This window comes from Microcaecilia unicolor, chromosome 6 (assembly GCF_901765095.1).
Source record: "Microcaecilia unicolor chromosome 6, aMicUni1.1, whole genome shotgun sequence".
Taxonomy (NCBI): Eukaryota; Metazoa; Chordata; class Amphibia; order Gymnophiona; family Siphonopidae; genus Microcaecilia; species Microcaecilia unicolor.
The window spans coordinates 172952124-173096302 of NC_044036.1; the positions used below are offsets into that span (position 1 = coordinate 172952124).

Here is a 144179-nt window from a genome sequence, read left to right on the forward strand (position 1 = left end):
CATGCAAAATATTGAGCTGCTTATTCACCATGCTTTCCATTAATTTCATGAAGCGTGGGATAGAAGCAATCGGCCGATAGTTGGTAAGATTGTGGCATTTTTTCTTTGTATCTTTTGGAATCGGGGTGAGTAAGATATTTCCATAATTCTCCGGGAACTTTCCATTGCCAAGCATGAAGTTAATATGTACTGTTAAATCTGCGAGGAAGCAATTAGGAGTACATTGGAGCAAGTAAGTCGGGCAAATATCTAGTTTGCAAAACTTCCCGGAGAATCTGCGGAGCTCCTGTTGACTGAATCCTCGGAAAGGGGTTTGAAGTCTGAGAAAGAGCGATCAGCTGGGTGTTCTACTGTACCTGGATCCAGGCCATTGATGAAATCACGCTAGAATTTTTCTGAGGTAAGGAACTCTGTAATGTTTCAATTTTTTCCTTGAAATATTTGGCCAGGCTAGCAGCAGATGGGGACGTCTGTACTGGATGATGTGAGCATAGTGGTATCCAATAATTTGTGAACAAAATGGAAGAATTTTTTTCGTGTCCTTGTAGTCCAGCCCAATTTTAGTTTTGCAGTAGAGTTTTCTAGCTTGCCTAAGTGCATATTTGTACGTTCTCTGCAACTGCAGTGAGATGATGAGTGTCCTGACACTTTCTCCATACCCGTTCAAGTCTTCTGCTAATGGTTTTTACTTTCTTAAGGTCATCGTTAAACCAAGGGGCAGTGACGGCCTGCTGTCTGGTCCTTGCTTTGATGGGTGCTATGGCATCCAGTACTCTTCTACATCAGTCATCCCAGTGCAAGAGGAAGTTCTCGGAATCCACCGGCTCTGGCCAAGCTGTCTCATAGAAGGTCTGCCAGAATTATGGCATTATTACTATGAAGGTAGTTAAGTGGCTTCTTTTACTAAGCTACGCAAGCGATTCCCATGCAGGAAATGAGAGGAAGCCCATAGGAATTGAATGGGCTTCCTCTCATTTGCCACACTGGGACTCACTAGCGTAGTGCAGTAAAAGAGGCCCTAAATTATGGATTAAAGATTAAACATACTATGTGTGGAGAAAATAACCACCCTATAAACCAACAATATCAGAGAGTAAGAAAATGTTGCAGAAAGATAAAGAAATTATCCCAGTTATACCTCATGCCACTAGACTACTAAAAAAGATTTTCCAAGTGCATCTTGATATGTTTCCTGAGCATATTAAACCTTATAAACTTTAGAAGGAAGCTGTCTTTGGAACAATGCAGGTGTTTGAAGGCAACATTTGTAGTGAATCTGAAGAGACTGAGATAATCTCTGACATACTCTGGCATAAGAGTGAGGTTATTTTCTGTCATTATATGCATAGTTAAACATTTCATTTGAAGGCATTACCCCATCAAAATCACCTACTGTATGCTTCTTAAGGTATACAGGAATGTATTGCTCTTTGTGTTAGACCGTGCGTGTTTCAGTGAGGCTGGGGGGGGGGGGGGTCATACCTTCATGCTGTTTTAGACATCTCAATCTGAATCTTTTCAAGGTTTCTCATAGTTGACTTGATATGTCATGCTCTAAACAGCAATTTTGAATGGATTTTTTTTTTACATATAAAAAATGTGTGAGGTATTTGATATTGCTTTAACCACTCACTTGGCAGTATTAATATAGAAGGGGACAAAAATAATTTGAAGATTACACTGTCAAAAATACTGCTGTGGTCCGGAAGTAAATTTTGTTTTGGCTCCATGAAGTCAGTCTGAAAAATACTTTAAGGTTGTTATTTTATTTTTGAATGCTGAGGCTGTATATTAGCTCAGAGTTGGTTTCCATATGCATTGCCAAACATGACACAAGATTGCTTTGGTAGTGGTGAATAGACATCTTTACTTTTTGATGGATGAGAAAGTTCAAGATCTGAAAGAACAGCACCACTTTCCCATTTGTTAAATAGATGTGTTACTTTAGTTCCATTTCAGATTGTGGCCAAGTCTACATAATATTTATAAAACAGGGGATGACTAATGCTGCTAAATTCTTCTATGTAGTTTTAGAGAAAGTAGTTATTCAAATACAGTATGTACATATATTTTCAAAATGTGAAAATCAAGAAAATTAATACATTGTAAACCCTTAAGAGATAATGCTTTTATATTAGAGGTGCTCTTGGTTGTGCAATTCTAACGAAAAATGCATTAAATATATTTTCAGGAATGTTTCCTACCTTTAGATAAGTGAGTTTAGATAAGCAATGGAGAGCGTGAAAGAGGAATAACAATGAAGTACTGTAGACTGTGGATTAAAAACAGTCCATGTGTGGACACAATCCGGCATTAATAAAGTGGGCTTTTCTTGACACACATTTGCATGGTTTTTAGGCATGTATGTGCTTGTTGCTGTAAGTGTTTATTTGCAAAGTAAATTCTGTGTCTTTTTTTAAGGAAAGAGCATTAGGAAGGATTTTAAGCCAGAAAAGCTTTTCATTTTTAATTTTCTCCAAAGGACCAAGCAGCTCATGAGCCATTAATTAAGAACATTACCATAAACTTTTATAGTATAAATATGGGGCATTGCATGCCAGTTAAAAATAAATATATTTTCCCAGTGCCATATAGAATTACCTCCAATAAAACATTACACCCAAAGCAGTAATACCCGCTAGTAAAAAAAAAACTGTTAGTGAAGTGTTTTTTTAAATTTATAAGCATGTCTTTTGAATTTCTTTTTTATTCCGGATACAGTGGTCTGATTGATGCATGAATTTGATCTCATTTATTACCTCATAGCTAATGTGGAGTAATCATCATATTGAATAAGTAGAAGCTTGAAGGATCTTTTTAAAAGGATTTCTGAAATAATGAACCTGAAATAAAATTTTTCTCTTCACAGGATGAGAGTTACAACTTAATCTGAATTACTGAAAAGGTTGTAGAGGGTATAACTTCTTTTTACTACTTTGTAAATTTAGAACCAAATTGAGAATTCTTAAAAGCTACATCTGGTAGTGGCATTAGTGGGCTGTAAGCAAATGACCCTGCTAACAGTGCTGGATTTAAGTTGTGGATGCCCTAGACAAAGGGAGGGGAGGTCACCTCCTGAAATCTCCATGGGGGTGTGTGCCCCCTTCCTATTGCCCTTGCCCAGAGCTTCCCTTTTTATAATGCCCTCTTACCTCCACGCTGTATCTTAGATCCTCGCAGCAGCCAGCATTCACAGGCTGACAGACAGTGCCCCACCCCATCCTAAGCACAGACTTTCCGTCACTATAGAAGCCTGTGCAAGGGGCGGGGCATCACACCTCCTGTCCACATATGAGTGCTGAAAGGACCTGCGCTGAAGAGTTACTTTATGGAGAAACATTGCTGGCTGCTGTGAGGATCTACTGTACAGCCACACCAGGCTTGGATCATAACATGGCAACGGTCTATCAAAATTTGGCACCAGAGGCAGTTGCCTATGCCTAAATCCAGGCTTGCCTGTTAATTGTTTAATTTAGGTTGAGGACACGTTAATGAGTCAGATTAAAATAATTAAGACATCTGTCAATGCTAGCCTTGTGAGTTGCATTCTCTTGATTTATGTAATGCATATTACACAGCATTAGAAAATGTCAAACAGACCATTAATATGGTTCTCTTTTGGCTCATGCATAATATTTTCTAAGGAAGCTGTGCTTTTAAGGGTTTTTCTGCTCAGGATTAGAAGCACATACATTTACAAACCTCTCTGATATACCCAAACACCTACAGCAGGTGTGCTTAAACTTGGTCTTTCAATGGATTTCTGATCTGACGAAGAAGGGCTACCTTCAAAAGCTAATCAAAAAATGTATTAAGTTAGTCCAATCAAAAAAGGTATCATCTTATTTTCTTTTCTATGTTTTATTTTATTCTGTTTCTGTCGACTGCTTTTAGAAGTGGACTAACACGGCTACCACATCTCTCTACTCAAAATGGAAGCAGTAAATGCAAATAGCTCTCATGCATATGTATTCTGGAAATCCAGAAAACCCAACTGGGTTATAGTGCTCGGACTGAATTTTGAATGCTTCTGACCTACATTGCATAGAAATATGCTGAAGTAGCTGATGGCAGAAAAAGAGCAGTTGGCCCATTCAATCTGCCAGTTTTTACAGTTCATTCTTCTAAGGATATATCTTAATTGACAGTTGTAGTAACCTGCCACCATGGTTTGTGAATGCTGAGGCTAATATAGAACTTCAGCATTCACAAACCAAGTTTGTGTAGGAGCTGTACTGAGGATCCTGTGCATAGAGTGCAAAGTGACTAGAAAAGTCCACTTTGCATCATAGGTAGCAACTTTTAAAAATGATTGGAGGTGCTAAACAGAACATAGAGTACCTCTCCTTGGGCAAAATGAAGGAGGTTGCTCAAAATTGGGCACCTTTTCTTTACATGAAAAGTAGTACAACATACCTGGAAACATGCAAAAATGCTGAAGTGCAAACAAAATTAACTTACAGAGCTATTGTTAGTAATGTGCAATTTCTGTTCAAAATTGAGAATGGTACTGGAGGACTGGAGAGTGGCCAATGTAATGCCAATTTTTTAAAAGGGTTCCAGAGGTGATTGGGGCAATCATAGACCAGTGAGTCTGACGTCAGTGCCGGGCAAAATGGTAGAGGCTATTATACAGAACAAAATTACAGAGCATATACATAAGTATGGATTGATGAGACAAAGCCAACACGGATTTAGTCAAGGGAATTTTGCCTCACCAATCTACTACATTTCTTTCACGGGATGGATAAAAGTGAGCCGGTTGATACCGTGTATCTGGATTTTCAAAAGGCTTTTGACAGAGTACCTCATGAAAGACTCCTGAGGAAACTAGAAAGTCATGATATAGAAAGTAATGTATTATTGTGGATTAAAAACTGGTTAAAAGGTAGAAAAGAGAGAGTAGGGTTAAATGATCAGTATTCTCAATGGAGAAGGGTAGATAGTGGGATTCTCCAGAGGTCTGTGCTGGGACCGCTGCTTTTTAACATATTTATAATTGATCTAGAGTTGGGAATAACTAGTGATGTAATTACATTTTCTGATAACACAAAGTTATTCAAAGTTGTAAAATTGCAAGAGGACTGTGACGAATGCAGGAGTACCTTACAAGACTGGGAGACTGAGCATTCAAATGGCACATGATGTTTAATGTGAGCAAGTGCAAAGTAATGTATGTGGGAAAGAGGAACCCAAACTATAGCTACGTGATGCAAGGCTCCACATTAGGAGTCATCACCCATGAAAAGGATCTAGGTGTCAACATTGATACGTTGAAACCCTCTGCTCAGTGTTCAGTGGCAGCTAAGAAAGCAAATAGAATGTTAGCAATTATTAGGAAAGGAATGGGAAACAAAAGTGAGTGTTAAAATGCCTTTGTGTCACTCCTTGCTGTGACTGCACCGCGAATACTTTGTGCAATTCTGGTCATCACATCTTTAAAAAGATATAGCAGAATAAGGTACAGAGAAGGGCAATGAAAATGATAAACAGAGTGGGACAGCTTTCCTATGAGGAAAGGCTAATGTGGTTAGGGCTCTTCTGCTTGGAGAAGAGACTTCTGAGGGGAGATATGATAGGAGTCTATAAAATACTGAGTGAAGTGAATCACTTGTTTACCCTTTCCAGAAGTACTGGAACTAGGGGGCACGCAATAAAGCTACTAAGCTTAGATAACCTTATCTTTGTTAGCTGATCTCGCTCTCTTTCAACATGTTCCTTTTCTCTACCCATTCAGCGGGTCATACTCTTGACCTAATATTCTCATACCCTTTCACTCCTTGTTTTTACTAATTTTGAGTTCTCTATTCTACCATGGTCGGATCACTACTTGTTTACTTTTCATTTACATCTTAAGTTGGATTAACCTGTTACATGCCTAGTTCCTCTTTCTTGGATTTTAAATCCTTTGATCCTTCTGCAATTCCGCCTTTGGCCACATTTTTTCCAAAGGAGTTTTGTGAATTGCCTGTAGCCATTCAATCTCAACTCTAGGATTCCACCCTTCATGTTCCTATTTCATCTTATTTCCTGTATCATGTGACATCATCCTTTACTTCTGATCACAAGTCCTGGTTTAATGGAGGTCTTCATCTTTCAAAGCGCCAACTTCACCATACTGAAAGGGCATAACGCAAGTCATGGTCTTTTACTCATAGTTGCTATGATCAGGCACTTCAGTACTATCATATCCATTTGTGATAGGCCTGCATTAAATATTATTCTGACCTTATTCATGGATCACCTAATCAACTGCAAGCTTTGTTCTGCTTGCTTTCTAAGTTTTCCTTCATTGGCCCTATGAAACATCTTCACGTCTCCTTTTCTGCTAAGGAGTTTGCTTTGAAATTCGAACAGAAGATTCATGATATCTGCTTCTCTTTTGTCTTGCTCTTTTGGAAATACAGCTCCCCCTGTTGGCTCCAAATTCTGTTTGTTTCTCAGAGGACAAATCTTATTTGTCAGAATTATATATAGCCTTGACCTCATCTTGGGTTGAGTTTAACCTCCCCTCCCTGGCTAAGACACTAACGCAGTTACATCCCTTCGCAAACATGGTTTGGTCCCCTTCATTCATTATATGATTCTGCATAGACTGTCATCTGGTTTTATCCCTGATCCTTGGAAAACCTCTGTAGGAGAGGAGGGATATGGGGAGATATGATTCAGATGTTTAAATACTTGAAATGTATTGATATAGATGCAGATATTTTCCAGAGAAGGAAAAGTGGTGATACTGGAGGACATGAATTGAGGTTGTGGGGTGGTAGACTTAGGAATAATGTTAGAAAATTATTTTTCTCGGAGAGGATGCTTGATGCTTTGAATGCTCTCCTGAGGGAGGTGGTGGAGAAACAAATACTGTGGCGGAATTCAAAATGGCGTGGGATGAACACAGAGGATCTCTAATTAGAAAATGAATGGTATAAAAAAATAAAACTTGAAGGGTTGCATATGTGTTTGCATATCAAGTGGTGCTTAGATGACAACTCTGGCTGCATCAACTAAGGCCAGTGCTGGGCTGGCTTGTATGGTCTGAGTGCCGCATATCACAAGCTGGGCGGACTTCTACTGTCTGTGTCCCAGAAACACCAAAGAAAGACCATGATCAAGTATATAATATCACATTCGTTGTTGGTTTAATCTAGAATTGAGAATGAGTGTGACTGTTGGGCAGAGTGGCTGGACCATTTGGGTCTTTATCTTCCATCACTTACTATGTTACTATGTTATTTTAAAGAAATCTGCCCTTGATCCCAGTAACTATAGGACTATTTCTCATGTCCCTTTCCTCCTGAAGATCTTAGAAAGTATTTTTTTAAGCAACTAACGGATCACACTGATTCATCTTATATGCTACATCCTATGCAATCAGGCTGCTGGGATGGACACTCCACTGAAACCATCATGACTTCCCTCCTTAGTGATAGTCACACAGCCTTCAATAATGGTAAGATTGTTCTTGTGATATCACTTGACCTCAACATAACCTTTGACCTGGTTAACCACGATTTACTGCTCTCTCATCTTTCTTCCATGGGTATTGCTGATATTGTCCTTTCCTGGTTCTCATCTTTTCTTGCTGGTCGCAAGTATGTTGTTCAGCTATCTCAGGACACTTCTACTGCTTGCTCTCTGAATTGTGGGGTTCCTTGAGGCTCTATACTTCTCCCCTTTAGTTCAATATTTTTCTGTCTCCTCTAGCACTTCTTATTCAAAATGTTGGTCTAAGATTCTAATATATGTGGACGATATACTCTTGGTTTCCACTCATAATCCTACCTCGCTTGATCTTCAGCACTTACAGTCCTCTCTTGAGTCTATTGATCTTTGGCTTACTTCTAATCGACTAGTTGTTAACCCTTCTAAAATTGTGGCTGTTTGGATAACTGGTATGAGTTCATAGCCTTCTATTACACCTTCTATCCACAATGTTCCACTTCAAATAGTTGACCCTTTTTCACCTCGGATCTCTGCAGCAGTTCAGTCTTGTTTCTGCTCACTTCGTTCTATTTGTGCTATCAGCTCTTTTGTTGAACTGTATACCTGCTCTATACTACTTCATGCCCTATTAATATCTAAGCTAGACTACTGCAGTGTTTCTTTTACTGGTCTCTCTTCTGCTTTTCTTTAAAAAAAACAAACAAACTTCAATCTATTCAGAAGTTCAATCTATTCAATCCGTCTTCTAGCAGGGGCACGTCATTTCGACCGCATTACACCTTTTCTCAAACAATTTCATTGGTTACCCATTTCATCTCTCATTCAGAATAAGGTTCTGTCTGACTCACAAGGTTCTTTTTTTTTCTCAGATTCCATCATATTTATCGGCTTTGATTGTTCTTTGCACTCTTTCATATACTCTTCATTCTTCTTGTAACCACCAGTTGGCTATTCTTTCACTTGCTCATCTACCTCTTAATTTCTTCCTTTTCTATGATTCTCTTATTGGTTGTAGTTCCTTTCTAGTTACTTTATTGTAAACCACCTTGCCTTTTGAAAAGGCGGTATATTAAATTTTAATAAACTAATCTGAACTAAATTTAAAACAAACTGGGGAATGTATTTCTTCACTCCACATGTAATTAAACTCTGGAATTCATTGCCAGAGAATGTAGTAAAAGCAGTTAGCTTAGAAGGGTCTAAAAAAGGTTTGGATAATTTCCTAAAAGAAAAGTCTCATTTTTAAGGTGGACTTTGGAAAATTCACTTCTTATTTCTGGGATAAGTAGCATAAAATCTGTTTTCTCTGAAGACAGGCAGGTATAATATTCTCACACGTGGGCAACGTCATCCATGGAGCCCGATGTGGACAATGCCAAGTGTACTGTCACTTTAAATCTTTAAGGTAGTGCCCGCACCACACATGCACGAGTGCCTTCCTATCCGATGCTCGAGCACGGGACCAGCAGTCTATCGTTTTTCATGGAATAGAGAGGTTATTTTTAAAAATCTCTCCTCAGTACGTCAAACTTCTGCCTTTTTGATGCCATCCCTTTTTTGGCATATAATTTTCTTCATATTTCTGTGTGGTTTTCAAATTTGTTACGTTAATTGTTCTTCAATAATTTTAATTTTTTTCAATTTTCAGCCTTTGGGGGATCGGAGCCCATCTTTTGCCCGGGAAGTATCAACACTTGCTCCTGAGTCATAGAGCCTTGAAACCTTGCATTGGCCATTTTTTCTTCTATGTCAGTGAGGGTGCCAAGTGGCTTTAAGTAGTGTACTTGATGCAATAGAACTATTTTAGCCACAGACCCACATAACTGGTGTGCTCAGTGCTTGGGACCAGAGCACCGGGATATAAAGTGTAGCCTCTGCCTGCGCATGCAAGCGAGGACCCGGAAAGCCCACAGAGTGCAGTGTGAAAAACCTTTTGGTTCTGCATCGAGCATGGCGGGGCATTCAGCACTTGGCATGGAACCTGTATCGGCATGGGCATCAATATCCGGTACACTGACGCAACATTGAGAGGATCCAGCATCAGACTCAGTACTGTGACATCATAAGGACTCTACATCCTCTTTTTCAGTGTTGCTTGCATCGAGGGACCTACAGTGTGAAAAACCTAAGAATCATTGCCATCGTGCTCCCTTCAGGCACTCGGCCAACAACTCCCCTATATCGACGTTCTCAGTGAACGGGAAACTTCCATGCTGCAGTGCATAAGTACATAAGTACATAAGTAGTGCCATACTGGGAAAGACCAAAGGTCCATCTAGCCCAGCATCCTGTCACCGACAGTGGCCAATCCAGGTCAAGGGCACCTGGCACGCTCCCTAAACGTAAAAACATTCCAGACAAGTTATACCTAAAAATGCGGAATTTTTCCAAGTCCATTTAATAGCGGTCTATGGACTTGTCCTTTAGGAATATATCTAGCCCCTTTTTAAACTCCGTCAAGCTAACCGCCCGTACCACGTTCTCCGGCAACGAATTCCAGAGTCTAATTACACGTTGGGTGAAGAAAAATTTTCTCCGATTCGTTTTAAATTTACCACACTGTAGCTTCAACTCATGCCCTCTAGTCCTAGTATTTTTGGATAGCGTGAACAGTCGCTTCACATCCACCCGATCCATTCCACTCATTATTTTATACACTTCTATCATATCTCCCCTCAGCCGTCTCTTCTCCAAGCTGAAAAGCCCTAGCCTTCTCAGCCTCTCTTCATAGGAAAGTCGTCCCATCCCCACTATCATTTTCGTCGCCCTTCGCTGTACCTTTTCCAATTCTACTATATCTTTTTTGAGATACGGAGACCAGTACTGAACACAATACTCCAGGTGCGGTCGCACCATGGAGCGATACAACGGCATTATAACATCCGCACACCTGGACTCCATACCCTTCCTAATAACACCCAACATTCTATTCGCTTTCCTAGCCGCAGCAGCACACTGAGCAGAAGGTTTCAGCGTATCATCGACGACGACACCCAGATCCCTTTCTTGATCCGTAACTCCTAACGTGGAACCTTGCAAGACGTAGCTATAATTCGGGTTCCTCTTACCCACATGCATCACTTTGCACTTGTCAACATTGAACTTCATCTGCCACTTGCACGCCCATTCTCCCAGTCTCGCAAGGTCCTCCTGTAATCGTTCACATTCCTCCTGCGACTTGACCCTGAATAATTTTGTGTCATCGGCGAATTTAATTACCTCACTAGTTATTCCCATCTCTAGGTCATTTATAAATACATTAAAAAGCAATGGACCCAGCACAGACCCCTGCGGGACCCCACTAACTACCCTCCTCCACTGAGAATACTGGCCACGCAATCCTACTCTTTGCTTCCTATCTTTCAACCAGTTCTTAATCCATAATAGTACCCTACCTCCGATTCCATGACTCTGCAATTTCTTCAGGAGTCTTTCGTGCGGCACTTTGTCAAACGCTCAGGAGTCTTTCGTGCGGCACTTTGTCTTCTCCTCTCCAACTTATTTCAAATAAGTTGGAGAGGTCTTCTAGGTCTCCTATGATTCCGCAGGCTATTACTCAGGCTGCATCCACACCGCTTTGTCAGTCAGTGCCAACACCTACTCTACATGAAGAAATCCAGGCTATGCTCAAGGAGGAGCTTTCAGGGCTGTTTCATTCGCAGTCTACACAGGCTTACACTGTGTCTGTGCAGCCTCCGCCCAGCCGAGCGATACATCAGAGAGACAGTCAAAGGAGAGTTCGCGCACCACATAATAAGTGTAGAGCATGTGTAGTAACTGTGGGAGGCATTCCTAGCATCTTCTCATACACTCATCACACAGAAACTTCACTGTGCTGTAAATGTACTGAGAGTATTTGCAATATCTTGGTGACTGTGTGGTAAGTGTGCACTCACTGGAATGCACAGTTTGTTCCCATTTCCTATCTCTTAACAGGCTATGCAGCTGGCTCATAAATTAGCGCAGGCGGTCGTACCAGCATGGTAACAGTTATATGTGCTAATTCAAGCACTGCTTAGCTCATTAGAAGAGCCCCCTTAGTTCCACAGTGCTTTTCTGTAGTTTTGTCGGGTGAAACACCAGTTCTTCACAGCTCTCCTGTTCTTTTCTTTATGCTAGTTTATATATTCATTTAACATCTAGATTTAGAACTTCCCATATACCTCTTTGTTTGTGTGTCTCAGTGGAAATCACTATTAATTTGTGTTGAGCAGATATGTCAGCTGAGGAGAGATCAGGTATACCTTTTAGCCAGCTGAATTCTCTTATGAATGCTAAATATCAGTTTATAATTTAGATTATTGTATAATAGGGCAAGATTTACAGATTCCACTAAAATGTATATAGCAGACAGTGTAATACTTCTGACATTTCTTGACAGTGAAACAAAACAAATTCAACACATATTTATCCCAGGAGCATATTTTTGTGAGGCTTCTTAATTAAGAACTTTAAAAAAAATTATTTCTTAGTGTCAGTGCCACTGTTCTGCACAAATAGTTTGTTATCCCTTCCTTTCAGTAGGTGGAGGTAGGGAGAACTGAATTCTGCCAGTGATATCACCAGCATAAGCAGAAGTGCTTTCTGGAACAATCCAGTATTTTTCTTTATCCTTCAGCAGGTAGTAGGTCTTTCCGACAGTGCTCCTGTCCCTGCCTAGCTCTCCACTCTGATGGTCGTGTCCACTCAGCTTGATTGGGGTCCTTGTGTACGGTCCTTTCCTTTCTGCCAAAAGTGGTGTCTCTGTTTAATGTTAATCTGGAGGATTCTTTGCCCTCCTTTTTGGTGGAAGGTTCAGCTCCTGGGGATTGGAAGCTCCACAAGCTAGGTGCTTGGAGGACACTACTCCAATACCTGAGGGAGATGAGTGAGTTTTGTTTCTATCCACTTCTTTGTGTTTTCCATGGCCTTTGAAGGGTTAGGTGGCCTCTAGGCTTCCTTCGCAAGGTATTGAGTCCACCTACATTGGCAAGAATCATCTGATGCCTCAAGGGCTGATGGCTGTACTAGCAAAAGCTTGGGCAGTGTCCCTTGAGGACATTTGCAGGGTGGTGACTTAGTCATCGCTCCATTCCTCTGCTAAGCACTACATGTTGGACATGTTGGTCAGAGTCCACTCAGACTTTGGCAGAGCTGTCATTCGGGTGGGGGGCGTGTCTTTCCCTGCCCAGTAGACTGCTTAGGTACATCCCATTTGTGCAGAACTGTGGAGATGCAGCTACGAAGCAATCCTACCCCTGGAATTCCTCAGCCCGGGGTTCTGGGTGTGCTCTGTACTTCCTTTTCACTGCTTTGATAAGAAAATAAAAATAAATTCATTTTGTGATTGGCATCTATATGGGGTTCCCGCGATAATGCTATATCCTGGTATATGTAGGGTAGCAATTGCCACTGTGTGATGATTTGCTTGCTTGATTATCTTATCATTGCAGCTACAGTGGTTCATAGGGTATGGGTGCTTTACAAAGGAACTTCAGCTGCTTTGACAGATGCATACTAGATTGTTCAAGGGATAACCTCTATTTATGCTGGTGATGTGACTGGCAGAATTAAGTTTTCTCCATCTCCACTTCTGGGAGGAAGGGATAACACCCATTTGTGCAGAATGGTGTCACTGACTAAAGAAAAGAAGATTATCCGGTAAGGCATAACCTCCATTCTGAGGATAGCCTGCTTGAAAGAGCAACTTTTTAAAAACATTTTACGCAGTGATTAAAATATTCATTCTGACTTCATATATATATTTACTTAATAGCATTTAAATTTTAAACTATCACAAGTTTGGCTATGACAACCAACCTTAAAATTGAGTGTGGTACCGTAAGATTGGAGGGTGACCAATGTAACACCGATTTTTTAAAAAGGTTCCAGGGGAGATCCTGGAAATTATAGACCGGTGAGTCTTACGTTGGTGCCGGGCAAAATGGTAGAGACTATTATACAGAACATATTCAATGAGACAAAGCCAACATGGATTAAGTAAAGGGAAATCTTGCCTCACCAATCTATTACATTTCTTTGAAGGGGTGAACAAACATGTGGTTAAAGGTGAGCCGGTTGATATTGTGTATCTGGATTTTCATAAGGCGTTTGACAAAGTACCTCATGAAAGACTCCAGAGGAAATTGGAGAGTCATGGGATAGGAGGTAGTGTCCTATTGTGGATTAAAAACTGGTTAAAAGATAGAAAACAGAGAGTAGGGTTAAATGGTCAGTATTCTCAATGGAGAAGGGTAGATAGTGGGGTTCCTCAGGGGTCTGTGCTGGGACTGCTGCTTTTTAACATATTTATAAATGACCTAGAGATGGGAGTATCTAAATTTGCTGATGACACAAAGTTATTCAATGTCGTTAAATCGCGGGAGGATTGTGAAAAATTACAAGAGGACCTTACGAGACTGGGAGACTGGGCATCCAAATGGCAGATGACGTTTAATGTGAGCAATTGCAAAGTGATGCATGTGGGAAAGAGGAACCCGAATTATAGCTATGTCATGCAAGGTTCCACGTTAGGAGTCACGGACCAAGAAAGGGATCTAGGTGTCGTCGTTGATGATATGTTGAAACCTTCTGCTCAGTGTGCTGCTGTGGCTAAGAAAGCAAATAGAATGTTAGGTATTATTAGGAAAGGAATGGAAAACAAAAATGAGGACTTTATAATGCCTTTGTATCGCTGCATGGTGCGACCTCACCTCGACTATTGTGTTCAATTCTGGTCGCCGCATCTCAAAAAAGATATAGTGGAATAGGAAAAGGTGCAGAGAAGGGTACAAAAATGATAAAGGGGATGGGACGACTTCCCTATGAGGAAAGGCTAGAGCGGCTGGGGCGCTTCAGCTTGGAGAAAAGACTGGTGAGGGGAGATATGATAGAGGTCTATAAAATAATGAGTGCAGTGGAACGGGTAGATGTGACGCGTCTGTTTACACTTTCCAAAAATACTAGGACTAGGGGGCATACGACGAAGCTACAAAGAGGTAATTAAAACGAATCAGAGAAAATTTTTCTTCACTCAACGTGTAATTCAACTCTGGAATTCATTGTCGGAAAATGTGGTAAAGGCGGTTAATTTAGCAGAGTTTAAAAAAGATTTGGACTGCTTCCTAAAGGAAAAGTCCATAGACCATTATTAAATGGACTTGAGGAAAATCCACTATTTCGGGGATAAGAAGCATAAAATGTTTTGTACTTTTTTGGGGATCTTTCCAGGTATTTGTGACCTGGATTGGCCACTGTTGGAAACAGGATGCTGGGACTGATGGCCCTTTGGTCTGTCCCAGTATGGCAATACTTATGTACTTATGTATATAACCAAATCTGACTATAAGCAGCAGTTAGATTTAGTGATCATACAGATGCTGTTTTAAAATTTAAACCAGCTTGTGAATAAACTCTTTACTATTCTGTAGAGTACAAACCAGAAACAGAAATTTGAATGTGGAACCTGGACATGCTATGGGCTCAGATCAGGTCAGTTCAAGCTTGGATTCAGTTAGAGGTTTTCCTGGCAAGCTACAACCTGACTCTGATCAAATTCCAAACTTTGCTGGCTTTGATTGATTCAGCTTACCACAACTCACTGGGAGAGGAAGGAGGTCAGGCAAATGAGATCTGGAGAACCAATTTCTATTTATTTATGTTGGGACAGAGAAGAAGAGATTTTCTTTCTGCTGCTTCTGGAGATTAGGAGTTTCCAAAAAAATGTTGAAAGGGTATTTTTTAATTTCCCTTTGATTGTTAACTGTTTTAACTTCTCTGTCTCCATTCCTTGTATATTCATGTACACAGCTTTGGCTAACTTGGAATACACCAAGATGGCACCAGTGAAGGGTATTTGTTTACTGGGTTTCATCAAATACAAGTGCTATAAACCTTATTGCTATATTTTGAACTGATTGAATACGATGAAGAAGAGACTGAGTAAGACTAGCATGAACAACATTGCAATAATCAATATGGGAAAGGAGAATGTCTTCTGTGAAGACTGATTAAAAGGAGACATACCACATGGAATTGTTGAAGGGAAAATAAACAGAATATTAACTCTGGATCTCCTGATGTTGGCTCAAGCTATGCTATTCGATTCTTTTGACCAATTTCCAGTTCTTTCTTTCTTTCTTTCTTTCTTTCTTTCTTTCTTTCTTTCTTTCTTTCTTTTCTTTCTTTCTTTTCTTTCTTTCTTACATTTGTACCCCACATTTTCCCACCTATTTGCAGGCTTCAGAGAGGAGAAAGACATTTATTATGCAAAACTTTCCTATTTGTATGCAAGTGCATTTGTTAAATTGGAAAATATCTGGCCCTCTTACTGTGGCACAGTGGCACATTCAACTGTGTCAGATGATGACCATGGAGAAGGTGGTGTGGGTGAAGCACATAGGTATATAAAAGGGTTTTCAATATGGAGAGTACTGCTTCATAGGGCACAGACTCAAGTACTACATTTGTAATATCATAAGGGGCAAAGATGACAAACCAAAAGACGATTTAGAAAACAGCAAACAAAGGGATAGGTGTTCGGAAAAGGGAACATAATGAAAGGAAGGGAAAGTAAGTAAACAAAAAAGAATAAACAGTGCTGTTACTCTTGTTCATTGTTGCAACTGGTTGTAAGTGGGGTGGGGTGTTTATATTTATCTAATTCTGACTTCGATAAAAATCATAGAGTTAATATTCAGTCGGCAGCAGTCAGTGGGTGGGAGGGGGTTGGTGACCACGGAGGTCATCCCTGATTCCCTCTGGTGGTCATCTGGTCAGTTCGGGCACCTTTTTGAGCATTGGTCGTGAAAAAAAATGGACCAAGTAAAGTCGGCCAAATGCTCGTCAGGGATGCCCTTCTTTTTTCCATTATCGGCCGAGGACGCCCATCTCTTAATCACGCCCCAGTCCTGCCTTCGGTATGGTGCCAACACGCCACCATGAACTTTGGTTGTCCCTGCGACGGAAAGCAGTTGAGGACGCCCAAATCGGCTTTCGATTATACCGATTTGGGCGACCCTGAGAGAAGGATGCCCATCTCCTGATTTGTGTTGGAAGATGGGCGCCCTTCTCTTTCAAAAATTCCCCTGCTAGCCAGTCAGGTTTTCAGGATCCCCAGAATGAATGCATACGAGATAAATTTGTGTGTACTACCTCCACTGTATGCAAATCTGTTTCATGCATATTCACTCTGGAAACCTGACTGGCTAGGTATGTCCTGAGGACTAGGTTGAGAACCCCTGATCTAGGTACTGCTTTATGGGGGTCTTTTACAAAGTGGCAGTAAGCCCATTGCGGGCTTTACCACATGCTAAAATGGAACTACTGCCAGCCCAACGTGGCTACTGGCAGTAGTTCAGGCTGGAGTGCATGCCATTTCCGGCACTCTAGGAATTATTTTCGCCTAGCGCGGCACTAACCCAGCGGTAATTGGGCATCGCCGGGTTACTGCAGGAGCCATTTCCTACACCTCAGTGGGTGGTGGTAAGTGCTCCCTGCCACATGGCCATGCGGTAAGTTATCTTACAGCATGGCCATTTTTTTTTTGGGGGGGGGGTGCATTTTACTGGCTTCGGTAAAAAGGGCCCTGCCGCTACCTCAGGGCCCTATTTTTCCACAGCTTAGTAAAAGGACCCCTATATGTTTTAAAAGTTGCTACTTTCTTTCCTCTGTTGTTGGGTGTTTACATATTTTGGGCCAAGTGTCAAGGAACACACTGTTGACCATTGAAGTTGCAGATAGTTTTAAATTGTGTACTCAAGTTGAAAAATTCTTTGACTTTTTTATTCTGTATTCTTTACAACTTTTAGTACTTTTTTAAAAAATTTGAAATGCTTCAAACACTTAGAACATGAAAAATGCTTTAACTTGGACTTATAGTAGCCAGAATAATCCATATGTACAATACCATACACATGAACATATCTTATGTGTACTGCTAAATATATACACTAACCATGTTTGTAAGAGCATACAATTATTTTTGACTGAATTCTGGTCATGCTAAATATTTGACCAAGACTTCTGATGAACAGTTTCTTCCTGAATAAATAGTGCAGTTTTCATGAAAAGTTGTGTAGGTTCCTGAGGCAAAAGAGTAGGTTTTACTTGATCTTTTGTGGCTTCAGAAAAATATTTGAATATGATCTGATACATGAAAATGCATACGGTGAAATTTCTCGTCTTTGGATAAAATTGTTTTCAAGATGAAGATAGTCCAAATTTGAATCTTCTTCATAAGCACCACAGACAAAGTGTGGAGGCACAGATCTGTGAAGATAAAATAAAACATTAAGTTTAAAGATCATAGAAATTACTAGCAAAATTATCAGTTTACGCATATGCATTTTTTTTTTAATACAGAAGGGTTTGGAATATCGCAGGGTATCCTTAAAGACATTCTCATCTGGAGACAGTTGTTAACCAGCCTGTTGTTCTAATTCATTTTTAATTAGTAGACTCATAGGTGAAGAAATGTCCTCAGCATATATGTAAACATACGTAAGAAATACTGAAAGATTTATGGAGAAAGTTATCTTAGATTAGATCTATTATTTTTTCTAGTCTGCCCTTATCTTATAGAGTGACCAATGCTATAGAGAAATATAGAACTTGCTTTATAGTTGCGAAGAAATTAAGCAAAAATAATTCTTATGATACTGTTAATGTAAAAGAGTAGAAAGTTACCTAATTTTGTTGTTGTTGAGCCGCAGGATACGCAGCGCTCTCATGTCTTCAATTCCAATGGGTACAGTTGTTAGTTCATTGTGATCCAAAAATAGTTCTCTGAGTGAGTGATAAGCCCCATGGAATGACACTGGATCTATCCCATCACTGGCAAGTTTATTAAAAGAAAGGTAAAGATATTCCAAACCTGGCTCCATGTGACCAAATACATATCCGGGAATCCTCTCAATCATATTTCCTATCAATATTAGATGCACTAATGATTTTGGTAGATATGAGGGAACATGGAAGAACTTGTTGTAAGACAGATCGATTGACTCCAAGCTCCTTTATGTGAGAAAATAAAAGGAGAGGGTGAAGAGAAATTGTTAGTACGGTATCAAAAATCAGATAACTGTTCAAAATGGCTGCCGAGACTTCCAATGGTGGACTCGCAAGACTTCTGCTGAAGTCTTGGAGGCTGCCCTTGTATGTATTGGCGGCCTTTTTGAACAGCGATCCGGTGAGCAGCATCAAGCTCTTTTCTTGGCTGCTGGAGCTCACTGCCACTGCCATGGCCACTCCAGTTCTGCAGATCACTCCTCTGCTCTCCCTCATTCCCCACCCCCCTCCAATCGGTCTATCTTCAATATGGTCTATTGGTCCCCAGCTGTAGCAGCATTGCACATATGCTGCCTGCGGCCTGCTCTGAAGCTTTCCTTTTGGCTGGTCCTGCCTCCTCTGACATCACTACTTGTGGTATGGGTGGGATGGAGCAGAGGGAAAGCTTCAGACCAGGCTGCAGGCAGCGTATGTGCAACGCTGCCAAGGATGAACACTTTTTTATACCTCTATTCCACATAAAATTTGGTTGAGCCAACTGACTTTCCTACTGCTTTATTTCTGCTTGGTGTACTATGTACAGCATGTTATTCTGCAGGCACACCATATTTGTAATAGCAGGCACACAGTAAAAATTAGTGTGCTAACACTAGAGACACCCATAGGAATATATGGGTGTCTCTAGCGTTGGCACGTGCTAATTTTTAGCATGCGCTATAAATGCTAGCATGTCTTAGTAAACAGGGCCTTTAGTACATAGGTCAGCTTGCTAAAGTAACACTCTGTTATATTGTAAAGTAGTATGGTAGATTTTTAAATAAACCTCATTTTCCTTTAAAACGTGGAGGGGCATAATCGAACGCGAATGCCCATCTCCATGAGCATCTATGTCCAAGAACGGGTACGTGAACGGGTGGGAAGACCGTATTTTAGAAAAAAAAATGGGCATTCATCTTTTGTTTCAAAAATACGGTTTGTACTGACCAAAATGCCATGGATTTAGTCGTTTCCGAGCTGGGCGTTTGGTTTTTTTAGCGATAATGGAAACTAAAAACGCCCAGCTCAAAAACGTCCCCATCCAAGCCATTTGGTCGTGGGAGGGGCCAGGATTCGTAGTACACTCGGCCCCCTGACATGCCAGGACACCAACTGGACACCCTAGAGGTCAGTGCGTTAGACTTCAGACAACGCTCCCACATGCATAGCTCCCTTACCACGGGTGCTGAGCCCCCAACCCCCCTCCCCCAAAACCCACTACCCACAAATGTACAACACTACCATAGCTCTTAGGGGTGAAGGGGGCACCTACATGTGGGTACGCCCTTCTTGTTTCGATTATCAGCTAAAGACGCCCATCTCTCCAAGGCCGATAACCACGCCCCAGTCCCGCCTTCGCCACACCTCTGACACGCCCCCGTGAGCTTTGGTCGTCTCCACGGCGGACTGCTGTTGAGAACGCCAAAAATCGAGTTTCGATTATACCGATTTGGGCGCCCGAGAGAGAAGGACGTCCATCTCCCGATTTAGGTCAGAATTTGGGCGTTTTTCTCTTTCAAAAATAAGCTGGATAGTATTTTTTTGACATGGTGAGTAAATTATTACTGAGATTTTATTAGCTTTGCTAATTGATGACAATTTGTTGTATGCTTTAACTGAGAATGTTGATTCAATAGATTTGACTATATTTTCTTAAGAGGATATTTATTTATTTATTTCTCTATAGCATTTATATCCCACAATATTCCCACCCATGGGCAGGCTCATTGTGGCGTACAACAATTCAGCAAACAAACAATCAATGTTGTATATCTCAGTAATTTTAAAGTATTATGTGTATGATATTTGTACTAGATAAAAGCATGAACACACACACATATATGTGTGTGTATATATATATATTTGTATGTATGAGTGTGCGTGTAACTAGTTTATCTGGCATCTTTGTAATAAAATACAAAAGATTTCTTTTACATGAAGCCATCGCACTTAATATAGTAGATACTTACTCATGGTATATCCAAGCCAAAGGTGCTATCCTACTTTCATCTAATTTATTATTTTTCAGTACAATTGTGTGTATATTTGTTGTCTGATTGAAACATGTTTCTGAAATTTCTTCAATCTCATTATTATCTAGATATAGTTCCTACAAGTAATGGAAAGAGAGCATTGGATATAAAAGGAATAAACTATTCATCATTTTTATATTACTTCCTCCATTTTACACAAATGACCCAAAGCAGTTTACAATAAAATAGAAATAGAATACAAAAACATAATTGAAAAATAGTAACTATATAAATTGTGGCAACATAAACCAGTTTTTAAGGCTTTGCATAACCTGGTTGTTTCAACATTTAGATGATTGATCATCCATTTTGTTGACCTGATAGTGGCATGGTAAATTATGGCAAATAAAGAGAAGCGTGGCCCATCCTCTCTGCCCAGATACATGTCTAGGGTTGTACCTGCCGCTCTGTGCAGGTTCCCCCCTCCTCCTTTTTTTCCCAATTACTGGAGTTGCCATCTAAGTACCATTAAGGGGGTCTTTTACTAAAGGTTAGCGCATTCAATATGCCACAGGACTCATTTTATTCCTATGGGTTGTGCAGCAGATAACATGCACTAATCTTTAGTAAAAGACCTCCTAAGTTTGTTTGTTTGTTTTTTTAATTCCATTATCTTTCCATATAGGAATCTTTTGTGTTTGTCCCACACGTTTTTGAATGGGCTTTGCATCGCTGTGTGGCTTGATAAAAGATGCCCTAGATGTTTTACTCTAAACAAAATACGATAATAAAATATATCAGCATCGTAATAATATAATATTTTTAAAAAATACAATAATTATAAGACAAATTGCTGTTTATGAATTCTGTTAGTGCAATTGTGTAGTATAACAAATGAAATGTTAACAGTTAATTCTTAGGAAAGCTTTGAAGTCCACAGACGATTCAAAACAAAACTAGTAGTATAAAATATAATTTTTACCTGAATTGATATGGGAAGTCCTTGTGGTATGGTTCTAAATTTGTTTCTTCCCAGACGTAGATAAGATAGGTGTTTTAATGGCTTGAAAGCTAAAGGGTTAACATTCCCTTCACTAAGCAGATTGCCTTCTAGTTCCAGAGTCACCAAGTTATGTAATCCTGAAAATACAGCAGGTGGTATTAAAATTTCAAATTCATTAATTTTATTTTTCATTTAATACGTTTCTTTTGGGTTCCAGGCTTTGTTTATGTTCTGTCTTTGCTGCAGCATCAAATCACTAACAGGGTCAGCCCAAGGTATCTCAGCCTTACAATCCCCCAGGGGCAGCTCAAAGCCCTTCCCCTACACTCAGGTGTCCTTAAGTGTCCTACCATCACCCCTTCCTTGCTCCCTGAAGAATCCACCATCACCCCTTGCTTTCTCCCCCTCCTAAGTATTCTCCACGCCCCCTCCCCAAGTTTTCAGCCTTTCCCCTGTCTTATCCCCCTCCAAGTGACCAGCATTTCCCCTTCCATTTTCCTCCCCCTCCCCTCAGGACAGCACATTTTTTAATGGGCAACACCAGTACGGTAGTCAGCATTTCTAAACAATTCTCTGCAGGTGGTGAAGAATGAGGTCCTGAGCATCCACACATGCTAATTTTCTGCCATGCTCCACCCCCTCCAGACTTTCTGGTTCAGAAGGGGCAGGATGTGGAAGGTCTTGAGCTGCACGGTTGTTCAAAGCTTCATAGTGGCCACATTAAGGGGACCTTTTTCTAAGCTATGTTAAGTTGCTAATTGAGGGTTTACTGCATAGTAGGCAGTAATGCAGACCCGCACTACTGTTTCCTGTGCTAAAAAGGCAGCCGCTGTGGTAAAAGTCTTGCATAGTTGCCTAATGTGGGAGTGGGCCAGATCTGGGTGTGGCCCAGGTGGGCAGAGGGGTGTGGACAGCTATGACAGCATGTGTGAGGATCTGTATTGCAAGCTAGCTGTCACAACTGCCTGTAGTGCAGCCAAACTTAGTCACCTCAAGAGGCAGTGATAAGTGCAGCTGCACTACTGGGAGTCTGGTAATGTAGATGCAAAGATGGTTTGCAGCAGGGCTCCTGACCCCCCCTCCCCCCCCAGTCCAATCCCACCTTCAACTGGGGTCGTCCAGTCATATAAGGAAGGATGAACCCTAGCAGTAATGGCACAAAAGTGCCACTATACCAGGCACCATTTTGGAGGAAGAGGTGCCAACCTGAGCAGAAAGGTCCTGAAAATAAGGGAGATGGTAGGGAAGAGAGGGGCAGGGTTTCTATGGCAGAGGGTGGGCCTTTTATATAGGTGGATGGGCTTTGACTGAGGGGAACCGGGCATCTTGAGGAGGTATGAGTTGTATTGGGATGCTGCCTTCAAGAGGGCCAGGTCTTGTGTCAGGGCTTGGGGGTCGGGGTCAGGATCAGATTGGGGGGGGGGGGGCAATTTTGAGGGAATTGGGACAGAAGACCGGGAAGGGAGTGGTTGGACACACCACTGTGGCTTGGTGCATAGCTATTTATTTATAGACTGGGCCTGCTTTGCGTTACATGTGCTTCTGTGGTAACGTTCTACCCTGTGTGGTAAATGCAGGGCCAGTGGTGGCCACACCCCATGCATTTCCCACTCAGCCTTTGCGTTTACCACACAGTAATTTTTGTGTTAACCGAGAGGCAAGTGCATATATAGTTACAATTCTTTACTTTGTTGATATGTGTGGGATTATGGTTTTTATTTCATATTCTGCTGTACTGTCTTCATGTAGCTCGTTAGCCACATTGAACTTGAATTTGTACAGGGAAAATGTGGGGTATAGATGTCATAAGTAAGTTAATTAATTTTCTTTTTTAAAAAGGCCTTTAAGTCTTGTTTAGGGACACTGATTGCCATACCGATGCTGCCTGACACGTGCTGCCCCTACTTACTGGCTTCCATTGTTTTGGGATCAAACTTTTTAATTGCTTACTAATCCTTCCCTGACTTATTTTGTCATGGGTAATAGGAGGAGCCTAAATAAAGGAGAATTTTTTTTTTTTAATGGGGGCTCTCAATCCTGTCCTTGAGTATCCCATAACTGGTTGGGTTCTTAAATAATCTACATTGATTAAACATGAGGTAATTGTGCATGTACTATTACTATTGTATTCAGATATATTCCAAGCATATTAATTGCAGATACCCAGAAAACGTGACTGGCTAGGCTAGTGAATATTCGAGGACAGGGTTGAAAACTTCTGCTTTAGAATGTTTTATCTTCAATTGTAAGTTTAAAACATAACATCTCCTTTCAAATCATTGTATAATGCAGTTTTAAAATTTGTGTTATTATTTTATCTAATAGCCTCTTCCTGCTCCTTTGGGCTTCCAGTTCAGTTAGAACTAACTCCTTCAGTACTTTCCCCCCATTTTTAACTGCTCTTCTGGATAGCCTAATCATTGCAGTAACAGTTCTTTGATTAGGAGGCAGCAAGTGGCAGTCTTTCAAGAATCTGGTTTGTGTGGACCCTAAGTTTGACTATGAGCTGTCACCATTGTAGAATGTTTGAGACTCCTTTCTACTGGAGCTGCAGGCAAGTTTGAAGACTAGAAGCTTGGTTGAGCAATTGAACAGAATGGCCACTGTGATACATAGATGTTAATTACCTTCTAAGTTGTGTTCATCAATAACCTGGAGATTGTTTTCATTTATTTTAACTTCTTCTAATGTTGATGGTAAATCAGGGGGGAACTGTGCCAGGGTGTTTCCATCCAGGTATAAGCGTTTCAAATTTTTCAGGGTCTCATTGGAAGGAGAAGAAAAGCAGTGATTTATTAAATAAACATGTGTATTGCAGATTAATGTCATATGTAGAATGAGTTCGCTTTGTAATTTCATTCTTATTAGTCCTGGAGCTAAGTGGTTTCTTTGTAGATGGGTATCGCTTATTGGACTAAGAAAAGTCAAGAAATGTGTACTGCATGAGTTTTTGAGACACATAGATGATAAAAAACTAAAGAAATGCAAGATTGGTACAGGTTAGAAATATAGATAATATATAGTAATTTTGTAAAGAATTTTCCACATGTAAAACATTTTAATGCCCAAAATGACTGTTATAAAATTGCATGACGGAATATGCACACAAAGAAAAAGAATCATATTTATCCCCCCAAAACAGAGAATACATATACTTACATATAAATCAAATTCCTCCAAAAACAAATAAAAACTCTTCAAATAACAAGTACTTTAATGGACTTTCAAATATGGAAGATCTCAGAACAGCAAACGATTTGCCAAAATATCTTCACTAGGTTTGCCATTCAGTAAGAGGCTATTCACCAATCTTCCACCCTTTATGTAAAGTAATATTTTCTTAGATTTGCTCCTGAGTCTATCCCCTTTCACTCTTATCCTATTACCCTTCATTCCAAAACTTCCTTTCCATTGAAAGAAGGCCGACTCCTGTTCATTTATAGCTGAGAGTTTTTAAATGTCTTCTCTATCCCAGAAACTTGATGTCACTCCACCCATTGATGACTAATTTTATGAAAGGCTTATAGAGTACAAAGCCATGATTCAGGAAATCATCAGACCATGGGATCTTAGTATGTTTCTGGTTTAGCTCATAAAGCCTCAGCTTAAGCCTGCAGAGTTGGCAGAGCTGAATTACCTATCGTAAAATGTTTTTTTTTTTTTTTTAAATAACAGTAACTTCAACCAGAAGAGTAAATGGATTGCAAGTACTTCTCTTATTTTACAATTTTTCCACAACAGAGTAGTTCTTCAAACCCAACCAAAGTTCTTGCTAAAGGGTGGCATCAACCCATCCTTAGTACTTCTCACTTTTTCCAAGACTTCATACTCATAAAGGTAAGCAGATCCTGTGTACATTGGACTATAAGAGGGCACTTCTCTTTTTAAGTGAACACAGCCATGTTGGTAGTCTAACACAACTTTTCAATTCTGTTGAACTAGCTAGCTAATTGTATTACTCACTACTTTGACTTTGCAGGATTGCAGATACACGATTCAGTAAAGGCATACAAAAGTGCTGTGTTAGTTTTGCATGTGGATCTGTACTCAATTCCAATCAAGGAAATATGTAGTGCTGCAACATGGGTCATCCATTCTCACCTTCACATCTCACTACTGTCTTCTAGACAGGGTGTCTAGAAGAGCCTGTCCTTTCAGATAATAGTTCTACAATGCCTGTTTAATTAAATCAACTTTCCCATAAAGACTATGTACTGGGTTGCTTGACAAGATCGATCATCAAACACAATGAAGGCAATCCTCAGCTATTGGATTCCTCATTTATGTGGCTGATTTATCCTGCTTATCAACAAACAAAGAAAAGTTGTTTCTCCAAAGATACCACAATGACATAGTCTCACTTATATACCCATCTTCCCAGATAGTTGATTCCTAATCTCTGAAAAATACTAAGGGGACTTTTGAGGTGGCAGCTATATAGGAACTCCCTTCCTTATCTTTCTGAGTTCTGAGAGAGTTGGTTCATGTTGGTGCTGTTAAATGAAAGAAAATTACCAAGGTAAGAACCTAATTTTCCCCTACTGGCTGGGGTTATTTTACCATGAATGTACACACTTGGTACACACTGCAAGTTGCATTTTGGTTTTTACATAGTAATGAGCTGCTTTACATGGATTTGCATGTTTTGCATCTCACTATATAACCTGTGGTGACATAAATATCATCTTAATAGGGCAAGACCAGCTGTGTTAGAGCCCTTTAAGTCATGTTAAAGGACACATAGCACAACTTAAGTCCATTATGCACCTTGATTATTTCCTCCCTAAGAGGTACTTTTACAAAGCTGCAGTAAGACGTTGGCCTTAGTGTGCCCTTATGCAGGTCCTTCACGCACACTAAGGCCATTTTTACAAAGACCATAAATACCCTATATTTTCCTTTAATTTATAGCCATGTGCAAATGTTAGCGTTAGCATTGACCAATTTTAAAAATTACTGCTTGAGCCCTTACCGCCACCTATTTAGAAGACGGTAAGGGCTCCTGCATTAACTGTGCACTAAACAGCGGGTGGTAATTTAGATGTGCTAACTGGGTAGCACAGAAACACCTACTTTACGCCCCTTATACGCCCCCTCAATAAAGCAGTTACTAAAAAATAACACATGGTTAGTATGCGTACATGCTAAAATTAAATCAGGATACTTTAGCGTGTCCCATGTTAGCCTTTTTTTTTCTTTTTGCTGTGTTATGCATGCATTAGCACTGAACGTAGCTTAGAAAAAGAACCCCTGCGTGATGTATAAAATAATATTATCACTATATTCACCAGGCATATGATAATATAATTAGTGAAGGGAGTACATCAATCAGATATTCAATTATGCTCAGCTTCACTTTACTAGATTCTCCATTAATATATAGTATATGAAGATCTAATCAGGCGATTTTCTTATTATGGGATCGTCAGATCAGCGAGTGTGCTTCCGTTTTGGCTAGACTGAGCCATGCAGTTTTCTAGGGGCATCACCGCAATCCTCATTGATCCTCAATTAACCTTTTTTTTTTACAAAACTTTTTAACTCATATTTTTCTAAGTTTCAATTTCCCAATTTTATAATATCATCAATTGTTTTTCTTTAGAAATACTTAGCTTTACTCAGCTTTAAGCTTTACTCAGCTTTAGTTCATCCTGGAGACCCATTTCCACCGACATAGGTCTTTTCGCTGTACGCTGTGTCAAGGTAGTCTCCTTTTTCCTCATCGCAGCCGCAATGAGGAAAAAGGAGACTACCTTAACACAGCGTACAGCGAAACATAGACTTATGTCGGTGGAAATGGGTCTCCAGGATGAGCTATACTAAAGCTGAGTAAAGCGTAAAGCTGAGAAAGCTATGTATTTCTAAAGAAAAACAATTGATGATATTATAAAATTGGGAAATTGAAACTTAGAAAAATATGAGTTTTCAAAACTTTTATTAAAAAAAGATTAATTGAGGATCAATGAGGATTGCGGTGATGCCCCTAGAAAACTGCATGGCTCAGTCTAGCCAAAACGGAAGTACACTCGCTGATCTGACGAAAATTGCCTGATTAGATCTTCATATACTATATATTAATGGAGAATCTAGTAAAGTGAAGCTGAGCATAATTGAATATCTGATTAAAATAATACTATGCCATTCCTGCTTACTACAGCATTGTTCCCTCATTCAGTTAAAATGTAAAGTGAAGTCAAAGCGTATAATTCAAGGATTCACTCATTCAGTTTATATGATTACCGATGTTTCTAGTAATCACATTTAATATGAAATGCTTCGTACCTTGAATGCTTGTGGACCAAGGCTATTAGAAGTGATGTTATTTTTGCTAAGATCAATAATTTCTAAGTTTGGCATCCCATTAAACGCTTCATTAGGAATGGAATTTATCGAATTGCCTGGAATATTGAAGAAAATATTTTTTACTGCAGTTTTTCAACTCAGATTGTTTAAAAAACATAGATACACGTAAAAGTATTGGTATGTTAATGTTGTCATTTGTACATTTTTACTTTCTTTGGTGCACTTAGTATTTTCAAAGCACTTAGACTTACAAAGTTACATAGCGGGGCATTTTCAAAAGAAATGCCTAAGTCGGAATTTGGACATTTTACAAAGATGTCCAAATTCGGAGGCGGGGAGAAGGTCATTTTCGAAAAAAGATGGACGTCCATGTTTCGTTTCAAAAATACCAAGGATGTCCTTGGATTTGGACGTCCTTAGATTTGGATGTCTTTGATTTTCGCCCATTTTCAAAACCAAAGACGTCCAAGTCTAAAACATCCAAATGCAAGCCATTTGGGTGTGGGAGGAACCAGCATTTCTAGTACATTGGTCCCCCTGACATGCCAGGACACCAGTCAGACACCCTAGAGGGCACTGCAGTGGACTTCATAAAATGCTCCCAGGTACATAGCTCCCTTACCTTGTGTGCTGAGCCCCCCACAACACCCAACAGTACACCACTACCATAGCCCTTGCGGGTGAAGGGGGGCACCTATATATGGGTACAGAGAGTTTCTGGTGGGTTTTGGAGGGCTCACTGTTTCCTCCACAAATGTAACAGGTAGGGGGGGTATGGGCCTGGGTCCACCTGTCTGAAGTGCACTGCACCCACTAAAACTGCTCCATGGACCTGTGTATGACATCTGAGGCTGGCACGTAATATTTTTAATGATGTTTTTTGAGGGTGGGAGGGGGTTAGTTACCACTGGGGTAGTAAGGGGAGGTCATCTGGTCATTTTGGGCACCTTTTTTGTGCCTTATCTGCAATAAAAACAGGTCCTGGTGAAAATGTCCAAGTTTGTCTTGGACGTCTCTGCTTTTTTCCTTTATGGCTCAAAGACGTCCAAGTCTTAGGAACGCCCAAGTTGAAGTAACTGTACACAGAAAGTCAAATACGTTAGCGTTTAACTTTAAAAAAGGAGACTATGATAAAATGAGAAGAACGGTAAAAAAAAAACTTAGGGTGGCAACTGAGAGAGTAAAAACTGTACAACAGGTGTGGACGCTGTTTAAAAATACCATCCTGGAGGCCCAGGCCATACATATTCCGCGAATTAGAAAAGAAAGACGGATCTCCAAAAGACACCCGGCCTGGTTGAAAAGTGAGGTGAAGGAAGCTATTAGGGCTAAAAGAAACGCCTTCAGAAAATGGAAGAAGGAACCGTCTGAAAATAACAAGAAACAGCATAAGGAGTGTCAAAGCAAATGCAAGGCGCAGATTAAGAAGGCCAAGAGGGAGTATGAAAAAAAGATAGCATTAGAGGCAAAAAAACATAGTAAAAATTTTTTTCGGTATATTAAAAGCAGGAAGCCGGCAAAAGAATCGGTTGGGCCGCTGGATGACCGAGGGGTAAAAGGGGCGATCAAGGAAGACAAAGACGTAGCGGAGAGACTGAATGAATTCTTTGCTTCGGTCTTCACCGAGGAAGATTTGGGTGGGATACCGGTGTCGGAAATGGTATTTCAAGCGGACGAGTCGGAGAAACTTACTGACTTCACGGTAAACCTGGAGGACGTAATGGGGCAGTTCGGCAAACTGAAGAGTAGCAAATCTCCTGGACCGGATGGTATTCATCCTAGAGTACTGATAGAATTGAAAAACGAGCTTGCGGAGCTACTGCTAGTGATATGCAACTTATCCTTAAAATCGAGCATGGTACCGGAAGATTGGAGGGTGGCAAATGTAACGCCCATTTTTAAAAAAGGCTCCAGGGGAGATCCGGGAAATTATAGACCGGTGAGTCTGACGTCGGTGCCGGGGAAAATGGTAGAGGCTATTATCAAAAACAAAATTACAGAGCACATCCGAGGACATGGATTACTGAGACCAAGTCAGCATGGCTTTTGTGTGGGGAAATCTTGCCTGACCAATTTACTTCAATTCTTTGAAGGAGTGAACAAACATGTGGACAAAGGGGAGTCGGTTGATATTGTGTATCTGGATTTTCAAAAGGCGTTTGACAAGGTACCTCATGAAAGGCTACAGAGGAAATTGGAGGGTCATGGGATAGGAGGAAATGTCCTATTGTGGATTAAAAACTGGTTGAAGGATAGGAAACAGAGTGGGGTTAAATGGGCAGTATTCACAATGGAGAAGGGTAGTTAGTGGGGTTCCTCAGGGGTCCGTGCTAGGACCGCTGCTTTTTAATATATTTATAAATGATTTAGAGATGGGAGTAACTAGCGAGGTAATTAAATTTGCTGATGACACAAAGTTATTCAAAGTCGTTAAATCGCGACAGGATTGTGAAAAATTACAAGAGGACCTTACGAGACTGGGAGACTGGGCGGCTATGGCAGTTGATGTTTAATGTGAGCAAGTGCAAGGTGATGCATGTGGGAAAAAAGAACCCGAATTATAGCTACGTCATGCAAGGTTCCACGTTAGGAGTTACGGACCAAGAAAGGGATCTGGGTGTCGTCGTCGATAACACACTGAAACCTTCTGCTCAGTGTGCTGCTGCGGCTAAGAAAGCGAATAGAATGTTGGGTATTATCAGGAAAGGTATGGAAAACAGGTGTGAGGATGTTATAATGCCGTTGTATCGCTCCATGGTGCGACCGCACCTTGAGTATTGTGTTCAATTCTGGTCGCCGCATCTCAAGAAAGATATAGTAGAATTGGAAAAGGTGCAGCGAAGGGGGACTAAAATGATAGCGGGGATGGGACGACTTCCCTATGAAGAAAGACTAAGGAGGCTAGGGCTATACAGCTTGGAGAAGAGACGGCTGAGGGGAGACATGATAGAGGTATATAAAATAATGAGTGGAGTGGAACAGGTGGATGTGAAGCGTCTGTTCACACTTTCCAAAAATACTAGGACTAGGGGGCATGCGATGAAACTACAGTGTAGTAAATTTAAAACAAATCAGAGAAAATTTTTCTTCACCCAACGTGTAATTAAACTCTGGAATTCGTTGCCGGAGAAAGTGGTGAAGGCAGTTAGCTTAGCAGAGTTTAAAAAGGGGTTGGACGGTTTCCTAAAGGACAAGTCCATAAACCGCTACTAAACGGACTTGGAAAACTCCAAAATTCCAGGAATAACATGTATAGAATGTTTGTACGTTTGGGAAGCTTGCCAGGTGCCCTTGGCCTGGATTGGCCGCTGTCGTGGACAGGATGCTGGGCTCGATGGACCCTTGGTCTTTTCCCAGTATGGCATTACTTATGTACTTATGTACAAGTCCTGCCTTCACCATGCCTCCGATATGCCCCCCTCAGATTTGGACGTCCTTGCGACGGACTTTCGCTAGAGATGTCCCAAAATCGGGTTTCGATTATACCGATTTGGATGTCTCTGAGAGATGGACGTCTAAGTGCCAATTTATGTCGGAAGATGGACGTCCATCTCTTTCGAAAATGAGCCTGATAGTAACCTATAAAACTTTGTAAGTCTAAGTGCTTTGAAAATAAACCCCTAAGTCTGCAATAATTTTATCATTTTTATTCAATAAATTAGATTTTTATAACTGTAACAGGAGGTAAATTCATAACAGGAGGCCAATGTGAAATGTCCAAAAAAGCATGGATATTATGCTAATTTATGAAGGCAGCACAGATGTCTATGTGCCTTTGTGAAGTAGGCTGTCAGAACTATCCCCAGTAGTGCACAAATATATACCTGCTTTAAAGAAAAATAAATGTGTGTGAGCACTATGTGCAGACTGTGGAAAACTACATGTGCTCTTGTTGGCATGTATACTTATATAGGTTTACAATTGCATGCAGTTTTCTGAAAGTAAAACATATTTTCTCCGAGGACAAACAGGCCTGTAATTCTTACATTTGGGTAACACGGGTCCACATTGCTGGTCCAGAGCTTGTAACAAGCTTAAAACAGGTCTTTGAGCATGAGACATGCTCATGTGCGAGTGCCTTCCCACCCTTAGTTTTCTTTATTTTACCATACTCGCTAGGCTGCGTTTAGGCCTGAACTCTAGTAGGGTTTTTCCCTTGTTTTTTTTGGTGCTTTGACCTTTTTAGCACCATTGAGTTGTTTTCCACAGCTATTTTTCCTTTCATATCATTGAAGGTTCCCAGTGGCTTCAAATGCTGCATTCATTGCAACAGGACCATCTGTGGCAAAGACACACATTCTTTGTGCCTGCAGTGTTTGGGGCCTGATCATATCCCTGCAAACTGTATTCTCTGTCTTCCTATGATGAAGAGAGCACAGTTGGCCAGAGAGTCTCAGAGAGAAAAGATTTTTGGAGCCAGGTCCAAAGCTTCAACGTCGGTGTTGGCATTGGTGTCTTCAGCGTCGGCATAGGATATTGCTTCGGGTGTATCAGTCCATATATCTGCAAGACCCTTGCACTCTGGGAGTGACTGTGCATCAAGTGGGTCTCCACCTGCCTCGATGCCAGCCACTATTCAGGCCCCCCAGGACTAATCAGCGTCGGACCCGACCCCAAGCTGATGTGAGAACGCAACGTCATCCTCATTGGCACCGGGAGCATTGATGCTAGGCACTGGAAGAAGCATTGGTATCGATCCCCCTTGATGCATGGGGCCAGGAGCTCTGGGCCATCAAGGGTTTTCCCAGTCCTAAGAAGCATCAGTGCTCAAAGGACCACTCTCCCTTCATACAGGAGGTGCTGATGCATGGGTCTCCACACAGCCAGGACTAGGCATTTGCTTCAGTCCCACAGATTTAGCAGGATGCTTCTACACTAGTACCCCAGCCTTTCCCTCAATGAGCGCCTCTGGGCCTTGCTCCCTGAGCTTTTGGCAGGGTTCATGCAGAGTGCATCGGCATCTGGGGTGCTTATTCCAGCCATGCCTCTTGCTTTAGTCCCACGTGGCCACCAACCTGCAGTAAGGTCTACAACGCCAATGCTGCTTGCGATCTCAGCATCACCTGCCACCCATGTTGACACACCCTTGATATTGGTGGAGGAAGCTTCGCTGGAGTCAAGGCTGGACCCAGAGTCAAGGCTCTTGAGGTTATGGTTACCTCTTCACCAAGACGGATTCATTCTTAGCCCTCCCTTGAGGAGCTCTTGGCTGATACCGATGAGGAGCGCTCATGGGACTTAATGGAGGATCCATGGTACTTCTCAGAGGAGGAGTCCTATGGCACCCCATCTGATCCCTTCTCTCCACAGGAAAAGAGTAAGTCTCCACCTGGGAGTCTTTCCTTCCCATCTTTTGTAAAGGAGATGTCGGCTGCCTTCCCAATTCCTTTGAAAGTGGAGGATGAACTCAGGACTAAGATGTTTGAGGTCCTGGACTACGACTCTCCCCCTAGAGAGGATGTGATGGTCCCGCTTCATGAGATCTGAAGAGACATTCAAGTGAAGAACTGGGATTCCCTTCTGTCAGTCCCTCTCCTCCCCAAGAAGATTGATACCATGTACAGGATTCAGTCTTCCCCTTTGTTTGATAGGCCCCAGTTGCCACCTCTTTCATTAGTGGTGGAATCCGAACTCAAAAGGGCCAGGAGTTTTTTCTGTGCCCCCTGGCAGAGAAGCTAGAACTCTATATTCTTTTGGGTGGATTATGTATTGGGCCTCCATGCTCATCTACCTTATCCAATCTTACCAGCTCTACATAAGACTGTACTTGCGGTTCTTGGTGCACAGTATGTCTGAGGTGGTAGACTCTCTCCCACCAGAGCTGGCTGAATCTGTTCGCCAGCTGGCCAAGCAGCAGAAGGCGTGCCGCAAGTTCTTGGCCAGGGGTGCCTACGACACTTTTGATGTGGCCCTCTAGGATCTCTGCCCAGAGTATAGCGATATGCAGACTCTCATAGCTGTGTGTCTCTGACTTGGATGTGACAGTCCAGCAGAGGTTAGAGGATACGTGCCAGGGGGATAATCTTTTTGGAGAGAAGGTGGAGGGGGTCGCTGGCCTCATCAAAAAACACATTGATACTATCAATTCTCTCTCCTGCTGGACACCTTCTGCACCTGCCTTCTCCTCTAAGAGGTTTTTTGGCAAGTCAAAGAGGAATACTTAGAGGCGTAGGTGTGCTGCTGCTTCTCAGCAGGCTCAGACCCAGCGTGTTTGTTCTCATCAACAGTGTGCACCTAAGGCCCTTGCAATTCCCCAGTCAAAGCAGGGGACGAGCTTTTGACTGGCTCCAGCAGAGCATAACCACTGTAATAGTGACCATCCCGGATGACCTGCTGGTTGGGGGGAGACTGAAGTTTTACCAAGAAAGGTGTCCCCTTGTAACCTACAACTGGTGGGTTCTTCAAATAGTCCGTCTCAGTTACACTCTGCATTGATTACAGAGACCACCAGATTGCCCACAGTGTGCTCTTAGCACAAGCAGGTACTTGCAGAGGAAGTCTCTGTCCTTCTCAAGGCCTGTGAGGTCGAACCCATTCAACCAGGGGAAGAAGGGAAGGGATTCTATTCCAGGTACTTCCTTATGCAAAATAAAACGGGGGGGGGGGGGGGGGGGGAATGAGTCCCATCCTAGATCTAAGGGGCCTGAACAAATTCCTGGTCAAAGAAAAGTTCATGATGGTTTCCCTGTGCATCTTTCCTCCCAGGCTTCAGGAGAATGATTGGCTATTCTCGCTGGACTTAAAGAATGCTTATACTCGTATTCCAATACTTCCAGCTCATAGGAAGTATCTTTGATTTCGGCTAGGGACACGTCACTTCCAGTTGCCTTTTGGCCTCGCATCGGCTCCTGGGGTTTTCACCAAGTGTCTTGCAGTAGTCACAACATCACTAAGCAGACTGGGTGTCCATTTGTATCCATATCTTGACGATTGTCTGGTGAAGAGCATATTGAAGGACTGTGCTCAGGAGTCCATGCGGAGGACTATTCGGGTGTTAGAGGTACTAGGGTTTGTTTTAAACTACCCCAAATCCCATCTGCTCCCTGTCCAGCGATTGGAGCTGGCTAGATGCTGAACTGGCTCGGGCTTTTCTCCCTGTGGTGAGGGCAGACGTTCTTGTCACCCTTGCCTCTCAGCAGGCCACAGGCCAACAGATGATGAAGGCTGTTGGACCACATTGCCTTTACTATTCATGGGACACTGATGGCATGTCTTCACATAGAACTACCCAGTGAACCCTAGCTTCCCAGTGGTGTCAGGCCACTGGGAACTTAGAGGATGTCATCTGCCAGAGCTGGTTTAGTCCCTGCTCTGGTGGACAGTTCGATCCAGTTTGATTCCGGGACTGACGTTCCAAATTCCACAGGCACAAAGGTGCTGATGACAGATGCATCCCATCTGGGGTGGGAAGCTCACTTAGATGAGCTTCACACTCAGTATACTTGGTGAGCCCATAAATCAGATCTCCACATCAACCTTCTGGAGCTCCAGGCAATCTGGAACGCTCTAATGGCTTTCAGAAATCGGCTGAACAACCAAATTGTACTCACTCAGGCAATCAGGTTACCACATACTACATGAATAAGCAGGGGGGCACTGGTCATACCCTCTGTGTCAGGAGGCCTTCCGGATGTGGCATTGCACTCACCAGCACGGAATTCTCCTCAAGACAAGTTACCTGCCGTGTAAATCGAACAGCCTGGCCGACAGACTAAACAGGGTCATGCAACCACAAGAGTGGTCACTCAGCATGGGTGTTGCCCGTGAGATATTCCGAGCATGGGGCACCCCCTTCATAGATCTCTTTGCCACTCAGCCCAATCACAAAATCCCTTGAATCTGCTCCAGGCCCATGACAGGGTAGCGTAGGATGCCTTCCTCCTTCATTGGGAGACAGGACTTCTGTATGTGTATCCTTCCATTCCTCTTGTGGGGAAGACTTTGCTGAAACTCAAGTAAGACTGTGGGACCATGATCCTGATCACTCCCTACTGGCCCCGACAGATCTGGTTCCCTCTTCTCTTCTGGAGTTATCCTCCAAAGAACTGTGGAGATTTTAGTATTTTCTGATTCTCGTCATGCAAAATGAGTGATCTCTTCTGCATCCCAACCTCCGGTCTCTGGCCCTCATGGCTTGGATGTTGGGAGCTAAGAATTTGCTTCCTTTCATCTTCCTGATGGTGTCTCCAAAGTCTTGCTGGCTTCCAGGAAAGATTCTACTAATAGATATTGTTCTTTCAAATGGTTTGCCATCTAGTCTAAGGACAGGGCCCTAGATCCTGTTCCTGCCCTACAGAGACTCTGCTTCAATACCTTCTGCACCTCTCCAAGTCTGGTCTCAAGACCAACTCTGTAAGGGTTCACCTCAGTGCAATTAGTGCTTATCAACATGTAGAGGGTAAGCCCATCTCTGGACAGCCTCTAGGTGTTCGTTTCATGAGAAGTTTGTCGTTGACAAAGCCCCCCCTGTCAAACCGCCACCTGTGTCATGCGACCTCAACATCGTTCTCACCCAACTAATGAAAGCTCCTTTTGAGCCACTTGATACCTGTCATCCAAAGTACTTGACCTGGAAGGTTATATTTTTGGTGGCCATCACTTCAGCTCGCAGGGTCAGTGAGCTTCAGGCCTTAAGTAGTGGATGCACCTTATATGAAGTTTCATCATAGCAGAGTACATAAGTAATGCCACACTGGGAAAGACCAAGGGTCCATCGAGCCCAGCATCCTGTCCACGACAGCGGCCAATCCAGGTCAAGGGCACCTGGCAAGCTTCCCAAACGTACAAACATTCTATACATGTTATTCCTGGAATTGTGGATTTTTCCCAAGTCCATTTAGTAGTGGTTTATGGACTTGTCCTTTAGGAAACCATCTAACCCCGTTTTAAACTCTGCTAAGCTAACCGCCTTCACCACGTTCTCCGGCAACGAGTTCCAGAGTTTAATTATGCGTTGGGTGAAGAAATATTTTCTCCGATTTGTTTTAAATTTACTACACTGTAGTTTCATCGCATGCCCCCTAGTCCTAGTATTTTTGGAAAGCGTGAACAGACGCTTCACATCCACCTGTTCCATTCCACTCATTATTTTATATACCTCTATCATGTCTTCCCTCAGTCGTCTCTTCTTCAAACTGAAAAGCCCTAGCCTCCTTAGTCTTTCGTCATAAGGAAGTCGTCCCATCCCCGTTATCATTTTAGTCGCCCTTCGCTGCACCTTTTCCAATTCTACTATATCTTTCTTGAGATGCGGCAACCAGAATTGAACACAATACTCAAGGTGCGGTCGCACCATGGAGCGATACAACGGCATTATAACATCCTCACACCTGTTTTCCATACCTTTCCTAATAATACCCAACATTCTATTCGCTTTCCTAGCCGCAGCAGCACACTGAGTAGTCTCCTCATGCACACTAAGTTCCTATCTAAGGTTGTATCTGAATTCCATCCGAACCAGTTGATTATCTTGCCAACATTCTTCCCCCGACCTTATGCCCATCCTAGTGAGATTGCACTGCACACCTTGGACTGCAAGCGAGCATTGGTCTTTTACTTGGAGCGGACTAGGCCCTTCGGACAGTCCACCCAACTTTTTGTTTCTTTTGATCCCACCAGGATGGGGGGTCTCTATCAGGAAACACACTATTTGCAATTGGTTGGCAGATTCCATTTCTTTCACTTATGCCCAGGCTGGGCTGACCCTTGAGTGTCATGTTAGGGCTCACAATGTCAAAGCCATGGCTGCCTAGGTAGCCCACTTGAGGTCAGACTTCATTGAAGAGATTTGCAAGGCTGCAAAGTGGTCTTCAGTTCACACATTCACATCTCATTACTGCCTTGAGCAGGAAACCCGACTTGATAGTTGGTTTGGACAGACAGTTCGAGTCCAACTCCACCCTCCTAGGCCTGTTTTGTCCTGTTCCAGGCTGCACTCTCACTCGGATTGTTATAGTTCTAGGTTAAATACTTTTTTTGCCCTCATCATTGTTTTGAGGTCCAATCCAAATTTGCAAGTTTATTTTCCATTTGCTACCTCGCCCTTTGGGAGCCTTCAGGGCAGTTTACAATCTAAAATAACATTAAACTAAAAACAAACCTTTATCTAGACAAAGACAGGACTGGACTTAAAGGAGAAAAAGGGAAAAATCCATTAATGATAGTGCAGGAGGAGGAACAAAACAAATGGAAAGGGGCTTATACAGTCTGGAGTTCCCTGGAAAAGGAAGAGCTAGAGAAATTTAGCCATCAAACCTATAAATGGCAAGTGACCGACTCACCTGCAAATGCGCAGTAGAGACTTCCCTCTCTGTCCCGCCCCCGCGTCAAGACTTGATGACGGGGGGAGGGGGGCGGGACAGAGAGGGAAACTGCGTGGAAGGGGAGGGAGGGAACCGCTGACGTCGCTACCGCTCCCCCCCCCCAAGGTAGCCGCTACCGCCCCCCGGAGTCGCCACCACCCCCCCCTTCACCCGGCCCGGGCCCTCTCTTCGTTATTCAACTTACAGCAGCGCCGAAACAGCAGCAAGCAGCTCAGCTTCAGCTCCCGTCGGCCTTCCTTCCCTGCCTGTGCCCCGCCCTCGCCGACGTGATGTCACACGAGGGCGAGGCACAGGCAGTGAAGGAAGGCCAACGGGAGCTGCTGCTTGCTGCTGTTTTGGCTCTGCTGTAAGTTGAATAACGAAGAGAGGGCCCGGGCCGGGTGAAGGGGGGCGGGGGCGGCTACCTTGGGGGGGGGAGGGGACATGGGAGGTCTCAGAAGGAGGGGGGCCTTGGAGCTGGGAGGGCTGGACTGAAGGGGGCCTTCCAGCTGGCTGGGAAGAAGGCACGGGGGGGGGCAGGGGGCCTTGGAACTGGGAGGGAGGGCAGGGGGGCCCTTACAGTTGTGAGGGAATGAGGCCCCTTACAGTTGTGAGGGAGAGCAGGGGGCCTTGGAACTGGGAGGGAGGGAAGGGGGCCTTGGGAGCTGGGGGGGAGGGCCTGGGGCCTTGGAACTGGGAGGGAGGGAGGGAGGGCGGGCAGGGGGCCTTGCAGCTGGGAAGGGGGGAGGACTGGAGCCTTGGAGCTTGGAGGGAGGGACAGAGGGGGCCTTGGAGCTGGCAGGGAAGGAGGATGGCAGGGGGCCTTGCAGCTGCAACGGGAGGGGGGCCTTGGAAAAAAAAAAACATTCCAATACGCGCCCGTTTTAACGGGCTTAACGGCTAGTATGCATTATGTTTTAAATTTTGTTAAGGAAGTTACCAGTCTCAGAGATGGAGGAAGGTCATTCCGTAGTTGAGGAGCTTGGACAGAGAAAATGGAATGTCTGATGTGTTCATGCTTGAGAACACGATAACTAGGTCCAATTAACCTATCTGGGGATTCCCACATGTAAGAATTATAGGCCTTCTTGTACGCGGAGAAAGTGAAGATACTTGTAGCAGGTATTCTCCGAGGACAGCAGGCCTTATATTCTCACATACCCCACCACCTCCTCTTGGAGTTGTCTCTTTTTTTCTTATGCTTTATATTGTACTGCTGGTACTGCACTCTTGTGGCAGGCGGGAAGGCACTCATGCATGTGCAGTGGAGCGCATCTCGCGCTTAAAGACCTGTTTTATGCTTGTTACAAGCTCCAGACTGGAAACATGATCTCGTGTTACTGGCATGTGGGAATATAAGGCCTGGTGTCCTTGGAGAATACCTGCTTACAGGTAAGTATTTTCGCTTTACAATTTGAAGAAACTTTATAAAAATGACCACCTTAATGCTCAACTATCATAGCAAAATTGTAAAAAAGGGGGGGGGGGGAGGCGGCTTGCCAAGTTTGTATATAAATGATAGAATGAAGTAGCTTCTATTATGATAATGAGGCTTCTGTTATTGTATGTGCAGAATTATGTTGTACTAGCATCTACAGTTAGCAGTGCCGTTATATCCCACCCTTTCCAAGAGTGGGCGGGACAAGTTTACATCAACAATGAGATTGTAGTCACAAATTCAATATTTTCCAGTGTGATTCTTGCATCCAAGTAATTTATAGAGAAACACTTGGGTCAAAATCTTGTTGTGCGGGTGTAAGGTATTTCTATTTGACTGGACAATAACCCAAGTAATCATTATTAAATATTAAATTAAATTTTTTTATAAAATAAAGCATCAATGCTTGACATACCTTGAAGGTCCAAACGCTTTATATCTAGATCTGAAATTGGTGGTATCTGACTGAGTTTGGCATTTGTGCAACTGACACTAATGCCAGCGATAAAACAGCCCTGTGGTAATGGTTGTTGCATGAAAGGAATCTCTTCAGGTGGCGCAGGACTGGGAAAGCGACTAGATGGGTTACGGAAAACATCACCTCGTAAAATTTCTTCTTCATCTTCGTTGTCTTCTCCATCATCATCTTCGTCGTCTTCTCCATCCTCTTCCTCTTCCCTCTCTCTTTGGTTTCTTTCATTTTCTAGACGTTTGGCCTCTACTTGTCTTTTTTCTTCCTCTTCCTGTCTTCTCATTTCCTTTCCCCTCTCATTTTCCTCTCTTTTTCTGTTTTCTTCTTCCAATATTCTTTCTTCTTCCTCATATGCTTTTCTTCTTTCTTCTTCTGTGTTCCTCTGTGTTTCTTTATTTTCCTTACGACGCTCTTCAAGTTCTTGTCTTTTTCTCTCCTCTTTCTGAAGTTTCTTTTCTTTTCTTCTCCTCTGTTTTTCATCCTTAATTTGAATGTTCTTTTTTTCTGCTTGAATTCTTTCCTCTTCCATTGTAAGTATCTTGGTCATCTCATGAGTAAGTAAAGGCTGCACAATAACTGGATCCCTGGGGTCATTTGGTTCTGAAGAATCACCAGAAATTTCAGGTTTGTCATCCAATGAAATATTTTGTAATGCTGAATATGAGAATGTAAATTGGGGGGGGGGGGGGGGGGGGAAAGAATGATAGCATAAGGTAAAAGGAAAGTTAATGGCAATAAACATTATTCCCTACGAGCAAGAAACATATTAGAACTATAGAACAACATATTCATTATATTTGGACATAAAGTTTATAAGTTCCTATTCCTTAGTGTGGCAACAGATCAATCCAAGACAAGTGGTGATAGATGACAGAGTTGCACTGTGCCTTAAGCCCTGATGCTTGGTGCCATTTCCCAGTATGCCTCTATTTCCAGCAGGTGGTGGACGTGTCTACCAACTTCTCGTGGATTTTGGGGTCTGTCTCCTGTTCCTGGTTTCTTTCAGTGGAACCTGGGGTGTAGCGGCTGGCCACGGCTGCTTGGCGACTACCTAATGGAGCTAGATCCCTCCCTCCCCCTTCCCATTTGCTCTCACTTTGCCTGCCTCAAGTCTCCTCTGTGTTTAAAAAAAGAAATAAAAAATCATAAACCAATTTTAGTGGTTAGGCAGTGCTGTGATGGAGAGAGCAGTACCGGATACTGCATCTGTGCAGAGTAGCTCCGGGTGGACTCGGGGGGGGGGGGGCACTATTCCTGGGCAGTAAGTGCTGTTCCCAATGGCAACCCCTTAAGAGACAGCTAAGTGCCCCTCCCCAGTGGAGGGCTCATAAGTTCGTGTCCAGGGTTTGTTGTCTTGTTCTGCCTTGCCAGTTCAGTGGCAGGAGTAGTCGGGGGAGAGCATTTCGACTACGGCTCTGCTTTCTTCTCTGGGCTCCCCAGCAGGTATGTCGGCTCCTGCAGTGAGCACCACAGTTTCTCCCTCTGATGCTGCTAGCACGGGAAACACAGCCAATTTGGTTTCCCGCATGCCAGTTGTTCATTCTCCTTCTCAGTGGGTTGTATGGCAGCATGTGGCCTTTGGGGTTTCTCTGCCTGCGGAGCACAGGGGTCTGGCGATGGAACAGCCACAGGCTGTTCCTTTTCCCCCCAGGTTTGTGCTGCCTATGCACAAGGCTGGCCTTCTGCAGGTACTGTTTGGCTTTGCTCCCTTTCCATTGCTTTCTTACCGGTATACTGAGAAATGGCACCGAGCATCAGGGCATAAGGCATAGTTCAACTCTGTGTCCTCTATCTCCACCTGCTGGTAGACAGGCATAACCCACTGGTCCTGGATTGATCTGTTGCACTAAAGGAAAGAAAATTATCTGGTAAGAACTAATTTTCCTTTTTACTTATCATATACCCTTTGTTTTTTTAAATTTTTGTTTTTGGCTTGGTGGTTTTCTTCTCCTTTGTATCATTTGGGCTAATGGAGTATGGCACCATGAGCTTTCATTTCCACTATACAGAGATTTTTTTTTCTCCTGGTTTTATATCCCCCTCCCAACTCTTTAGCCAAGAACCAGGGACTATAAACTGTACCTTCCTCTGGAACTCAGATGTGGGTCATGTGCAAAATTAGATCAAGCCCTTGGCAATTATTTTTGTAAGCTAAATGGTGAACTGTTTCTGTACTGTATGGAAATACTTGTAGAGATATTCCAAGGCGTTTAGTATCTTTTATTATTTCTTCTTTTAAAGCAGGCCTGAAAGCTTTTCAAACAGGCCTATGGGCACAGAGTGCAGCTCTGACTGCCCTATTCTAGATAACTCCACTGGTTCTTTTCAGATTGTTGAATTATAAATCATATGGCATTTGAAAAGCAGTATATGAAACTGAACTTGTTGTTAATGCCTTCATGAATTTGCTGCTGCCTATTTCAGTTTATATCTAGCATTTTTCTCTATAACAGTCTTCTAATTTGTGGGTTTCTCTTTCTTGGCACATAAGATTGTGAAATGCTCTGCTGTTGACTTTGCGTCAAATTTCTTCTTTATCTTTATTTTGGAAACAATTGAAGACTTTTTTATTTGGTAGGAAGTTTCCTGATATTAGATGGGAGTTTGGAATCTTTGGGATTTTAAGGTTGGTTGTGAGTTTTAATCATTTTTTTGTATTGTTATTCTATTTGTATGTGTGATTTTGATTGTTTTATTGTAACCTGTTTGAATGTGCAGGCTATAAATGCTTGTTAAATAAAATTTGTCAAATAAATAAACAATTGTTGGCAGGGTTTTTTTTTAACTGTACCCTTTATCCAAAAGACTTTTGTCTCATTTACTCTTCATCTCTATGCCTCACTTCAGTCTCTTAATATTCTTCTCTTCTCCTTTAACTATGACTGCTAACTGTACACTTCTCTGCCAACTTATTGATGTCCTGTAATTTACCATATCATTGTTTTGTATACTTTTATAGTTATAAGATATTTTGACACACTTGACCATGAAAGATGCCTATAAAATACAGCTTTAATGTAAGACAAACAAGTATTAGAAGAATCTTAACCTGCTAGAGCTGTTCATACTCATTTATTTCACTAATGAAAAGAATATACCAATATCAGCGCAGACTGGACAGCATTCTTCAGGGATCATGGTGCTGAGGCATTTCAGTGGAGGGCACATCATTTCATCACAAACCACCTTTCCATTTGTGCATAGGCAAGTAAGACAGGGCTTTGGGGACCACACTGCTTTGTCATACATTATCATTCCATTGACCGAACAGTGCCCTTTCTTTACTAATGAAAACAGAAAACAAATAATAGAAGTTAATTCATGTAATTTGTGCTTATAATGTATTGTAACTAATATAAATACTGTTCCTCCTGTGAGCGTATACATTCAGAAAAACATTTGCTTGGTCTTATCCCTGTTGAATTTTAACTGGTGAATGAATATCTAGATTGAAATAGAGATGTGATACGATAAAAACTTAGGAGAAACTTCAGAATTTAGAGCAGCATTTCTCAACTCCAAATCAAGTACCCTCAAGCTCCAATCAGCAGAGATTTTGAAATGGACGTTCCAAAAACAGATATAATCTAGTCATGAAATAGAAAATGAAATTACTTTTTCTACCTTTGTTTTCTGGTTATTTTATTTTTCTAATTGTTTTGGTCCAAGTCTGATTTATGCTTTCCTCAATGTTCTATCAACTCTTACCATTTTCTCTTGCTTTTTCTTTCTGTTTTCTTCCATTTATTTTTCTGCCTCTCAGTCCAAATTTAATTTATTCTTTACTATTCAGGCTTCAATTACCCTCTTTTTACTGCATCTACCTAAAACTTTCCATCTCTTTCCATTACCTCAGCTCTCCTATTCCCCTTTCTCATATTCCCCAGTCTTTCACTAACTCTATCATTTTCTCCACATCCATCCAGCATCTCCCTTCCTTACCCATCTTTCCATCCAGCCTCTCCCCCACACACTCAATTCCAACCCATCTCCATCAGCCCAAGAACTAGCATCCTCTTTTGCCAAGGAGGTTGTTTCCTTATAATCCACATTTGCTATTACTTTCATCATCAATAAATTTGACTATTTCTACTGATCTCCAGTTCTCCACCAGATCCTCATGGGTAGCTCCCTGTCATTGTTTAACCCTCCGAATCCCTTTTTGATCTTCCATATTTTGGAAACTATGAAAGTGACTACAGCATCCCAGGATTCTCTTCCTTCTTACTATGTTAAATGTTCCTGCATACATTGATAACCAATCTCACCTGATTTGCCACCCACTAACCTTTGAAGCAGGAATTGGCTGAGAAAGAAATTAATTTTAATGTTTATTTAATTTCTTATATACACTAAAGCTATCAAAATAGAGGGCTCCCAATCTGAGTTTGTAACCGAGGCAATGGAGGGTTAAGTGACTTGCCCAGAATCACAACAAGCTTCAGTGGGATTTGAACCAGGCTCCCCTTGTTCACTATCCATTTCTCTTATTAGGCAGCTCCACACTATGCTGCTGGTCCAGGTGATAAAGAGCATACAATAAACAGAATAATTCATATTCAAGTGGAATCAAGACAAATAGCATATTTATGTTATTTATTTCTGCATATGTATCCCACATTTTCTTATTGGTAGGTTCAATGTGGCTTACAAGAGTCTGGAGTAAGTTGGTTGCAGTTTGTATAAAACAATGTAAATTGGTTAACAGTTTGTATAGAACTAGGTTACAATTTATATAGAAGAACAAAATTAACAGTTATCTTGAGTTTGACAGACTTTGTATTTATAGTTGCCCCAGGTACGCGTGAAGTGTTTGGGGTGAATTGGGTGGCATGTAGTGCTGATTCGGTAGTTTGCTTGCTTAGGTTGGTTCAGCGGGGAGGAACTTTCGGAAAAAATGGACTTTCAGGTGTTGGGTGAATTGGGTGGCATGTAGTGCTGATTCGGTAGTTTGCTTGCTTAGGTTGGTTCAGCGGGGAGGAACTTTCGGAAAAAATGGACTTTCAGGTGTTTTTGGAAGATTAAATAATTGCCCTTGAGTTTTAGTTCTTTCAATAGTGTGTTCCAGAGGTTGGTACAAACATATGAGAAGCTGGAATCGTATGTTGATTAGTATTTAATGTAAACCTCAATATAGAGCTATTGGACCATCAGGCTGTGGACAGTGAAAGACTGAAGAGCTGGAGAGATAAGTGAACCCTTTCAATATCAACACACAGCAGTTTAGAGTGTGATAGAGGGAACTTATTGAGGAGGTTTTTTAGCCAATGATGAATGGATAGAACTCCCTAACGTTGAATTAATTCAGCAAAGGAGGACCCTATCATCGATTGAGGCTTTTCCTCCTTTATAATAACAACATAGCTACAATTATTCATTGGATATCTTCCAGTGTAGATTATTGTGTTTGGATTAGTATTTAATGCCTTTACAATTAGGGAAGTGGCAGGTAAGGTAAGTTCTCACTGATTTAGTTGCATTTCAGGATGGTAGCTCCTATTAGTGGTCATGTAGCCCAGTGAGAGGCCGAAAATTATTCTGTAGGCCAGAGAACAAATCTTGAAGGATATGCATGCCTTGATTGGTAGCCAGTATAATTTTTGGAGAAAAGGTCTAGCGCTTTCTAACTGGTTTTTTTCTGAAAATGAGTTTAGCTGCTGTATTTTGTGCTGTCTTTAGCTTCTTCAAGATTTGGTCTTTGCACCCTGCATAGATTCCATTGCAGTAATCCACATGGACTAGAACCATGGTTTGGATCATGTCGCAGAACACATCTCTTCGAAAGTATTTCTTTATCCGTTTGTTTCCACATTGTGTGGAACATTTTCTTTGTACTGGCCTTAGTCTTGTTTTATAATGATAAGTCACGATCTATGGTGATTCCTAGGATGTTCAGATTGTCTGAGATTGGGAGAGATGATCCCAAAGCGTTGATGGTTGTGAAGTGTTCAGTATTGTGTGGAGATGAGAGTATGAGGCAATGTGTTTTTCCCCTGTTCAGTTTCAGCTTGAAGGCTGATGCCCAGGATTCTCTGTTTTTTATGATGTTCGTGATTTTGGAGGTGATTTCTGATGGGTTATTTTTGAAGGGGATATAAGATTGTTACGTCATCGGTGTAGATGAAGGGATTGAAGCCTTGTTTGGATAGGGACCTGGCTAGTGGGGCCATCATTAGGTTGAACAGTATAGGTGAGAGTGGTGAGCCCTATAGGACTCCACATTCCACTTTCCAAGGTAGAGAGATTAAGCAATTTGATTTTACTTGGTAAGACCTGGTGGTCAAGAAACCCTTGAACCATGTAAGTATCTTCCCTTCAACTCCTAACTTATTGAGAATTCTTTGTAGGATTTGGTGGTCCGTCATGTCAAATGCACATGACATGTCAAACTGGAGTAGGAGGATGTTTTTGCCTATTGAGATTTCATGTTTGAATTTAGCCAGAAGTGTGATCAGCATTGTTACAGTGCTGTGGTGGGTTCTGAATCCTGATTGGGAATCATGTAATATGGAGAATTTGTTGATGTATTCTGTTGTTTGGTCGCTATACCTTCCATCATCTTGATCATTAGTGGTATGGATGCAACTGGCTTATAGTTTGAAATATTGCTGGTGTTTTTCTTATCTTTTGGGATAGGTGTGAGCAGAATGTTTCCCTTATCCAGCAGGAATTGTCCTACATGGAACATAGAGTTTAGGTGGGCTGTGAGTTCTTCAATGAAATGGTTAGGGGGTACTTCCATAATGTAGTTGGGGCATGTATGTAGTAAGCAGTGAGCGGAAGAGAACTTTCTGAATGTTTGAGTTACTGTCTCAGAAGAAAGCTGGGCGACGTCAGTGCCGGGCAAATTGGTAGAGACAATTATTAAGAACAAAATTACAGAGCATATTCAAAAGCAATCTACTACATTTCTTTGAAGGGGTGAACAAACATGTGGATAAAGGTGAGCTGGTTGATATTGTGTATCTGGATTTTCAGAAGGCATTTGACAAAGTACCTAATGAAAGATTCCAGAGGAAATTGGAGAGTCATGGAATAGGAGGTAGTATTTTATTGTGGATTTAAAACTGGTTAAAAGAAAACAGAGCGCAGGGTTAAATGGTCAGTATTCTCAATGGAGAAGGGTAGTTAGTGGGGTTCTCCAGGGGTCTGTGCTGGAACCACTGCTTTTTAACATATTTATAAATGATCTAGAGATGGGAGTAACTAGTGAGGTAATTAAATTGCTGATGACACAAAGTTATTCAAAGTCATTAAATTGCGGGAGGATTGTGAAAAATTACAAGAGGACCTTACGAGACTGGGAGACTGGGCGTCCAAATGGCAGTTGACGTTTAGTGTGAGCAAGTGCAAAGTGATGCATGTGGGAAAGAGGAACCTGAATTATAGCTATGTCATGCAAGGTTCCATGTTAGGAGTCACGGACCAAAAAAGGGATCTAGGTGTCGTTGTTGATGATACGTTGAAACCTTCTGCTCAGTGTGCTGCTGCAGCTAAGAAAGCAAATAGAATGTTAGGTATTATTAGGAAAGGAATGGAAAACACTCCAGTTTCCCTCATAAAATTTATTCCAAGAAGAATTAATTTAATTAATTAAGCAACAACTTAATGTTGACACCTACGCAAGATCGCAATGTATTCTTATACCATGTATGTACGCACTGACTGTAAAACCATGTGCAACTCTGTAGACCAGAAATGGCAATCGCCACTATGGCAAATATAAGCCACACTGAGCCTGCAAATAGGTGGGAAAATGTGGGATACAAATGCTAAAAATAATAATACTACTATTATTTTACAATTGTCAGACTATTGGTAACTTCTAAAGAATAAAATGCAGTACAGGAAGGTGAGTCAGTAACTTAAAGTCTTTAATTTGATTAACAGAAATATTCTTATTTCTCATAAATATTCAGGGATTTCCTGTAGACAATAATGGAGCTATTGAAGAGTACCAGGCTGATCAAACAGACACTGCTTTCTTTTGTTTTCTGCCATCAATATTCTCACAGAGATGCCTCTGCTCTTCTACCTAATGGGCTGTTGAAGCCAAAGAATTTACTGAGCTAATACATCACAGCCTGAAACTTACAAATTCACAATAAAAATATATTGCCAATTTTATTAATAGAGTTCTGCAAACATTTTGGAAGTATCTGGCAGAGTTAAGTGTTTGCTTTTATGCATTCCTCTCTATGAAGTTTTGCTCTATATCCCAGCTCAGAAGAATATTAGCAGACACACAGAAATGAGGATGTTATAATGCCTTTGTATCGCACCATGGTGTGACCGCACCTCGAATATTGTGTTCAATTCTGGTCGCCGCATCTCAAAAAAGATATAGTGGAATTAGAAAAGGTGCAAGAGAAGGGCGACGAAAATGATAAAGGGGATGGGACAACTTCCTTTTGAGGAAAGGTTAAAGCGGCTAGGGCTCTTCAGCTTGGAGAAAAGGCAGCTGAAGGGAGATATGATAGAGGTCTATAAAATAATGAGTGGAGTTGAACGGGTAGATGTGAAGCATCTGTTCACACTTTCCAAAAATACTAGGACTAGGGGGCATGCGATGAAGCTACAATGTAGTAAATTTAAAACGAATCGGAGAAACTTTTTCTTCACTCAATGTATAATTAAACTCTGGAATTCGTTGTCAGAGAATGTGGTAAAGGCAGTTAGCTTAGCGGAGTTTTAAAAAGGTTTGGACGGCTTCCTAAAGGAAAAGTCCATAGACCATTATTAAATGGACTTGAGGAAAATCCACTATTTCTGGGATAAGCCATATTTATTTATTTATTGCATTTGTATCCCACATTTTCCCACCTCTTTGCAGGCTCAATGTGGCTTACAATGTATCGTTATTGGTAGATAATAGATTGGGAGAAAACAGTTTAGTGTTACATAAAGAATAGCATAATCGAAATTTAAACAAGCAGATATAAGCAATCTATCGTTATTGGTAGATAATAGATTGGGAGAAAACAGTATTACATTAAGACTAGCGTGATTGAAGTTTAAACAAGCAGATATAAGCAAACAGTGCTGATAATAGTTAAGGTGCAGATGTATTACATTTATAGTTGCTGATCTATAAAATGTTTTGTACTTTTTTGGAATCTTTCCTGTCCGCTGGTGTTTCCTCAGGCGGATGATCTAGTTCGTCTATAAAGGTTTCGAGGTTGGTGTCTTCCTGAGGTGGATTTTTAGTACATAAGTATTGCCATACTGGGACAGACCGAAGGTCCATCAAGCAAAGCAGTGGATTTTCCCCAAGTCCATTTTAATAATGGCTTATGGATTTTTCTTTTAGGAATCTATGCAAACCTTTTTTTAAACCTCACTAAGCTAACTGCTTTTACTACATTCTCTGGTAACAAATTCCAGAGTTTAATTACACGTTGAGTGAAGAAATATTTTCTCTTATTTGTTTTGAATTTACTCTTTTGTAGCTCTATTGCGTGCCTCCTAGTCTTAGTATTTTTGGAAAGAGTAAACAAGCGATTCACATCTACCCATTCCATTCCACTCATTATTTTATAGACCTCTATCATATCTCCCCTCAGCCATCTTCTCTCCAAGCTGAAGAGCCCTAGCCGCTTTAGCCTTTCATCATAGGGAAGTTGTCCTACCCCCTTTATCATTTTTATCACCCTTCTCTGTACCCTTTCTCAGTAAATTCTTTGGCTTCAACAACCCATTAGGTAGAAGAGCAGAGGCATCTCTGTGAGAATATTGATGGCAGAAAACAAAAGAAAGCAGTGTCTGTTTGATCAGCCTGGTACTCTTCAATAGCTCAATTATTGTCTACAGGAAATCCCTGAATATTTATGAGAAATAAGAATATTTCTGTTAATCAAATTAAAGACTTAAGTTACTGACTCACCTTCCTGTACTGCATTTTATTCTTTAGAAGTTACTATTATTTTACAATTGTCAGACTATTGGTATCTTCTTGGAATAAATTTTATGAGGGAAACTGGAGTGATTTATAGGTTGTGGTACCTTGTTAAAATCCTACAGAAAAGATGATGCAGTAAATGAATTTTCAAGACAGGCCCCTATTTCAATACAAAAAAGGAACCTGTGTAGTCTGAAAAAATATATTTTACTTAATTGGGCATAAATGATGGAGTACCTTCATTCTTTGATGTTATTTCAGGGAAAAACAAATGATACCTTTTTTATTGGACATAACTTAATACATTTCTTGATTAGCTTTCGAAGGTTGCCCTTCTTCCTCAGATCGGAACTAAGCAAATGTGCTAGCTGACAGTGTATATAAGTGAAAACATTCAAGCATTACTATGACAGTCTGACAGGGTGGGAGGAGGGGGATGGGTAGGAAATATGCATGGGGACATCAAAGCATATCATTGATATTCTAACAGGATGGGTGTGGATAGGTGAGGGGAGGGTGATCAACAGAGACATACAGTTTATAATGGGCTAGGAACCCCAGATCCTTGTTAAGTCCTTTCTGTTGGGTGTTAAAATATTCAATCATTCTGACTTCAAAGGTCTTACGTTCTTGTATGGTTTTAAAGTTACCTTTCAGGATTCTCACTGTGAAGTCACTGGTACAGTGTCCTGGTCCTGTAAAATGTTGACCAACAGGCGTGGGAACCCTGCTGGCACCAGTATTGTTCATGTGATGTCTATGTAAATTGAATCTTGTCTTAAGCATCTGGCCTGTTTCTCCAATATAGCATCCTTCGTTACATTTTTTACACTGAATGATATATACCACATTGTCAGCTAGCACATTTGCTTATTTCCGATCTGAGGAAGAAGGGCAACCTTCGAAAGCTAATCAAGAAATGTATTAAGTTATGTCCAATAAAAAAGGTATCATCTTATTTTCTTTTCCATGTTTTATTTTGTTTGATTTCTATTGATAACCTTAAGAGTGGACTAACACGGCTACCACACTCCTCTACTTAGGGAAAAACAAACAAATTCCTCAGGCTATAGGGGAGGTAAACAGTCATATCAGTGAACAAGTTAAAGGGCAAAGCATCAGGTTGTACTTAAACAACAAAGGGGTCCTTTTACTAAGCTGTGTAGGCGCCTACGTTCTCCCAATGTGCATCAATTTGGAGTTACCACCTGGCTACCGTGTGGGCCTGGTGGTAATTTCATTTTTTATGTGCACCGGCAAATAATTTTTATTTTACAGCACGTGGCGGAAACCAGGCGGTAATCGTCATTATACGTGTGTAGATGATTACCGCCCATTTAATGTGTGAGGCCTTACCGCTAAGTGAATGAGTGGCGGTAAGGTCTCAGACCCAAAATGGACTCGCGTCAATTTTGATTTTGCCACACCTCCATTTTCGGCAAAAATTTTTTAAAAGGCCTTTTTGAAACGCGCTGAAAATTGAATTGCGCGCACCCAAAACACGCACCTACACGAGCGCAACTTAGTAAAATGACCCTCAATTTTTTCTTTCTAAAAAAAAAAAAAAAGAACAAATATATTGTGCTGTTGATAAGAAAAATAGATCAAATAGCTGCAGTAGAGCGGCAGTAAGCCCAATGCAGGTTTACCGCTCGCTATTCTGGGACTACTGCCAGCCCAACGCGGCCACCGGCGATAGTTGCGGGTTGAGCATGCGCCATTTAAAGGAGGAAAGAACCTCCAGAAATGGTTCGCATGGCAGTAATCTGGCGGTAATCAGGCATCTCCGCTCGCTGCCCAGTTACCATGGGAGCCCTTACTGTCACCTCAATGGGTGGCGGTAAGGGCTCCCCTACCGCATGGCCATGTGGTAAGAATTTTCTTACCACATGAACATTTTGTTTTTGGGGCTTTTTTCCCGCTGCAGTAAAAAGGGCCCTGGCGTGTGGGAAAAACGGCTCCCGCTGCTACCTCAGGGCCCTTTTTCCCGTAGCTTGGTAAAAGGACCCCTAGGTTATTTGTTCCTCATACCATCATCTGAGGAAAGTCAACTAATTTCTTCTTATCATACACCAGTGTTTCCAAATCACCTAACTAGTCTAGTTTTCAGCATATTTTAAATAAATGTACTTAAGAGATCCTTTTATGCATCGGAGGCTGAGTGTGTGCACATCTGTCTCATGCATATTCACTGTGGCTAGGTATGCCTCCAAGACGTGGTTCGGAAACACTGCTTTAAACTTTTTTTTTTTTGTATTTAAAAGTAAAAAGAGCAGGGCAAGATGGGGGATTCATTAATGACAGCCAACATACCAGACTACTACTACTACTTATCATTTCTATAGCGCTACTAGACGTACGCAGCGCTGTACACTTGAACATGAAGAGACAGTCCCTGCTCGACAGAGTTTACAATCTAATTAGGACAGACAAACAGGACAAACAAGAGATAAGGGAATATTAAAGTGAGGATGATAAAATAAGGGTTCTGAACAAGTGACTAAGGGTTAGGAGTTAAAAGCAGCATCAAAAAGGTGAGCTTTTAGCTTAGATTTGAAGACAGCCGGAGATGGAGCTTGACGTACCGGCTCAGGAAGTCTATTCCAGGCATATGGTGCAGCAAGATAAAAGGAACGGAGTCTGGAGTTAGCAGTGGAGGAGAAGGGTGCAGATAAGAGAGATTTACTCAGTGAACGGAGTTCCCGGGGAGGAATGTAGGGAGAGATGAGAGTGGAGAGGTACTGAGGAGCTGCAGAGTGAATATAAGTCAATATAAGTCAATAAGAGGAGTTTGTTTGAACTGTATGCGGAAATGGATAGGAAGCCAGTGAAGTGACTTGAGGAGAGGGCTAATATGAGCAAAACGACACTGGCGGAATATTAGTCGTGCAGCAACCTATCCCAGAGCGGGGTACATTGAATAGCTTGAGGTATAAAAGATGGCTGACCTCCCACTGTGGACTTGGTAGATGGGAAGAGATCCATAATAGCTAGTTTCCTCTTTCTTGAGCAGATTGTATTACCATTTCAAGTGGATGCTTGTAAGTAAATTGTTAAATTAATAAAAATACATTTAAAAAAAGTTCAGGTACAGTTGGTAAAATCCCTTCCAAAGAGGACTTACAATCTAAGGGGCAGTAATCTGCATGTTACCTACTTTTAAAAATATTGTTAGGATCAGTTGGCTTTTTATGGAGTGCAGGAAGGGTTTTGTTGCAGTACTTGAGGGGTAAAAGGAATAGGAAGCCTGCTGGTCTTGTAAAGGGGTCGGTAGGGACTTTATTACACATGGAGGCATATTTTCAAAGCACTTTGGGAGGCTAAGTTCCATAGGTTTCTATGGAACTTTGGGAGGCTAAGTGCTTTGAAAATGAGCCTCATGGTGTATGAATGCCCTAATTTACAAGTTTACTGGAAGGATGTGTGGCGGAGAATCAGACATCTTGTGTGTTGATGTTCCATTGTCTCTTATGACAATTATTTGGAAGTCTGTGATTCTTTCTGCTGCTACTCCAAAAGCTATAAAATCTTTTTTGATTATTTAGTCTCAGTAGCTCTAAAAGTTATTGTAAATCACTGGAAAAACAATTGTGACGTGCATGTCAATTTATGGTGGCATTGGGTCTGCCTACTTAGGAGATATGAGAAAATACTTGAAGACAGGGGCCTTATGGTCTCTAAAGGGGAAAGCAAGTAGGAATTATTGGATCGTTTTGTGTTAAATGATTCTTGAGAAGATTTTTTTGGAATTTGTATCTTTTATTTTTGTGTTTGGTTGTTATTTTATTCGGTTTGGCTTTATGTCTTTGTATTTACCTTTGAAAATTATAGTAAAATGTTTTGAACATGTAAAAATATTTTTAGGAAGGGATGTGTCATGGATTAAGAGTGGGTATCCCTACATTATCCAACTAGCACGGTATTAGCGCATTTTTACTGGATAGCACAGAATTAATGCGAGAGCACCTTGAGCCTCTTAATAGGAAACAGTAAGGGCTCTCATGTTAACAGTATGCAACCACATTGAAGCATTTTTTAAAAAATTCCCTTTAAGTGCCATGTTAGATCTGGGCTTAGAGCATGGCAAAGTCCTGCATTTAAATGCATTAAGCCCAGATTTCACTGAACTTTAGTAAGAGGGTCCCTAACCAGCTCATTTTCGAAAGAGAAGGTCGTCTATCTTTCGACACAAATCGGGAGATGGGCGTCCTTCTGTCAGGGGCGCCCAAATCGGCATAATCGAAAGCCGATTTTGGGCGTCCCCAACGGCCAAAGTTCCCGGGGGCGTGTCGGAAGGGTAGCGAAGGCGGGACAGGGGCGTGCCAGGGCATGCTTAAGAGATGGGCGCCCTCGGCCGATAATGGAAAAAAGAAGGGCATCCCCTGGTGAGAATTTGGTCCACTTTATTTGGTCCCTTTTTTTTTCAGGTCCAAGTCCCATAAAAGTGCCCAAACTGACCAGATGACCACCGGAGGGAATGGGGGATCATTTCCCCTGACTCCCCCAATGGTCACTAACCCCCTCCCACCCTCAAAAAAACAACTTTAAAAACTTTTTTTGCCAGCCTCTATGCCAGCCTCAAATGTCATACTCAGGTCCATCGCAGTAGTATACAGGTCCCTGGAGCAGTTTTAGTGGGTGCAGTGGACTTCAGGCAGGCAGACCCAGGCCCATGGCCCCCCCTACCTGTTACACTTGTGGTGGAAAATGGGAGCCCTTCAAAATCCACCCGAAACCCACTATACCCATATGTAGGTGCCCCCCTTCACCCCTTAGGGCTATGGTGGTGTATAGTTGGGGGGGTTGGGCGGGCTCAGCACCCAAGGTAAGGGAGCTATGCACCTGGGACCAATTTGCGAAGTCCACTGTAGTCCCCCCCTAGGGTGCCCAGTTGGTGCCCTAGCATGTGAGGGGGACCAGTGCACTACGAATCCTGGCCCCTCCCATGACCAAATGCCTTGGATTTGTTTGTTTTTGAGATGGGGGCCATCAGTTTCCATTATCGGCGAAAACCAAGGGCGCCCATCTATAAATCCGGCGATCTCAGCATTTAGGTCGACCATCTTTAATGTTGACCTAAATGTTGAGATTTAGGCGCCCCCAACCGTATTATTAGAACGAAAGGTGGACGGCCATCTCGTTCAATAATACGGTCGGCGCCGTCCTCGGAGATGGGCGCCCTTAGAGAAGGGCATCCCCGGTCGAAAATGCCCCTCTAAGTATAATTGAGGGAACGAAGGGTGGTGGTCTCCACTGTGGACTGTAAATCATTGGCACCAGATCTGTTGGTGTTTTGGGGGGGCTATTTGTTGTTTATTTACTATTAATATGTACTAGGGCTGCCTCTCAATTAAAATTTTAATTGCACGATTAAAGGTATGTTGTTTATTCTTTTTCCCACTGCAGCTTCTTGTGACTATGGGTACGTCACTTAACCCTCCATTGCTTAGAAACACAGGGAGCTGCAGTGGAAAAATGAATAAAACATACCTTTAACGTGCAATTAATTGCGATTAAAATTTTAATTGAAATGCAGCCCCCCCCCCCAAATAAAAAGTAATAAGATAAGAAGTACAAAATACAAACTGAAAAATTACAAATTAAATCATCTAAAACAGCATGCAGAATTGGTACTAACAGCCTTACCCCCCTGTTTACAAAGCTACAGTAATGCTGACACAGCCCTTCATTTTGAATGGGCTGTATCGGCATTGCCATGAAGCTGCCGCTAGTGCGGCTTTGTAAACGGGGGTGGGGGGTGGGGGGGGGGTTTAGTTTTCACAGCCTACTTCAGAAAAACAAGCCTATGTACACCTTCAGTTCCCTGTATTTTCGATTCGCTGAATGTATTTTTTTTTGTCCAAGTGGAACTGATGTGAGAATATTTGACAAGTTAAATGTTCCCGCACTAGTTCCCAGAAGTGTATAATAGTAGCTGTTGGTTCTATATATCTGCAGTATAGCACTTATAAGTAAACCAGTTAGGGGGTCTTTTACAAAGGTGTGGTAGCGTTTTTAGTGTGCACTAATGATTAGCGTGCGCTAAACTCTAGAGACGCTCATAGAAATATATGGTCGTCTCTAGCGTTTAGCACACGCTTATTTTTAGCATGCACTAAAAACTCTAGCGTGCCTTTGTAAAAGGCCCACTTAATTTCTGCTTTAAAGGGGTCATCTTATAGTCATTTTCATGCATATGCCTCTTATGAAAACACCCCTCACATGAAAGTATGCACAATATATACTTTTGGTATACCGTATTTTTCGGACTATAAGACGCACCTAGGTTTTAGAGGAGGGAATAGGAAAAAAAAATTGCTTTTTCCCACCTCTAAAACCTAGGTGCTCTGGTGCGTCTTGTCCGAATCCCTCCCTCCAAGTTCGGGATCGCCCTCAGGGTTACCTCCTCCCCCCTCCCCGGCCCTGTCACCACCTCTCCCCTTACGCGATCTTCCCTGGTGGTCTAGTGACGTCGGGGCAGGAAAGAGCCCCCTCTTTCCTGCCCAGCGCGCTGCTCTCCATCCTCCTGTATGCATTGCTGCCTGACGGTCTCGGCGAGATTCAAAATGGCCGCTGAGAATTGACGTCTCGGTGGCCATTTTGAATCTCGCCGAGACCGTCGGGCTGCATACAGGAGCATGGAGAGCAGCGCGCTGGGCAGGAAAGAGGGGGCTCTTTCCTGCCTCGACGTCACTAGACCACCAGGGAAGATCGCGTGAGTAAGGGGAGAAGTGGTGACAGGGCCGGGGGGAGGGCGATCCCGAACTCGGAGGGAGGGAGGGCAGGCGGCCTGCCAGCCAGCCAGCCAGCCAGCCAAATCTCTACCTTCGGACTATAAGACGCACCCCCCATTTTCCTCCCAAATTTTGGGGGGAAAAAGTGCGTCTTATAGTCCGAAAAATACGGTAGGTGTGTTCTGGGACAGAGTTGTGATATATTTGCATACTTAAATGTAAATGTATATGGGTACTGCAAAAATCAGGAAAAAAATGAACCAAATTGTTTTGCCTGCGAACTTTCTAGAAATGGCTGCTACTAGTATGGTAACCCCTGCTGGCCAGTGAGTGGCGCTGAGATGCATTTCAGGTGAGGTTCTCTCCCCTCTTGAGCTAGCAAGGGCTGCTTAATCTGCCTAATTATATAGTTTGAGAAGGTGAGATGAACAACAGAGAAAGTATTTTCTTTTGGTGTTCTATATATGTCATGTGAGCTGAAACTTTGGTCCTCCAATCTGAAAACTGCATAGATAAAGGAATAGTGTATTACAGGCTTTCTAATTTGATGCTTAGGAACATAATCACAGATATATACCAAAAGACAATCATTAGGCATATTTACCAAAACCATAGCTTACCCTTGTTTCAGAGTTGTAATATATGTTGTGGAATCACAGGCTTGTAATTTAACAACTATAGATTTTCTGATCCTAGTTTAAATGTTTATTCATTTCAGGCTGAAAATGATAGATTGAAACATTTTTATATAACTGAACATCCTGGCTGATCAGCATTGGACATAGAATCATAGGTTTGAAAAACTAAGTTTAAATAAAAATGGAAAAAGAAAACAAAAAATCCCCAAGCACACACAATTTAGTATTATTGGATGACTTATGGAAGAAGAATGCTCAAATGTTGTTGTAAGTATGTGAGTTTTCCCGGCTGTTGTATTTATCTGCATAACAGAGAAAAATTCTCAGATGAAAGGTTTGAAATGAACATTCTCTTATGAGTAGAAATTTATTACGGTTGGAGGGATTTCATTAATGAAACCCCCATTTGTCCTTTACTGCTAATTTTAGTTTAAAGAGTATAAGAATGAAAAAAAAATAATATACACTTGAATTCCAAATTGACTGTGGATTAAAAGCTGCAAGCATTTAGATTGTACATTAACTATAGGTATCATATAGGGCCCTGTTTACTAAGCCGTGCTATAGGTGCGCTAGCATTTTTAGCACATGCTAAAAATTAGCGCGAACTAATGCTTGAGACACCCATAGGAATATATGGGTGTCTCTAGCATTAGCATGCGCTAAAAATGTTAGTTCGCCATAGTAAACAGTGATGGATGCCCAGGCGCATCCTTCATTCCGTCTTCTTAAATTTGCAAATTAGTAGCATGCTCTAAATTATTCCTGTTAGCAAATAAACAAACAAAATAGAGAGGGACAAGTTGGTGCCCTGCTACACATATATTATTCCTGATCAAAAACTCACACATTCAATAACATAGTACTAAAATATTTTAGGACCAGCAGAAGAGATCAGGAACATTGTCATTCAGCCACAGTTCACATTGGTCTTTAATTTGCATTTACTTGCAATTTCATCACATGCATCTTTCAAGCCATTGCATTTTTATTTTATTTTATTGAGCATTTCTTTTACCACCATTTGTTAGACGACACATGGTGATTTGCAATCTATAATATAGGGGGTCTTTTACTAAAGCTTAGCTTGAGTCAGGGCCCATAGGAATAAAACAGGCCCTGCTACCGATAACTCAAGCTAATGTTTAGTAAAAGATCCCCATTGTATAAAATATTAAATTGAAAATAGAACATTAAAATTAGAATATAAAGTCGAGACATTAAAGGGTGGAGATACATAGCACAACAAAATATTCCAAAGTAACTGGTATAATATCATGGTAAACATAAGAGAGGGGATAAGTATACCAATCAATTTTAACTGGAATATGAAAAACAGGGGGAAAAAACCAATTAAGTTCCATAACAATGCTCTAGAAATAAGAGATTAAAACCATATTTAAATTTCCTGAGTGATGGTTCTGTCCATAGATTCACAGGCAAAATATTGCAGATAAATGGGGCCACACAGCTAAATGCCTCTTTGGGGCCCGTTTACTAAGCCGTGTAGGCGCCTATGTGTGCCCAACGCGCACCAATTCAGAACTATTGCCCGCCTACCACGCCGCCCAGGTGGTAATTTCATTTTTTATGCACGCCAGAAAATATATTTTATTTTCCAGCACGCGGCGCTAAGTGGGCGGTAATCGAAATTGTACATGCACTGATGATTACCACCCAGTTATCACGTGAGACTTTACCGCTAAGTGAATGGGTGGCAGTAAGGTCTCAGGCCCAAAATAGACGTGTGCCAATTTTCATTTTGCCGCACGTTTAGCGCATGCACACCCATTCTCGGCCCCTGACCCACCCCATCCAAAGAATTTTAAAAAATTAAATACCACAACTTAGCACTCGCAGATGGAAAACCTGTGGAACGGTTTAATGCATCCTATGTTTGGTCAATTTGGCTTCATTAGGTGTGTGTTTGCACCTAATGCAGCTTAGTAGAAGGTTGTTACTTTTAATAATTTTTTAACAAAATAATTTGAAAGATATTTGAAATGTTTTTGTATGAGTGAAGAACATGAAGTAGGTGCAAATTGAGGACCAATGATTACAATTGAAAGATATTTTGGAGCTAAGGTTGAATGACTATAATGTTCCTTCTATCTTCTGATTGTCTTAAACACAAGTTTTTTTATGAGGATTGGATAGCTTTCTCACATATTTTTTTTTATTTTTGCATATTTTAAATTGACTCACACGGACATGACATGCTAATAATTCCAATTTCAAATTCATTATTTATGTAAAACTATAGATCATTTAACTGAACTATTTGCATGTTATGTCTTTCATATGAACTGCTTTAATTATAATCCCTCGGATTCTATTTATGGTGCTTTAAGTTGCGCATGCAACTTGATTAACAGGTCAGTCAGTGCTGATAACTGGCAATAAATAACAAGCAATTAGCACTATTTGACAATAATTAGAATTGATACACACATCTTTTTAGACATATTCTATAAAGAGGTTTGCTGATCTGAAATTGGGATATGGCCATGGGAAGGGCATGGACAGACTGGGGACATTTCCAATAATTATACATGTTCTTATAGAATTAGTGCGATCTGTGCCTTATTTACACATGGGGATTTACACCAGGTTTTCATTGCTGTAAATTGTTGCACCTAAATGTAATTGCAGTTCCAAGCGCTAAGTGTTATTCTGTAAATCGTGCCTAAGTGTAGACATGGTTTATAGAATAGTGCTAGGCACTATTTTTTTTGTGCTGATTTTATAGGCACCATTTATAGAATCTAGTCCATTGTGACCTAGTTTTCCATTGTTATACTCCTTATTAAATTATTCAGTGGTGTTTATCATAAAGCTTATGGGGGCATACTTAAAAATCTCCATATGTATACTTAGGAAGAAAGGAGGGAAAGGGGAGATATGCTAGAGACATTTAGGGGCCCTTTTACTAAGCTGTGGCAAAAAGTGGCCTTACCACACCCTTGTACGGGTTTTTCCCATGCGCTAATGACATTTTTGCCGTAGCTGTAAAATGACTGATTTCCCATTTTTTCCAAAACATTTTTAGTGCATGGATAAGGGCATACTATAATGGCATTTACCACAGAACGCCACTTTAAGCTACATGTTAGTGCCTAATTTAGCTTATTAAAAGGGCCCCTTAAATACCTCCGTGGTTTAAATTTACAGGAAGAAACTAAGTTTCTACTGAAAGGAAGCTCTAAAAATGAGAAGGCGTAGGATGAAGGTGAGAGGAGAAAAACTAAGATTAATCTTAGGAAATACGTTTTTACCGAAAAGGTAGATGTGTGGAAAGGCCTCTTGGAAGAGGTGGTGGAGAAAGACTGTTTTTGAATTCAGTAATGCAATGGACAAACACTTAAGATTTCTAATGCGAAGGAAGGGATAGTAAACAGTATGGATAGGCCATATGGTCATTATTTACCTTCATTTTCGGTTTATATTTATGAGATAAAACTTATATTGCTTTCAGCTCATTTTGTACTATTATAAAAGAAACAAAATTCTCTTCAGACTTAGTTCCAAATGTATTGAGTTAATGCAGTGAAAAATTTTACCTGTACCCTCTTTGTTGATCTTCATTGACACATATTTAAATGGAGTAACATATTTGACTACATTACTGCATTCAGTGATCCTTTGTTGTATGTAAGAACTAGTAAAAAAGGCCCGTTTCTGAAAGAAATGAAATGGGCGCTAGCAAGGTTTTCCTTGGAGTGTGTATGTTTGAGAGAGTGTGTGTGAGAGTGACTGTGTGAGAGAGAGTGTGAATATGCGAGTGTGTGTGTGACAGAGAGAGAGTGAGACTGGGTGCGAGTGTGTCTGTGTGAGAGAGAGTGTGTGTGTGTGTGTGAGATTGAGAGTGTGTGCCAGGAGGGCCCCCCTCCTCTTCTTCCCCCTCCCCTCCCCCCAGTTCCAGGATCGGCCCCCTCCCTCACTGCCTCCCAGTTCCAGGAAGACCGACTTGCGCTTCCAAAGCTCGGCTGTCATGGCCCTGCAGGAGGCTAGCAAGGCTTACCTGGTGGGGCTCTTCGAGGATACCAATCTGTGCCCTATCCACGCCAAGAGAGTCACCATCATGCTCAAAGATATCCAGCTAGCCCATCGTATTCGTGTTGAGAGGGCTTAGAAAACATTATACTCCATCTACCAAAAGGCTCTTTTAAGAGCCACCACATCCCTACACAAAAACAGCTGACGCGTCAGTCTGCTGTATGGTTACTACTTAGTTCCCAATTTCCAGGCTGTTGGAGATTTAAGGATTGTAGGCGGCATCTTGCAGTCTTTCTTCCCGCCCCCCCCCCCCCCAAACTACAGTATTGAACAACCCATGCTCTCTTCTTTGGCCTGTTCTCGTCTACTGAATTGTGGCAACGCCTGCTCCCCTCCCCCCGCCCAAACCGCTATTCAGGCTGATGCAGTATTGAAACACCCATCCTCCCTTCGCCTGTTCTCGTCTGCTGAATTGTGGCAATGGTTTTTTATCTCTGCTCCTCCGCCAACCAGCCAACCTCCGCTGCCGTGCACAGCTCAGCATGCACGCCCACTGAACGATAGATCCAATCGCTGCCGTTCGCCCGCCCTCCCACCTAGTTGGTCAGTGCTGTTTGTGACGAACCCGGAAGCACGCTGACGTCAATTCAGGAGATGGATATGGCCTTACAGAGAGCACGAATGCTTCAAGGCTTCACTTTCTCAGCTTCAGAACGTTGGAGGTGCTTTTTATTATATAGGATGGTGAAGCACAGTAGAGTGGTTACTCATTTTAAGGGCATAGATGATAACTGTTGTCAGAATAATAGCACACCAGTGTATACAACATTTTTAAAACTCCTAGCTTATCTTTCAGTATGCTAAACATTGGTTGGAATTTCAGTCTTATATAATAAATCAGAATTTCAGTAGCAATAAAGGCATCTGATCATTACCCTTGTCATTGTGTATTACAAAGATATACTTGATGCCTTTCAAAAACAAAATTGGAGTAGAAAATCAGAAAAAGAAGATATGCATGTTAGAATGCATTCCTTTCCTCTTACCTGGTAAGATGTTGTAACTGATTTCTTGTTCACGTAAGCCTGTAACAGAATCATAAGCATTGACAAAGGTGTTATCTGGAGTAATAAGAATGCTTGCTACTGGTACCGGAGAAACTGATGGCTTATTAAGTAGAGTTCTGCCTTGTCTGTGGTTCAATGAAGAGGTATTTCTTCCACCTCTATTCCTAGTCTTTCTCCTTTGGTTTCTAGCAGTTGTAGTTCTTTCAGTTTGTGTAAAACCAGTGTACAAGGTGACAAGAAAGAAAAGGCAGATCAGAGTAATAGTCTTCATGTTTTTCTCTCACAAGCTGATTGCTGTAATGGAAGAGAAAGAGTAATGCTATGTTTAGATAAATATAACTTCACACTCTATAATTGCCTGTTGTACTAAGTCAAAACAAGGGTAACAGTTTAGTACTGATAAGCAATTTGTTGACAACTTTGCCTAAATTTGTTAAAACTGCTAAAAATATGTGAGAAGTTCTAATATAGAAAAAATATTTCATGAAAAAAATATTTTGGACTGTCAATGAGTTGTTCAATGTAATAGATCTTTATGGTCATGTTGCATGAACATCCAGATTCAACACTTGTACAAACAGTTTTTAAATTGATCCATAATATTGACAGTGTTGTGATTACTATAAAACCTTACAGAAGTTCAAAGGTTAGTGTTCAGTTATATTTGGCAAGTAACCTTTGCTTAGCATTATAGGAATCCTACATAACTTCATGCTTATAGGACTTGTGGATTAGTTCTTTTAGTCACAAGAAGAATATTATGACATTTATTAAGACCTATTATGATCATTCTTTACTGGTCTTTATAAACAAGACTACAGGTTTATAGAATCCAACATTCCATCTCTGATCATGGAAAGTAACAGCTATTAGAGAAGGCATTAGAAATGTTAGAGTACTCCAGCTCCTATCAGGACTGTGGAGTTGGAAGCAAATTTGGGTAGAGTCATAAGAATAGCCATATTGGGTCAGACCAATGGTCCATCTAGCCCAGTATTCTGCTTCCAGCAGTGTCCAATCCAGGTCACAAGTACCTGACAGAAAATCAATCAGTAGTACCATTCCATGCTACCAATCCCATGGCAAGCAGTGGCTTCACCCATGTCCATCTCAATATCAGATTATGGATTTTTCCTCCAGAAACTTATCCAAACCTCTTTCAAAGCCAGATATGCCAGCAATGAGTTCCAGAGCTTAACTCTATTCTTTGAGTGAAAAAATATTTCCTCCTATTTGTTTTAAAGGTATTTCCATGTAATTTCATTGAGTGTCCCCTGGTCTTTTGTACTTTTTGAATGAATGAAAAATCCTCCACCCACTCCACACTACTCAGGATTTTGTAGAACTCTATCATATTCCCTCTCAGCTGTCTTTTCCAAGCTGAAGAGCCCTAACCTCTTTAGCCTTTCCTCATATGGGAGGTGTTCCATCCCCTCTATCATTTTGGTTGCTCTTCTTTCAGCCTTTTCTAATTCCGCTATATCTTTTTTGAAATACATCGATCAGAATTGAACATAATACTCAAGGTGAGGTTGCACCATGGAGCGATAGAGACATTCTAATATTTTTGGTTTTATTTTGCAACCCCCTCCTAATAATTTCTAGCATCCTGTTTGTTTTTTAGGCCGCCACCACAAACTGGGCAGAAGATTTCAGCCTATTGCCAACAACGTCACCTAAGTCTTTTTCTTGAGTGCTGACTCCTAAAGTGGACCTTAGCATCAGATAATTATGATTTGGATTATTCTTCCCAATGTGCATCACTTTGCATTTACCTACATTAAATTTCATCTCCCATTTGGATGCCCAGTCTTCTAGTTTCCTAGTCTTTCTGCAATTTTTCACAATCTGCATGCGATTTGACAACTTTGAATAGTTTTGTGTCATCTGCAAATTTAATCACCTCACTCATCGTTCTGGTTTCCAGATCATTTATAAATATGTTAAATAGCACCGGTCCCAATACATTTCCCTGATGCACTCCACTATTCACCCTCTTCCATTAAGAAAAATGGCCATTTAGCAATACCCTCTGTTTTCTGTCGAATAACCAATTCTTATGCCATAGCAGGATATTGCCTCCTATCCCATGACTCCTTAATTTTCTCAGGAGTCTCTCATGAGGTACTTTGTCAAAAGCTTTCTGAAAATCTAGATACACTCATCAACCGATTCACCTTTACCTACTTGTTTATTCACGCCTTCAAAGACATAAGAGTCTGTAAAAATGTACTGATTCCCGCTTCAAAATAAAAACTTGCAGCATTATAATATATGATAAATTTATCATTTTATATATTTGTCCGTCTCTGTAGTCCTGCTTATTATGCCATTTTAGTTTCCAGGAGGATAATAGACTAAACCTCAGTCCTGGGAAATGTCAGCGTTTGTGGGTCACTAACCCATGGCCCTCACAACTTCAGATTCTATCTCCATCTATTAAAGTGGGCTGCAATTTTACCACTGATTACCTTAAGATCGTAGGCTGTCATTTTGATCCCTCACTTTCTTTTGACTCCCAGATTGGGTCAGTGTCATAGTTCTGCTTCTGTATCCACTATCACCTGTGCAGTCTCTGCCTCTTTTTGGACTTTGTAATGCTTTCTGTGTTCAGCATCACTTCCTCATTCTCTCATGGTTAGACTATGGTAATGTTGTTCTGTGTGGAATTTCTCAAAAATCACTTAGAAGAGTCCAAATTATTCAAAATACTTCTGTGAAAATGCTTCTTCATGCTAGGAAAATTGATCTTGTGACCCTAGGTCCTAGTTATTTACTGCATCCCCTTTAAAATTCTTCTCCTTACCTTTTTTAAAAACTGGTTTATCACTGTTTTTATCTAACCACCAGGCAGGCTCCCAGAGCAGCAACATGAAAAAATTTGCCCTGCCTTCCCCCCACATATGCACATATGAGATGAGGCTCTTTGGTACTCTGCTTTTGTTTTCTTGGGCATGTTCGCTGGAACTTTCTTTCCTTTTGTCTATGTGTTGAATCATCAGAGTACAAGTTTAAACAGGGGCTCAAAAACTTTGTGTACTGTAAAACCTTTGGGGAGGAGGGGGCCCTTGGATAGTGAAGTGCACTCTAGGTTGGAATATTCTAGGTTGTTAATTTTGTTTCCTAAATTATATTGTAATTCTTTCCTTCCTGTTTTCCTTTTTTTTTATGATACCTTTTTATTGGTGGCATTGCAAACCAACATTACAATGAATTTTTGTACAATTCAAAACCCAATCTAAATTCTGTTGCAGTTACCATCACCATAACCAGTGTTAACATTATCACCATATCTGTTTTCATTTCACTTCTCCAACCACCTGCGTGGGGGGAGTGAGTGGAAATAAAGATGCCAAACTGATTGCAAGGGGAGGAGGGGGAGGGAAAGTACCAGATCCCGGGAGGAGGGAGAGGGAAGCAAAAAGAAAGATGCTGGATCTCAGATGTAGGGGAAGGAATGGAAGGTGAGAAGTTAAAATGCAGGGAGGTACAAGAAGAGAGAGGGAAACATGTTGTCCACAGGAGCAGAAGAGAAGGAGGGGAGAGATGATGGACAACAGGAAGTGGGGGAGAAAGATGTTTGAATAAGAGTTGGAGGAGAAGGAGGGAGACATTCTGGACAACAGGAAGCAGGGATGGAAGTGAGAAGAAAGGATGTTTGAAGGAGCATGGGAGGAGAAGGAGTGAGGTAGAGGTGCTGGGCAACAAGAGGCAGAAAGGGAAGCAAGAATGAGAGATGTTTGAAGGGGGGTGTGGTGGTGGTAGAAATGCTGGACAACAGGAAGCAGGAAGGGAAGCCAGATGGAAAGATGTTGGTGGGGGTAGGAGGGGAGGAGAGATGCTGGACAACAGGAGGCAGAAAGAGAAGCCAGAGGAAGAGATGTATGTAAGGAGGGAGAGATGTTGGACAACAGGAGGTAAAAAGGGAAGAGAGCGAGACAGATCTTGGATTTGGGGGTGGAGGGGAGGGAATTATAGATGCTGGACAGTGGGCAGGAGGAAAGAAAGAGGGAGAGATGCTGGACTTTGGGAGAGGACAACAAGGAAGAAGAGCAAGAGAGATGCTAGATCATAGAAAGGGGGAATGTGAATCTAAATAAAGGGGTAAGACATGAGGTGGGGAGGGGATGAATAACAGGAAAGGAGCTGGGGTGGGTGAGGGGATGAGAGAATGAGCGTGAGGGGGGAGACATTGGATGGGGAGGAGAGAAATGCTGGATATAAGGAAGAGAGAAAGGGGAGAGTTAGTGAAAGACTGGAGAATGAGAGGCTGTGGAAGGAGAGATTTATTTATTTATTTATTTATTTATTACATTTGTACCCCGCACTTTCCCGCTCATCGCAGGCTTAATGCGGCTTACATAGTAACAAGAGAATACAATCTGTAGTATCAAAATCAACAAGGATGTATGTGATAAGACAATGAACAAGGAGTAAGTGGGATAAAAGAGGTATGAGTGAAAGGATAGGGATAGGTAATGAGGTGGAGTGATAGGGGACTGGGGTGAGAGAAAGAGATGAAAAGCTGGATAGTGCCAAGGTGGTCAGAGGAAATATTCAGCAGCATTATCCACTTATTCCCCCTGAATATCCCTGTCATCAGTGCTTATCTGATTAGCAGCACTTGCTAACTGAATATTAGCCCCAGTATAGCTAATTTTATTATGGTATTTTAAACTGAACTTTTCTTTTGCTTACTTTTTCTTTTTGCTCCTTGTTATTTGAGCATCTTGCATCTCCTTTATGTTCTTGCAAAAAAGCAGGTTAAAGTATGTGCTGGTAGAGACTAAGAAATGTGGTTCTTTGAATTTGTCTGACAGGATCTATTGTTTTGCTGTTGGTACCCCCTAAGAAGCTGATGGCCTAAGCAGATGGCCAATCTTGCCTAATGGTTTGAGGTGGCCCTGGCCCTACCCTACCCCTGTTTTGGATGCCGGGGGTAGATGGCAGTTTATCCCTCACCTCAGGCATCAGATTGCCTTGAGCCGCCCCTGGTAATTTGTTTCTCCAGAACCAATATGAGGAAAGTGTATTCTCCCCTTGCTAATTCATGTGAATGTGAGAGGGGGCATAATGAGAGAAATTTCCCATTGTTGGCTAATTTCAGTCTAAAACAATATCTATCTATCTATCTATCTATCTATCTATGGGGAGAGAGAGAGAGATCATCACTGTTTTGATATACTAGCTTCTCCTATTCAGTCTGTTTTAGTCCTTTTTTATTTTTTGAATAATGATAGTATGTATGAGATGTATGTTTGCAAATGAATATGCTAATATGCCAAACCCTACCTTTTGTCTCCCCCCAAGTGACAGTTACCCTGCCTTCCTCCCCAAACCCCATCCCCCATATGAACAAATACCTTGTAATTTCCTTGAGAAAAAATGCCTTGTAAAAGACTTCCTTCATCCAAAGTAATTTGCCACAGAACAGTATTCCATAAAACTGGAGTACAGAAACTAAAAGCCTGCTGGTACATAGATGCCAGCTTAGTGTGACTTCATGTCAGTATGATGAAAAGAGACTACTGGGACAATCTCAAAAGCCTACATTGGCTGATACTGATAGAAAGGATTTCTACACCAAACCCAAGATATTAAATCTCGGTCATCATTGAATAGGTAACTAATGTAGCTCCTCCAGAATTGTCAGCATATGATCCCACCTTTTACCAGTCAAGATTTTCATCACAGTATTCTTGCCCAGCTGCCAGTGCTGGAAAGAACACTGTGGTAAACCCTGATAAAATGCATTAGAATAAGCCAGCTTTGTAGTAACTATAATATAAATAACGGTAGCCAAATCTATCTGCCTGATAAAGAGCACAGTCTCCCAATCACGCATAAATTCACAAAAGAGGCCTGGACTATCACAGTAATACGATACTCTGTGTTAAGCCTAGAATCCAGCCAAATCCTTAAACCTATCAGGATATCTTTAGGGATCAAATTCACCTCCCTCATCTGAGGCAAAGTCAATAATCCCTGTTACCTCCAGCTCTCCAAGAGAAGTTCAGATTTATCACTTCATTTTAGGCTTATTCATTACCCAACTAAATGACACACATTCAAATTACTACCGACTGCAATCAGGTTCTTCCAAATATCACAACTGAATGTCATTTTCCTATAGAAAATATTCAATATTGAAGCCATTAATAATGTCTACAAAACATTGTAAATTGATGTCACCATTTTTTTTCAACACCTGTGTCATACACAAGAGTGTATGAGATTGGTTTTATTTGAAACATAAAATGAATTGGGCTTGATGCTCTAAAAATGTGTAGAACCAATTCCATAGCCTACCTACAGTTCCTACGTCACCTCACAAAATGCTATTAAGAAGTGTATTGAATTTGGCCACTAGGTTGAGAAGGACCAATAAAGAGTTTCCTCCCCCACCCCCAAAGCTCACATTCAGTGCTGTTAAGTAAGGCCATGAGAATGGTAGACATCTATTAGCATTGAACACAAATAAAGAAAGGTTGAAGAATCTGCAAGCAAAAAACAGTAAAGTCAGGAAACAGTGACAAAACGTAGCAAATGATGAAATAGCACACTATGAATGTTGAACAAAAAAGTAAAATGTACGATGGAAGGATCCACATGATAAAATAACATACAAGAATAGACCTTGAGTTATTAGAAGCAGGACAAATATTGGCATATAGAAGTATAGCCAATGTACATAGATATCGATGCATAAAAACAGAAAATGACAGCAAAAACCATAAAGCATATTCAACGCTGCACTTTCTTACCAACTACTAAACTCCTCAGTCTCTTCCTCTCCCTCCAGAGATTTTCTGTGCTTCTCCACTGCCTTCTTGAATTCAGATACAGTTCTTGTCTCCATCACCTCCACTGGGAGGCAGTTCTATGTATCTACCGCTCTTTCTATAAAGAAATATTTCCTTAGACTACTCCTGAGTCTACAGTACCGCCTTTCTCCATCCTATGATCCCTCATTTGAGAGCTTCCTTTCAACTAAAAGAGGCCCAACTCCTGCGCATTATGCCACGGAGGTATTTAAATGTCTCTATCCTATCTACTACTACGTACGTATTTCTATAGTGCTATTAGGTGTATGTAGCATTGTACACAAACAATGACAGAGCTTTCAGTCTATTCAAGACAGACAAACAGTGCAGATAAGGAATTAGGGAGTTAAATTTATTATGGGAATGATTAAAACATAGGTACCAAGCAGGTGAATAAGGGGCTGCGAGTTAAAAGCAGCCTTAAAAAGGTGTGTTTTAACTTGGCTTTGAATAGGGTCAAAGACGGAGCGTAACATTCCAACTCAGGATGTCTATTCCAGGTATACAGCACAGCAAGATGAAACGGATTCTGGATTTGGCAGCTGGGGAGAAAGGATATTGATAAGAGTGACTTGACTGATGAACAGAGTTCTCTGGAAGGGGTGTAGAGAAGAGATACTTACAATATACCCAGTGTACCTGAATATAACTCACCTTGAGCTACAACTGAAAAAGGTGTGAGCAAAATCCAAATAAATAAATAAATAGAACTTTCAAGGTGCAGGAACCCGACATCAAAGGGGCTCCCCCGAAGCAGCTGACAGCTAGGGAGGACATTGTGGGTCCGTGTGGCTGTGCCTGTGCCTGTGTCCCAGCTTGATGGATTCAGAAATTAATTTACCTTGATCCTCGGCACCAAGTAAACCAGACACCTACAGAGGAAATGGCCCAAGCAAGGAGAATTAAGTTGGAAAGGAAGTGACTTTCTGCTGGGGCAGGGAGGGCTGTGCTGGACAACAGGAACTAAACTGCTCTTGACATACAGAGAGCAGCTGCCAGAGCAGGGAGATCATCCCAATAAGAAATCCGCAGGCAAGGGCCCCGTCACAGGAAAGACCAACTGAGAGCATACTTACCCAGAGACAGCACAAGAAAGACCAACTTGGAAGCAAGCTAATCGGGGAAAAAGAGTGACCTGTGAATTCAGACAAGGGCAAAAGCTTGGTGCCACTGCTTGTTCCTGTCCTTCGGCTCCGGCTTGTTCCAGTCCATCTGCTCCAGCTTGCTCCAGTCAGTCTGATTCAGGCTGTTCCAATCCTGCTGCCTCGCTGTCATCTGCCCCGGCCTTTGAGTTCCGGTCTTCGGTCCTTTCCTGCTGCTCCGCTGTCATCTGTTCCAGCCTGTTCCAATCCGTCTGTTCCAGCTTCCAGTCCTGCTGCTCCGCTCTCATCTGTTCCAGTCCGTCTGTTCCAGCCCGCTCTCATCTGCTCCAGCCTGTTCCACCGGTCCGTCTGTCCCAGCTTGTTCCAGTCCTGCTGCTCCACTCTCTTCTGCTGCAGCTTGTTCCAGTCCGTCTGTTCTAGCTTGTTCCAGTCCTGCTGCTCCGCTCTCTTCTGCTCCAGCTTTTTCCAATCCGTCTGCTCCAGCTTGTTCCAGTCCTGCTGCTCCGCTCTCTTCTGCTCCAGCTTCTTCCTGTCCGTCTCTTCTAGCTTGTTCCAGTCCTACTGCTCCGCTCTCTTCTGCTCCAGCTTGTTCCAGTCCGTCTGTTCCAGCTTATTCCAATCCGTCTGTTCTGTTCCAGCTTGCTCCAGTCCTCCTGCTCCGCTCTCATCTGTTCCATCTTGTACCTCTGCATTGTTGACTCTAGCCATACTGTTCCAATTTGTTGAATATAACCATACTGCTAAAGTACCTCAGTCATTTATGGCCCCTATACACATTCTCTTCCTAGCTCTGTCCCTTCCTAATCTTTTCCCTCACCCCCTACCTCTCTCCGCTACAGGAACTCACTGCCCATCCATCGACTTCATCACCTCACCTTCTCTCCTACCCTCTTCCTCCCTCTTAGCTTTTAATCTTCATCTCTTTCGTCCCTCCATTTTGCCTTCCCCGTTCCACCTAAATACCTCTCGTCTTCGACGCCTTCGTGGCCACACCTCTTCTACTCTCCTCCGCTCTCTTTTACTCCTTCTCTTACTCTCAGCCGGTGACATCAATCCCAATCCTGGCCCTCCTCACCAACTGTTGTCCCAACACTACAGATCTCACCGCGAACTCTCTAACCTCATCCCTATTCCTCTACTCCCCTCCTCTTCTCTGCCCTTCTCTTGCGCCCCATGGAATGCCCGCTCTATCTGCAACAAACTCCCCTATATCCATCACCTCTTTATCTCGCGTCACCTCCATCTGCTCGCTATAACAGAAACCTGGCTCTGCCCTGATGACTCTGCTTCAGTCGCAGCCCTCTGCCATGGCGGTTATCTTTTTCACATACTCCTCGCCCTGCTGGTCGCGGGGGCGGTGTTGGTTTACTTCTCTCTCCCTCCTCCAGATTTCAACCCCTTCTTCCACCTCAATCTCAGTGTTTTTCCTCCTTTGAAGTCCACCCTCTCCGCCTTTTCTCTCCTCTGCCTCTTCGAATAGCGGTCATTTATCGTCCCCCTGATAAGTCCCTTTTATCCTTTCTCAGTGACTTTGATGCTTGGCTTGCCTTCTTCCATGATCCTTCCTCTCCCTCTCTCATCCTTGGTGACTTTAATATTCCTGCTAATGATCCTTCTAACTCTTATATTTCCAAGTTACTCGCTTTAACATCCTCCTTTAATCTCCAACTATGCTCCATCTCCCCCACTCATCAAAATGGTCACTGTCTTGATCTTATCTTCTCCTCCAACTGTTCACACTCTAGTTTCCTTGCCTCTGATCTTCCCCTCTCTGATCACCATCTTATAACTTTCACACTTAAATCTTCTCCCTCCCAGTCCTGCCCTATCTTATCTAATTTATCTAGGAATCTTCATGATATTGACCCTTCATCTCTATCCTCCCATGTTTCAAACCTCCTCTCTACTGTGGCACCATCTACGTCTGTCAACGAGGCTGTTTCTTCTTACAACAATATTCTATCCTCTGCCTTAGACACTCTTGCACCTTTGATGACCCACCCTATAAGGCGTACAAAACCACAACCTTGGCTGACTTCTAATATCCGCTACCTACGTTCCTGTACCCACTCCGCCGAACGCCTCTGGCGGAAATCTCGGGCCCTTGCTGATTTCTTACACTTTAAGTTCATGCTGACCTCCTTCCAATCTGCTCTTTTACGCGCCTTTCACGCGGATTATTATATCCAACTGACTAATTCTCTTGGCTCTAACCCTCGACATCTCTTCACCACATTGAACTCTCTCCTCAAGGTGCCCCCCTCCCCCAACTCCCCCTTCATTATCTGCTCAGACCCTTGCTGAATTCTTTCACGGCAAGGTTCAAAAGATAAACCTTGAATTCTCTACCTCGCCATCTCTCCCTCCACTAGTCCATTCCCCTCTCTCTCCTTCCCCTCATTCCTTTTCCTCCTTTCCTGAAGTTACTATAGAGGAAACTACACTTCTCCTTTCTTCCTCAAAATGTACCACCTGTTCCTCTGATCCCATTCCCACCCACCTTCTTAATGCCATCTCTCCTGCTCTTATTCCTTTCATCTGTCACATTCTCAACCTCTCAATTTTCACTGCGACTGTCCCTGCTGCCTTTAAACATGCTGTGGTCACACCTCTCCTTAAGAAGCCTTCACTCGACCCTACTTGTCCCTCTAATTACTGACCCATCTCCCTCCTCCCTTTTCTCTCCAAATTACTTGAGCGTGCTGTTCACCACCGCTGCCTTGATTTTCTCTCCTCGCATGCTATTCTTGACCCACTACAATCTGGTTTTCGCCCTCTCCACTCAACCGAAACTGCGCTTACTAAAGTCTCCAATGACCTATTACTGGCTAAATCCAGAGGTCTCTATTCCATCCTCATTCTTCTTGATCTTTCCGCCGCTTTTGACACTGTTGATCACATCATACTCCTCGATACCCTGTCCTCACTTGGATTCCAGGGCTCTGTCCTTTCCTGGTTCTCTTCCTACCTCTCCCTCCGCACCTTTAGTGTTCACTCTGGTGGATCCTCTTCTACTTCTATCCCTCTGCCTGTCTGCGTACCGCAGTGTTCTGTTCTTGGTCCCCTCCTCTTTTCTACACTTCTTCCCTTGGTTCATTAATCTAATCTCTTGGCTTTTTCTATCATCTCTATGCTGATGACTCCCAAATCTACCTTTCTACCCCTGATATCCCACCTTGCATCCAAACCAAAGTTTCAGCGTGCTTATCTGACATTGCTGTCTGGATGTTGCAACGCCACCTGAAATTAAACATGACCAAAACCGAGCTTCTCATTTTTCCCCCCATACCCACCTCCCCACTCCCCCCGTTTTCTATTTCTGTTGATGGCTCTCTCATTCTCCCTGTCTCTTCAGCTCGTAACCTTGGGGTCATCTTTGACTCCTCTCTCTCCTTCTCTACTCATATCCAGCAGATCGCCAAGACCTGTCATTTCTTTCTTTACAACATCCGAAAAATCCACCCCTTTCTTTCCGAGCACTCTACCAGAACCCTCATCCACACCCTTGTCACCTCTCGTTTAGACTACTGCAATCTGCTTCTTGCTGGCCTCCCACTTAGTCACCTCTCCCCTCTCCAGTCAGTTCAAAACTCTGCTGCCCGTCTCGTCTTCCACCAGGGTCGCTTTACTCATACCGCCCCTCTCCTCAGGTCGCTTCACTGGCTCCCTATCTGTTTTCACATCCTGTTCAAACTTCTTCTACTAACCTATAAATGTACTCACTCTGCTGCTCCCCAGTATCTCTCCACACTCGTCCTTCCCTACACCCCTTCCTGTGCACTCCGTTCCATGGATAAATTCTTCTTATCTGTTCCCTTCTCCACTACTGCCAACTCCAGACTTCGCTCCTTCTATCTCGCTGCACCCTACGCCTGGAATAAACTTCCTGAGCCCCTACGTCTTGCCCCATCCTTTACCATCTTTAAATCTAGATTGAAAGCCCACCTCTTTAACATTGCTTTTGACTTGTAACCACTCGCCTCCACCTACCCTCCTCTCCTCTTTCCTCTACACATTAATTGATTTGCTTGCTTTATGTTTTGTCTATTAGATTGTAAGCTCTTTGAGCAGGGACTGTCTTTCTTTTTCTATGTTAGTGCAGCGCTGCGTATGCTTTGTAGCGCTATAAAAATGCTAAATAGTAGTAGTAGTAGGAAGTGCATTCATTCTGCAGCTTGTAAGTCAGTAAGAGTATTTTGAACAGTATACGGAAAGAGAGAGCCAATGAAGTGACTTCTGGAAAGTGGGTTATGTGAGTGTAGCAATACTGGCAGAAGATAAGTTGTACAGCAGAATTTGAACATATTGAAGGGGAAAGAGATGGTTTAGTGGGAGACCTATGAGAAGCAAGTTGGAGTACTCTAAGTGGGAGGTGATGAGACACTGGATAAGGGTTTTTGTAGTGTTTTTAGAAAGGAAGGGATGAATTGTAGTGATTTTACAGAGAAAGAAACAGGTTTTAGTAGTCTGTTGAATATGTGGAGAGAAATAGAAAGAGGAGTCAAAGATTACAAACTAAGGAAAGAGGCAGGATGAGTGTTACCCTGAGAAATAGAGAATGGGAGAAGAGGAGAGGTGGGCTATATTCAGTTTCACTGGGCCACCAGGGATATTTTTTTTTGTGTTGGGGGTGTTAGGGGAGTTGGAGATCTCCAGTCCCCCGTGCCCTTGTATCAGGGGGTGTTCAGGGGGGTCTTGAAGTCCGCCGGACCTCCAGCCCCCCATGTCACTGTTTGGGGGGTATGAGGGTGTTTTAATATATATATTATATTGAATATCAACCCAAATTAGTTCAGGGAATGTGTGTTATTAGGGTGTGGATTATTTGGTAGAACTGATGATAAGTAAAGGGTGAATAGAAATATAGAAATATAGAAATGAAGACAAAGGTAGTTTCCAGAAATAAGGTATTTTATTCTTACCAATATAAGGTCTTCACATCAGTACATTCATCAAACAGATTGCACAGAGTTCTGCTATCGGTCAAGTGTTGGAGGAAACTTCCCACTTTCTGTCTAAATCTCATCCCTTTTATAGATGAAGATTTCTATGCAAGTCTATGGCAGGACACTTTTTTTCTATTATTGCCCAACCTATGAGTCATCCTTCCTTTACATCCGGCCAGGTGCCCATCTGTACCCTCTGCTTTCCGGTTCTAGCTATTGCAAATTATTGTGTAACTTCCTTTTTTGTCAACATCTCCCTAGATACGGACATCCAAACATAGCTATTGCAAGCTATTGTGCAATTTTCCTTTTTGTAAACATCTTTTTTTCTTTTCTTATGAAGATATCTAAATATAGATATATTAATTTCATATTATCTTGTGATCTGGGTTAGGATTTTAGCCATCAATTCCTTGATCTTGGCTTTTGCACTGCTTTTGAATGTCACACCAAATTCTAATGAGGCCTAGTCAGTGCCTTTTAGCAGTTTAAGCTGTTTAAGGTATGTAAATTGACCCACCACTATTCCAGTGGATGGATCCCAAGCGGGGACACATATTAACTTACAGGAAAAGCAAGTCCTTGCTCAGCCAGTCATAGATCTTTAAACCTAGCTGGTATTTTTACAGCCTGAGTCCTAAAATCTGGTCTTCCACCCTTCCGGTGGGCATCCAGTGAGGGCCTCTTGCTGTACTATAATTATACAAGGGCTTGGGGGAGCACTAGGCCATCAGGGCCTCAGAAATTGGGGGTCCAATGGACTCCCAGGACCAACAGTGGCAGCCCGGGCTGAGAGTGACAGCCTGAGCTGGCTAGCATGGACGGGGAGAGAGGAAGAGCCTTAACCCTAAGGGTTAAGGTGCTATTCGGACCCTATGATCAGAGCACAGTGCTCTGATTATACAGGCGGAATACCACAGAGCATACATAATAAATATATAGTACAAATATAATTTAAATGAGCTCTGCGGTATTCCTTGAGCGCTCATGCCTGACGCTGTCTGATCATGGGCTCTGTGTAAATGTGGGAACTAGTCCAGCACTAGTGGCTTCTAGCTCCTGCATTTACTTTTGATTATCGGGGCCTTAGTGCAGCAAGAGTGCTCAACTTGGAGCCACGCACCAGGGCTCCTCCTGGAACTTTCAGTCATGGACCATATATGTGTGGCAGCGGCCAAAATAGCAAACAGGATGCTAGGAATTATTAGGAAAGGGATGGTGAATAAAGCAAAAAAAATACTATAATGCTTCTGTATTGCTCCGTGGTGCAACTGCACCTTGATTGTTTTCCGTTCTGGTAGTTGTATCTCAAAAAACAAAAAAGTAGAATTAGAAAAGGTTCAAAAAAGAGTGACCAAAATGATAGAGGATGGAATTCCTCTCATATGAGGAAAGGCTAAAGAGGTTAGGTCTCTTCATCTTGGAAAAGATGAAGGGAGATACAGTTGAGGTCTACAAAATCCTGAGTGGTGTAGAATGAGTAGAAGTAAATCGATTTTTTTTTTTTTTTTTTTTTTACTCGTTCCAAAAGTACAAAGACTAGGGACATTCAAGGAAGTTACACGAAATTACATTTAAAACAAATAGGAGGAAATATGTTTTTCACTTAACGAATAGTTAAGCTCTGGAACTCTTTGCCGGAGGATGGGTAACAGTGTTGAGCATATCTGGGTTTAAAAAAGATTGACAAGTTCCTGGACAAAAAGTCCATAGTCTGCTATTGAGACAGACATGGGGAAGCAGCTGCTTGCCCTGAGATTTGTAACATGGAATGTTGCCACGATTTGGGTTTCTGCCAGGTACTTGTGACCTGGCTTGGCCACTGTTGGAAACAGGATACTGGGCTAGATGGACCATTGGTCTGACCCAGTATAGCTACTCTTATGTTCTTACGTTGTTCAGGTACTAGGGCCCCAAAGATCAAAAATAAATGCGTGTTCTGGACTAGCACCCACATTTACACAGCACCCATGATCATAGGGCGTCTGGTGCGAATACAGAGCTCTGAGCTCTGCAGTATTCCGCCCATATGATCAGAGCACTATGTTTTAATCGTAGGGGCCGAATAGCGCCTTAACCATATGCCAGCTCTGGGCTTTTCCTCCCCCCGCCTTACATGCTAGGCAGCCTAGAACCCCCCAATTGCTGAGGGTGGGGAGTTTCTCCCTGATATGGTAAGGAAGCCCCTTCCAGAACATCTCAGGATGCACTTGGCAGGGTGGCGCTGGAAGAGGATGGAGTGCTACTCCCTCCCCATCACACGGAGGGGAAGAAGGGGCCACTATTTCTACTCCCTCGTCCATCACATGGAGGTACGGGGTGAGAGGGGGCAGGTGGATGGTTGGGTTTGTAGCCCACTGGGTGACCAGTGATCTTTTTTTTTGTGTGTTGGGGGAGGGCTGGAGGTCCAGCTGACATCAGGTATTTTGGGCATTCTGAATACAGCAGTGGTCAGTGCAGTGGACTGTAAACCAGGGGACCCAAGTTTAAATCCCACCGTAACACTCTCTCTCTCTCTTTCTTTTTTTTTTAACTTTTAAATTGTGAGCCCTCCAGAAACAGAGAAATACCTACTGTACCTAAATATTATAGACACCTGCAAGCCTGAGGACCATTGAGGTGTACAGTCAGATACAGCAGTAGGTCCCTGTCTCTGGAGGACTCCAATAAGAGTTTCAGTGGAATATGAGCCTAGATGCCTCGGATTAAAGTCCACTACGCTGACCACTAGGCTGCCCCTTTACTCTGCAGGGATATTTATGTGGTCATTTTTGTACAAAGGCTGCCAGACAGGTGTCTTGTCTCTGTTTTTTTTTTTGTTGTTGTTGTTGCATTCATAATTTGAACATTTTATTTTATTGAACTGTTCATTTTGGATGTTCTCATGTACTTTCGAACAGGAAACCCCAATGTTTTTCCTGTTTGAAAAGGGCTATAAGAGAGACATTTTTTTGGATGTTATGAGCAGGATGTTCTTTGAAAATGCCTGTCCATAATTCCAGCGATGACTATTTCAAACAGGAAGTAACATTTTGCGTAGGTGCAGTAAAACTACAGATTCTCTTAAAATATGAACTAAAATATGTTGTACTTTTTTCCAATTACTGTGAGATAAACAGTCATTACTATTGGCTTGTTTCCTACAGAAAAGAAATTGTTTCTTGAGTCTTTATCCGTTATATGTAGAATTCTGTTTTCTGTTTGATCATTTAATAAGCTTAATATTTTCTGTTCCTTTTTTTGTATCAGGGAAACATTTTGATTACTTTTCTAATTAACTAATCACTTTAAAATTATTATCTAAAGGTCTGTCAACTGCATTGCTTTCCTTTCCTCATGATTACTTTTTAGTGGGCATTATGTTGCACCGCTATGCATTAAGAAATGGATCTGTAATCATCCTTAACTGCTTTTAATTTATACTACTACTAAAATCCCTCCTTAAATATAATCTAACTGAAAATCAACTTCAGAGAAATCATAATTAACCATTTCAAACAACGCATGGCAAGGGTTTATGTTGCACAGTCATTTTAGTCCGTTAGCATAGTATAGTTTTAAATTTAGAACAATATAATTAACCTAACAGTTACCACATTCCTAGAATTTAGTTAAGTGCTAAACATGCAAAATACCAAAATACAACACATTTCAGTTTTAACCATTGTGCTTTAAGTACCATGCTAAAGCAGTAATTTAAAATTTAAAAGGATGTTTACCTGGAAATCTAACCTAACTGCAGATTCTGCTTGGTATCATTTAGGATCCAGTTTAAAAATGGAACAAAATCAGTCTATTTTTTTATAAAAATGAGACAGAGAATAGGGAACGTTCAGACATGTTAGCTGGCTTCTTAGGAAGGACTGGAAGTAGCTTCTTCCCCTGAGGGTTTGATCGCTCTGTACTGGGTTGAAGGAAACAGCCTGCTATTTAGTGAGGAAAAGTAAAACTGTCATGAGGGGCGAACAGAAAGTAGTACAATGCATGTTGGTCCTTAGGATGACAAGGCACAGCTGGGAAATCTTTTTCCACATAATATGCTTATATAAGGTAGAAGAAAAAAGGCTTTATTTTCAAGGGACTTGGAAAACATTTGCAGCTAATCATTTCTGATTTTGTCATAAACATTTAATGTACTTTCCAAGTGGCATGATTTCACTTTTTCATTTATAAATACCATTAGGATTGCATAGATATCCAGACTTTACGGTTTATATGTAGTCTCTAATTGCTGTACTTAAATGAACCAGATTTTCCCTAAATTCAGTATGTTTTGTTTACCACTCCTCTCCCCTTCCTCCTCCTCTTCACCACACACACACAATAAACCAGAAAATGGTATCCAGTGATCCACATGGAATAAAAATGCAATGTAGCAAAGTCTGATTTGACCTTTTACAGAAGGATAGCTGAAACAGTTTCATATCCCTTTTATTTTTTTTTTCTTGAGATTTTATTTTGCAACTGTAATCGTACTCTGAAACATGACACCAAAACATACAGCCATCCAAAAGCCAAACTACAGTAAGGAAATGAAACCCAAGTATGAAAAGAATAGAAAGGACACAGGGTACTTTACCACAAGATTTAAGTCTGCAAGTGAGGTCAGTTCTTTCACGCTTAGCTTGGGTTTCTGTAGACTGCAGAGGGCTTGTCAGACTGTCTGCTTTGCCTTGGATATGACAAATATTTAAAGAGAATGGATATGTCTGTGCATTCCACAGCCTTAGCCTTGACAGTTTGTTTGTTTTTTTTGGGGGGGGGGGGGGTATGTTTTTTTGTGTTTTGAAGCTATACAAATTAAATAAGTTGTGGTATGTATAGTAATTTAGTTTGTTGTAATTCCTGGTCATGATATACATAATACCCAACTACTAGACTACTAAACAACTACTTTGTGCAGTTTGGGGTTGAATCTGTCTCTGTACTGTCATTGAAGGAAAACAACACAAGTTTTGAAATTTTTTTCCCTCATCCTCACCAAGAGTATCTGTTTAATGAAGGTTTGTGTTAGGAGCTCTGTTCTTTGTTAGAAATACTGACTATTGTTGTAAGGGAAAGGCAGGGGCGGCCCTATAATAAGGCCAACTGAGGTGGCGGCACTCTACAGAGAGCGACATCATGCCACCAGCTAGCTTACCTGCTAGTTAGCTATCTCTGTTGCACTTCTTCTCCCCTCCCCCCCCCCCCGGCATCTATCTTTCCTTTCATTCCCCCCCCAGGCTGACATCTCCCCCCCTTCGTTCCTCAACCCCCTTTCCCCCGAGTCTGAAACCTGTCCTGGGGGTCCACAGGCCAGTCGAGTTTTCAGAGTATCCTTAATGAATATACATTCAATATATAAATTGGGTAAAACAATTGCACTATAGCTGCAGAAAATATTAATATTTATCCTCAAACAACTATCATAACAAAATATTTTATTCAAATATAAAAACACTTAGGATGTACTCATACATTTATAACATTAGTTACACCATCCCAATACCTAAAACCCATATATTCCCACAAGTCTAATACAATATAATCACCAGGGTGAATATACTATAAATATACAGTTGTTAATGTTCATCACACAGCCTCTTATCCACTCTCATTCATAACACATGTAATGTCCTTGAATGCAACTGTGAAAAAGCCTTAAAGTATAGCAATCTTCACTTAAATGTACAGTTGGAATATCACAGTCACTCTCATCTCTCCGGTTGCAAAACAGCCTGTGCAAATCCAGGATAAGACGAACGCTGATTGCTCCTACAGATGCCCAGTGATTTATTTATTTATTTATTTTATTGCATTTGTATCCCACATTATCCCACCTCTTTGCAGGCTCAATGTGGCTTACAATACATCATGGATAGTGGAAATGAGAAGAGGTTAGGCATTTGGAGTTACAGCAGGGTTTGTGTTGGATGATAATGGAAAGCATAAAAGTAAGAGACAGGAGGCCTTGATTTACATTCATGGTATAAGTGTGAGTTTCACATGACTTGGTCTTTGTGATAGGTCTTGTCGAAGAGATGGGTCTTTAGTAGCTTCCGGAAGTTGGTTAGTTCATGGACCGCTTTCAGGTTACATGGTAATGCGTTCCAGAGCTGTGCGCTCATGTAAGAGAAGGTTGATGCGTGCATTAGTTTGTACTTTAAACCTTTGCAGTTGGGGAAATGAAGATTGAGGAATGTGCGAGAAGATTTTTTAGCATTCCTGGATGGTAGGTCTATCAAGTCTGACATGTATGCTGGGGCATCGCCATGGATGATTTTGTGTACTAGGGTACATACTTTGAACATGATGCACTCTTTGAGTGGGAGCCAGTGTAACTTCTCTCGTAGGGGTTTAGCACTCTCATATTTTGGTTTGCCAAATATGAGTCTGGCTGCCGTGTTCTGGGCTGTTTGGAGTTTTTTGAGTATTTGCTCCTTGCAGCCAACGTAGAGTGAGTTGCAGTAGTCTAGATGACTGAGGACTAAAGATTGAACCAGATTACGGAAGACGGTCCTCTGGAAAAATGGTCTTACTCTTTTTAATTTCCACATTGATTGGAATATCTTTTTGGTTGTGTTTTTCGCGTGATTCTCAAGTGTTAGGTGTCGATTAATTGTGACACCAAGGATTTTCAAGGTGTCCGAGATAGGTAGGTTTATCTTTGGTGTGTTGATGGTGGTGAATTTGCTCGTGTTGTATTGAGAGGTAAGTACTAGGCATTGGGTTTTTTCTGCATTGAGTTTTAGCTGAAAGGCATCTGCCCAGGAGTGCATGATTTGCAGGCTTTGGTTGATGTCGTTGGAAATTTCTTTTAGGTCTTGATTGAATGGGATGTAGATCGTTACATCATCGGCGTAAATGTATGGGTTGAGGTTCTGGTTGGATAGTTGTCTGGCCAGAGGTGTCATCATTAGGTTGAATATAGTCGGTGAAAGGGGAGATCCTTGTGGAACTCCACATTCAGGTGTCCATGTGGTTGTTGTAGTCGATTTTGATGTGACTTGATATGAGCGTGTGGTTAAGAATCCTTTAAACCAGTTAAGAACATTGCCTCCGATGCCGAAGTATTCCAGGATGTGTAGTAGGATTCCATGGTCGACCATATCGAAGGCGCTGGACATGTCGAATTGTAGAAGTAATATGTTCTTGCCGGTTGCAATCGTTAGTTTGAATTTCGTCATGAGCGTAACTAATACTGTTTCTGTACTGTGATTAGAACTAAATCCTGATTGGGCGTCGTGCAGTATAGAGAATTTGTTTAGATATTCTGTGAGTTGTTTGGTTACCATTCCTTCTGTTACTTTGGTTATTAAGGGAATGGCTGCGACTGGTCTATAGTTGGTTAGTTCGCTCGCATTTTGCTTTGCGTCTTTGGGTATGGGGGTGAGTAGAATGTTTCCTTTCTCCTTTGGGAAGAGTCCATTTTGTAGCATAAAGTTCACGTGTTTCGTTAGCTCTGTGATGAAGTGTTGGGGGGCTGATTTCATATTTGGGCATATGTCTAGTTTGCAATGAGATTTGGCGTATCTTTTAAGCGTTTGGGAGATAAGATCTTCCGATATTGTTTCAAATTCATTCCAGATCCTATCTGCTGGGTATTCTCCAGGGTTCGGGCCTAGGCAGTCTAATAAAGTAGCGTATTCGATGGAGCTGGTAGGTATTTTGAGTCGGAGTTGTATTATTTTCTCTTTGAAGTATTTCGCGAGGTTTTCTGCCTCTGGGGTGTCTGTGCTGTTGTTCGTGACTGGAGTGGTATTTAGCAGTTTATTCACGAGTTGGAAAAGTTTGTATGTGTCCTTGTAATTTGGTCCAATTTCATTTTTGTAATATAGTCTTTTGGTCTGTCTAATGGTGTATTTATATTTTCTCCGGAGTTGTTTCCATTGGTTTAGTGAGGGATCATCTTTCCTTTTAGTCCATGCGCGTTCTAATTTCCTAACTTGTGCTTTGAGTTTTTCAGTTCTTCGTTGAACCACGGTAATGAGTTCTTTCTACGTGTGGTTCTGGTTTGGATTGGGGCGATTTTGTCTAATATTGTTTTGCATCTATCTTCCCATTCTAGGAGAAATTTTGTTGTGTCTGCCTTTGTTGTCCATTCGTTATGGTAGATCTGTTGCCAGAATATTACCGGGTCTATTTTTCCTCTCGTGGTGTAGGTTTTTCGTTCTTGTTTTTTGATTGTGGTTTTCGTTCGCCATTGGAGGGAGATGTATGCTTTGTAGTGATCTGACCACAGTGTGGGTGTCCATTTTGAATCTGCTGGTATAATGTTTAGGTCTGGGTCGAATCTATATGCAATAATGTCTAGTGTATGTGCTTTGGTGGGTGTTGGTTGTGCCTTTGGTATGTAAAGGTCCCATAGTTGAAGGAATTCTTTGAATTCTTGGGTGCTTGTTGAGGTGAGCTCTTCTAGGTGCAGGTTGATGTCACCTATTATGATGAAGTTTGAGGTAGAGATGCATGAGTTCGAGATGAAGTCCATGAGGTGTGTTTGGGCGTCTTGCCATTTACCTGGCGGTCTGTAGAGTAGGATTGCGTTAACGTGTTCCTGCAGGTTTGGGTGATTGATTCTAACCGATGCAGTTTCGAGCTGGGGTAGGATGGTTTCAGCTGTGGTTGTGATAATGAACTCTGATTTATATATTATGGCTATGCCGCCTCCCCTTTTCCCATTCCTTGTCCAATGAGCAATTTTGTATCCTGGTGGGCACAAGTCTAGGATTATGGGATCTTTGAGGTCATGGATCCAGGTTTCAGTGATGAATAGGAGGTCGAGATTGTCTGTGGTGATCCAGTCTGTTATATCACCTGATCTTTTTACTACTGATCTAGCGTTTGTGTATCCCAATTGGATTGGGTGGTATGGTTCGGTCCGGGCCGTGGATGTGTTGATCGTTATTAGTTGCCTGTTTTCTTGGTGTTTAGTTTTGTTGTTTCCTTTCTTCCCTTTCTGTTGGTTGTTTCCGTATGTATTTGTTTTTCCATTCAGTTGGTTGTTGTTTTTTTGGTCTGATGAGTTGTGGATGGGTTGTCTGTAGGGTTTATTTATGTATTGCAGGACTCACCGTTTGAATCTTACACCACAGCGAAGATAAATTCCATCATGGAAAATCTATATTGCTCCACACCCGAACCCTACACGGTCCGTGTTTCGCTATTGTAGCGTTATCAGGAGATCGGATTCAAACATGATTCTTAACTGATTCATGGCCACACGGTGGTGAGGAACTCCAACATATGCTCTCCCACATTCTGCCGGGCCTTCAGAAATGCTGACACATGCACATTAGTATATCCGAAGTGTTTATATATTTGAATAAAGTATTTTGTTATTATGATAGTTGTTTGAGGAGAAAAAAAATTAAAAAATAAAAATAATGAAGATACATGAGAAAGACTTGCATGCCTGTCACCTCCATTAAATGTAAATCTCTCTCATGCATATTCAAGGACTTCTTCCCATGATGTTGCACTTGGTTAATCTTAGCCTTATCTCAGTCGAGTTCCCCCAGTTTGGAAGAAAGCAATGATTAGGCCCATTCTCAAAAATGCTCAGTTTGATTCTGTTTTTTCTGAATATTATTGACCTATTTCTAATTTGAGCCTTCTATCAAAAATCATGGAATGGATCATTTTTGATCAATTGCTTAATTTTACCAGCAGCCACCATATTCTACATCCCCGCCAAACTGGCTTCTGTTCTTCACACGGTACGGAAACTACTTTAACTGCTCTAATACATGACCAACTTAATTAACCTACCTTCCAGATTATCCCGTTCATACTTAAACCTTCATTACCCTAGCTGCAACGGCTTCAAATATAAATCCACTTATTGCTTCCACCTTCTCCTTTATTAGTACTCAACTATGGAATGCACTGCCAAAAGCTGTAAAAACTATTCACAATCATCTTAATTTCATGAAATCACTCAAGACCAGCTTATTCGGAAAGGCCTATCCCAAGGATTCATCATACGTCCCTATATCCTGCAACACAGCAAATTAATGGACCATTTTGGACACTCTTAACCTTCCCTCCTTTTTCCCTGTATACCCTGTTCTTTTGATGCTCCCTGATCACTACACTATATTGTATTTGTATATTTACCGGATTGGCGATTGCCTCTACGGTTTGATATAAGCTACATTGAGCCTGCAAATAGGTGGGAAAATGTGGGGTACAAATGTGATAAATAATCAGTGAATTACACTTCTTTCTTGATGCAAGTAAAAATGTTCTTCTTGTCTCTGTTGACCTCTCTGCTGTATTTGACTTGGTTGATCACTCTCTTCTCCTTGCACAGCTTTGCTGTGTTGGAATTCAGGGTTCAGTTCTTAACTGGTTTTCATCCTATCTCTCTGATAGATATTTTTCAGTCTCTGCTACCTTATCAACCTCATCTGTGGTGCCTCTTAACTGCGGTGTACCCCAAGGTTCTATGCTGACTCCACTATTATTCAATATTTTTCTTAGTCCTTTGGCCCTACTTGTACAGAATTGTAATATAAAGATTTTTTTCTATGCCAACAACATCCTACTGATGTTTCCAGTTTCACCTGTTATACCTGGCCTATCTTTACCACAGATCTGTTTGCATTCTTTTTCTAATTGACTTACCCTTCACTGAATGGTGCTCAACCCTTCCAAAACTATATCCTGTTGGATTTACCCCTTCCTCACCAATTTCACTTTTTTGATATTCAGTTCTCCCTAGTTAATTCTTTTCGTTATCTTGGAGTTATTATTGATTCTAAACCTTTTTATTTACAAGTATCTCAAGTGATAAAAAAAAGGCTTCTACTGGCTCCGTTGTATTTTCTCCGTTAGTTAGTATTTGGATTTTAATTCACTTCATACATTAATTCATGCTTTTGTCATATCCCAGTTATATTACTGCAAAACAATTTATTGTGGAATTTTTTCTTATCTTCTCCACCATTTACAAACGCTTCATAATTCTGCTGCTAGATTTCTTTGTAAAGCAAAACGTTATGATCATGTCACTCCACTTTTCATCAAATTGTAATGGTTACCTATCCCCTATAGACACTGGTTCAAAGTTTTCTGCCTTACTCATAAAGCACATCACTTGCTACAATTCCTTATACCCCAGCTTGTTCATGACATTCACTTGACTCCAACTAAATAGTTCTCCCTTCCCCTAAATTAACTCATTATAAGACTACTCGTTCATACGCTTCTCCAGATTTAAGGTCCTTCTGAAAACCCACTTTTTCGAACAAGCTTTTGGTACTGGCCTAAGATCTTCCTGAGGTTCTGTGATGTCACGAGGATCACGGTAATGCAGTATGTAGTGTTTGCTTTTATCTATTTTCTGGTTTGAATGGTCTACTCCTTTTCTATATGATATTTGGTGTTCTTTTCTAATTTTAATTTTTTATTGTAAACCACTAGGCCATGTGCGTATTAATAAGATAGCAAGTATTTTAATAAACATAAGCATTAAGGATATTCTGAAAACCCGACTGGTCTGTAGACCTCTTTAAGTACCCCTGTTCTGTGGTGATTAATACAGGTACAAAATGGAGGTCTACCTACTGGATGGCATTTTCCTTTATACTACAAATACAATTCTAACATAAGTAGTTTTATACTTTTGTCAAAGTCTTTAAAAAAGTAGATCCAACAAAGCTTTCTCTCAACGTGTCCTTTTACCCTTCCACTCAACTGCTGCTGCACACTTTCTGCTATTATTTACTTATGGGACTCTTTTACTATAGCTTAGCATGCTCTAACAGACATTAATATGCACTAAGTGCTACATGGCCCATAGGTATAAAATAGGAGACACAGCAATTAGTGTGCGCTAAGCTTTAGTAAAAGGGGTCCATAGGGTTATGGTTTATTAAAAATTGCTGTACTGCCAAAGCTAACTCACAGGTCTCAGCGGCTTACAATAAATAAAATGTAAAAGAATGAAAATAGAAAAGAACTACAGTTTGGATAGGAAAGATAACAGGTCCTAGCAGAAACCAACTCAGTAAGTATAGAAAAGGAAGAAATAAAAACAGACATGCAGAAACAACGGAGAGCTAAAATCTATAACATACTACCACAGTGTCAGATTCTGAAAGGGGAACATATTTAGAAAGATTCAAAGGCTTGTGCAAAAAGCCAAGCCTTTAATGCAGATTTAAACGCCTTAGATGAGGTCTCAGCATGGATATGGAGTGGGAGCGAGTTCCAAAAAGAGGGTACAGCAAAAAAAGAAAGTACGATTTCTGGTGAACTGTAATTGAGCGAACTTGTTGCCTGGTAATACAAGTCGGTGATTATTAAGAGAACAAAGGAGAACGGCTGGAGAGTAAGGAATTGTGAGTGTATTCTGTTACTAGCATTCTAACAGAAAATTCAGTGGAACCATTTTTCAATATGCTATGCATATAATTATATATATATATGATAATTATATATGCAGAAAAGCACAATTTTATTGAAAAGAATTGTACTAGGAGTATTCTTTACAAATAAAATATTTTCCACTCTGCAGTTTGTTTTCTACTTTAGTTTTCATGTTTGTTTTACTGTTCTTTACCTTACTCTGTCTCACTGTAACTTCCAAAGAAGTATTTATTTTCCTTTTAAATGTCTCCTCTTCCAGTCTTTGTCCCTCATTTTTCATATTGCTCTTCTCATACTTCTATCTTTCCCCTTTCATCTAACATCCCTTCCAGTCGTTCATTTCCAATTCATCTCTCATCTTTTTTATTTCATCATTCCAGTGACCAGTGTAAGGTGGGGTAGACAAAGGAAATTTGTGGTGGGTAGCATAGATAAGAAGAAAATGGAAAGCAGCAATGGCTTGGGGTAGGCAAGAGAAGGAAGAAAGTTCTAATGGCTGGGCTTAGGGCATGCAGAGGTGAAAATAGAAGATTGTGGTATCTGGAATGAGGAGGACCAGGAAAAGATTACAGTGAGAGATAGAGGAGGAAGACTGGCAATAATGGGAAGCAAGAAAAGGAAAATCGTTGCAGTTGAAGGAGGAAGGGAATAGACAGTGTGGCAGTTCCTCTGGGAGACAACTATCAGGGCCTCTGGTTTCTCAAATTTTTGGGAGAATAGCAGATTTTGCCTTAGTTGTCATGGCTGTAGAATCACAAGGAACCAAAGAACCTAATTATATTTGTAAAAGAATAATTAACTTACCGTTTCTGTGGACACTGTATTAGGGCACTTCACCTTGCCCAACACACATTTGAGATATTTAAGAGTGTAGAAGATGTAATTTTATTTAAATTTACTTATTCTGTTGAAATGTGATGGCTTCTACCGTGGCTGTTATATGTTGCATGCAGGCTGCTTTGTTGTATAGCAGCGCTGACCAGAGGATTTTGCTTCCAAACCCTCCCAGTCTCCAGAAGCAAAGGACTGAACATGGATTTTGGGAGTCCCGCTTGCCAAGATGTCAAGAAGAAATATTGATGGTGATGAGAAATAGTGCACACAGATTTTTAGTGATGAGAAATGGTGCGCACAGATTTTTGATGCAGAGAAGTCTGGTCCATCGACTTCTGCATCAGAAGCATTAGTCCCAACAGCTCCTGGAGGTGCATCGGCATTGAGGAGGTCTCCACCTGTCTTGACATAAAACGTCGGTTGCGGCCACCAGAATCAGATAACCGCTGATCCCATCCCTGAAGACAAGTAAGGGTTAGACTTTTTTTTGTCAATGCTAAGGAACCCCGATGTTGGATGGAGGACAATAAGCATCAACATTTGTCCCCTTCAATGCACAGGGGCATCAAGATCATCAATACCTGAGAAGCACCCATGCCTTGTGGGCCACTCACCCCCCTGAGACTCGGAGCAGAGGTGCCAGCCTCTATCAAGCCTGGGCCAGGCTATCGATTTGACTCCAATATCTTCAAAGGATGTGAATATACTAGATGAGCCCCAGATTTTACTGATGGCTCTCCAGGAGGAGATGGGATGCCTCTTAGCCTTTTGTGATGTGGAGGCATCAAAGCCATTGACATCAAACCTGGTGGAGCTGCAATCCATTCTGGAGACCCATGCATTGCCTCGTAGGGTGTCTGAGCCATTGTATGTTGAGATGGTGTTGCTCTCCAGTACCTTAGGGGAGAAAGCTTCCACAGATAACCACCCACTTCTCAGCGCTCCCTCCCAAGGCCTGACCAACATCTCAGTAGGCCAAGGCAGGAACAGGAAACGACACCCAGGGAGGACTGTTTTTATGAGTCTGATCTTCTCCCATGATTTTTAGTACTATTTTTATACTAATAACTCCCAGCATAGTGCTGACTCTGCCCTCCGGAAACACCCCCAAAATAGCCAGTTTACAGTTTGGCACTAACCAGTTAAGTGTTGCTAAAAATTAGCAGCCCCAAACAGGCAATTTAAATGTTCAGGAGCTTTGTCTGGCTGTTGAATATCGACTCCATTGGAAAAACCAGTGTTTTGTACTGCCTTGATTTAGAAGTAGAGATTTGAACTGTAGCATTCATATCATTAGGGCATTGAAATATGTATTTCTTCACTATTGAAAGGAACCTCTGAAACCTGCTCATGTATATGAATGCTGCTACATGCTTTTCAGGTCGAGCTGCTAGTCCAAAAGTCAAAATTCAGTTTGAAGTTAATGTGTTTTTGTGATGCAAGCCAGCTAGTCCTAATTCAGCTATCTCTGTAGTTAAAAAGCACCCTGCATTGTCCAGGCCCATTGTTAATAATAACTCTAATGTACTACTTTATGATTTATTGGGATTTATTAACCACCTTTATGAAGAGATTCACCCAAGGCGATGTACAGCAGGTATAGTTTAAAATAAAACTTACAATTTTGTTAACAGCATAACAATAGTAAAATAACCAAGAATAAACATAAATACAATAAATGAGGTAAACTTGAAAACAGTAAATTGAAACCTAATAATAGAGCTACCGTGAAACAGTATCAAAAATCTACACATTTAACAGCACTAAAATTCAAATACCAGAAATATGATACAATGTTAGCATAATACTAATGATACACCTAATAAGCGTGCATTAGAACATTCAACTAACATAGGTGTGGTGCTAAAGATTTTCTACAATATGGCTTACCATATAGCTGAGGGTCCAAGAGCAATATGATGGGAACAAGATGTGTGGTACAGTCAGTTGGGATAATTTGATGATTAGCTAAAATCAAGGTAAGTTCTTTGTCTACTAATCTAAGTTACAGTATGTGTAGCAAGCTAGAATGGGTGTATAGTCAGTCACCCTATTTATTAAAGGCTTGGGAGAAGATCCAGGCTTTCTTCTGCTTCCTGAAGTAGTGGTAGTCTCAAGTTATATGTAGCTCTTCTGGGAGTAAATTCCAGAGCGTGGGGGCTACTCCTGAGAAGGCTCGCTGGTGGGTATCACATCGTACAATTTCTTTTGATGAGGGTACAGATAGTGATGATCCTTGAGAGGACCTTAGAGATCTTACAGGTGTAGTAAAGGGCTAACTTATTCTTTAAGTACTCTGGCCCATTTTGTGTGAGGATCTTGAAAATCAAATTTAGCCCTGTTAAGGTACTGGTAGCCAGTGTAGCTTTTTCAGGAAGGGCTTGATGTGGTCACGCCACTTGCAGCCTTCTATCAGTCGTGCTGCAGCATTTTGAATTAGTTGGAGCTGATACAAACTCTTTTTTGTTTGGCCAGTATATAGGGCATTACAGTAGTCTAGTGATGTTATCATGGCATGGACCATTGTGGTCAGACTCGTCTTTTCAGTATATTGAGAGAGATTTAGTTGCTACTATAGGTGATACAAATGATTTTTGAAGGTTTTTTGAATTTGTGGGATCAGAGTGAGTGATGAGTTTAGCAGTATCCCAAGATACCTAGGTGGAGCTCATACTTCCGAAAAGGTATTTAAGTACATAAGTATTGCCACACTGGGAAAGACCAAAAGTCCATCAAGCCCAGCATCCTATTTCCAGCAGTGGCCAATCCAGGTCACAAATACTTGGCAAGATCCCAAAAAAAGTTCAATATGTTTTCTCCTGCTTATCCCAGAAATAAGCAGTGGATTTTCCCCAAGTCATTTTAATAATGGTGTATGGACATTTCGTTTAGGAAGCCGTCCAAACCTTTTTTTTAAACCCTGCTAAGCTAACCGCCTTTACCACATTGTCTGGCAACGAATTCCAGAGTTTAATTACACATTGAGTGAAGAAAGTTTTCTCCGATTCGTTTTAAATTTACTACTTTGTAGCTTCATCACATGCCCCCTAGTCCTAGTATTTTTGGAAAGAGTAAACAAACGATTCACGTCTACCGGTTCCACTCCACTCATTATTTTATAGACCTCTATCATATCTCCCCTCAGCGGCCTTTTCTCCAAGCTGAAGAGCTTTAGCCGCTTCAACCGTTCCTCATAGGGAAGTCGTCCCATCCCCTTTATCATTTTTGTCGCCCTTCTCTGTACCTTTTCTAATTCCACTATCTTTTTTGAGATGCGGTGACCAGAGTTGAAAACAATATTCGAGGTATGGTCGCACCATGGAATGATACAAAGGCATTATAACGTCCTCGTTTTTGTTTTTCATTCCTTTCCTAATAATACCTAACATTCTATTTGCTTTCTTAGCCACCGTAGCACACTGAGCAGAAGGTTTCAACGTATCATCAACGACGATGCCTAGATCCCTTTCTTGGTTGGTGACTCCTAACTTGTAACCTTATATTACGTAGCTATAATTTGGGTTCCTTTTTCCCACATGCACTTGCTCACATTAAACATCATCTACCATTTAGATGCCCAGTCTCCCAGTCTTGTAAGGTCCTCTTGTAATTTTTCACAATCCTCTTGCAATATAACAACTTTGAATAACTTTGTCTCATCAGCAAATTTAATTACCTCACTAGTTACTCCCATCTCTAGATCATTTATAAATATGTTAAAAAGCAGTGGTCCTAGCACAGACCCTTGGGGAACCCCACTATCTACCATTTTGAAGTCTGGTATTTGTCCATTTGTGTTTGGTACCCAAAGAATCTCTGTTTCATTTCGGTTCAGACAAAGTTTGTTGTTGTTTGCCCGTTTCTTAGTTGCGGTTAGGCAGACAAATCTCAGTTTACTCAGGACTGTGGGTAGATCTGGTACAATGGGTAGGAGTAATTGCACATCATCAGAATAGACGCAGAAGTTTGTGTCCATTGACCGAAGCAGCTCAGCCAGAAGTTTGATGTAGGTATTAAATAAAATAGGAGACAGTATGGATCCCTGTGGCACCCCACAGTCCAGTGCCCAAGGTAATGATATGTTACTGCTAAACATAACTGATTGTTGTCTATCTGACAGTCAGGATTTGAACCAAGTAAATACTGTGCCACTGATTACTACTACTACTATTTAGCATTTCTATAGCGTTACAAGGCGTACGCAACACTGCACAAACATAGAAGAAAGACAGTCCCTGCTCAAAGAGCTTACAATCTATTAGACAAAAAATAAAGTAATCAAATCAATTAATGTGTACAGGAAGGAGGAGAGGAGGGTAGGTGGAGGCGAGTGGTTACAAGTGGTTACGAGTCAAAAGCAATGTTAAAGAGGTGGGCTTTCAGTCTAGATTTAAAGGTGGCCAAGGATGGGGCAAGACGTAGGGGCTCAGGAAGTTTATTCCAGGCATAGGGTGCAGCGAGACAGAAGGCGCAAAGTCTGGAGTTGGCAGTAGTGGAGAAGGGAACAGATAAGAAGGATTTATCCATGGAGCGGAGTGCACGGGAAGGGGTGTAGGGAAGGACGAGTGTGGAGAGATACTGGGGAGCAGCAGAGTGAGTACATTTATAGGTTAGTAGAAGAAGTTTGAACAGGATGCGAAAACGGATAGGGAGCCAGTGAAACAACTTAAGGAGAGGGGTAGTATGAGTAAAGCGAGACGGGCAGCAGAGGTTTGAACCGATTGGAGAGAGGAGAGGTGACTAAGTGGGAGGCCAGCAAGAAGCAGATTGCAGTAGTCTAAACGAGAGGTGACAAGGGTGTGGATGAGGGTTTTGGTAGAGTGCTCGGAAAGAAAGGGGCGGATTTTACGGATGTTGTAAAGAAAGAAACGACAGGTCTTGGCGATCTGCTGGATATGAGCAGAGAAGGAGAGAGAAGAGTCAAAGATGACCCCAAGGTTTCGAGCTGAGGAGACAGGGAGAATGAGAGAGCCATCAACAGAAATAGAAAACGGGAGGGGGGGGGAGTGGGGAGGTGGGTTTGGGGGGGAAAATGAGAAGCTGATACCTATTTCTGCCAGTCTTGTAAGCATAGTATTATGATCCATGTTGTTGAAGGCTACCGAGAAATCGAGCAACACTAAGGACCACAATTGACTGGCAAAAGTACATATGAGAGTGGAGTGGATATAGCATCGTTCACGGAAGAGAGTGTGTATGAACAACTAGGAAATCTAAAGGTGGATAAAGCCATGGGACCGGACGGGATCCACCCCAGGATATTGAGGGAGCTCAGAGAGGTTCTGGCGGGTCCTCTTAAAGATTTGTTTAATAAATCCTTGGAGACGGGAGAGGTTCCGTGTGATTGGAGAATGGCGGAGGTGGTCCCTCTTCACAAAAGTGGTGATAGGGAAGAAACTGGAAACTACAGGCCGGTAAGCCTCACTTCGGTTATTGGAAAAGTAATGAAAGCGATGCTGAAGGAAAGGATAGTGAATTTCCTGGAAGCCAATAAGTTGCAAGATCCGAAACAACATGGTTTTACCAAAGGGAAATTGTGTCAAACGAATCTTATTGAATTCTTTGACTGGGTAACCGGAGAATTGAATCAATGACGTGCTATAGACGTAATCTACTTAGATTTCAGCAAAGCTTTTAACATGGTTCCCCACAGGAGGCTCTTGAATAAACTGGACGGGCTGAAGATAGGACTTGAAGTGATTACCTGGATTAGGAACTGGTTGACGGACAGAAGCCAGAGGGTGGTGGTTAATGGAATTCGCTGGGAGGAAGGAAAGGTGAGTAGTGGAGTGCCTCAGGGATCGTTGCTGGGGCCGATTCTGTTCAATATATTTGTGAGTGACATTGCCGAAGGGTTAGAAGGTAAAGTTTGGCTTTTTGCGTACGATACTAAGATTTGCAACAGAGTGGACACCAGGGAGGGAGTGGAAAACATGAAAAAGGTTCTGCGGAAGCTAGAAGAATGGTCTAAGGTTTGGCAATTAAAATTCAATGCGAAGAAATGCAAAGTGATGCACTTAGGGAGTAGAAATCCACAGGAGACATATGTGTTAGGCGGGGAGAGTCTGATAGGTACGTACGGAGAGAGGGATCTTGAGGTGATAGTATCTGAGGATCTGAAGGCGACGAAACAATGTGACAAGGTGGTGGCCGTAGCTAGATGGTTGCTAGGCTGTATAGAGAGAGGTGTGACCAGCAGAGAAGAAAAGAGGTTTTAATGCCCCTGTATAAGTCGTTCATGAGGCCCCACCTGGAGTATTGTGTTCCGTTTTGGAGGCCATACCTTGCTAAGAATGTAAAAAGAATTGAAGCGGTGCAAAGAAAAGCTACGAGAATGGTATGGGATTTGCGTTACAAGACATATGAGGAGAGACTTGCTGACCTGAACATGTATACCCTGGAGGAAAGGAGAAACAGGGGTGATATGATACAGACGTTCAAATATTTGAAAGGTATTAATCCGCAAATGAACCTTTTCCGTAGATGGGAAGGTGGTAGAACTAGAGGACATGATATGAGATTGAAGGGGGGCAGACTCAAGAAAAATGCCAGGAGAGAGTGGTAGATACTTGGAATGCCCTCCCTCGGGAGGTGGTGGAGATGAAAACGGTAGCGGAATTCAAGCATGCGTGGGATAAACATAAAGGAATCCTGTTCAGAAGGAATGGATCCTCAGAAGCTTAGCCGAGATTGGTGGCAGAGCTGGTGGTGGGAGGTAGGGCTGGTGGATGGGAGGCAGGGCTAGTGCTGGGCAAGACTTTCTACGGTCTGTGCCCTGAAAATGGCAGATACAAATCAAGGTAAGGTATACACAAAAAGTAGCACATATGAGTTTATCTTGTTGGGCAGACTGGATGGACCGTGCAGGTCTTTTTCTGCCATCATCTACTATTTTTCCATGCAGATCATCAAGAAGGGACACAAGAATGGTTCTATCCCCATGTCTGAACCCAGAATGACATGGGTCTAGCCAATTACTTTCAGTTAGCCAGTTGTTGATTCGACTGCTGTCCGACCCCTTTGCAGAACACCAGGTCTAGCATATGGCCCTTTTCTTGTATTAGAGATTTGATCACTTGAATGAATCCTAGAGCTGCCATCGTATCAAGGAAGACAGCAGTAGTGGTGTCTGAGTTTCAACATGTAGATTAAAGTCTCCCAAGATCAGTAACCTAGGGTTGCTCAGGGTTATCTCAGTCACCAGATTCAGCAGTTCTTGTACAGATGATGTGGTGTTGCAAGATGCTCTGTAGACCTTGAGCAGCCACATTGGTTCCAGCTTGATTAGCAGGCATTCTGACTCAGACAGGTGGGGGGGGGGGGGGGTGGAGACTCTGCACAGTTTGATTGTCTGTCGGATCAGGACTGCTACTCCTCCACCCCTCTTCCCTTGTCTTGGTTGGTGCAGGATAGTGAATCCTGTGGGGCATAGTTCAGCCAGTGGTACTCCTAAATGGTACTGTTCATAAAGGGGGTGGAACTTCTCTCATGAGGAAAGGCTAAATAGGTTAGGGCTCTTCAGCTTGGAAAAGAGATGGCTGAAGAGGGATATGATTGAAGTCTAGAAAATTCTGAGTGGTGCAGAATGAGTAGAAGTGAGTCGATATTTTACTTTTTCAAAAAGTGCAAAGACTAGAGACACTTAATGAAATGATATCGAAATACTTTTAAAACAAATAGGAGGAAATATCTTTTCACTCAACGAATAGTTAAGCTCTGGAACTCACTGTTGGAGGATGTGGTAACAGCGGTAAGTGTATCAGGGTTTAAGAAAGGTTTGGACAAGTTTCTGGAGGAAAAGTCCATAGTATGCTATTGAGACAGACATGGGGAAGCCACTGATTGCCTTTGGATTGATAGCATGGAGTGTTGAGACAGACATGGGGAAGCCACTGATTGCCCTTGGATTGATAGCATGGAGTGTTGAGACAGACATGGGGAAGCCACTGATTGCCCTTGGATTGAAAGCATGGAGTGTTGCTACTGTTTGGGTTTCTGCCACGTACTTGTGACCTGGATTGGACACTATTGGAAACAGGATACTGGACTGCTTGGAACATTGGTCTGACCCAGTATGGCTATTCTTATGTTCATCTAATTTACTAATACTGCAGTTTTCAAGTTTCCTTGCCTGCTGAACATATCCTAATATTTTTAACAGATTTTGTTATTCTGTTGTTCAGTCTTCCTAGTTCATGATGTAAAGCCAAGGTTTGGCATTTCATGTGATAGAGGTATATGGGTAGCAGCTGTTGCTGTTTAAAACTTGAGACAAACCTGGTTTTATCTTTATAATGATCTCTTAAGTGTGTTTTGGAAAAGTATATGGGTCCAAAAATTTTTTGCCTTCATTGTTTCTTGATTTATTTTTAATATACTTTTCTTTTACAAACACAGATCCAAAAACAATTTTACAGCAATACACAAGGTGCTGTTTACTAAAGGAAGTTAACACTTGTGTTGTTTAGCACACAGTTACCATCGACTTGGATGTACCATAATCTAATGCAAAGTATTGCATAAAATAAAACTGAGCTTCATTAATATTAATATGTGGAGTAGAGGAGTGGCCTAGTGGTTAGAGCACTGGTCTTTCAATCCAGAGGTGGCCAGTTCAAATCCCACTGCTGCTCCTTGTGATCTTGGGCAAGTCACTTAACCCTCTATTGCCTCAGGTACAAACTTAGATTGTGAGCTCTCCTGGGACAGAGAAATATCCAGAGTGTAACTCACCTTGAGCTACTACTGAAAAAGGTGTCAGCAAAATCTAAATAAATAAATAATAAATGAAATAATAAATGTGTGGTTAGCATGAACCACATTAAAAGGCCATCTGCATTTATGCATCTGTTGTGCATTTAAATGTACAGAATACTGTCAGTTATACAAGTATACACTTTACCGTGAAAGTAACAGCAGGATGCCTAAATGCTGCTCCATAGCAGCACGTGTAAGCAGCATAGTGCATAAATGCAAGGGGAGAATATACATAGGCGAGGCTCACACTTAAGCACATATCTTACAGAATATTGTCAGGCACATCCCTGCTGCATTTACTTGACATGGTCATGCCAGGTCTCTGTCTGGTGTAATTGTGGGTGTGTAAATGTAAGACACGTCAATACCGGTTTACACTAATACTAGCCTTTGAGCCCGTAAAAACGGGCTATTATAGGAAGGGGGGGTTGAAAGGCCCCCCCCCCCCGTGCCGCAGAGTTCGCCGCTGCCCCTCCCCCTCCCCCTCTGAATTCGCCTCTTCCCCCCCCCCCCCCCCCCCCGGAGCCGTCGCCACCCACCCTCCACCCGGTCGGGCCCTCGCTCCGCTACTGAAACAGCGAGGGTCCGGGAACGCAGCACTGAGCACTGCTGAGCAGCCGACGTTGGCCTTCCAAGTTCCTTCTTCTTCTCTGCCTGTCCCGCCCTCGTGTGACGTAACGTCGTCGAGGGCGGGACACAGGCAGAGAAAAAGAAGGAAGGCCGACGGCAGCTAGCAGACCTCAGTGCTGCGTTCCCGGACCCTCGCTGTTTCAGTAGCGGAGCGAGGGCCCGACTGGGTGGAGGGTGGGTGGTGACGGCGACTCCGGGTGGGGGAGCGTTAGCGATGGCAGTGTCCCTCCCTCGCAAATTGCAGTACAGACCCTCTCTGTTCCGCCCCCGTCATCACGTATTGACACGGGGGCGGGGCAGAGAAGGTTTCTACTGCGCATTTGCGAGTGAGTACGACACTCGCCTTTTATATATATTGATTCTATAATGGAGTCTGGGTACCAAGATGACTTTATAGAATTGGCTGTTACCGTATGGCATTGAGGTGTCTAAATGGACGTGCCCACTTACAGAATTGTCTCCAAAGTAACTTCCAGTTAAGCTCTAGAGGCTAATGCAAGTGTCAGTGGATGCCCAAATTCCCATTTCTTACAACCTTCCCCCACCCCACCTCAAGGCTAATGCAAAACATTAACTATACCTTTATAAAAGAGGTATCGTTAATTCTTTGTGACTCTGAGCAAGTCACTTAACCCTCCATTGTCCCAGGTACAAAAACTTAGATTATAAGCCCACTAGGGACAGAGAAAGTTCCTGCATATAATACTCCTGCTGGAATTCTTTGCGACTGTGGAGCACAGAATTTGCACAGAATTCTGTATTTTTATGTAGAATTTGCACTCCAAGGCTGGTTGGCATCCCTACCACCCCACCCCCGAGCATCAGTGGGCATTCCCCAGCCCGCAGCAAAGACTGGTTGGTTCCCTCGCCGCTCTCCTGGGCCTGCCTGAGTACACCCTGATGGTCTAATGGTCTCTTCGAAAGCAGGAAAGAGCCCCACTCTTTCCTGCCTGCTGCTGCCGCTCTCTGGCTCATGCCACCTCTTTTTCAAAATGGCCACCGAGACTTCAAGCACTAATCTCTGTCATAGGAAGTTGTGGCAGCACCAGCCCACAGCAGTAGGCAGGAAAGAGTGGGATTCTCTCCTGCCTCAAAGATGTACTCCCATGCAGCTCCTCCTGCTCCTTCCTCACTGGGCTGAAAAAAAATATTGATGGCATGTGAGTGCAAGGTGGGAGGGAGGGAACTGTTTAAAAAAGTGGATTATATATGTGTGGGTGGAAGGAGGGGGCTGTAAAAAAAGTGAATGTGTTTGAGGGAGGGAGGAGGCTGTAAAAAAAAAGGGGGGGATGATATGTGTGGGCGCTGGAAAAAATATGAATGCTATGGGTGCTGGGAGGGGGCTGGGAAAAGTATGGATGGTATCTGTGTACAGGGGCTGTAATATTAGTTAAATTATAACAATCTTGCTGAATTTGCAAATTTTATGCGCAGAATTATACGTTTCAATCATTTGATTGTCCCACAGAAAGGTGATATATCAAATTCCATTACCCTTTTTCCATTAACCTTTGCAAACTAACAAATGCTACTACATAATGCTAGAATCCACTTGTGCGGGATAGTTTTATAAAAGGGTGTCTATTTGAAATGTACAAAAAATATGTATTTTATAGTCAAACTAGTAAAAAAGGCCCGTATCTGTATGAAATGAAATGGGCGCTAGCAAGGTTATCCTGCCCCCTCCCTCGCTCTCTCCCTCTGTCCCCTCCAAGTCCCACGGCCCCCTTTCCTCCCCTCCGATTTCCTTTCCAGGCCATCCTCCCTCCCCTCTCCCACTCCCCTGCAACTCACCACTTTGTCCATAAGTTTCCAGGTGTTCTCTAGAGGCCTGATTGGGGGTGCTGTTTACTTTTTTGTTGTTTTTTTGTTTTTTACAGGTGGTGCATTCCCCCCCTCCGAGTTCCAGCCCCCCTCTTTCCCTCTCTCTCTCTCTCTCTCTCTCTCTCTGTCCGTCCTCCGAGTTCCAGACCCCCTGCCCCACCTCCAAAATTGCCACCCCCCTCTGTCTCACAGACACGTCCTTGCGATGCCTCCACCCGCGGCCCTTCCCTACACTGGCCCTACCCATCCCCCTACGTGCACATCGCTCCCCCTCCAAAATCGCCAACCCCCCTCTGCTACCCTCACCCCCCCCCCTTGCTGGGGTTCCGACGGCAGCAGTGAAGAACGAGCAGGCTTGGCAAGTCTGCTGCCTTCCCTTTTCTGCTGCCTTCCCTTCTCTGAGTTCTGACTCTGGTCCCGCCCTTGCGGAAACAGGATATGAGGGCGGGACCAGAGTCAGAGCGAAGAGAAGGGAAGGCAGCAGATTTGCCGAGCCTGCTTGCTCTTCACTGCTGCCACCGGGACCCTGGTAAGAGGGGGGAGGGGAGGGTAGCAGAGGGGGGTTGGAGATTTTGGAGGGGGGGCGACGTGCACATAGGGGAGTCTCTGCCCACTCCCGCTGTTCTTGAACTGTCCTCTGTTCTTTTTGCCGGTCGCACGCTTCCTGCTCTCTCACTGGGATCGTAACCACCTCATGAGTCCTGACATCAGGCAAGCAGGGTTCTAGTGCTGGCCAGTGACGTCAGCAGGTGGTTACGATCCCAGTGAGTCACATTCGAACGTTCAAGTAGCAAATTATTATATTAGATGGGTGGCTATGTGCCTTTATAAAATAGGCTTGTAGGGGTTTTTCCTTCTATCTCACCTTTGCTGGTCTGAGGCCTGGTTATGCCTGAACCATATTTTCTGAATAATAGGGATTCTGCAGCCTGAGGCCTCAATACAACATGAATCAGCTCTTTTGCAAAGAAAACTACTTCTTGGCACAGCTGTGCCAGTGACTTAATTCAAGGAGATGATGTTTACTTGCACTAGCCTTCCAATTTATCTCCTGGGAAGGTGAGTAGGAGCGTTCTTCACAGAGACAGTGTCTCAGGGAATATTTGTGAACCATGGAGAGGAGTTTGGTACTGCGAGAGTACTACTGATAAGACAAGGCCCCTGTCATGACCTGGACAGATGGTTCATGATTGGTCCAGGATTGTTATCTGTGGACCTGGAGGACAGTGCCAATGCTGGGCATGAGAGAGAGCAAAAGAAGAACAAAAGGAAAAGAGAAGAAGACTTCATGGTGTATGCATGGAAAGAGACTGATTTGTCCAAATACCTGTGAACTGTAATTCCTTGTGCTAAGAGCAGCCCAAGGCCAAGTTCCGAAGTAGCTCTGTTGCTTTCTACATACACATTAGCCAGCTGCACAGAGCAGGGACCTTGGACTAAATCCTGATCAAAAGGGGCTCATGGGGAAATTCTGCTAGAGCCTAAAGGAGGAGCCGATTCATCACCCCATCTGAACTCCAATGCTAAGGACCGTGAGGATGAGAGAAGCAGGAATTTTCCTCTTATGCTCATGTTTAGTTAATTTGGTCTTTGCCAGTGAACGACAGGTTTTACTCAGATGTGTGATCTAGCCTCATTTAGCTGCTAAGTTAGTGTTCTTTTCTCAGGATATATTGTATATTGAGCAGCTGACCAAGCCTCACTCCAACAAAGATGAGATAGAAGGAAAAACCCCTACAGGCTTTCAGAACTATCCCCAGTAGTACACTGATTTACATATGCTTCAAAGAAGATGTAAATATGCGCATGTGTATTTTATAAAATGTTTCGTTATTAAAACTTTCTTTACTGACTTTTCTGACATGCAGGCCAAGGCAGTTTACAGTGACCTGAGGTGGGTGGGGGGAAGTAGAGGAGAATAGACAAACCTGTATGGGCTTTGGTGGTTCAGGTCTTTGCCCCTCCCACCACCAGGACAAAAATCTGCTTTGGGAGTCATCGAGTTCACACATTTAAACTTTTAGTCTTTCAGCATATGATTAGTTTTCTTAACCCCTTAATCCTGGTCTATGTGGAAGGTCTCTAATTTGACCATGTTGTTAGTTCTTCTGCTTCGTAGGTTATCTGAGGATGCTGAAGAGGCAACATTCACAGCACCCAGAGGGAGTGAGTCATGGACCTGCCTCTGTGTGACTAGTGGCCAGATTCAGGTTCCATGATTGCAGAATTCTGGAAGGAGCTGTATTGGATGACCCCAGTCCAGGACCTGCAATGATAGGGTTAGGTATGTTGAAGGGGTGATATAAAACAGAGGGAAAATCCACAGATACTTGTGAAAGAAGAGTCATGAGCCCAGATGCCAGTCCTGTTTCCAGATCAGACAAAAGTTCAAAGAATCAGGAGGAAACTGCTGGGTCAAAAACATTAGTACATCTATATCTATGGGCATTGCTTTTGGGAGGAGTTTTGATAGAATGAGCAATATGTGCAGTCTTAGTGTCACGATGGTGACTGTTTCCTTGTCTGTGCTCGCCTCACCCTCTGGTGGCCAGAACCGGTGGCTGCTATGAACTGTCACCCGTTCCAGACTTCAGTCCGGTCCGGATCTTCCGGGCTGCCAGACTTGCTTCTCTTGTTTGTGCCTGAACAGCACCCGTAGCTGCCTTGTGATTCCTGCAGCTGAACTTCAGCAGCTGATGGGCTTTATTAATCACGTGGAAACTTCTGTGTTGGCCTTTGCATCGTCTAAGGTCCCTGGTTTGTTGATGCTTTGTTGCACTTCTGCCTAGTCTGGTTTCTTGTTCAAGTTTCTTGTCCGGTTCTAGTTAGTCTGAATGTAGTTTAGCTTAGGTTTATTGCTTATTTCCTAGTCTTGTTTCTGGTCTGTCTTCCTGGTCTAGTTTCTGTTTGTTTGTCTGTCTCTCTCTCTTAGTGGCTGCGTGGCACCTTTCAGTCCTGACTCTTGTCTGCTGTGTTCTTGCTTAGTGGCTGCTCTGCAGCTTTCAGTCCTGACTCTTGTCTGTCAGTGTTTGTACCCTGTTTCAGTGGCTGCTTGGCAGCTTTCAGTTCCTGTCCTTTAGCTTGTCCATTGCCTGCCTTGTGTAGTATTGTCTGTCTGTGAGTCCTAGTCCAGTTTCTTGCCTTGCTGCCCATGTATATTCCTTTCCCCTCTGACCCTCAGTCCCTGTTCAGCCTAGTTGGTATCCAGTTCCTGCCCTGTCCAGTAAGTCCTGCCGGCCGCCTGCACCCAGGGGCTCAATTCCTGGGGAAGGGCGGTCAAGTGCAGGTGAAGTTTAACTGTTTCTGTCAGAGTTTTGCCTTGTCTCTGGTGTAGGGTGGTTTTGCCTGCCACTGCCGCTCCTCGGCAGTGGTCCAAGGGCTCACGAACCTAGTTTCTGCCTTGAAAACCTAACACTTAGAGGAAGGAGGCCCTCTTTTCCTCTAGCTGAACCACAGGGAATATGAATGAAGGAAGTCAACTGAGGGAGATAGACAGTTGTTTGGTGCATTGGCCTCAGAAGAGAAGTGACTGCTGGGGCTGGGGGAGGGCAGAAAAGTGAGAGTGCCTGCTTGTTGCCAAGATGAGGGGATAAAGAGAGAGGAGGGGTGGGGAGTGACTGGTAGGTAGGGGTAGATAGAGTGAATTTGACTGCTGGGATCAGGGTGGGGGAAGGTGGAAAGAATGAGAGCTTCATATGGTGAATTTCACTCTATATTCCTGCTGTTAGTGCTACTGAAGGAAATTCAGTATCATGAACAACAGATTCATTTTATTTAGGTTTCATTCCAACCTGTTTCTGTGTATGTACAGATTTTTGACATCTGTGGGGTAAAAGGTTTACCTCCAAAATCAATGAGAAGCACTATACTAGTACTTCTAGATTTTTCCTTCCCTTTGTATTATATATATATATATAGCATATATTTTCTTTCTCTGAGATTCACTATAAGCAAACTGAAGTCCATCATCATCTCTGAAGGCATCCCTGAAATGATGGAAACAAATCCATCCAAACCACTAACTGAGAAAGCTTGACTAGAAGGGGAGAGCACATGGTAATTTCATGAAGCTGGCCCTGCAATTTTTGGCTAATGAGGACAAAACCTAAGTCCTTTTCCAGAAATGTATCATTTTTTATGTAGTTGAAATTTCTTAGGATCTTAGGAGCCATCTGAGCAATTCATTACAAAATAAAATTGATGAAAATAAATTCTGCTGTTTCCTACTTCATACATCAACATAGTAAAGATTTATCAACAGTTTTCTCCCACTTTTTGCCTTTATAAATCAGACTCTGTTTCGTAAGTATATAACAACTGGTGTTAATTCACACAAAATCTTTACGGCATACGGAAGGCAAATGGGAATAGGAAATTTTGTTATTTGGCAATTGCACGGATGATGGTTTCTTTATTTTTAAAGAAAAAGATGGGAGAAAGATAGTGGGTTAGGAGATATGTAGAAGGAGGATACCATAATCCATCTTCTTTCACATCACTCTCATTGTTTCCCATCCGCCTCCAGCCTACCAAAATTCTGAGCATCAGTAAATTCCTACCAGTCAATCTCTCTTTACCCCCTCTCCTTAGCTCTTCTCAATCTGTCTGTCGTGCCTCTCTCTAGCCTGCCCCAGCACTCTTTCAGACCTCACTTGCCTGACTTACTTTTTTGTTGCTCACCATGCCCCACTCTTCTGAGCAGGCGGGTTGTAGGTTGCTCTTCATTTCTCCCACATAGAGCAAAGGTGCAATCTTTGGGGTCCCTTTTGACCTGCTCTTCATTTCCTTTGCATGGAATTGGGGATGAAGGCTCCTGGGATTGTAGCAGTCCACTCCTCCTCTACATGCAGTAGAAATGCAGGCTCCATAGTCATGATTAGTTTGCTCTTCATTGTCTCTACATTTATCAGAGAAATAGACTCCATCCATTATCCTGCTCCCACCCGAATGCTGCTGCTCCCGCCCGCCTGCCTGCCAAATGCTGCTGCTGCTCTCGCTGGCCCTATCAGGCAGGCAGGTAGTCTGGAGAGGGCAGGGGGGAAGAGAGATGCAGTCACACGGGCTGTGAGTGACTGCATATGTCTTTCCCCCTCCCCAGACTGTTCTTATGGTTATTTTATTAATAAATACAATATTGTTGTTTGAAGTTTCCCCAGCTTCCTTGTTTTTTAATTGCGTGATTAAAATGATCATGTTTATTTGGGGGGGGGGGGGGGTCCCCAGTATTCTTCATTGGGCTCGATGTACATACCACATTTTTGCCCTGTCTTCTTATCTCTCTTTGCTTGAGGTACTGCTGAGATCTTCGATCTTGCCACACTTGCGAGTTTAATGTTCTTAGTTCATTATTGTATTAGCTTTAATTGTCTGAATAAGATTTCCACGCAGTATTGTTCACTGGTGAATGCTTTGTACATTCATAAAAAAATGTTTAATTGAAATGCAACCCTATTTTTAATCAGTTTCAATTCAATTTTAAATACATTATTATAGCTACTGCTTCTGATTTTAGATTTTAACAAATAAACACTGATAGAATACCCCTAATGGATAAAAATTTGAAAAATTCTACTTCCTTTAGTACATTCTCAATTCTGCTTTTCCTACCTAGGATCCTCTACTCTATTTGGGGGTGGGGGTGGGGGTTCCTACAATAATACAATACAGTACAACAAAATTTCTTTTCTGCTATATACCAGCTAAGGATAAATGCGAACTACAATTCAAATGAAGACTAGGTCATCACTTGAGAAAAACATGCAAAAATACAAAATCATATATAAACCATCCAAGCTATATTAGTACATCAAACAAACTCAAAACATTACATAAGGTAAATAGAAAATGTAAGTTTTTAATAGCTTACAAAATCTCAGATAGGATTCCAACATTGCACAGAGCAGTAAACAAAACCAGAACTATGATAGGACTTATACTTCACATGCATTACAGATAGAAACTGCAGCAAACAACGTTCCCTAGATCTCAGAGAATAAACTGTTGTTCCCACAGTAAATAACTCCACCAAATAATCAGGGACAAAACCCTAAAATAATTTGTGGACAAAAATGCAGAGCTTAAATTTGCATCGTGCTTCAATAGAAGCCAATGAAGTGATCGTAACAAAGAAGTGACATGATCAAACTTATGTCTTCCACAAATCAATTTTGCTGCCATGTTCTACAAAATTTACAAATGTTTTAAAGATGACTGAGAATATCCAGTATAGAGTGAATTATAAGCTGAGACAGCACCAGCACCCAAACTACTGTTTGAAAATGGGGTTGACTCATCAGATATTTAATACACTGGAGCTGTCTCAACTTTAGAAATACTTTCCTGGTTAAGGGCAAAATTTGGCCCATAGTAGCTAATTGAGAGTCCAGTACCTTCAACGAAGACTCTAAGGAAAAATAAGAGTCTCAAATTTTCAGAACTGAACTAGTGGGGACTCAAGTAAGAGGAGATAAACACAAAATCTTTGTTTTATTAGTGTTTAGTTTACACTTACATCGTGAAGCCCATTGTTCTATAATCTCTAGACTATTACTGTCTTCAACTGTTCTAGCTAAGGACATAAGTATTGCCATACTGGGACAGATTGAAGGTCCATCAAGCCCATCATTCTGTTTCCAACAGTGGCCAATCCAGGTTACAAGTATCTGGCAAGATCCCAAAACAGTGCAATACATTTTATACTACTTATCCTAGAAGTAAGCAGTGGATTTTCCCCAAGTCCATTATGAATTTTTCTTTTAGGAAGCTATCCAAACCTTTTCTTAAACCCTGCTAAGCTAACTACTTTTACTACATTCTCTGGCAACAGACTCCAGAGTTTAATTGAACACTGAGTAAATAAATAGTTTCTACAATTCATTTAAAATTTACTACTTTATAGCTTCATTGCGTGCCCCCTAGTCCTAGTATTTTTGGAAACAGTAAACAAGCGATTCACGTCAACCCATTCCACTCCACTCATTATTTTATAGACCTCTCTAGTATTTTTGGAAAGAGTAAACAAGTGATTCACGTCTACCCATTCCACCCCATTCATTATTTTATAGACCTCTATCAGCCGTCTTTTCTCCAAGCTGAAGAGCCCTGGCTGCTTTAGCCTTTCATCATAGGAAAGTCGTCCCATCCCCTTTATCATTTTCGTCGCCCTTCTCTGTACCTTTTCTAAGTCCACTATCTTTTTTAAGATGTGGTGACCAGAATTGCACACAGTATTCGAGGTGCAGTCACACCATGAAGCGATACAAAGGTATTATAATGTCCTCATTTTGTTTTCTATTCCTTTCCTAATAATACCTAACATTCTATTTACTTTCATAGCCGCCGCCACTGCACACGGAACAGAGGGTTTCAACATATCATCAACGATGTACCTAGATCCTGGTTATTGGCTCCTAATGTGGAACCTTGCATTACGTAGCTATAGTTCAGGTTCCTCTTTCTCACATGCATCATTTTGCACTTGCTCACATTAAACATCATCTGCCATTTGGATGCCCAGTCTCCCAGTCTCGTAAGGTCCTCTTGTAATTTTTCACAGTCCTCTTGTGATTTAAAAACTCTGAATAACGTGTCATCAGCAAATTTAATTACCTCACTAGTTACTCAAATCTCTATATCATTTATAAATATGTTAAAAAGCAGCGGTCCCAGCACAGACCCCTGGGGAACCCCACTATCTACCCTTCTCCATTGAGAATACTGACCATTTAACCCTACTCTCTGTTTTCTATATTTTACCAGTTTTTAATCTACAATAGAACACTGCCTCCTATCCTATGACTGTCCAATTTCCTCTGTAGTCTTTCATGAGGTACTTTGTCAAATGCCTTTTGAAAATCCAGATACACAATATCAACCGCTCACCTTTATCTACATGTTTGTTTACCCCTTCAAAGAAGTGTAATAGATTGGTGAGGCAAGATTGCCCTTCACTAAATCCATGTTGGCTTTGTCTCATTAATCCATGCTTTTGAATATGCTCAGTAATTTTGTTTATTATAGTAGTCTCTACCATTTTACCCGTCATCAACGTTAGGCTCACCGGTCTATCATTTCTTGGATCACCTCTGTAACCTTTTTTTAAAAATCGCCGTTACATTGGCCGCACTCCAATCCTCCGGTACCAAGCTTGATTTTAAAGATAAAGTATGCATTGCTAACAATAGTTCTTCAAGAATTGTTATCTGCATACAGATAGACACAATTTTTTGAGAAATCAAAAAATTCTCCCAAAGCTGTCATTAAAACATGAAATAAAATTAGAGACAGAATGGAGCCCAGTGAAACCTCCACTGCAGCACTCCAAGGCCAAGACTTTAACTGTTCTTTAAAATCCTATAAACCCTTTTCCCTAAAACAAAACCTCCCTTAAACCGTTGTATTACTTCTCCTACTGTTCCTAAATTTCCCAAAATATCCAATAAAATAGCACGGTCTACAAAGTCAAATGTAGATGACAAATCAAGTTGTAATAAAATGACTTGGTAACCTTGAGACAATAGAACCTTAGCTTGTGCTAACAATTAATTTAAAAGCGTTTCTGTACTAAATCCCGGTCTGAAACCTGATTGTGTTTGCAAAAGAAAGTTGTCCACTTAAGTAATCCTGCAACTGCTAGCCATCAGACCTTCCATGATCTTGGTAAACATTGGTATATTGGCAATAGGCCTATAATTGCTTGTTACTGTAGGATCTAACGAGGAATTTTAAGAATAGGTTTAAGCAAAATATCTCCCAAATTTTGAAGGAATAGTTCAATTTTTAGATGATGTATAATTGCAGTATAAAGCCTTACCTTAAATGTTGGAGGAGCAGTTGCCAATACAGCTCTTGGACAAATATCCAACTGACAAAAGGAATTAGAAAACTTATTATATAACAATGTAAAATACTCCATATTTGGTATTGCAAGTTCTGTCCAAAAGCGATCAACTGGAACAGCCAATTTCCTCGAATTTACCGAATCAAAAATAGGTAAATACTAGGGGACAGTAGCTAACTGATTTCAGTAAGATTACAACTTTATCTTGAAAGTAATTTGCAAAATCCTGTGCTGTAAGAATCAATGTAGGAGTAGATTGCAACACTGTAGATAGTTCTGCTTACTTAAAGGATTAACTGTTTGAAATGATTGTTTAGGGGCCCTTTTACAAAGGCACGCTAGTGTTTTAGAGCTCGCAAAAATAAATGTGCGCTATATGCTAGATATGCCCATATATTCCTATGGGTGTCTCTAGTGTTTAGCGCGCACTAAAAACGCTACTGCACCTTTGTAAAAGGTTAGTGTTGGAGTTTGCTGAAAGTATTAAAGAACCATAGGATCTAGCTTGCCTAATCTTAACTTTATAGTTACCTACTAGTCTCCTCCACTCAATCCTGACCATTAATTCTTGTTTTTACCCATTTTCATTCTAAATGTCAACAGGATTGTTTAAAATCTAATAAATCTGAATTAAACCAAGGGGTATTAACTCATGGAAGATATGATTTCTCAGTTATTGGAACAATTTGATCTGTCTTTACTAAATTATTCCAATTATCAAATACTGAAAATCCTTCTGACCCTTCTTCCAATCTTTGAATAATTAAACTCCAAAAATGATTGGAGTCTATCTTCCCCCTAGTCATAAAATGTTTCTAGCTGTAACAGTGTATTTCAGATAATTATCTCTTTTCCAGTTCAATGAAAATTCTAATAAAAATGATCAGCTCAAATCTTTGGTGACCAACATGGAACACTTATGGAAATTATACTGAAATTATTCCCCATAAAAGCCAGGACGTCAAGCTGGTGACCCTTAGAATCTGTTTGTAATGCATTATAAACCATCAAACCCCAGATTTCTTAAAATAAAAATCCATAATCCTGTAGAGATTCTAAAGGTACATTAATACTATACTATACTATACAAAACGTCATACCTTATTATAATGGAGGACAAAAATTCATAAAGAGTGTCTCTGATGGTAGATCAGGCACCTGGGACCAGATAAATTAAGATAATGCTCAATTTCTGTTGTAGAGAAGTATCCAATATTTCACAAAACATTATTTCTAACCCACGTGTCTGAAAGGATACTACAAAAAAGGATTTATAAAGAAGTTCTAAACCACCTCCTGTCTTATCTAAATGAGGACTATGAACTAATTTATACCCTAAGGGACATTAGTCCAAAACTAATAGATTATTCTCCACTCTAAGCCACGTTTCTGTTGAAAACACCAATCCAGGTTGAGCAACATCTAGCCAATCCTTGATTACTTCAATCATTTATTGACTGCAGAAATGAATGTGCAGTTGTATGCAAATGTTTAGGCATCTGTAAACAGAACCTGAGACAATCTCTACATGGTACAAGGCATCTTTTGGAAAATTTTAATGCAGAATTACTATTTATTTCCTGATTTTAACAGATTGAATATAATAAAAATTGAATATGGCATGGACTAAAGGTTAGACACCTCTCTGGTAAATTCAATACTGCCAAAAGATTTAGGGATTCATTAAGCCTTCAGCTAGTGAGGTGGAGACAGTTCCATAGTAAAGCAAATACTCTATCCTCTCCACTTGTAATTGTTCTGTCTATTTTCAACAACTATGGGATCCTCGAAGCAGCTATCTGAACATTTGAGAATAAAAATAATTCACTCTTAGGAAGCAGATGACAGTTGTTATAATGGAACTTCCATTTCTTAACTTCATCAGTCCTCAGTAAATAGAGACTTAAAGAAAAAATTAAATGACACAACCAACTATCGACCAGTAGCATCCATCCCACTGATAGTAAAACTAATGGAAAGTATGGTAACCAAACAACTCACCAATTACCTAAACAAATTCACAATACTACATGAATCACAGTCAGGATTTCGATCCAACCATAGCACTGAAACAGTGCTAACCACTCTCATAACCAAATTTAAACAACTAATTGCAACTGGAAAAAATTTGTGCTACTCATACAATTCGATATGTCCAGCGTGTTCGACATGCTCAGCCACCAAATACTCTCAAACATCCTAGACTACTTCGGGATTGGAGGAAACATACTAAGATGGTTTAAAGGCTTCTTAACAGCAAGAACTTATCAAGTGATTTCTAACTCAAAAACGTCAACACCATGGAAACCTGAATGCGGAGTACCACAAGGATCACCGCTCTCACCAACCCTTTTTAACTTAATGATGACACCTTTAGCCAAATCGCTATCCAACCCAGGACTGAACCCGTACATCTATGCAGACGATGTCACGATATACATCCCGTTCAAACAAGACAAAACCAAAATCACAAATGAAATCATACACAGCCTCCAAACAATGAACTCATGGGCAGACGCATTCCAACTAAAGCTAAACGTAGAAAAAACACAATGTCTCATCCTGTCCTCACAATACAACAGAAACAAACCCAATACCATAAACACCCCAAACTACACCCTTCTAGTCTCAGACAGCCTGAAAATTCTGGGAGTCACAATTAACCGAAATCTCACACTCGAAGACTATGCGAAAAATACAGCAAAGAAAATGTTCTACTCAATGTGCAAACTTAAAAGAATCAAACCTTTCTTACCAAGGGAAGTATTCCGCAGCCTAGTACAATCAATGTTGCTAAGTCATCTAGACTACTGCAATGTCATTTATGCCGGATGCAAAGAACAAATCATTAAGAAGCTTCAAACCGCTCAAAACACAGCAGCCAGACTCATATTTGGGAAAGCGCCAAACCCTAAGAGAAAAACTACCCTGGCTCCCATTAAAAGAACGAATTGCGTTCAAAGTTTGCACCCTGGTCCACAAAATCATTTACGGGGAAGCCCCGACCTATATGTCAGACCTTATAGACTTGCCTATAAGGAAACGTAAAAAGATCATCACGCACATTCCTCAATCTCCACTATCCTAACTGTAAAGGGCTAAAATATAAATCCACATACGCGATCAGTTTCTCATACATCTGCACACAGCTATGGAACGCACTACCGAAGGCCATAAAAACAACGCAAAACCTAACCATCTTCCGAAGGCTACTGAAAACAGATCTTTTCAAGAAGGCATACCATAAACATCCATCTTAAATACTAAATAATAACACTATACACGATCTATACAAAACCTAAATCTTATCACATGACTGATTAACCTCTTTGCTATTAATGATCAAGCACTACCACCTTAAACCTTATGTCAAATAGGGTCTCTCTATAGTCGATGACCTAATGTATGTTACAATCCAATTTATTACTCTGGAACCTTCATGCAATACCATAATGTATTCTTCTTTACCATGTATGTATGCACATGGTGTATATATATATACCATGATCTGTCCCATATATGTTATGTTCCATGTATGTTACCATGTATGTATGCACCTTAACGCAATACCTTTGTAATTCTGTTACCCGGAAATGGCAACTGCCATTACGGCAAATGTAAGCCACATTGAGCCTGCAAATTGGTGGGAAAATGTGGGATACAAATGCTACAAATAAATAAATCTGCAGCACTGGTCCTGTGAAAAATCCCTTGAGGCAGGGGGAATTAAACTGTGAAACACTGACCATTGTCAGATAGATGGACCTCTGATTAAAAACTTGCAGCTGAATAATAAATGATCTTTGAAGAAACATCCATTTAATATGGTCAAAAAATTTACAAAAAAGGGGAGTCAAAGATAACTCAGTTCCCAAAGATAACACCAGTTTAACCACTTTTCAAACTCTCATAGCAAGTTCCATTCATATTATGTATTTTTGGGAATATAGTTGAAACTAGCACAAATACCTTAATTCTATTCACATGACTTAAATCAATAGGACCTCAATAGTGACGTGTTTCACATGAGGGTGTTCCCTTATGACTCACCTTCCTTGTCATCGATCCACTAATTGATTTGTCTTTTTGTTTATTTATAGTATTTTAATTTTAAATATTTTCTACTATTTTCATCAGAATTCTCAGACAGTTTTTCAGTCTTCATATAGACTACTTCATATGAACTTGATTCATAAAAATCTCATAGCTTTAATCATTAGGACCTGGCACCAACATGAGCCATGTTTCGCGTCAGCTGCCTCAGGGTATGATCCTTCTGAAACAACAAAAATATGTTAGGCAAAAGAGAAAATCTCCATCCACAAAAATGCATAGAAATATGTACAAACTACACCTGGTACTTGCTAAAGAATATAAATCCACTTTTACATAAAGCAAGCAAATACCTCTCAAACAAATTGTTAAATGGGAGGAAAAGGCTTCAGACGCCCGGTATTCGCCTATAACATAAGCATGAATGCCTCGCTGCACAGAGTTCCCTTGTAAGTGTTTTATTTCCTGATTACTTATTTGTTGAACCCAGGAAATTATAAGAGTTTGTGGAGTAAAAAGAACCCTCTGCAGCAACTTCTTTTAAGTTACCACTGTACCGGCTGCAATTACCGATTAACCTTCCTTCCTCAGAAAATATGAATTGTAAGATTAACCTTTTCGTGTTTTTCTTATTTTCTTTGAGATTGTTTTCCTGATCTTTGATCCCCCAATTGTGGACAATAATGTGGACTAACAAAGATGATATTTTTCCTTAATGTTTGTTTTAATTGATATTTTCTCTTTTCTTTCCCATTTATGTATTGGACATAAATGTAATATAAAATGAATAAATAAAATAATTAAAAATTGGTGCCGTAAAACCAGGTGGTTAGCGTAATTCTATAAAGTATGCCTAAAGTTAGGCTTTCTTTACAGAATACGCTCACACGCAGTGCTTGCGCCTAAAATGTAGGTGCACCCATTTATGCTGGCAAAAACCAAGCCTAGATACCTGCAGCTGAGGCACAAATTGACTGTATTCTATAATAGTGTGCATAATTTTTTGAAACACCCATAGCCACACCCCTTTTAGGCTGTGCGCATTAGAATTTATGCACACTGTGTTGTAGAATACACCTAGAATGTGCTCATAAATTCTAATTTAAGCCAATTAGTTCTGCTAATTGGTTGTTAAATACCAATTGTCTGTGCTGATTGGCTCGTTAATTGTTATGCGCACAATTTGGCCTTGTGGCCAAATTAGCACACACAACTTAAGGCGCCATTTATAGAATTTGGAGGATTGTGTATTTCTTTGCATTGTTTCTGAAGGATCATACCCAGTGCCAGGTCCCGATGATTAAAGCTAAGTGATTTATATGAATTAGTCTATATGAAGATTGGAAAAATTGTTTGAGAATTCTGACGAAAATAGTGGAAAATATTAAAAATGCTTAACATTAAAATACTCTTTAAATAAACCAAAAGACAGATCAATTAGTGGACCGATGACGAGGAAGGTGAGTCATGAGGGAACATCCTCATGTGAAACAAGTCACCACTGAGGTCCTATTGATTTAAGTCGTGTGAATAACATTAAGATATTTGTGCTAATTTCAGCAATACTCCCAAAAATGCATGATATGAATGGAACTTGCTATGAAATTTGAAAAGTAGTTAAATTGGGGTTATCTTTGAGAACTGAGTTATCTTAGAGGAAACATCTGCAGCTATGTTCCTACCCATAACCTCCGCTCTCAAGACAAATCCCTCCTTTCAGTACCCTTCTCCACCACCGCCAACTCCAGGCTCCGCCCATTCTGCCTCGCCTCACCCCATGCCTGGAATAAACTCCCTGAGCCCATACGCCAGGCCCCCTCCCTGCCCATCTTCAAATCCTTGCTCAAAGCCCACCTCTTCAATGTCGCCTTCAGCACCTAACCACTATACCTCTATTCAGGAAATCTAGACTGCCCAACTTGACATTTCGTCCTTTAGATTGTAAGCTCCTTTGAGCAGGGACTGTCCCTCTTTGTTAAACTGTACAGCGCTGCGTAACCCTAGTAGCGCTCTAGAAATGTTTAGTAGTAGTAATAGTAGTAAGTTCCTTTTTTTAGCATTAGAAGATGGATTGCATAGATGCGTATAAATGTGACAAATAACTCTTGCAGATTGATGAAGTTATGATAGCTCATTTTAAAATAGAACAAGTGAAAATAAGTTCCTAACAGGAGGCTTTTTATGAATAGCGCTGTAATGACTGGTGCTGATATAAACTTTGAGGCTTTTTCCTCCTAAGAAACTTTCCACAAGTGGAAATATAAATGTCTGTGTGTTTTGATCATCCATTCCTCCTTGATTTTTTTTTAAATAAAATTCTCTGATAGATCTGCTCAAAAATTTGTCAGATCTGCAAAACAGAAGTCACAGATCATTGCAACAGCCTGTTGAAAATTTTAGCTGATACTAGAATAGTTGTCCATAGCGCAGGTTAGAGAATTTTCTTTGGCCTCATCATGAAAATCATCATTTAAAGTATACCAAATAAAAACCTTGATAAACCTGAAACTTTTTGGAACAAAGTGGTTTGGGCTCATAAAATGAAAATTGAACTGTTTGGCCATAACCTCAGAACATATATTTGGAGAAAAAGGGGTAAAGCGTTTGAAGAAAAGAATTACCTTGCCAACCATTAACCATGGGGATGGATCTATTATGCTATGGGTTTGTGTGGCAGCCAGTGGCACAGGAAACATATGGTTGAAAGAAAGAGAGGATTTTTCTAAAGATCAGTGTATTGTAAAAGTTAATACCCCACAGTTAGTGAAGAAATTGAAGCAGAAAAGAAGCTGGATATTTCTGTTAGCAAGTGATCCAAAACATACCTCAAAATCAACCATGGAATATTTACAGGAAAGAAAGATGAGGGTTTTGGAATGGCCTTCGCAGTTACAAACTTTAATGTTATTGAAAATCTGTGGGTTGATGTCGAACATGTAATGCATACAAGATGAACTAAGAATATTTGTGAGCTAGATGAGTTTTGCAAGGAAGAATAGGGAAAAAATTCCAAAAGCAAAATAGAAAGACTTTTAGCTGGCTCTGTGTAATGTTGGGAAGCTGTTATTACTGACAAGAATGTCACAAAGTACAGACTGAAAGGATGTCTAAACTTTTTCACCTATCATATTCACTATTTTCAATCTGTAAGAAAACCAATAGTAGCTATGCATTAAAATTTGCAGAAAGATTTCCTTTTTACCAAGCAGTGTGTCTATTCACCTAGGCCCCTGTTTACAAAGCTGCACCCATTCAGTTTCAATGGGCTGTGTCGCTGCAAAAACCACAGAAAAGCAGTATATCAAGTCCCATCTCCTTTCCCCTTTAGGGGTGCCTAAACTTGTGCGCACAGCGGTATTTGATCCAGCTAGAAAAGGTACCCAACAATAGTATCTAAGTCACAAAAACATTGATAAACAATGAAGTTTTCAACCCTCAAAGAACCCCCTTGATAGTTCTGCACTATGCCTCTCCACGTGATCTGTAATTGTAGGCCGTAACAGGGCAGCCAATCGTTTGTCCTCTTGCACCCTTCCCTCCATGCCTGGCAATTTCACCTCAGTTAAGATGAGATGACCAGGCCATGGATTTATGCTGCTGCTTCATCTCATGGTGGTAGGCCATGTGGACCTATGCCTAGTATGACCATGACCATGTGACCTCTTCCAGGTCCTTTTCCAAACAACTCGTAGCAAGCCATGTGGCTCTGACTCTGCCTGTGCCTGCAAGAGCCCTATGTCCTTGAGGACTGGATGGCTGCAGGATAGTGCAAAGCCTGTGCAATAGCTGTTAAGACATGGTCAGCATCTGCCCTGCAAAGGGCAAACATTTACTGCACAATAAGTATCTATGCTGTCTACTGATGCGTTTGCTATGGCCTGCTGCAGAAAAAAAAGACCCACCCCATCCAAACTTTTTTTAAACTCTACTAAGCTAACTATTTTTACCACATTCTTTGGCAATGAATTCCAGAATTTAATTACACGTTGAGTGAAGAAATATTTTTTCGTGTTTGTTTTAAATTTACTACTAAGTAGCTTCACTGCGTGCCCCCTAGTCCTAGTATTTTTGGAAAGGGTAAACAAGTACACATGTTTTAGCTCTCTTCACTTAATGGCGACTTCCTCTTACTTGTGAGAAAATATCTGCAGTGGAATCATGAAAACATTAGTTTGTGTGGGGGCAGAGGAACAAGATTAACTTTTTCTTCTCTCATTTCATCCTGACCACTGTATGTTATTGACTGGTTAAATTTAAACCAGTGAAGAGACAGAAGAATCACAGAATCTTTCTTTATGACTAACATTTGAAGTTAACTGTACAAGACAAGAAGTCAGGAAAGGCTAGGAGCTCCCTCCCCCCCCCCCCCCCCCCTTCATAGCATGTTCAGCCTACTCACAAATGGATAAAGACTTGAAGCAGTTCAAAGAAAAGTGACAAAAATTGTATGTGATTTCTGTCACATGAGAGAGGATTTGGCAACCTGAATATACATACCGTAGAAGAAAGGAATAGGAGTAATGTGATACAGATGTTCAAATATTTGAAAGGTATTAATACACACACCTTTTCCAGAGACTGAAAAGCATTAGAGCTAGAGCACGTGAATTGAGGTTGCGGGGGGAGGGGGGGGTGGGAAACTTAGGAGTAATGTCAGGAAGTACTTTTTCATGAAGAGGGTGGTAAATACCTGGAATGCTGTCCTGCAGGAAGTGGTGGCGATGAAAACTGGAGCAGAATTCAAAATGCATGTAACATAGTAGCATAGTAGATGACGACAGACGGTCTTCCCAGTCTGCCCAACAAGCTAGAAGATTGCTAGACTGTATAGAGAGAGGAGTGACCAGCAGAAGAAAGGAGGTTTTAATGCCCCTGTATAAGACGTTGGTGAGGCCCCACCTGGAGTATTGTGTTCAGTTTTGGAGGCCGTACCTTGCGAAGGATGTTAAAAAAATGGAAGCGGTGCAAAGAAAAGCTATGAGGATGGTATGGGATTTGCGTTCCAAGATGTATGAAGAGAGACTTGCTGACCTGAACATGTATACCTTGGAGGAAAGGAGGAACAGGGGTGATATGATACAAACGTTCAAATATTTGAAAGGTATTAATCCGCAAACGAATCTTTTCCGGAGATGGGAAGGCGGTAGAACGAGAGGACATGAAATGTGATTGAAGGGGGGGGCAGACTCAGGAAAGATGTCAGGAAGTATTTTTTCACAGAGAGGGTGGTGGACGCTTGGAATGCCCTCCCGCGGGAGGTGGTGGAGATGAAAACGGTAACGGAATTCAAACATGCGTGGGATATGCATAAAGGAATCCTGTGCAGAAGGAATGGATCCTCAGAAGCTTAGCTGAAATTGGGTGGTGGAGCAGGTGGGGGGAAGAGGGGTTGGTGGTTGGGAGGCTAGGATAGGGGAGGGCAGACTTATACGGTCTGTACCAGAGCCGGTGATGGGAGGCAGGACTGGTGGTTGGGAGGCGGGAAATACTGCTGGGCAGACTTATACGGTCTGTGCCCTGAAAACGACAGGTACAAATTCAAGGTAAGGTACAAATTCAAGGTAAGGTATACACATATGTGTTTATCTTGGGCAGACTGGATGGACCATGCAGGTCTTTTTCTGCCGTCATCTACTATGTTACTATGTAAGATAAACCATAGCATAGGGTATGATATGATACTGCATATGTATACTTGATCTTGATTTCTCCTTGCCATTTTCAGGGCACAGACTGTAGACGTATACCTAACATTGGCTTTGCTCTTCAGCATCTCATCGAAGCCCCACTCTAGTCCATCCAAATCTACCCAGCCACAATCAGGACACAAACTGTAGAAGTCTGCCTTGCTCTGGCCTTGTTCTCCAGCTACTGAAGCTGAATCTGTCCAGTGATGATTGGGGCATAGGCCGTAGAAATCTGCCCAGCACTGGCTTTGCTTCCCAGTGGCTGGTGTTGCTATGTAATCACTGCTAAGCTTGTTTGGTTCCATGCCTTGTATATAGGATTCCTCTGTATTTATCCCACATATTTTTGAATTCTGTTATCATTTTCATCTCCTCCATTCCAGGTATCTACCACCCTCTCTGTGAAGAAGTACTTCCTGACATTATTCCTGAGTCAGTGCCCCTGCAACCAGAATTCATGTCCTCTGGTTCTACCAGGGCTAATTTGTAGATTAATACCATTCAAATATTGCAATTCCTATATCATATCACCCCTGTCTCTCCTTTCCTCCAGGGTATACATGTTCAGGTCCTCAGGTCTCTCCTAATAGGTCTTGTGACGCAAACCCCATTCCATTTTTGTAACTTTTTTCTGAACCGCTTCAAGTCTTTTTACGTCCTTAGCAAGATGCGGCCTCCAAAACTGAAACAATATTCCAAGCGGGGCCTTACCAATGACTTGTACAGGAACATCAACACCTCCTTTCTTTTGCTGATTATACCCCTTTCTATGCAGTCTAGCATCCTTTTGTCCATGGCCACCGCCTAGTTGCATTGATTCATCACCTTGAGATCTTCAGACACCATCACCCCAAAGCCCCTCTCCTGAGCGCTGATTATCAATCTCTTTCCTCCTATCTTAAACATCTCCTTTGGATTTCTGCACTCCAACTGCATCACTCTGCACTTCAAAGCATTACATTTTAACTGCCCAGACCTTTGAACATTTTTTTTTTCATTTTTGGAGATCTCATGGTTTCTACTCCCTCTGGGGTATCCACTCTGTTGGCTATATTTGTGTCATCCGAGTTATGTGATAAACACAAAGTATTCCTACATGGAAAGAGAAATTAAGCAAAACAGACTTAATGGTACTTAAATGACTACTCCAGGCCAGACTTCTACAGTCTGTGCCCCAGTTATGACTAGAAAGATCTGGATGGACTGGAGTGGGGCTTCAATGGCAACTTAAATAGTTGGGGGAACAAGACCAGTGCTGGGCAGACTTCTATGGTCTGTGCTCTGAAAATGGCAAGACACGGGCTGTGTTTCGGCGTACAAACGCCTGCACCCGTGTCGGGTCTTCATTATAAATAAAGGACTACATTTTTCTCAATCCTGAAGACCCAGTGTTTGCTTTGTTTGTTTGTTTGGTTGGTTGCTTTTTTGTATGCTGTTTTCCCTCTTTTTTGTGACTGAAAATGGCAAGGACAGATCAAAGATCAAGTACACATATATTATATCACAATAGAATCATATCTTATGCCATGAATTTATCTTGTTGGGAAGACTGGATGGACCGTGCAGGTCTTTATCTGGCATCATCTACTATGATGAAAGGTAAAAGAGTAGTTTCAAAGTCTCAAATGCACATTTGATAACATGTTTTGCCATTTCTGTTTATTTTCTTTGTTGTAATATAGAATTACATCTCTCCTGGTCCTACTTTTGATATTTTTGTACTTCAGCAATTCATATTTATTTTTATTTATTTTTCTTACATTTGTACCCCGCGCTTTCCCACTCATAGCAGGTTCAATGCGGCTTACATATTATATACAGGTACTTATATGTACCTGGGGCAATGAAGGGTTAAGTGACTTGCCCAGAGTCACAAGGAGCTGCCTGTGCCTGCAGTGGGAATCGAACCCAGTTCCCCAGGACCAAAGTCCACCACTCTAACCACCAGGCCACTATTAGATCTAACTGTGCAGCATTGTTTCTTACTGTCTGTCATTGGATACTTTGGTTATAGTCTCATAAAAGCATAAGTTCTGAATGGCAAAGGTACTTCTTGGATGAGACCTTTCTTTCTAGATGAATTTTGCCTGCTTGTACTTTATTGTTCCAGGATGTACAGGCAAGATGCTGTGGAGTATTCCCACAAGGGGATCTTTTTTGCCTGTTGCCTGAAACTTTTGTCTTGTTCTTAGAACTCTTGTGCTTAACTTGCTCCTTCCACCCACAAGCAGATCTCAATCCAAAATACATTCAATAATACAGACACTGAAAGGGGTTGAATTAGCCTTTTATAAAGAGAAGTATATCTACTTTCCCTTGTATATGCGTTTTCTCTGTGTTTATCCACACTTATACAAAATGTAGCTGTCCAATCCAGCCCAGAGTTCCTGTGGCTTACTCATGGTAATTCCATTTATTTTATAAGTCCACAGTCTATTAGATATCCACCATTTTTAATGGTCTATGATATGGAAAATGCAATAAAATATTCCTTTGGCTCAGGCCTTATATAATGTAAAACAAGGACCACTATGTATAATCAGTTCATTAACTTGGCAGTAGACAGAGCAATAGAGCACATTTCAATGTAACAACTTGTGAATTCTAGTAGCTGAACTAAAATAATTAACTGGGAAACAATGGGTATTTTTTAAATTTGGGAATTTATTAAAAAGAATGCCAGTGTTATAACCTGAATATATTTGATTACTTAAACATGTCTAAGGCCTCAGAATGCTGTACTGCCTCCTCTCTAAGGCAATTTCTAGCTGACACCCTAGCAGTAGAACCTGTCTTGGGTGCAACAGATTCATTTCAAGGGAACAAACCAAGCATCAGAAAGAAAAAGTTAGCAAAATGGTAAAGAATGAGTTGAGAAAATGGACTGTTCAAATGTAAAAACAAAAGTGAAATATATATAGAATACGGACATGAACCTTTTCATAACACAGTACTTTACGGTGGTGCAAAATTCTACTCACCATAATGGTCCTGTAGAAAACTGGAATCTTGGGTTGTGATTTTTTAAAAATAAATTAACAAAACAGATGTAGTGCATGAGTTTTCAAGACTACATAGTTTCCTTCACATTTGAAAAAGGAACCTTTGTTGTCTCAAACTCATGTTCTACACATAGTCCAATAAAAATATCACAATCTACTAAGTTCCTTCAGCCTTAAATAGTAAGATGGCTTAAACTATCCAGTGGAAAGAATTTATTTTTAACATATATAAGAAATGTATTGACATTGACGTAGTTATAAATATTTTTGGACATACTTAAAATTCGTTCTGTTTGAAAAGCTATATTCAGCTGTCAAACTGTGGATGTTTTGGGCTTTTGATTTTTGATAAAATTGTAGGGGTAGATATTCGGTGAGTTTAAGCAAGCAGGAGAGGTTTCTGCTCACTTAAAACCTACTCAGTGGCCTGTCACCTGATACTTGGCGGCACTTAATTGCACAGTACTGCTGAATATACCCTCTGACCTCCGCTGCACTGTGCAGTTAGTGCTGGCGAAATCCATGGGCAGAGTTATGGAAAACCAACAGTTATGCAGGCACCAACCATATCCATTGCCAGTGCCTGCATAGCTAACTAGGCAAAAAAGACTTCACAAAGGCAGTCCTATCCTTGCCTACAAAACTTCCAGGTAGGTAGCCGCAGGGCCAGTCCAAGTCAAGATGCCGCCTGAGACGGAGCTAGGATGCCACCCCCCCCCCCCCCAGCCAAGATGCTGTCCCCCTTCCTACCTCCAGCCCGTTCATGGTGTTGCCCTGCCACTAGCACCTGCCTCTTCCCTTTACTGCTACTGCCGGCACCCGACCGTCTCTTCCCTTTATTGCAGCTGCCTGACAAAACAGGAAGTTTCATCAGAGAGGCGGTCCAACTGATTCTTTTACCAGCTTCTTGCTTCTAATATACCTAAAATAAAGATTTTACTATGTGCTTTTTGTCTCCAATGCACTCTTCTTTTCAAAGTCTCTCCTTGCCATCCTTATTAGCACTTTGCATTTGACTTGGCATTTCTTATGCAGTTTCCTAGTAATTTCTGTCTGCTCCTTCTTCTATTTTCTGAAGGATTTTTTTTTTTTTTTTAATCTCTAATAGATTCCTTCACCTCACTTTTTAACCATGCCTACTGTTATTTGGCCTTCCTTCCTCTTTTTTATGTGAAACACTTTTATTGGTGATAGTAACAATACAAGGCATACATAACGGTAACAGAGAATGACAAAACGTAGAGACAACTGATACCAATACAGTAACCTCAAGAAGAAAAGCATCACCAAACCATTTACATATAGTATAATTACCCTCTCCCTCTTCCCACAAGTTGCAATGTTTAACTGGACCAACATCAAAGAGTTGAAAGTCATCCTCCAGGGTCATCCAGGAAAGAGAGCAATAATTACAAAGTGTCTGTACTCTTATAACACTCCAGAATACCGTGGAGGAAAAAGGCAAACCCAGATCCCATCATGCACCCCCCCCCCCCAAAGTTTAAAAAACAAACAAACAACAAAAACACTAAATGGATATTAAAGGCCTGATGTATCTGACTTCTGCATCTTGAATGAAAATCCCCCTCACTCAATTAGAAGGAATAGGAAACGATTCCTCCAAGGAAGGAATCATGAAAAGACTATAATGTGTTAAGAACTAGACACCTGGCTTTGTGAGGTAAGGTCTGTAGATAAGCATTCCCAAATGTGCAGAAAGAGTTTCTTCCATTTAGGGGTATATCCAGCGTATCTCTGTTCAAGCAACATCAAAGTATGAAAACGGTTTCTCCCGCTCCACAAAGATTGGGCATCCTCACTGCAAGGTCACCAAGAGAGAAAGCAAGGCCCGGGGCAAATACCCCCTAGACCTGCATGCCGCTCCCTCCCCTCCCCCCCCCCCCCCCCCCCCGCTTGCTTGCTTGTCTTCTCTCCCGATAGCTCCACTCTGCTGCACATGACCTTCTTCCTTCTGTAGCCAAACAGGAAGTACTTTACATAGGAGGCAGGACGCGGTAGGAAGAAGAACCTGTGGCTGGCAGAGCAGAATTAATTCGATAACTCTGCGGCACACAGGAGCAGGAAAGTCATACTAGCACCGGGTGGGCGCTAGGTCCTCCTTGGAGGCCGGGCTCTGGGGTAATTCTGCCCCCCTGGTGTCCCTGCCTAACTGATCCACTCTCCTAAAAATATTCACTTACCCAACACCACTGCCTTCTGGAGGGTGTAAAAACGATTTGGGACGTGAAAAGCCTCATAACTGTCTAGGAGCAGACCTACTGGCAGTGCTGGAACAGACAATCTAAGTAATTTAGTATTGAGGCAAGATGGCGGCTTGAAGGGAGTACTGAGAAGTGGCTCCTAAACTTTCCTACCTTAACATAATTGAAATGCTGAAATTTCCTCAGCTTTATGCCTAAGAGGAGGAGCAGACAGTGCGATGGTGGGTTCTTTGGACCGCTTCTTTTCTCCAGGCATTTTGTCGGGATCTGTTTCTTTGTTGCTGGTGGGCGCGGGGAGAGGTTTGCCGCACTCCCAGGCAGAAACAGAAACATCGTTGAGTCCCGAGATGCAGGTAGCTCCTCCTATGCCAGCAGACGTGCCGAGCAGGGGCCAGGAGACCCTTAGCTCCCAAGAGGTGCTGGAGCTTCCAGGCATAGGATCCAGCTTGGAGAGTACACTGATGACCACCGCTGCGCAGAAAGCAGCAGTTCAACAGGAAGAGAGGACTCTTCAGGGAAAGAACTTGAGGATGGAGACACAGCCTTCAAAAGAATCATCAACTGACTTTGGCTTAAGTAAGTCTTTCTTACCAAAAAAAACAGATACAATTACCTTAGACGCTATTTGAGAGGCCCTCATAGGCCTAGAGACTTCCTTTTCTCAAAAACTTGTCTTTAATTCAGCAATCACAAACTTCATTAGAACAACTACCAATATTAGAAAATAAGATTTCAATTATGGACAAAACGGTGGGGATTAGCACAAAAGATATACAATCTCTTCAACAAGTCCAGTTAAATTTGATAAAAGAGAAAACGGTTCTTCAGAACAAAATTGAAATTCTGGAAAATCAGCAAAGGTCTAAAACATTAAGATTAATAAATTTTCCTAAACAGGTGTCAATTGCTCCCCTTATAACCTTTTGAAACTTTGAAGATACCTGAACAAGCATTTTCCCCAGTATCAAAAATTTATTACTTGTTACCTTATTAAAAAAAAAAAAGGGAAATTGACCAATTAGCTGAAGGAACTGAAGTATCCTTTGAGATGTTGAACCTGAATTTAGCACAGATATTAGAAGATGACAACTTGGGTGTATCCCCAGCAACATTTTTAGTGACATTCATATTGCAACCGGATAGAGATTGGATATTGAAACAATTTTTTCTTCATAGAGGTCAGTCTTTTCTGAATTGTAAAGTCAGAATGTTTCCGGATGTCTCTAAAGCAACCCAAAAGAGGCGTCAAGAGTTTCTTAAACTTTGCCCAAGAGTAATACAATTGAGCGGTCTTTTCTGGTTGAATTTCCCCTTTAAATGCATGTTGAAACTTAACTCAGTCAAATATGGTTTTATTTGTTCCTAAACAATTGAGTGATTTTTTTTTTATTCCAAGTTAGCTGTGACCCCTTAAACACAACCAAGAGTAGTAATTACATCGACTCCTTAATCTAATAATTAAGTAATCCTGGAATCTCCTTTCTAGCCTCATATTTCTTTATAGTAATATTTTTTTCTTTATATATCCACAAATATTGTGATGCCTCCCTTATTGTGGACTAAAGATTTATAAAAGGTGTATATTTCCTTAAATGTTATTTTTGGGATAGTAATAATTATCTTTTCTGTATCAAGATGTGTTCTTGTATTAAAATTGTACATTTCTTAAAAATAAAAAAAAACAGCCATTCTAAGTAACTTAGTATTGAGTTCCAAAAATGTTGAACCTTCACGCAGCTCCAAAGAGCATGAAAAAAAAATTAACATCCTGGTTACATTTTCTACAAATAGGAGTATCAAGGCCTCCGGCCTTAAATAGTCAGTCTTGGGTAAAGTAGGTCCGATGTAGGACACGGAATTCACATTCACGTAATTCGTCGCTAATGGAAAGCGAAGTTATATGACGAATCAACACACCAAGATCTAAAGATTCAGTAGGTGAACCCAAATCTCAACTCCAGCGATTTTGAAGGTCCACACAACTGGGGATTGCAGAAAGCCCCCTCAAAGCTTTATGAAGAGAGGAGACAAAGAATTTACCATCCTGGAACGGTTCAAAGGAACTCATTAAATGGACCTGTAATGGGAATGTTAATCCCCCAGGTTCTAATGTAGAAACATAGTGGGATAGTTGTCTATAAGCAAAAATGTCCTATGGTTCAATTACTCCTGTAGCAATCAAGTCCTCCCAGCAGATTAATCTACCCCCAGCTTCTAAAACCTGTTGTAAATACAAAACCCCTTTCACTGCCAGTGACAAAAACTAGCATTATCATATCCCGGAGAAAATTGTAAATTACCCAAGAGAGGTAACTGATCAGAGACCCATGGATTACCTCCCAACAGCAAAACCAAAGTCCACCATGCCTCCTAAAGAAATTGCAACACTACACTCACATGTAGATATGAAGGCAAGATTCGTGAGGGTCTATGTAGTAAGGAATAAAGATGAAAAGGATAATAATGAGCCTGTTCATAATGTCCAGGTATATAAGTTGGCTCTTCCAACAGCTAAGTTCCCCAAATGACAGAGCATACAAGCCAAATTATAGTACCACAAATCTGGAAGGCCAAGACCCCCATACCTTCAAGAACCCTGCAGAATTTGTACAGAGTTTTTGGTTTCTTACCACTCCAACAAAATTTGGAGACTAACCTTTGTAGGGAGATCAAATCCCGTTTCAGCAGCTTAAGCGGAAATAGTTCTAAGGTATAAAGCCACGTAGCAAACAATATGAAAAAGTTGGATCCTACCATGAACAATGAGGGGCAAAGATTGCCAACGATGCTAACAACCCTTTGTATAATCTAGCAGATGGGGAACATTAATGTTGTGAAGCTTAGAGGTCTTCGGAGGTAAATGGATTCCCAAATAGTGAAAAGAGTGTAGCTCCCACCTTAGAGGGAAAGGGCCTTCCCAATGATCTGTGTGCAGTTCTGGAGACCACACCTATGAAAAGATATAAACAGGATGGAGTCCGTCCAGAGGGTGACTACAAAATTAGTAAGCGGTCGAACACAAAAAATATAGGGATAGGCTTATGAATCTCAACATGTATATGCTGGAAGAGAGGAGGGAGAGAGGAGATATGATAGAGATGTTTAAATATCTCAAGGACATTAATGTACAGGAAGTGAGCCTTTTTCAACTGAAGGAAAGCTCTGGAACAAGGGGGCATATGATGAAGTTAAGAGGTAATAGGCTTAGGAGTAATCTAAGAAAGTATTATTTCACAGAAAGGGTAGTGGAAGCGTGGAATGGCCTCCGGTGGAGGCTATGGAGATGAGGACTGTGTCAGAGTTTAAAAAGGCATGGGATAAGCATGTGGGATCACTTAGGAAAAGGAAGAGTTAGGGGTTATAGAGGATGGGCAGACTGAATGGGCCATTTGGCCTTTATCTGCCATCATGTTTCTGTGTTTCTAATGAGTCTTCAATGAAGCCATTGTTTGTATTTTGCCAATAATTTGTCCAAATTCAATTTGAAGCCAGAAAAGTTGGCAAAGCTGTCCACGAGATCAGCCAGAGATCTATGTGGTTCTACCAGATGGAACCAGAAGGTCATCTGCAGATGCAGAGAGCTTGAATTCCTAAGTACTAATCCTCACCCCCTGGATGTATGGGTTATCTAAGATCTCCCTAATAAGTGGATCTAGAGATAGAACAAACAACAGAGGAGACAGTGGGCACCCCTGACGTGTGCCCCACTCTATAGCAAAAGGCTCAGAAAAGACCCCATTCAACCCACAGGACTGTCATGGGCGATGTATACAAGGCGCAAACCGTATCCAAAAAAATGTCATCTATACCATACTGATGCAGAGTAGCAAGCAAAAATTCCCAGCTCACCCTATCAAATGTCTTCCCTACATCAAAACTTACCAATAATGAAGGCAGCTTCAATCACTCTACTCGTTCCATAAAGGTAAGTAAAATCCGTTTGTGTTTGGCTATTGTGTGGCCCCATACAAAACCCACCTGTGAGTCAGCCACTATAGATGGCAAAACCTGCTCCAACTGAGTGGCCAGAATTTTTGCAAATAACTTGGCTTCAACATTCAAAAGAGAAATCAGCCTATAAGAGGTGGGCTGAGTTGGATCCTTCCCAGACTTCAAAAGCACTACAATCTGAGCAAGATGTAAAGAATTGGCTAGTTCACCATTCAGTACAAAGCAGATAAGCAAAGATTGCAATGTTGGCACAATTGATGAACTCAGGAGCTTGTAAAATTCCAGGTGAAAGCCATCGGGACCTGGAGCTTTATACAGGGCACCTTGCTGAAATGCAAGGGCCACTTTGTTCTCTGTAATTGGAGCATTGAGTTTCACCAGAGAACTAGTGGGCACCACTGGCAGAGTCCGACCATTTAAATAAATGCACTTTCCAAGCCGTCTCCTGTTGGACGAGAATAAAGATGTTAGTAACAGGCACAAAAACTAGCCATGATTTCACAGTCAGTACGAACAGATGGCCTCCTCCCCTATCCACTTGTGGAATATGACGTGGGCCGCCGGTCTGTCGGATAAGGTTGACCAGAAGTTTATTCCCATGGAGGTAATGCTGGTAGTTATAATATTGCAGAGTCTTAATGGTACAAGCATGAAGAAGTTCATTGAGACCTGTCAGAGTCACCAGTAAGGAACACTGCTGTGGGGTCAGGTGTCGACCATATCGGATATGCACTGCAGTGACCTGACACTCCAACCGTAAAATTATCCTATCACGGGCCTTCTTTTTAAAACTAGTATACACTGTGATAGCACCTCTCAACTCTGCTTTTGCCGCTTCCCAGTAAAGTACAGAGTCATCTTGATAACAGCGTTGTGCTGCTGATATTCTCCCCAATGATGCAAAAGGTATTCCCGATAAACCACATCCCAGTATAGTCGAAGAGGAAACTGCCATTGCCAGGGTCTGTCTCCCAGTCCCCCCTGCTGCAAAGAACATCAAATCAAGGCATGATCAGACACACTATTCCAGCATCTTGCACCATAGACAAAGGCTGTGGGACAACCACCAGTAATCAGTCCTGGACTGAGATCCATGAGTTCTCGATAAATGGGTGTAGTTCCTGTTCCACGGGTGCAAGGTGCACAAAATATCTAAAAGCTCCAAGGTAGAACAAAGATAACGAAGACCCCTAGTTGAACTCAGATGATTCCCAACCGAGCTTGGGGATTTATCAAAGCAGGGTCATGAACCAAGTTAAAATTGCCTCCCATGATAATCAGGATGTCGGGGCAGTGCAGAAGAGCATGGACCAGTGAGGACAAAAATTGTTGGTCATAAACATTTGGGGCATAAACATTACAAAGAAGGAGCTGTTGCTTATTCAAGGTCACCCGGGCAAATTGCCCAGAAGGCACTTTCGAACTCTCATGTATCACTATATCTAATAGCTTCTGAAAGAGGATCAAGACGCCTGCTTTACCGTGAACAGACGGAGCTTCCACCAGGGAACCCACCCACACCCACCACTTCTTAAATTGTTTGTTTTCCAAAATGGACAGAAATACTAAATCTGCTTTATGATGTTATATTTACCAGCCAATATCAGGGTATTTGAAATCACCCATTATTGTTGTTTTTTTTCCCCAGTTTGTTAGCCTCCCTAATTTCTGATTACATTTCTGCATCTTTCTGATCATCCTAGTTAAGTGGATTGTAGTACACTCCTATCACTATCCTTTTCCCCTTTACACATGAATTTCTATCCATAGAGATTCCAAGATGTGTTTTGTGTCCTGCAGAATTTTTAGTCTACCCCTTCACCAATTCGATCCACCTTATCACTGTGATATAATTTGTACCCTGGTATGATAGTGTCCATTGGTTATCATCCTTCCACCAGGTCTAAGAGATGCCTATTTTATTATCAATCTTTTCATTTAATGCAATATATTCTAATGGCTCCTCCCTTAACTTAGAGTTTTATACTTTCCTCCAAAACAGAGTATTAATCCTATTGGGCCACTTTCTCAAAACAGACCACCCCCTAATTCAAATTTGATTGGTACCTTTCCAATGCAGGGGCCCAGAATGATGATCTGCAGCTGCACAGGAAAGCACATTTTGCAGCCTGCTACATCTGTAATATGGGGAATAATATATGAATTGCACAAGTTCAAGAGTAAGTGATTATCACATTTAAAGAGTTTTAAGTACTATTACTTATTTTCAAGTAGTTTCTGAGATTTCTTAAAAATATTAGAAAACTAACCAAGTTTTCTTGATCTTGGATCTCAAGGCTAACAAAATTTCGCATTGAACACTTACAAGAGTAATAAGATCCTTTCCTTGGGCATTGCATTTCTAGTGTAACTGAAGTTCTTGGTATACAAGAACATTTAGAAAACTAGTAAAAAAGGCCCGTTTCTGCCTGTCATGAAACGGGTGCTAGCGGGCACAGGACTCCCTTCCCCTCCCCTTACGCTAATATCCCTGGTGGTGTAGAGGTACCTGTTCACTTGGGGCAGGAAAGAAAGAGCCCCCTCTTTCCTGCCCCTAGCGCTGCTGGTAGCTGCCCTGCTGCATCCTGTGCGAGTCTGGCTCTCGGCGTTTCAAAATGGCCGACAAGAGTTGAAGTCTCGTGAGGCTGCTTCAACTCTCGGCGGCCATTTTGAAATGCGGAGAGCCCGACTCACAGAGGATGCAGCAGGGCAGCTAGCAGCAGCGCTCCAGGCAGGAAAGCGGAGGCTCTTTCTTTCCTGCCCCGAGCGAACAGGTACTTCTAGACCACCAGGGATAGTAGCGTAAGGGGAGGGGAGGTGATGGGTGGAAGAGGGGGCGACCGGGGACGGGGTGCTAGCGTTATCGGGGCGGGGCGATGGCGCGAAAGGGGCGGGGTGATGGGCACGTCCTCGGTGGCTGCGATTCGTTGGAAGGGGAGGAGTAGGGAAACATGCGTTCGTTCATTTGCATGGTTGTGTACATGTTCCGCCCTCGACGTCATCATGTGTGACGCGAGGGCGAGGCATGGAGACATGGTGAGTGTTCTGGCTTCACCACCATGAACTTACGAACCGGTGTCTAAGTGCCTGCAGTGACGTCAGTGTGCTCAGAACGTTGAGGGTGCGTTTTATTATAGTAGATATAAATATGAGAACTAGTGCAAAAAACAAGCTTCAGCTATGCAGCAGTTTGTTTCTTTAAGCTACGCTGATGTATAACAGCTTGAACTAAGTTAGACCTAAATAAACCTACTTTTCTCTTTAAATAAATGTGGCATGCTGTTTATTTTAATTCAGACATCACTGGTTCATCTTAACATGTAGCTATATGTGAATTTATATACTTTAATTTTCAAGCTTGGGTCCTAGTCATGTGTTAGCTGATTCAGCAAAAACTGAAAATCTCAGATCCTTAAAGCACACTACTCCACCCAGATACGGTTTATCAGGTTGTAATGTTAAAATGCTTATGATATTTTTTTTATCCCCAAACACATTACATATCTTCAAATAAAAGAAGATGAGAAGTTTATAACTATTTTGTTTTGTTATATTTTATGCTATTTGGGTTTGTGAAAGCTTTTGCACAAGTAGCTATAACTCCATCTTCAAAGGGTGGAATTTTTTTTTACTGAGGCAATGTCTGAAGAAATGAAAAAAAAAATTAGCTGGCAACTTAAGTTGACCAAACTGCTTTTGGAAATAATAAGCTTTGACTGTGGTTTTGTTATTAACCAAAGATGGTGTTTTGTCCATGACTTCATTTTTTTCTCCATTGCAAATTGTGTCTTCGGCTGCTGTTTTAATAATAGTGTTATTAATGTCAAGATCAGATTATTTTGTTTGGGCTGCTTCTGTTAACCTAGTGCTTAAAAGAAAATATTATATGAATATGTTGAAAAATAATATAAACATGAGCAGTTTGTGATCAATGTACTTTTAAACAAATTTTATTGGTACTGGTTTTTAGACAGGAATGCTGAGAGTTTCATGTTTGGGATACCAGTTCCACTCTGGCCTGGGGTGGTAGAACTGAGAATCATTACCATGTGTTAGAAGATGAAACATGTATTTAACCAAGGAACTAAAAATACCATGGGCTCTGTCAGAATTGCTGAAACTCAACAATAAAGTAGCAGTTGTTTGTTTATTGATTTTGTTGACAAGCAGAATTGAGCTACTTTTCTCTTTTAGCAAAGTATCATTGGCTTACCATATCTTACCAAATCAAATGGAAATTTCTACTCCTTTCATTTTGTGTCGTAATTACTGGATGCTCTCAATAGTTATCAGATATGCTTATCCCTTATAGCACTGTTTCTCAACCTTCCCTCTTTCCCCACCCCCTTCCCTGACATCCTCCTTACAAGCTTTTACCATTCCTATACCTGCCAAGATATTTTTGGACAATACTCTTTGGGTTGCCTTTTTTTACATTGCTCTATTTCTTTGGAACCTTTTACCCTTAAGTCTTAGGATAGGCCAGACTCATTCCTCTTTTGAGAGGAACTTCAGACCTCGCCTTTCCAAAGGGCTTTTTCTAAAGCTCTAGGTTCTTCTGGACCACTTTTCTATATTTTTTGAATTGCTATCTCTTTCTTTCTTTTGTGTATGTGTCAAGTGTTTCATATTTGATTATTTTAACATGTAACTTTGTAATTTCTGTTTTTACTATTTGTTTGAGCCTATGTAAACTACTTTGATGGATTACTGAGATAAGATATATCAAATACAATAAAAACTAAACTTGTGGATGACATCATTGCTTGTCACCAAACTAATAAACTAAACACATGGGTGGCATCATCACATGTGACCAGATAGAACAGCTCTCCCAGAGCTCAGAACTTAGTGTAAAGTGATGCATGTACAGCCCTTCTGGCATGCAGCAGCCTCCATAGCTTTTCAGGCTTTTTTGTTTGTTTGTTTTTGGGGTTTTTTTGCTCTGTTGAACAGAAGCAAAAACAAAGTTCTCCTAAATTTCATTAAGAGGGTTTCCTCTGTCATTATCATACATTGTCTTCCAGGCCTTTACCTCAGTTTCTGTTGCCTGAACTGGATGATCCACCATCAGAGGCTTCACAGACCCTTCTGGATCACTCATGCTTGCTCTTGTATTCTATTGGAATCTATATACCACTTATTTTCCAAAAAAGGATTCACAGTGGTTTACATATTAAAGAAGAAAACTCTACAATCGAGAGAAATAGCCTCGTAAAAACTTAACAATAAAAATCAAAAACAGCAACCAACCAAGTTTAACTATTTATGAAGAGATAAGTCTTCAAAACCTTCCTAAAGGAAAAATAAGAGGCTGTATGTCTTAAATCTACTGGTAACTTATTCCAAAAGTCTCGCCCCAGAAAAAGGAAAGGATTTCTCAATAATGTTTTTAAAATGGATATTCTTCAAAGAGGAAAACCCTAATTTCAGAGTTCTTACAAAACCCAAATTTCTACTGGAGGATGGAACAAGCAACCTTGCTCATATCCCCTCAGAGTTTAGTCCAAAGACTGATTTAAAAATTAAACAAATAGCCTTGAAATTTATGCACTGATGTACTGACAACCAACAAAGATCATGCGTAGCAGATGAAACACTATCAGTACAGCCCAATCCACAAATCAGCATATAGCAGTATTCTGCAACAATTGCAGACAACTATATAGTTTACTCATAATCTGAAAATATAATGAATTGCAGTAATCTAATTGAGGCAATAATACCACCTGGACCAGAATCTAAAAATACTCTTGTCGCAGATATGATCTAATCACCCTCAATTGCCTAAGCTTATAGAAAAATATTTTACTCAGGGCATTAATTTGTTTATCAAAGTGTAAGCCTGAATCAAGAATGGTACTGTAAAATTTCAGCATTAACATCCTAGTGTGATACTGTCTTCCATCCACAGGCATAAAATTAGCAACATTATAAGGAAGGTAAGCAAGAACAAAAGAAAATGGAAACCGACACGGTTCACCAAACAAGTTGCTGACAAAATAAAGGCAGAAGAGGTGGTGTTCGTGAAATACAAAAGAACGCAAGAGGAACACAAGAGATTACTGGATAAAACTGAAAGTAGTGAAGAAAGAAATATGGCTGGCAAAGGTTCTGGAGGAAAAACAAACAGCTAAAAACATAAGGGTGACTTTTTTCAGGTATATAAGTGAGAGGAGGAATGTTAGAAATGGAATTGTAAGACTGAAAGATGCTATGAACCCCACTATGTAGAGAGTTATGAGGAAAAAGCAAATGTGCTTAATAAATGCTTCTGTTGTGCTTTACCCAAAGAAAATCCTGGAGTAGGACCTCGGTTGGCTAAGAAAGGTACATATGAAAATGAAGTTGATATTACACCATTTAAGAAACAAAGCATTTATGAACAACTAGAAAAACTGAAAGTGGACAAAGCCATGAGGTCGGTGTCTCGTTTGGCAATCCTGTGAGCCCTTGGGTCCAGCTGGAGGATGGAAGTGAAGGAGGACCCCAACCCTCCAAAGGACAGCCGAACAATCCCAAGTCTTCACCTGCGGTGACTGCCGTTCCCCGAGAGTTGAGCCCCCAGGTGCAGGAGGCCAACAGGGTTTCTGGAACCGCAGGGGTTGGTGGACTGGCCACGCGGAGAGGGAACAGGAACTAGCAGAGGTCAGGTCAGGCAGCAAGCGAGGAGTTGTCAGGAACTAGCAGAGGTCAGGTCAGGCAGCAAGCGAGGAGTCGTCAGGAACTAGCAGAGGTCAAATCAGATCAAGTCAAACCGAAGTATTATCAGGATACAACACATGGAAGCTAAGTTCTCAGAGATGAGAAGCCGAAGCAAAGACACCGAGGAGTGTTCCTCCTTAAGTAGCGCTCCCCATCAGGGAACTGACAGCTGGAGAGTGCGGGGACTACCGGAGACATCAGAGTCACGCTTGCGGGATAGGCTCGCTGGTGGCTAGAGGAGGAACTCAGCTGCACCCAACCAACCAGGAATCGCGAGGCGTGACCTTGGTTCCCGGGATCCGCACCCGGAAGAGAGGCCGGCTAACAAACGCCAGCGCCATCTTCCCCGATTTCGTCGGCGATCGGGCGCAGCTCTACAAGATGGCCGGCGAATGGGGACTGAAACAGAGATAGCCGGCCAGGGGCCGTGCAGAATGGCGATCAATGCCCCGGGGCCCCTTCTCCGGAGCCCGATCCTCGCGGGAGCGTTGTCAACAAGGAGAGGGACGCGACATCCAAATGGAATCCATCCCAGAATCCTGAGGATGCTCAGAGAGGATTTATTTTGTTAAATAAATCCTTGGAGGTGGGGGAGGTTCCATGGGATTGGAGAAGAGCAGATGTGGTCCCTCTTCACAAAAGTGGAGACAAATGAGGAGTGGGAAACTATAGGCCGGAAAGCCTTATTTTGTTGGTTGGAAAGACAATGGAGGCATTGCTCAAGGAAAGGATAATGAGTTTCCTGGAATCCAATGGGTTACAACATCCAAGGCAACATGATTACACCAAAGGAAAATCTTGCCAAACAAATCTGATTGATTTGTTTGACTGAGTGACCAGAAATTGGATAGTGGACATGCACTGAATGAGGTCTACTTGGATTTCAGAATGACACGCTCTCTCATAGGAGGCTCATAAATAAACTCAGTGAGCTAAAGTTAGGACATAACTGGATTGGGAACTGGTTGACTGACAGATGGCAGAGGGTGGTGGTAAATGGAGTCTACTCAGAGAATAGAAATGTAAGTAGTGGAGTGCCTCAGGGATCGGTACTGGGGCTGCCTTATTCAATATATTTGTGAGTGAAATTGCTGTAGGGTTAGAAGAAAAAGTTTGCCTTTTTGCAGATGACAGCAAAATTTGCAAGAGTGGACTCTCCAAAGGGAGTAGATGACATGAGAAGGGATCTACAAAAATTAGAAGAATGGTCAACTGTTTGGCAGTTAAAATTTAATGAGAAGAAGTATAAAGTGATATACTTGGGGTGTAGAAATCCAAAAGAGCAGTATGTGCCAGGGGGTGAGAGACTGACACACATGGATCTGGAGAGAGACCTTGGGGTGATGTTTCTGAGGATCTCAAGGCAGCAAAATAATGTGACACGGTGGTGGCTGTTGCCCAACGAATGCTAGGTTTCATAGAGAGAGGCATAACCAGCAGAAGGAGGTGTTGATGCTCCTCTGCAAGACATTGATCAGGCCCCGTTTTGGAGTATTGTGTCCAGTTATGGAGGCTGTATCTCTTCAAGTACGTAAAAAACCTTGAGGGGGTTTCGAGGGAAATGACAAAAATGGTACAGGGTTTGTGCCATAAGAGGTATGCGAAGAGATTGAAGGTCTTGAATATGTATACACTAGAGAAAAGGAGAGAGAGATGTGGTATGAACATATAAGTACTTGAAAGGTATTGATATACAAACAAACCTTTTCCAGAGATTTAGGGGCGGTAGAACTAGAGGAGTTGAATGGAGGTTGCAGGGAGGTAGAGGAAACAAGGGAATTCAGAAAATCACCCTCAGAATAAACATGATGGCAGATGGAAAGATCATCTAAATATAGAAAACCATCCAAACTCACTTAGCACATAGAAAGCAATGAGCACAAATGTGAAGTAAAAAGGTTCAAGATCTGCAAGCCCTGATGTTTGAGGAAAACTTGGATATTGTTGCTATTAAAGAGACATGGTTCAAAGATTCCCATAAATGGGATGTGAACATACCAGGCTATAATCTTTTTAGGAATGATAGGGAGGGCCAAAGAGGTGGAGGAGTGGTGCTGTATGTGCAAAACAATATCACGGCGGCTGAGATGCAGGGAACCTGGGGAAAGGAAGAAGCTTTATGGATCAGCCTGGAAAGAGAAGATGGAATCTGTATCCACACAGGTGTTATTTACATACCTCCGGTACAAATGGAGAAGCTGGACAAGGATCTAATAGAAGATATTCAGAAGCTTGGAATGAAAGGGGAGGTGCTACTTTGGGGAGATTTCAACTTGGCTGATGTGGATTGGAATGTCCCATCGTCAGGATCGGAAAGAGTATATCTGGGAATGGAGTGGATATTGCGCTGTTCATGGAGGAATGCCTTTATAAACAGCTTGAGAATCTGAAAATGGACAAATCTATGGGGCCAGATGGGATACATCCCAGGAAACTGAGGGAGCTCAGAGAATCCTTGGTGTACATAAGTATTGCCATACTGGGACAGACCAATGGTCCATCAAGCCCAGCATCTTGTTCCCAACAGTGGCCAATCCAGGTCACAAATACCTGGCAAGATCCCAAAAAAGTACAATACATTTTTTATGCTATTTATTCCAGAAATAAGCAGTGGATTTTCCCAAGTCCATTTTAATAATGATCTATGGACTTTTCCTTTAGGAAGCCATCCAAACCTTTTTTAAACCCCCACTAAGCTAACCGCCTTTACCACATTCTCTGGCAACGAATTCCAAAGTTTAATTACACGTTGAGTGAAGAAAACTTTCTCCAATTCATTTTGTATTTACTGTGCTCCCTAGTCCTAGTACCTGGTACCTCTTAAAGATTTATTTAATAGATATTTAAAGATGGGAGAAGCTCCTTGGGATTGGAGATCAGCGGATGTGGTCCCTCTTCACAAAAGCGGAGACAGGGAAGAAGTGGGAAACTACAGTCCGGTAAGTCTTACATTGGTGGAAGGAAACATAATGGAGTTGCTGCTGAAAGGAAGGATTGTTAACTTTCTAGAAGCCAACGGGTTACAGGATCCAAGGCAATAAGGAAAATCCTGCCAAATGAATCTTATTGACTTTTTTGACTGGGTGACCAAAGAACTGGATGAAGGACGTGTTCTAGATGTAAGCTACTTGAATTTCAGCAAAGCTTTTGATGCTGTCCCTCACAGAAGACTCGTGAATAAGGCTGAACTTAGGACCCAAAGTGGTGACCTGGATAGGAAACTGGTTGGCCAACAAGCGACAGAGGGTGGTGGTAAACGGAATCCGCTCAGTGGAAAGGAAGGTGAGTAGTGGAATGCTTCAGAGGTCGATGCTGGTGCCAATTCTTTATATTATATTTGTGAGAGATATTGCTGAATGGTTAGAAGGAAAGGTTTGCCTTTTTGCGGTTGACACGAAGATAGCCAATCGAGTGGATACCCTGGAAGGAGAGGAAACCATGAGAAGGGATTTCCTAGTGTTAGAAGACTGGTCAAGGGTCTGGCAGTTAAAATTTAATACCAAGAAGTGCAGAGTGATGCACTTGGGAAGCAGAAACCCAAAGGAGATATACAGTACCGGATAGGAGGGGAGAGATTAGTAAAGGCGGTGGCCGTGGCCAGAAGGATTCTAGGCTGCATAGGGGTATGAGGAAAGGCTAAAGAGGTTAGGGCTCTTCAACTTGGAAAAGAGACGGATGAGGAGAGTTATGATTGAGGTCTACAAAATCCTGAGTGGTGTAGAACGAGTGAAGTAAATTGATTTTTTACTCGTTCCAAAAGTACAAAGACTAGGGGACATTCAAGGAAGTTACATGGAAATATATATTTTTTAAAAATAGGAGGAAATATTTTTTCACTCAGCGAATAGTTAAGCTCTGGAATTCTTTGCCATAGGATGTGGTAACAGCAGTTAGCATATCTGGGTTTTAAAAAGGTTTGGACAAATTCCTGGAGGAAAAGTCCATAGTTTGCTATTCAGACAGACATGGGAAGCAACTGCTTCTATCAGGTACTTGTGACCTGGCTTGGCCAATGTTTGGAAAACAGGATACTGGGCTAGATGGACCACTGGCCTGACCCAGTATTGCTACTCTTGTATTCTTATGTTCTTATAACCAATAGAAGAAAGGAGATGTTGATACCCTTCTACATGTCGTTAGTGAGGCCCTGCTTGGAGTATTATGTTCAGTTTTGGAGGACGTATTTTGCTAAGGATGTAAGAAGACTTGAAGCGGTGCAAAGAAAAGCTACAAAAATGGTATGAGATTTGCATTACAAGATGTATAAGGAGATACTTACTGACCTGTACATGTATACCCTGGAGGAAAGGAGAAACAGGAGTGATACGATACAGATGTTTAAATATTTGAAAGGTATTAATCTGCAAGCAAACCTTTTCCGTAGACGGGAAGGCGGTAGAACTAGAGGATGTGGTTGAAGGGGGCAGACTCGGGAATAATGTCAGGAAGTATTTTTTCACAGAGAAGGTGGTGGATACTTGGAATACTCTCCCAAGGGAGGTGGTGGAGATGAAATCGGTAACAGAATTAAAAAATGTGTAGGATAAAGACAAAAGAATCCATTTTAGAAGGAATGGATCCACAGAAGCTTAACGGAGATTAGGTGGCAACACTGGTAATTGGGAAGCAAAGCCAGTGCTGGGCAAACTTCTATGGTCTGTGCCCTGAAAATGGCAAGGACAAATCAAGGACAGGTATATATATATAAAGTATCACATACAATGAGTTTATCTTGTTGGACAGTCTGGATGGACTATGTAGGTCTTTATCTGCTGTCATCTACTTTGTATGTTATGTCTGTAACCTGGACATGACTGAAACAGGTCTAAATAAAACATCCTTCGTTTTAGACTTGGATTCTTCTTCCCATTTAATTATCGCTGTTGGATGTCCTAAGTTTGGGCCCTCCCTAGTGCTGCCCACAAAATGCCCCCTTGCTATTTGGATGAATACAGTATAGGATGTCCAAAATCTTCTGTTCCAAACTCGCAATTTGGAAGTTTGGGGCAGATGGATGGGGTTTGTTTGGGGTTTTTTGCCATTTTGAGACGTTCATATGGAGCCCCTTAGTTTTCCCCCGTGTAGGACAGGTGACATGGGCAAGCTTGTAAGCCTCAAGGAAGAAAGTGTGTAGAGTAATATAGAGTTATTATTTGACAATTTCTACTTTTTAACATGAAATATCAGTACGAGAAATAGCATAGAAGGTCCATGTGATTTGGGGCATTCCAAGATGGCTGACATCTGGTGCTGAGCTCTGCCACAGTGTTCTTTTCTTCTAGAGAACTCTTTTCCTTATTCTTCCTTCTAGATGGGGAAGAAGCGTAATGGTGTGCAGCATCTTTTGCCGGTAGTCTCAGCCTTAGCACCATCCGGGCTGATGGACAGTTTTGTGCATCGACCTGAGACAGCAGGAGTAATTCCAGGTGACTTGCTGGGATTGTTAGTGGTGGAAGGTATGCCATTGACTTCCCCTGAGCTTGAAGTTTCTCCATCCCCAGAATTGCAGCTCCTCCCACCTTTGCCACAGGGAAGTCCCAAGCAGCCGATCGAGATTGATTGACGGCAGAGGGGCCCTGAAGCAATCCACAGCTGGCGTAGATGCTGTGGAGATTGAGAACATGCCGGCGGGTGGGGATGTGCAGCAAGTAGAGCAGCAGCCTGGGGTTTCAGTAGAGAAGGGATATCATGGTGCAGATTTACCTTTGGTCAAAATGACACTAGGTACTATTGAACTGTCCACTATCACACCGGTAAGACCTAAGATATTTACTTTGGAGATGTTATGGGAAAGCATCTTGAAATTTAAAAAGACCTTTCTGGGACAGGTGGAAACATTTGATACTTTGGTTTTGTTGGAATAATGTATTGTGTTTTACATGCATTGTCTGTCAGCAATGTTTTTTTTCTTTCTCTGTGATTACTCTGTGACCTCTGATGTGAATTGTCTAGAGAGGTCACACCCATGCAACTTCCTGTGTGGAAACAGCACAGCACATGGAGCTCATGGTCTCTCCTAACTGAGGATCTATGGTGTGAGCATCCATTACCATCTAAGCACATGGAAAGAACTGATAATCCAAATGTATTGTATTATGTTATATAAGCCTGCTGAATATCAATCTAACTAAAACTGTGAGTAAACAGATGTTTTGTTACTTCAACTTTAAAGTGACTCAGCAGTGAATTATTCTGGGGTGTATGTGAGAGAGATGAAGAAAAGAAATTAACATTTCTAAAGCTGAAGCTGTGTGTATAAAAATCTGCTAATTATTTACTACAAATAATCCAACAAAAGGGTTATGGGCCCAGCCCAGGAATTGAAAAAGGAAGAAGAGAAATATTACCAGGCAGTGAAAAAGCCAAATTTTTCTCTTAAGTTTTAAAAGAAAGATTCAGTCTGTCTCTCTCTCCCCCCCCCCCCCCCCCCCCCACACACACCAAACAGAAAGCCATGGCTGAGGGAGGAAATTCACCATTTTTCCACTCTCTCAAGGTGCCTAAATTAACTGAATATAATTATCAGAAATGGGAGCTAAGATTTAAATGTCTCCTTCAAGCAAAGAAATTAAGTATATGTTTAGACCAAAACAGAACAGCTGAAAATATGGCTGAATGGGACAATGCAAACTATTATGTGAAGTGCATGTTTTTTGAAGCTCTCTCAGAGAAACAATCCATATTGGTGGAGGCAAAAGATACAGCAAAGGAAATTTTAGATAAACTGAGAACTATGTATGCAACTACATATGCAAAACAGCAACCAATTTGGTTGGCAGAGTTGAATGAAACCAAATTAAGGGATAAAAGTAAGTGTAATGATCACATTATGCATCTTATGTCTTCATTTCAAAAGCTAGAACTTTCTGGAATTCCCATGTGTGATGCATTGAAAAGAGCATTTCTTTTTACCTCACTATCAAAGAAGTTTGATGTTTTTAGGTCTGTGAATGAAGCCATTGAAGGGCAATCGTTTGAACAGGCAGCATCAAAACTGAGGCAGGAATGCATAATTAATGATTCTGAGGAGATGTGTTCTCAAAGACAGTCAGAGAGAAATGAAACAAATTTCTTGGCAAAGAATAGAGGAAGGCGGAGCTATGGGAAAACTCCACCCAAGGGCAAGCTGATTTGCTACTCATGTGGAAAGGAGGGACATGTATCTAAATGGTGTAAGGAAACACAAAACACCACCTCTAGCTCACCTAAGCCAATGGAACAAAAGAATTTTCCAAGCAGGACATGTACAAAGGACAATGATAAACATAAGAGCTTTCTAATGGCAGAAAAATCTTTGACTATGGTAAATAATAATTCAAATGAAAGTATTTGGATTTTGGATTCGGGGAGCACATGCCATTTAACCAATTGTAAGGATTTCTTTCAGGAAATGTGTCCAGAAGAAGGTATTCTTAATACTGCAAACGCAGGGACTGCTAAGATCCAAGCAAAAGGCATTGGATTCTTAAAATGCAAAGTGTCTAATGAAGTTAAAGAAATTCCTGTAAGTGATGTCTTGTATATTCCCCAAGCAGTTTGCAATATGCTTAGTGTATCTACATTAGATAAGAAGGGATTTGTGATTCATTTTGAAAACAGTAAGTGCACAATCTCTAAAAATGATGAAGTGTATGCTGAAGCTTTTATGCATAATGATATTTATAAACTAAGCATTTCAGGTGAAGCCTCACATATGGCGCAAGTAAGGAAGAATGATGGTAAATGTAGTCTGGAAATCTGGCACTGCCGCCTGGGACATCGTGATTTTAAGGAGATCCAGGATCTTTACAGTAAGCAACTTGCTACAGGCATTGAAATAAGTGCAGATACTGGTAAAATGGAGAAATGCATAGACTGTGTTACTCAAAAAGGTGTGAGACCCTCATTTCCTGCATACACAGGAAATAGGAGTAATAAAGTACTGGACTTAATACACAGTGACTTATGTGGACCGTTTAATATCCCATCATTGGGAAATAACAGATTTGTGCTAATATTCTTGGATGATTTCTCTAGATACTGTGTGGCCTATTTGCTGAAAGAAAAAAGTCAAGTCACAGACATGCTGAAGAAATACGTAGCCATGGTGAGCAATAAATTTGAAAGAAAACCAAAGGTTCTTCAGACCGACAATGGTGGTGAGTTCACTTCACATAGCATGCGCACATTTCTACAACAAGAAGGCATTCAGCATATCACAACAGTAGCTTATACACCAGAGCAAAATTCTGTTGCAGAGAGAAAATTTAGGTCACTTGTGGAAATGACCAGATGTATGCTGTCAGATAGCAATCTCCCTAAAAGACTATGGGGGGAAGCCATTCTCACAGCAGTGTACCTACAAAACAGAATGCCAACTAAAGGCGCTGAGCGCACACCACATGAGACATGGCATGGTAGGAAGCCAAACCTGTCACACATAAGAACATTTGGAAGTACAGCATATGCTCATGTACCAAAGCAAAGAAGGCATAAGCTGGATTCCACAACAGAAAGGGGCATTTTAGTTGGCTATGCTCCAGGACACAAAGGATATAGAATTTTGAATCTGAAAACTGGCATTGTTGGCATAAGACATGTTACATATTTTGATGAAAACAAAAGGGTTGATAAAGGCTGGATTATCCCAGATGAGCCTTATCATCCAGAATATGAAACTAGAACCATAATAGACATGCCAGTGTATATAAATGCCATACCAAGGCAGATGTCTGAAAGCAACTCATCTGTATCTAACGAGGAACAGGCAGAGGAAGCAGACACAGAAAGGATCATTGAAGAAGACAGTACAGTTGGAGAAGGGGAATCAATTGGAGAAGGACTCTCAGATTTAGAGGATGCGGAAAGGTCGGACCAACCTGTTGTCAGACGCTCATCCAGGGAAAACAAAGGTGTTCCACCCCCAAGACTGTCTTACCTAACAAAGTCAGCAGAAGCTCAAGAGCCCTTAACATGGGATGAGATTGAGAAAATGCCAGCAGAAGAAGCTGCTGAATGGCGTAAAGCTGCACAAGAAGAAATTGATGCATTGCATAAAAATAAAACTTGGATTCTTACAAAATTACCTCCTGGCAAGAAAGCTATAGGATGCAAATGGGTATTCAAGTTAAAAAGGAATGCACAAGGAAAAGTGGAAAGGTATAAAGCCAGATTAGTCGCAAAGGGATATCTTCAAAAATATGGAGAAGATTTTGATGAAGTGTTTGCACCTGTAGTGAAACACACGACAATTAGAACACTTCTGAGCATTGCAGTCTCAAAAGGCATGCAAGTCAACCACATTGATGTGAAAACAGCATTTCTTCATGGAGATATAACTGAAGACTTGTACATGGAACAGCCAACAGGTTTCATAAATACAAAACAAAGACAGCTAGTGTGTAAATTAAACAAAGGTCTTTATGGATTAAAGCAAAGTGCAAAATGTTGGAATGACAAATTGCATGAAATATTGACAAATTTAGGATTTAAGCAAGGTGAAGCAGATAAATGCTTGTACACTAGGTGCAGAAATGGACAATATGCATACATTTTAGCTTTTGTTGATGATCTGCTCATTGCAAGCGAAAGTGAGCAAGAGTACAAGGACATTGTAAAATATTTAAACCTGAATGTTGAGATAAAAGAACTTGGTAATGTGTCATACTATCTTGGTATAGAAATTAAGAAACAAAATGATGGTTCTTATCTTCTAAGCCAGAAGCAGAAAATAAATGAGCTTATTGAAAGTTTAGGTATGCAAGATGCCCAAGTTGTAAGCACTCCCATGATCACTGATTTTCTGAAGGATGAAACAGTAAGAGAACCTTTACCAGATAACATCCAATATAGATCAGCCATAGGTAAGCTTTTATATCTAACTACCACATACAGGGCTGATATAGCAAATGCAGTAGGAATTTTGAGCAGAAGGGTCAGCTCACCTACCAAATCAGATTGGACTGCAGTTAAAAGGATGGTAAGGTATTTAAAAGGTACCATTGATTGTAAATTAAAGATTTCAGCCAATAGTAATCCAAAACTAATATGTTACTGTGATTCAGATTGGGCAGGGGATCATTCTGATTATAAATCCACAAGTGGATATGTGTTTATGTATGGAAATGTACAAATTTCTTGGGCCAGTCATAAACAAAGTATTGTGAGTCTGTCTTCTACAGAAG

At 41.5% G+C, this 144179-nt stretch overlaps 1 protein-coding gene across 3 annotated transcripts; it reads right to left on the minus strand.

Moving 5' to 3' along the window:
* Positions 1–17183: 17183 nt before the first annotated feature.
* Positions 17184–79816, minus strand: LOC115472732 (extracellular matrix protein 2-like). Of its 3 annotated transcripts, none has more exons than XM_030207115.1 (10): positions 79741–79816; positions 62268–62582; positions 43054–43239; positions 39899–40609; positions 27724–27839; positions 24069–24204; positions 21421–21578; positions 20436–20575; positions 18109–18435; positions 17184–17691 (listed from the first exon to the last, which is right to left on the minus strand). In XM_030207115.1, the coding sequence occupies exons 2-10, from the start codon at positions 62557–62559 to the stop codon at positions 17526–17528; spliced, it is 2232 nt and encodes a 743-aa protein (XP_030062975.1). In that variant the 5' UTR covers positions 62560–62582; positions 79741–79816; the 3' UTR covers positions 17184–17525. The 3 variants fall into 3 exon arrangements, with proteins under 3 accessions (XP_030062975.1, XP_030062973.1, XP_030062974.1); XM_030207113.1 differs by lacking the exon at positions 79741–79816 and adding an exon at positions 78881–79077; XM_030207114.1 differs by lacking the exon at positions 79741–79816 and adding an exon at positions 75138–75274.
* Positions 79817–144179: the final 64363 nt, after the last annotated feature.

Bases quoted from the DNA above. Each gene is read 5' to 3' on its own strand.
- LOC115472732 (XM_030207115.1), bottom strand. From the start codon at position 62,559: ATGAAGACTATTACTCTGATCTGCCTTTTCTTTCTTGTCACCTTGTAC. The intron at 21,579-24,068 runs GTAATTAACATC...CTGTATTTTCAG, and splicing joins TGATGAACACAACTTAGAAG to GATTACATAACTTGGTGACT. The intron at 20,576-21,420 runs GTAAAAATTATA...CATTACTTGTAG, and splicing joins GACTTCCCATATCAATTCAG to GAACTATATCTAGATAATAA.